The sequence below is a fragment of the Equus przewalskii genome, chromosome 18, assembly GCF_037783145.1.
Source record: "Equus przewalskii isolate Varuska chromosome 18, EquPr2, whole genome shotgun sequence".
NCBI classification, from domain to species: Eukaryota; Metazoa; Chordata; class Mammalia; order Perissodactyla; family Equidae; genus Equus; species Equus przewalskii.
The window spans coordinates 9968642-10073473 of record NC_091848.1 but is presented as its reverse complement, the minus strand read 5'-3'; the positions used below and the strand labels follow the sequence as shown (position 1 = coordinate 10073473).

Sequence of the window (104832 nt, the reverse complement as noted above, 5' to 3'; positions counted from 1 at the left end):
TATCACCATGTGCCTTGTGAACACCAGCTCACAGAATGATAGAGCTGGAGGAGACTTTGGAGAATATCTAGTGACAACTTTTCAGTTTTACAGAGATGAAAATAAGGTGCAGAGAAGGCACGCATCTCTGGTGCAGGCTCCAACACTCAGGAGCCACTCTGCCATATTCCACACCTTACTGACTGTGTGACCTGTGGCATTTACTTTGTCTCTTCATCTGGAAAGTGGGGGTAGTGATCTTGTCTGCCTTACGGGGCTCTTGTGAAGGTTAAACAAGATAAGGAATGCAAAATGCTTAGTGTGCCTGGCACACGGTAAATACTAAAAAGAAATGTTAATTCTTTTCCTTGTTCCTTCCTGTTCATTAATATTAGTTCAACCAGTGGTGGTACTGTATATAGTTTTATCATAAGGTTTATCGTATTATGTTATGCTGTGTTTTTCCCCATAAATCATCCTTTTTTTTATTATCCCCATTTTATATCCATGGAAACTAAGAGGAAGAAAATATAAGGAATGGATTCTTATTAAATAAGAATAAAACATTTCCTATGTGGAAAACATAAAATTCCTACATGCCATGCTCTTTTCTTTGGCTAATCATCGTTTCATAATACACAACATGCTTCATAGAAAATATATTTATAAAAGTTGTCTTTAAATAACATAGCGATGAAGTTTAATAAAAAAAGAGTGGGCTGAATTGTCCTTTGAAAAAAACCTCAACGTTTACATTATATATTCAAACCTTCAGGTCAGTCATTAGCTGCGGGGTGGAGGGAGGAGGAAAAGGAAAAGTTTTCCTTGGCTTTTTGTTGGTTGCCAGGAAACATCAAAGGCAGCAGGAACAGATGAAAAAAACAAACAGTTCCACATTGCTGGGCTGGTGGCCTTCCGAGGCAATCACTTCCTTGGGACGGAAACCTATAGGTGTGCCATCTAACGCCTCCAGACAAGAAAATGGGGTTTAAAACCACATCTTACCAGAAGGAAGGTTAGCCAAAGAGATTTCGAGAAGTTGCATTTCTAGTGCATTTAAAATGGGGATTAGAAGCTGCATTCTGTGTCAGTTGCTATAAACATGGGGGAAACTTCATACATTTATAATCAAGCCAGGTTAAACAGACTATAAGAAGGGGGTGTTTTAAAATGATTTGACTGTGAATTTTGAAAATAAACTGTGGAATTAAGGATGTGTGGTGGTTGAGAGCCTTCGGTCCCTACCTCTCGGCCTCAACATTTTGCCTCCCAACTGTGTGCCTTGAAATGCACTTTCACTTTGGAATTCTATTGCTAAGATGGGTTTCTTCTCAAAGGTACCTGTTGAAGGAAAAAAGAAAAAAAAAAAACCATATAGAAATAGTTGAAGGCTGCTGAAAAGAGATGAAGCCATGATGAGTTACCAGAACGCTGCGCTTGAGTTGAACAAGGGGTCTCAGCCTGGGCCAAAGGGCCTTGAGAGGACAGAAGGAGTTACTGAAGGTGAAGATCACGGCCCAGCTCTGCTCGAAAACCAGCTCGGGGTGGATGACTTTGTCAAGATACAGAGGGCCTTTGAGGTAAGCGCTCATCATATTTACAGGAGAGTTGGAGCTGTTCATGAAGGAGACTAGGATGAAACAGAGAGGGCTTTTCCTCTTAAAATTGTTTCTGTGTTTAATGGTTAAAACAGGGCCTTGAAAAGAATTAGGCTCGGATTTAACAACAGAGTCATTTTAGCCCTCAGTTCTTTGGGCCAAATAATATTTACTTTGAAATTGCTGCCATTGAATAATCATTACTATCAAGGAAGGGAAATTCTGGGACAAAACTTTCCTTAGAGATCAATATATTTTTGGAAACCCAAAAGTTATGGCTGTGGATCGGGACAGCCAGATCTCTAAGATGACTCCCAGTAACAACATGGAAGTAGAATTCTGGAAAGGCAGATGCGCACCTCCAGTTTGCAAAACTTCTCACTGCCTCACCCCAAGTGACACAGCTCCATCTCAAAGCTGATTTTGGCCCTTCATTGTCCCAAGATCCCATGCGAGGGACCAGTCTCCCTCTCTTTTTATAAATATTGGAGCGATGCCAATCAAAACAAAACCTAGTTTTCACTTTAATTTTACATATAAAATAAACCTTAGGAATTTTAACTATAAATGAATAATTTCCTTATCTCTATCTTCATTAATTAATTTGAAATTCTGTAGCTATGCATGATGAACAGCATACATCAAAATGATTTTTAGTTTCTCGTGAGACTAGGAGGAAGTGCTCTTCCGTGCTGTGGAATCTGGGTAGGCGTGAGCCTTCATCCTTTCTACTTCATTATGTTTGCTAAAAGATGATCTCGGGGCTTCAGAAGGTCCTCTGGGGGTGCTTGGGAGTATCTGTATTAATTTGAAACAGACGTACAATATTTTAGAATAACACCTTGAAATTAATAAAGGCTGATGAAATCTAATTGGCACAAATTTTAATCTTTAGTGATCCAAAAAAAAGAGTCAGTAACCACTGAAAAACTCTGCTATGCCTTGTTTTATATAACAAGTTAGTAGTATAACAAGCGTACGTTAGTTATATAACAAGCTAGTTGTATAATAAGTTATGAACAAGTTAGATTCTACCAGTATTCTTAAGTTAATGTCTCAATAGTATCAATTATTTCTTTATAATAGAATCTATCATATTTAGTAACAAAGATACGCTCTGCCCTGCACTTTTCTCATTTTAATCTTCATATATTTGCTATTCATCCAACGCCATTTGTCTGAAAGATTTCATTGCTCTCATGTCCAATGCCCCAAATGAATTTGGCATATTTTGATAGACATAGCAAACATTTTGACAGCTTGAGGACGTTCAAAAAAACATAACAGCAGATTATGACAGCTTTGACTCTGGAATGAAATGAACAGGAACGTGGCAGTTTTGTTCTGGTGCTCAGAACTCAAAGAATTTGAATGGTAGGGTCTATTAGGAGAGTCAACATTATAGAGTTGATGTGATGGAGAGTGAAACTGCTGCAGAAGTTTGGGGGTGGATATTCTTTTCAAACTACTGATTAGTCTGCAGTGAACCCAAGTGAAACGGGACAATTCAACCTCAGGATTTTTGTTTTTTGACTTTAAACATTTCAAAGGCTGGATCACTTATTTTGAAATTACCGGTTGGAAAAGCAGGGACTACTGATGGACAAAGGGAAGAAGAGATTGTAATTCAGAGCTTATATGAACATAGAGAATCTAACGACAATTTTTTTTTAAAAAAATTCAGCTTTGACATATGTTTTCAAGAAAAAATGAAGTCCATCCATTTTTAACAGACACAAAATGGAACAGTCCAATGGCAAATGTGCAAGCAGGACTAAAAGTGAGGCCCTTGAGAAAACATGATTTCCAAACACAGTCTGGACACCTAGAGAAGAATGACACTAGACAATTTCGATGGAGTCCAACCCATCTGTTATGAGCATTAGGCTCGCAGGCCACAGGCCGAGATTGCTGTAAAAGGAAACATTGCATGCAGAGGCTGTCCTGCAACACAGAACTCCAATGGCAGTGATTTGTGGTCCGATCACTAAAGGCATGCTCTTGGAAATGCCAAGATTCTGGCACTAGATCCCTTTCTCCCTTATTTGTTTTTTGTACACAGATTGCTTATTTGGGGCTGAAGAGTTGTCAGATATTAGGGAAAGTCCATCTCCTTAAATAGCAATTGCAATGCTTAACTGGAAGATGAGAAGTTGGATCTTTGAATTGTGTAGCAAGTGTTTCACATATATTTCCAAATGAAGTATTCCATACCATATAAATCTTAGTAGTAACACTTAGGAATAAAGCAAGTAATACTTACATTTATTGTACGATGGCATAAATGGGTCAGAATCATTAGGGTTTAAGAACTAGGAGTTGGACTTCCTGGATTTGAATCCCAGTTTTGCCACTTACAATGTGACTTTGTGCAAATCTCTTAATCTCTCTGGGCCTCAGTTTCTTTTATTTCTCACATGAGGATAATAGGGGTGTAGTGAAGATTAAATGAGATATTATCCGGAAAGCACTTGAAAGAGTGCTTGACACAGAGTAAGTACTCAGTTAACATTGGTGTTAAATATTTAGTGAGTAGAGATTGACCCACATGGCCTCCAACGTTCTCTTGATTCTAACTCAGTCATTTCCTGAAGAAAATTAAATTTTGAATAACACTCACAACTATGATTCTACATTCCTTTTGGTTGTGGTATGAAGTAGAAACAATAAGAATTTATGTAAAGACATAAATTCACAAAGAAGAGTACAAAAGCGTCATCTTTCCATTTCTTATTTTGTATTTTATTAGCATGCGAAAAAGATTCTAATTGATGTCTTAATCCTCTTCTTTAGAACAAAGAAATTACCTGGATAGAAGTACTAGAAAAGTAACTTGCAGATTTCATTTTCTTTCAAGTGATGGTGTCCAAAAAGCCATATATCAGCCTGAAGGGGCTGAAACTTGTATTATTCATAGAATTGTAACATGGTGTTACTCACACTTTCCTGTAGTACTTGCAATGCTTAGAGAAATGACACGGGCTCTGGATATTCATATTATTTTGATGTCAACCATATTTTACATTTTCTTAGATACTTCAAAAGCCAGCTATTGTGTGAGGAAGGATGGCTGTGGTTTGCTGATTTTACAGGAATGCTGAGGAGGAGAGATTAAGGTCCAATGGAAACAGAATTTTAGAAAAACTCCCTTGAGACCTGATGTATATTGACTTTCTTTGGAGAATCTGGCTATGTAGGTGTCTGAGTATTTCTTTCCTTGAATTCTCTATTGCTGACCTCTGTATGCCAGGACATTCTGCTCCTTGATCCTGGATGCCTTGTGGCCTCTTTTGACCTGAGACTATAGTTTGCCTACACTGCTGGACTCACTGGGTTGTGTTTCGACCTGCCTCTGTCATCAACTGTGTCTGTATCACCTCCTGGCACATCTGTTCCGGCCCAGGGTGTGAGCCCAGAGCCAGGGGCAGACCCTACCCTGTCTACTCCATGCTGCCATTTGCCCAAGCCCTGCTAAACCTTTAGCTTAAATAGCTAGAAAGGAAACCTCCTAAACCACGTGTAAAAGGTAAGCTGTTTATGCTCAGAGTAGGAAGGGACAAAACAGTTCAGTGTGAGAAAGGCACAGTAAAAATCCCAGCAGGAAGTCCCCGAGACGTTCAGGGGATTCCCAGAACAGACTTGTTTTGAACAGTACCTAAATGCAATGTGCTTGTGCTAACCTGTTCCCAGGAGATCAGAGAAGTTCAGGAGGCAATTCTGCAGGACCAAAAATTGTGCTTGAGGTGCAATAAAATGATTACATCCTCAGAATTTATGATATACTCATACTTGATTGTTTTATAAAATTCCCAAGATACATGTAGACAGATTCTCCAGCAGGGCCTGTGAACAATGCTTCTTTGCTCCAACAGGAGAATCAGGAGTATTCTGATATGCTACCAGGCAGGCTAGGCTCTGAGGGGAGCACACAAAGTCTCATTTAGTCTTTTCCTACCATTAGCTTTTGCTCATCTCTGACAAAATGTGAGATAGTCTATGAAGATCATTAAAATTTTTTTTTAGTCAAAACTGATAAAACTGTTAAAAACTCTGTATATCATGTTACCCATTGAAGTTTTAAGCTAGAAAATCTTTATTGTTTTAGGGTATACAATCTGTATAAAATATATACAGTAGCTTATACATGATAGAGGTTTATTTCTTGCTCATATGAGGTAGAAAGCAGATATTTCTCATGATCGGGAAGCTCCAGGTAGGAATTCAGGTACCCAGGCCCCTTCCCTCCATCTTCCACCTTCCATGCTTGCCAAGCATCAAGCTAGTTAGCAGGGGGAAGAGATGAAGGAGCACGTGGGAAAGGTCTGTGTAGACGAGGCTCACATCCCTACTGCAAGGGCAGCTGGAAAGTGTAGACAGTGTGTGCCCAGAAAACAAGTGTGTGCAGACAGGTGTGTGCCCGGAAAATAGTCTCACCTACGATCCTTAGAGTTTAATGGTAGGAAAATTTCTGTCTCCCCTAACAAACCAACCTGCTTTATGTCATAGATTAAGGAGAGTCATGTGCCTGATGGTGTTTGGTATTTTGCTTTCGCTGCCAGGAAGTTCAAAGCTAAATTTAGTGTTCAATGGACACAACTATTTTAACACAGATTTTTCTGGAACAATTATCTGCTATTTTGATTATGTGACTCTTGTTCTTTTATCTTTGCTTTAATGGTCCAACCGCCTATGTACCATGTGTTGTAACTGCACTACAACTCTTTCTGGAAATCAGTGGAGGTAAAAATGATGAATAAAAAATTAATATCTGTCAAGTATGGCAAGATTTTATAAAGCCCTTCTGTAGGTGTTATGTTATTTGATCCTCTCACCAACCTGGAATATAGTCGGGGCAGACACTTTTATTTCCCATTTACACATAAGGAGAATGAAGCTGAAAAATATTTAATTGAATTACCCCATGGGACAGAATCAAGGCTCAGGGATAGATTGTCGACTTTCCTGCCCATTGTCTGGCATGGGCGCCACTTGCCACAAGGCAACCCCCATTTGTGCTGTTGCTCGAAGGAACAGGAATCGAATGGGGTAAAGACTTCATTGACAGAATGAACATGTTAAGTCAATAGCACACAGGTGCTGTGCCCTGTAATTTGGGATGAATGCATAAGCAGCAAATAATCAACAACTCCTACAATAAAATCAATGCAGGGAAAGAGGGAAGAAAAAAGGGAAAAGATAAGAATAAACTATTGCTTTTTTATTATTTTTTCCTTTCTAAAGGCATCTCAGTAGAGGTTTGTAAGAAGGTAAACAGGTAAAGCTTAATCTCAGACTCTATTGTATAGTGCAGATTGCAGTCAATTCATCACCTGCTGAACAAAGGCAGCAGGTCAGAGCATTTCTCACCCCACCTCTCTTAGTAGAGTCAGAAAACCTATTTTTGATGGCAGCAGCAAACCAGTGCAGCTCTGCAGGGCCCCCTCCTCAGCGTGAAGGTAATAGCATGGAGACAAACCCAATCCCACTGCAGCTGGCAAGATTGGAAGTGACAGAGGAATGCTCTGGTGGTTTTGTCGGACTTGCTAGAATTCATGGGTGAGGTTAGCAAACGATGTCATCGCCAAAGCACAAGCAAGGAAGTTGTGTGTCAACACAAGTGAAAAATTGGTCTTCCTGAACACTTCTGCCTTTGTGTTGAATTTTGTGACAAATTCTAACAGCTTCATACCTTTTCCAATTTCTCTGTGTCGTTTGTGACAAGTGCTTATAAAAATTGATCTGGATCAGAGGGGTGATGAAGAGTGCTTTTGGTGAACAAATGCTTCAACCTTGAGCTAGGGCCAGGACTGGGGCAGAGAGGGCAAACCAAAGGCTTGTTATACAGGAGGGAGAAAGAAGCAAAGACGCATGCCTATTGCTATTCATTTGTAGTGCATCAACTTAGCCACACCTGTGGACCAAAGCATAGCCTACTTTTTCAAATTTTCTGAGAATTAAAAGGAAAAATGAAAAAAACAGACAATGAAAGAACTGTAACTTGTGCCATTTTGACATCATGTTTGTCACGTTTTACCAAGTATGTAGCATACCCAATGATGACACAAGACCCACCAACTCAGTTGCTAAAAATAGGAAGCTTCTGAATTTAAAATAAAATAAAGATAAGAATTTAATAAAATAAAAAATTCAGTTCCTCACAAGCACCAACCACATTTCAAGTCCTCAGTAGCTCCATGTGGCTAGTAGCTGCCATACTGGACTGCACAGATTACAGAACATTTTCATCATCGCCGAAAGTTCTATTGGACAATGCTGTTTGGGATCCTTCTCATGGCATCCTGCTAACTTGTTCCATTTCCTCTCTCTGGCCGCATTTATACGGCCAAGGGGCTATTCTCAGTGGCTTAATCCCCCTAGAAGCATATCAGACCGCTCGTCATACCTCATGGCCTGGAGGCCGAACTGATTCTTGGCCTCAGAGATACTAGAAAATATTGGAAAATTATTCCCTAGAAAATTTTCTCTCTAGTCTATGACCTCATTCCTTCCCTAGGACTGTAAAGAATGGGAACAGCCATTCCTTTCAGGGGAATCTTTCCCTTCCCCTCCAAGCCGCTTTCCCCTCCTCACAGTTATTTCGTCTGGATTTACGGTTCCAACAAGTCAGTCACAAAATTATCTAACACTGGAACATGACCCAAATTGTTTCAGTCATGCTGGTGGTGTTTTAGTTACTTGAATGCTTTAATGGTATTCTTGTTTCAGGGCCTATCGAATGCTCTGTCTCCTGGCACTCCTCACACCCCAATTTCCCAGCTAACTCCTACTCATACTTCATGTTTAAATATCACTCTCTTGGGAAAGTCTTCACTCACCACCCAGACTGGATTAGCACCTTACCGGGACCCTGTTTTCTCTTTTCATTGCTTCTTGTATGTTCTTTTTGTTGCTCTAATGATGGTGCTCTGATTAATACAAAGCCAGTATTTATTTAAAGCCAAGTAGAAGGGTGAGGCAGGCAGAGAGGTCAGTGTGAGATCCATAGATCCTGGAGGGCAGAGACCACGGCACAAATGAGGGATCTGGTGGGGAGAGAGAGTGTCTAAGATGAGATCTTAGGGGAAACCTCCAGGAGATAGAGAAACAGCTGGAGCGGATACAATAAATAAAGAAGCAGGTTTATTTCCTGGAATTAGACGTAGGAGAAGCAAACACAGAACAGGAGGATATAGCCAGTCAGATACAATTTTGTTCATTTTTATGATTCCTGTTTACTTAACAGTCCCTTTATGATTAAAAAAAAGAAAGAATACATTTTCTCATTGTAAAAAATCAAAATTACACATGAAATTCCCCTCTTTCTACGGCCCATTCTCAGCCACTGCACCGCCCTGGGTAACTGCTCGTCATGTTGCATCTTTCCAGTGTATTTTTAATACATTTCTATCCATATATGTTCATATACATATTACATATAGTTTTATTTTACATATAATATATTTATATATATTATTGTATTTTATGCATTCAGGGAAGAATGCCACATAAATCGATGCTAATCACATGAAAAGATACTCATCTCATTAGGAATTTGATTTGAAACTCTAACTGAAAAGAAGACATTCTTTTTCATTCATCAGTTTGCCAAATATTAAAAAGATCAATAACATTTATTGTTGGCAAAGAATCAGGGAAATGGACACACTTACTAAGATTGTAAATTGTCAAAGCTTTTTTGGTAGGCAATTTTCCAGAATATATCAAATGTAAAAATGTATCAAATGTATGCTTTTTGAACCAGAAAGTCCAGTTCTACAAGCTACTCTAAATGAATTATAACATGTGCAGAAAAAATATATGTGCAAGGACATTCATTGTAATGTTGTCTATAAAATGGAATATTTAAGAAACCCAAATATTCATCAATAAATGAATGGATAAATAAATTATGGTATACTCTTACTACTCAGCTATTAAAAGAATAAGAAAGGTGTATAAAATTGCCAAGACTTACTGTTCAGTGACAATAATAAAATTGCAGAAAAATGCATAATCATATTCTAAATGAAAAATGTGTGTGCATTTGTGTGTATGTAGAGGTATCGACTAGGGAAAAATAGAACTTGTTTGTAACTGGATAAGCTATAGCAAATGGTTTTGTGGGCACCTCATCTATACATAATTCAATATTAACTGTTATTAAAATGTCAGCATTTCTTAATAACCTAAAGAATCTGTGGTACTATTCTAAATGTCTGTCTAATGATGCTGAATTTAAAAGCAGTACCTTTTATAGACACTTGGTCCTCCTAGTAAGTAGTGCTTCTCCATCAGCTTCCTTTCACTGAATTTTAGCACTGAGAGGGGATGGAGAAGTGCGTCATTGCCCTCATTTTACAGGCGAGGAAACAAAACTCTAAACAAAGGGATTTGTCCAAGTCCCTTCGAGTTGTTGGCAGAGCCAGAACATCGCCCCAAGTGGGCTCATATCCATTTTTGTGTCCCTTAACAAACAACCCTAAACTTAACTCTACTCAAACTTATTTCTAATTTTCCAATGTTATTTTACACAGTGTTACTCTATAACCTGGCCATTGTTCACTCCTCTGACCCCCTCCCCAAACTAGCTATATTATTGGTAGAACGGATGAGCAGCTCTTCTACAATATGGAAGAGCATGTTAACAATATATTCGTTCATTTACTCATTCTTCCAACAGATATTTATTAAATGTCTGCCCTCTGGAATTTGGAAACCACTTAGAGCCAGACCTTCCCTCACCAAGGGGTATACCAACAAGCAAACCCACAGTAACTCGGTAATCGCTCAGTGCCCTGAGGAGAGAACAGTGTCGGGGAGCACATGGCTCACACTGGGGAGGGGACTCCAGGAAGGCTTCCTGGAGGAAGTAATATCCCAGCTGCCATCTGCTGCAAGGGCATCACACGGGCAGGTGAATGGGGGTTGGGGAAGTCGTTTTCTGGAAAAAAGGATACCAAGGGCAGAGTTCTCTTGGGCAGAGCAGCGTGGTGCTTTCAGGGATCCATTTGCAGGAGTCAGATAACTCATCCATAAAGGGGAAAAGAACAGAAGATGAGGCTGGACCACCAAGCTGGAACCATCAGCAGGCCCTTAGGGAGCTGTGTTAGAAACTGACATTTATTTTAGGGGCTGTAGAGAGACACTGTTTTAATCATGGAAGTGACATGATGGGATTGGTATTTTGGAAATGATAACTAAGGCCGTGTTTTTTTGAGAATGGTTTGGAGTGGGAACAGGACAGAGAGGAGGCAGAAAGGGCACTTAGAAGGCTGGGACAGGGGCCTGCAGGGGCAGAAGAGATGAGTGGAGAGATTCAAGTGATATTCAGGAGCTACAGTGCACAGGACTTGTTGACCAATTGAGTGTGCTGAGTAAGGTAGTAACATGTATTGAGTTAGGGAACATAGGCGGAGAAGCGAGTACTTTTTCCCCTTGAACTTTTTATTTTGAAAAATGTCAAACCTACAGAAGTGTTGAAAGTGGAAAGATGAGTACAGTGAATACTCATATACCCTCCATCAGGATTCAACACTTGTTAACATTTTTCTGTATTTGTTTTATCTTTCTCTCTCTCTGTGTATATACATACATGGTATCTTACTTCATTCAGGTTTCTGTAACAAAATACCACAGACTGGGTAGCTTATGAACAATGGAAATGTATTTCTCACAGTTCTGGAAGCTTGAAGTCAGAGATGAGGGTGCCAGCACGGTAGGGTGAGAGCCCTCTTCCAGGTTGCAGACTTCTCATTGTGTTCTCACATGGTGGAAAGGGCTAGAGAGCTCAGTGGGGTCTCTTACAAGAGCACTAATCCCGTTCATGAGGGCTCCACAACCCAATCACTTCCCAAAGGCCCCACCTCCTAAGGCCATGGCGTTGAATGTTAGGATTCCAACCCGTGGATTTGGGGGAACATAAACATACAAACATAGCACATGGCTTTACCTCAATCATTTAAAAGTAAGTTCAGATATCATGAAAGTTTACTACTAATTAGTTCAAAATCTATCTCCTAGGAACAAGGGCATTCTTCCAAATAACCATAAGAAAATTATCATACCAAGGAAATGTAACTTCATACATTACCTAATAAAAATGTCTATGTTAAAATATTCTCATCTCTCCTAGTAATGTCTGTTATAGTTTTTTTCTTTTTAATTACAGATTTAATCCAGGATCACACATTTACTTTCATTGACGTGTCTCTTTGGTTTCCTTCTAGAAGAGTTCCTCTACATTTTCTCATCTATCATGACATGGACATTTTTGAAGAGTCGTTTCAGATGTCTAAAGCATCTCACAATCTGGATTCTTTAATTTATTATTTGCTATTAGATGCAAGTTTAACATATTTGGCAAGGATATTGTATAAGAGATGTTATGTCCACCTCTTACACAACAATCGGGGACACATCATGTCAATTTGTCCCTTTATTGGTGATGCTATAAGTTGGATCCCTTGACTGAAGTGGTTCTGCTAGAGTTCTGCTTTGTAAAGGTACCTGTGGGGTGATACTTTGATACTGTGTTGTAGGATTTTTCAACAAGTTTCCATTGGTTTGAGCATTGCTTGATGGTTTTTGCTTGAAACTATGACTACATTGGTGGTTGGGAAATGGTGACAAATTCTATTGATTGTTATTTATTTTCAATACAGTGTTTCTGTGTAAGAGAGAGCCTTCTTCTTTTTCACTCCCTTCTCTTTCTCCTTCTCCTTCTCTTTCTCTGTATATCTTGAGTGTTACTACAGACTCTGGATTCATTTATTCTATTCAATGCACTATCATCTATTACCATCATTATTATTTCTGATACTAAATTTGCTCCAAAGTTGGCCTTGTGAGCCCCTTCAGGTCAGCTCCTCTGTCCTTTTTAACATGTTTCCATCCATCTTTTATCACCTCCTTGCTTTCTAGCACAAGATTATGTTTCTGCCCTAGACCTGGAGTCAGCTCTTTTTCCAGGAATCCTCAGCACCTTTAATTGGAGAATGGTATTTAAAAAAGCAAGATCTGGGTAGTTCTGTGCTGATTGCTATTGGGGTGTCATTGCTTTGAGCCCTTTCCAATTGCAGAGCTAGAATATATACCTATCTGCACATATATATATATATATTTTTAAATAATGAATTAATACTGATATCTCCAACTCAATTCCACCATCATAGAGTTCTTTCCCATCCTCTGCCATTCCATATTTGTATCATTTGTATTCTGTTCTCTCACATTTTGAACCTTTGTTCCAGCAGCTTCAATATATTTACTCATATGATCTACTCCATTATACATACAAGATAGTTTCAGAATTACTACATCATGTGTGATATTGAGTATCCACTGAAATTGGTTTGTTCACCATTTACATTAACGAGCATTTAAATGCAAAAGATATCATTTCAAGTGACTTAATGTGAATGAATAAAAGTCAACCGTATTGGATTAAAAAAATTTGGAGGAAGAGGAAGTCAGAGAGATTTGAAACAGAGAATTCGATGCGTGGTTGCTGGCTTGAAGATGCAGGGGTCATGTGGGAAGCATGAGAAGGAAATTTATTCTACCAACACTCTGAATGAGCTGAGAAGCAGATTCTTCAGTAAGGAAAGCCACTCTGCCAACACCTTCACTTTTGCCTTGTGAGACCCACAGCAGAGAACCCAATTGACTCTGCTTAGGCTTCTGACCCAGGAAAACTGTGTGGTAATAAAAATGGGCATTTTAACCATGGCTCCTTCCTGCAGAAAGTCAATTCTCTAAAGAAAAAAATAGTCAAATTCAGGATTTTTTGCAGTTTATTTTTTTCCTTACATTATATTTCACTATGGGTACATGGTCAGAGAACTGGGCTTAAGGGTTACTAAAATTAATTTCTCTTATCATTTGGTTATGTTATTGGTTTGTTGCACAGTTAGGTCAGTAGGTATGAAATTTCAGGTTTTAAGAAAATTCTTGTTTTAATTTCATTTTGTTGATTATGTAAAACATTTTATTAGCATAAATTTCGTCCTGCTCAAAATGTCCAAAGGACATTTGATCCACACCACAAGGTCCTTAATATCTGGTCCTGTCAAAAGCCATTTGGTGTGGACCAAAGGATCCACTTTGCCAAATATCAGCCACATTACTTTGGGAAAGTTGGTATGAGGCATTACCACTTAAAGAGGAACCAGAGCTGCTGCGAAACACAAGACTGGAGCTGCTCCCATCATTGATGTTGTGCAATCAGACTACTATAAGCTACCTGGGAAGGGAAGCCTCCCAAAGCAACCTGTCAAGGTGAAGGCCAAATTCATCAGCGGAATACCTGAGGAGGACATTAAGGGTGTGTGTGTATGTGGGGGACTGTGTCCTGGTGGCTTGAAGCCACATGGTGGGAAGTTCATCAAATGCTAACAAGTGTTTAAAATATACATAATTTTAGCTATATTGTTTGTGGAATTTTCTCAATGGCCCCTTATTGCCATGCCACCCTCTGCCATCTTGCTGTCTCCCATTCTATCCGCCTCCTCTTTGTGCCATTATTCTCTTCTCTCCCCATCAGTCTAATCAAACAACACAACCAAATCAATAAAAATGAATATCAAATTCTTCTCCTTTCCTTTAGAGCAGCTTGAACCTTTTTCTTTCTTGATTGATGTCTTACACATATCTCAGGTTTTGCTCTCCAACTAAACGGGAATCTCAAGAAATTTTCTTAAGCAAAGATATTTTGGCACCAAATATTAACTTGGTAGATTTTTTGCCTTATAAGAACTGGAACGAATCCACTGAAACATTTAGCTCTAGCTTTTTAGTCTTCTTGGTAAGAGCAGCTTCAGTGGAGGAGAAAGGAAAGAAGCTGGATTGCAATAGGTTGAGAAAGTTGGAGGAGAGGAAATTGAGAAAATGTGTGAACGTGATTCCTTCAAGATGGCTGTTTGAAAAGAGAAGGATAGGGTAGTAGCTAAAGGCAGATGGTAAGATATTTAACGATTTAAGTGACTTGATTACTTTTAAACGCTGATGCCACGCTCCAGAGTGCTAGTGTCTCCTGGAGGGGAGCTTTACACATGTCTAGTGCCCGGTTTTTGTGGCTGATGCCCAGGGGATGCCCCTTGATTGCCTCACTCTGATGGCTGGTGGGACTTATGTTCCTGGTCCCACAGGACTGCAGCAACTGGAGCGACAGTTCTTGGCAGGCCACCACCCCCATGGCACTGCACAGACTGCAGACTGAGGCCCACCCCCTAGTCTTTCTGTGAAGGAGGATACTTTCCTTGTCTTGGAGCTTCAGACTGAGGGGCGTGCTTCAGGTTTGGCATATATTTAGTGGCCTACAGAGCTATTTTTGAGGAACGTAGGCTGTGGACACCATCTCGGCACTCTCCTTCTGCTTTATTCTGGCTTGTTGATATCTCTCAGAAAGAAGCTTATGCACTCATCTAGAGCCTTGATTTTTACAGTTGCCGCCAAGGGGACACCTCTAGATTTCTTGGCTCTGGTGGCCAGGGGGGCTTATGCTTACAGCCCCTCAAGACTGCATATATTTGCATATTTTTATAAGGTGCTGCCTGAGGGTCTGGCTTCCAGTCAGCTTGAATCTAGGTGCTGAGATCCTCCTCCTCGGGGCCTTGATAGGTCTTAGCACATCCTCAGCTACTGGTCACTATTAAAAATTTAATAGGCTGCTTGGACAGGAACAGAGGCTTGAGAGATGACCAAGAGCTGGGAAAGGGTTGAACAACAAGTTTCAACTCCTACATGAGGCCACTCCTTCAAGACTGAGAGAGGTGGTTGTTTCATTTACTGTATAGAAATCAACACAGAGAGCCAAGGAAAATGAAAAAAAGGACATGTTCCAAATGAAACAACAAGATAAAACCTCAGAAGAAAACTTAATAAAATGAAGATAAGTAATTTATCTGATAAAAAGTTCAAAGTAATGGTCATAAAGATTCTCACCAAACTGGGCGAAATAATGGGTGAACATAGTGAGAACTTCAACAAAGAAATGGAAAATATAATAAAGTACCAAATAGACGTCACAGAGCTGAAGAATACAATAACTGAACTGAAAAACACATTAGAGAGGTTCAACAGCAGATTATATGATGAAGAAGAAATAATCAGTCAACTCAGTGACAAGGCAGTGGAACTTACTCAATCAGAGCACCAAAAAGAGAAAAGAATGAAAAAATGGGAAGATAGCTTAAGGGACTTGTGAGACAACGTCAAATGGACTAACATTCACATTATAAGGCACCTGGAAGGAGAAGAGAGAAAGAAAGGGGCAGAAATCTTACTTGAGGAAATAACGGCTGAAAAATTCCCTACCTTGGGGAAGGAAACAGACATCCAGATCCAGGAAGTCCAGAGTGTTCCAAAGCAAATGAACCCAAAGAGACCCACACCAAGATACATTATAATTAAAATGTCAAAAGTTAAAGACAAGGAGAGAATATTAAAAGCATCAAGAATAAAACAACTTGTTACATACAAGGGAACCCCCATAAGACTTCCAGTAGATTTTTCAGCACAAACTTTGCAGGCTGGAAGGGAGTGCCATAATATATTCAGTGCTGAAAGAAAAAAACTACCAACCAAGAATTACTCTGCCCAGCAAAGTTATCATTCAGAATTGAAAAAGAGATATAAGTTTTCCAGACAAGCAAAAGCTCAAGGAGTACATCACCACTAAACCAGCCTTATAAAAAATGTTAAACAGACTTCTTTAAGCTGAAAAGAAAAGGGTGTTAATTAGTAAGAAGAACACATATGAAAGAATAAATCTCACTGGAGAAGTAAATATATAGTAAAGGTAGTGGATTAATTACTTATTAAGCTAGTATGAAGAATAAAAGACAAAGTATTAAAAATAACTATGATTACATTAATTACTTAAGGGATACACAAGATAAAAAATGTAAAATGCGACATCTAAAACATAAAATGTTGGGGGAGGATAGTAAAAATATTGAGCTTTACACTGGGGTCAAACTTAAATTGTTATCAACTTAAAATAGACTGTTATAGATAAAGTTGTTATATGTAAACTTCATGGTAACCACAAAGCAAAAACATATAGTAAATACACAAAAGATAAAGAGAAAGAAATATAAGCATACCACTAACAGAAGTCAAACCACAAAGGAAGAGAGCAAGAGAAGAAGAAAGGAACAGAGAGGAACTATAAAAAGAGCTAGAAAACAATTAACAAAATGGCAAGAAGTACATACCTATCAATAATTACTTTCTATGTAAATGGACTAAATACTCCACTGAAAAGACATAGAGTGACTGAATGGATAAGAAAGCAAGACCTAAGTCTATGTGCTGCCTACAAGAAAAACACCTTAGATGTAAGGACACACACAGACTAAAAGTGAAGGCATGGAAAAAGGTATTCTATGAAAACCAAAAGAAAGCTGGAGTAGCTATCCTTATATCTGACAAAATAGACTTTAAAACAAAGACTTTAATAAGACACAAAGAAGGACATTAAATAACAATAAAGGGGTTAATCCAACAAGAGGATATAACATTTGTAAATATTTATGCACCCAACATAGGAGCACCTAAATATATAAAGCAAATATTAACAGACATAAAGGGAGAAATAGACAGCAATACAATAATATTAGGGGACTTTAATACCCCACTGACATCAATTGATAGATTATCCATACAGAAAATCAATCAGGAAACATCAGCCTTAAATGACATGTTAGACGAGATGGACTTAACAATTATTTACAGAATATTCCATCCAAAAGTAACAGAATACACATTCTTCTCAAGTGCAGTGGAACATTTTCCAAGGTAGATCATATGTTAGGCTATAAAACAAATCTTCATAAAATTAAGAGGATTGGAATCATCTCAAGTGTCTTTTTACAATCACAACAGTAAAAAACTAGAAATTAATTACATGAAGAAAACTGGAAAATTTAAAAATATGTGGAGATTAAACAACATACTGCTGAATAACCAATGAGTCACAGAAGAAATCAAAAGAGAAATAAAAAATACCTTGAGACAAATAAAAATAGAAGTGTAACATACACCTAAATTTATGGAATGCAGCAAAAGCAGTTTTAAGAGGGAAGTTCATAACAATAAATGCCTACCTCAAGAAACATGAAAAGTCTCAAGTAAACAACCTAACTTTACACTTCAAGGAGCTATAAAAAGAACAAATGAAGCCCAACATTAGTAGAAGAAAGGAAATAGCAAAGATTAGAGCAAACTTAAATGAAATAGAGACTAAAAAGACAATAAACAAGATCAATGAAACTAAGAGCTGGTTCTTTGAAAAGACAAACAAAATTGACAAAACTTCAGCTAGACTCACCAAGAAAAAAGAGAGAGGACTCAAATAAATAAAGTCAGAAATGAAAGAGGAGATGTTACAACTGATACAACAGAAATACAAAAGGATCATAAGAGACTACTATGAACAATTATATGCCAACATATTGGAAAACGTACAAGAAATGCATAAATTCCTAGGATTCAGCCTATTCAGACTGAATCATGACGAAATATAAATTATGAACAGACCAATTACTAACGAGGAGATTGAATCAGTAATCAAAACCTCCCAAAAAACCAAAGCCCAGGACCAGATGTCTTCACTGGTGAATTCTACCAAACATTCAAAGAAAAAGCAATACCAATCCTTCTCAAACTCTTTAAAAAATAAAAGAGAGGGAAACTCTTGCAAACACGTTTTACAAGGCCAACATTATCCCGATACCAAAACCAGACAAGCCAGACAAGGATACCACAACAAAATAAAATTACAGGCTAATATCCCCGATGAACGTAGATGCAAAAATCCTCAACAAAATGCTAGTAAAGTGAATTCAACAATACATTGAGAAGATCATACACCATGATCAAGTGAGATTTATTCCAGGGATGCAAGACTGGTTCAGCATCTGCAAATCAATCAATGTGATGCACCACATTAACAAAATGAAGGATAAAAATCATATAGTCATTTCAATAGATGCAGGAAAAGCATTTAACAAAATTCACCATCTATCTGCGATAAAAAACTTCAACAAAGTGGGTATAGAGGGAACATACTTCAACATAATAAAGGCCATATATGGCAAGTCCACAGTTAACATCATACTCACAGGTGAAAAACTGAAAGCTTTACCTCTAAGATCAGGGACAAGAAAAGGATAACCACTCTCACCACTTTTATTCAACACAGTATTGGAAGTCCTAGCCAGAGCAATTAAGCAAGAAAAAAGAAAAGCCATCCAAATTGGAAAGGAAGAAGTAAAACTGTCACTATTTGCAAATGACATGATATTATATGGAGAAAACCCTAGAGACTCCATCAAAAAACTGTTAGAACTAATAAAAAAATTCAGTAAAGATGCAGAATACAAAATCAATACACAAAAATCTGTGGTGTTCCTTTACGCTAATAATGAACTATCAGAAAGAGAAATTAAGAAAACAATTCCATTTACAATTCCATCAAAAAAGAATAAAATACCTAGCAATAAATTTAACCATGGAGGTAAAAGACCTGAATATTGAAAACTACAAGACATTAATGAAAGAAATTAAGGACGAAACAAATAAATGGAAAGAGATTCTGTGCTCACGGATCAGAAGAATTAATATTATTAAAATGTCCATGGTACCAAGGCAATATATAGATTCAATGCAATCCCTATCAAAATTCCAATTATATTTTTCACAGAAATAGAACAAACGATCCTAAAATTTGTATGGAACCACAAAAATCCCTAATAGACAAACCAATCTTGAGACAGAAGAACAAAGCTGGAGGCATCATACTCCCTGATTTGAAACTATGTTACAAAACTGGGGTAATTAAAATAGTATGATATTGGCATAAAAACAGACACATAGATCAATGAAACAGAGAGCCCAGAAATAAACCCATGCATATATGCAATCTACCTAAACCACACAATTAATTTATGACAAAGAAGCCAAGAATATACATTGGGGAAAGGACAGTCTCTTCAATAAATGGTTTTGGGAAAACTGGACAGCCATATGCAAAAGAATAAAACTGGACCATTATCTTATACTATACAAAAAACTTAACTCAAAACGGATTAAAGACTTGAATGCAAGACCTGAAGCCATTAAACTCTTAGAAGAAAACATAGGCAGTAAGCTCCTTGACATAGGTCTTGGTGATCTTTTGAATCTGACACTAAAAACAAAAGCAACAGAAGCAAAAATAAACAAGTGGGACTACATCAAACTAAAAAGTTTCTCCTTAGCAAAGAAAACCACCAACAAAATGAAAAGATAGCTTACTATATGGGAGAAAATAATTGCAAATTATATATCTGGTAAGTGGCTAATATCCAAAATATACAAAGAACTCATACAACTCAAAAACAAAACAAAAAAACCCAAACAATGTGATTAAAAATGAGAAGATCTGAACATACATTTTTTCTAAAGAAGACATACACATGGCCAACAGGGACATGAAAAGATGCTCAACATCATTAATCATCAGGGAAATTAAAATCAAAACCAAATTAAAAACAAAGGAATATCACCTCACAACTATTAGAATAGTTATTATCAAAAAGACAAGAAATAACAAGTGTTGACAAGGATGTGGAGATAAGGGGACTCTCGTGCACTGTTGATGGGAATGTAAATTGGTGCAGCCATTATGGAAAACAGTGTGGAGTTTCCTCAAAAAATTAAAAATAGAACTACCATACAATCAAGCAATTCTGCTTCTGGATATTTATCCAAAGAAAATGAAAACACTAATTCAAAAAGATATATGCACTCCCATGTTTATTGCAGCATTATTTGCAATAGCCAAGATATGGAAACAATCTACATGACCGTGAATGGGTGAATGGGTAAGGAAATTGTGGTATACCATCGGAGAATATTCAGCCATAAAAAAGACTGAAAACTTACCATTTGCCACAACATAAATGGACCTCAAGGGTGTTGTGCTAAATGAAGTAAGTCAGACAAACAAGGACAAATACCATTTGCTCTCTCTTATATGAGGAAAAAATAAAAACAAAACACCAAGCTTATAAATACGGAAAATGGATTGGCGGTTGCAAGAGATGGGGGGTGAGGGGTAGGAAAAATGGGTGAACTGTTTTCTTTTCTTTTTTTTAAGTTTAAATAAGTTGAAGAAAAATAAATGCTGATGAAAAGGAGTCAGAGAGCAAGAGGACGATGAAAGATTCTCTGAGGTAGTGGGAGAAGGACATATCCATGAGACAGGAGAATTTCTGTTGTCACAGGAAGGAAGGCAATGACTACAGATGCAATTCAATCTCTACAGGTGTGCAGAAAATTGAGGAAGTTCCTGTATGATTAATGTTTGCTCTCCTCTTCTTCATTCTTCTCCTTCATTTCTGTGAATTAGGAGTCAAACTTCTCCATTAGCAATGGACAGGGAGATGATGAAGCCGGAGTTTGAAGAAAGTGGAGAATAAGAGAGACCTGTTGAGGCTGGAGATCATGTATTTTATTATAGCAGCACCATTCTGCCCACTTGTGTCATCTTTGTCCATCAGCGTTCAGTAGCCTGGGTGTAGGCATGGAGGAGATGCTTTCCAGGGCTAGTGTTTTGCTATGTTCTGGGATGAAAGAATGAGAGATTAAAGCAATGAAAATAATGGCCAGAGACTGGTTGGGTTGTTAGATCTTTGGTTTGAGAAGGATGTAAGAGCAGGAAGGAACTGATAATTTATTTGAAAGGATTTCCCCCTAGAACCTGGATTGAAATCTTTCTGACATTTTAGTCATTTCATGTTTACTTTATTGATTCAGAGTTCATACGTAAACGTTAAGTATATCACCATAAAGCTTTAAAGGTTCTAAATAAATCAAAACTGCATGAATTCATTGGGGTACACACATTTCATTTGTTGACGAACGTGTTATCCTAGAGAGAATCCGCTTTTGCTGAAGTCAACATGTTTGTAGTGTGGTGGAAGTGGTTAGGAATTGGAAATCCTCGGTTCCAGGCCTATTTCTGCCAACAGTGAGCTATGTGACTTCAAAGAAGCCCTTCCAATTCTCTGGGCCTCAATTTCTTCCTAAAATGAAGGTGTAGATTTTCTAAACTTCCTTCCATCTTTAATATGCATGAAATTCATGGATGCATGAAATTCTATGACTCAATCTTTGTTTCTAATGAGGAATAACAATTGGTTTTAAAAATGTCTTAAAAAATTAAAATTGTCTTTAAAAACAGTATATGTTTATCCCACTGTAGTCATATTTCCAGATAAAGATCAACAAAGCTCAATTGTCTCTTGGCTCATGCCCCCAAGTTTCTAGCTTAAACAAAACAGATGGTAGGGATAAACATGATTTAGGTCTAAGGCAGAGAATTGAAAACTTCTGTAGACTTTAGAGAAAAATCACATGGACAGCTAAATTTCTCAGGGATTTTGATCATCTTTATTTAAAAGGAAAAGATAGATTTATTGGGTTTTTTAAATTCACAGCTGCAATTCACTTTGAATTCAACAGTTGCTTAGGAAATCTAACTTGAATTTTTGGGTCAGGAGAGTTTAGTTCCAAACCTTAAATTCAGTACAGGGATTTCAAGGCCTGTGTCTTTGATAGTCACAAAATTTTAACTCCGTTCAGATTGATGAGCTCTTGAATTATTGATATCATAGTGTAAATGAAAATCAAAACCAACTAAAATCCATTGAAGCAAGAAAAAAAAAACTATGTGAACCTTGGCTGGTAGGCTAGTCTCTCCTGTTCTGTTGTTTAATTTCTCATGAACGTTCATTGGTAGGTGAAAATTTCAGGGCATGACATACACTGATGCGTCTGTTTTGAAATAACCTATCTAATCTTCTGCTCCAGAGGATGTGTGCAGAGTTTGACAGCAACCCCTAATACATATGTATAACCAATATGCTTTGTAATCAAGGGACATTGAGGCAAGCGCAACAGAATGGAGCATGAGAAAGCAGCATGTTAATTTTAAATTTAATTATAGAGATAGGGGGAAAGGATGCATTTTGATAGTGTATACTCATTCAACTGTCACAGAACATTACCCAAAAATCATGCTCAATATTTGACAGAAGAAATATTATTTTTAGTGAAGTGCTTGATAAAACTAGCAGGTTCTGTGGAAAACAAGATTCTGAGATCCTATTAGAAACTATTTTTCATGTAGAGGAAAAGCAGCCTTGCAGAATTCTAATGACTGAAGTGAAAACAAAGATAAAAAGCTGTCAAACTCAAGAAGATTTCTGGTTCGTACGAGATTTTTGTTTACGGAATGTTTTTGACGTGCTTAAATGCTAACTTCAGTTTAAAATTAGGTAAAAAATGATTAGTATGATTCTTGTGATTTTGTTACTTTTGGTAACCTAAAACCCTGTGTCATTCATTGTGACCAGCACACCAAGGCTCCCCAAAGAAGTGTAAGTATTTGAAGAGCATAGACCTTGTCTCTCTGGCTCAAAGCTGGTGCTGAGTGCTTAGAATAGTGTTTAGCATGGAGCAGACACTTAGTAAATGTTTGTTGAATATTTGTTGAATAGATAAACCTACCCCATGCTACCTTGTGTGGTGTACATGCTCAATATACATTTATTAATGAATAGACCAATGGAAGGATGAATGGATGGGAGTATTTATCTGAGTGACTTGCAACTCACCATTTGACATTAATTTTCAGGATCTGGAGGTAAATACTCACCAGAAGATGAGGGCGTTGAACCTTGGGTCAATACATGTGAACCCACTGCCAGCTTTGACAGGGGAGAAAATATCCAGATTTCTGACCAAATTGGGTTGTCCTCTCTCCATAGTTTCTAAGTGAGATTTGTATTCTTCTCTTGGGCAAGTCCTTTTTTAGAGAGTAGGAGAAAAGTTCTCTTTTCTCGTTTCGTTATAAACTATTGCTTTAGGAAAAAGTCAAGAAAAAACAAACGTAACGTTTCTAAGAGCTGGCAGATTTTGAAAGAATTGTGTCTGCTTTGGGAATGTATTACTCTGTTTTGCCAGAAAGTATGTAAGTGTTTAGGCTTGCTAGAGCTATTTTTTAGCAACCAGTTGGTGAGTTTTATGAAGCGTGAGAATACTCCAGCTTGGTGAGGGTCTTGAGTATAGGCAATCTCTTACTTTGTGGATGGAAATGTAAATTTGTTTAACCTTTTGGAGGAGGATTTGGCAAGATAACCAAAAACTTTAAGAACGTGCAAATTCCTTGACTCAGCGATTCCCTTTCTAGGGAATTTACTTCAGGAAATAATTGGACAACTAAGCAAAGATGTATGTGCAGGGATGTTTGTTGCCAGGTTGTTTATGTAAAACAGCAAAGCATTGGGAACAATTGAAATTTTATTAGTAGGGGGCTGTAAATTGTATGTCTTCTCCGTAGAATATTGTGCAGCCATTAAAATGATGATAAAGACCAACATATATTGTACAAGGCATAGCTTGATGGCATGATGTAAAGTGGAAAAAGCGCCATAAAAGATGTATATCGTAACACCTTTTGGTAAATGATGCACAGGTATTTCTATTTCTGCCTAGAAAAAAAATCTGAAAGGCTGATGATATTATGGAGGAATTTAATTTTTGGCTTATCTATGCTTTGTATTTTCTACAGTAAAAACATGGATTATTTTGTGCAAAAAATAAATGATTTTTAAAATGTGTTTGCATACTCATACATTGCTAATTGAAAACACATGATCTTTTCTTAATGCATAAAAGGCTGTCAAGTTTCTTACAAAGGGTACATTTTTAAAGGTTTTCGCTTAGGTTTAGTGTTCAGTTTTCATATAGGTTACAGTGAAATCTGAATCTTACAACATTCAGAGGTTGAAGGGAATTTTACAGAATTCGTGTTTTTTTTAAAGGACAACCAGCTCACCAGAACTGACTGGAGCTGCAGAAAATGCTTTCTAGGCAAAAGGAAGTGATTCAGAACATTCTTTGAAAGGGATTCCAGAAGACAGGAAGATTTTCTAAAGGTCTAAACCTGTACCTGGGACAATCAACCAGACTTTCTGAGAATATTAGCTTTCTTGCAAAAACAATTGGAGGCAATAACTACTTATTTTCTTCCTCAGTAGTTAAATAGACATAGCAAAATAAGTTCACAAACGTTACCTTAAGAAGGGCTGAATGAGGCTATATTTTCTACTGGATCATACAATTTTCACTTTTATAAGGAGTTCTAAGAGCGGCGAGGGTACTAACTTTTCCTTTGAAATGGCCAGACAGAGAATCTTGACTAATAGGAATAAAAGGGCGTACCTTAAAACACCGTTAAGTAGTTTTTATTTGGAAGGTCTACATTTAAATTGCAAGAAATTGTCTATGGGAAAAAGGTTTTATGAAAGCCATACTAATTAAATTTTCAATCCAAGGGACTGACAATTAATTATTTTATCCTCTATGTTTTATAATGAAATCAATTTCCCTAGCTGTATTAAATAGATGCTTGTGAATTTAGCTCAATATGGATGTGTCTTCAACAATAATAACTACTGTCTGAATAGAATTGTTTAATGTAAGATGGCCTTATATACATCTGGACTGTCATATACATCCTGAGAGAGGTTATGACTAGCCTATGGTCACACAAATATTATGCAGCAAATTCAGGCATAAAACCCAGATGTGAATTGTTACTAACTAACTAAATTAGTACTTTCGTACTAAAACTACTAACTAAATCTAAACTTAGTAACTAAATTTAGTTAGTACTAGTTTAAACTTATTGGGGCCAGCCGGGTGACACAGCAGTTAAGTGTGCACTTTCTGCTTCGGCGGCCCAGGGTTCGCTGGCTGGGATGCCAGATGCAGACATGGCACCGCTTGGCAAGCCATGCTGTGGTAGGCGTCCCACATATAAAGTAGAGGAAGATGGCCACAGATGTTAGCTCAGGGCCAGTCTTCCTCAGCAAAAAGAGGAGGATTGGCAGATGTCAGCTCAGGGCTAATCTTCCTCGGGAAAAAAAATTATATAAAAAATTTAAATTTATATATGCATACGTATATATTTAAATATATATATACCTCCAAAGATGGCTCAAAGATAAATTATTTTGCTGCTCAGCACTGAATCTAATACAAATTGAAAGTTTGTAATACTGAAATTATAGTATATACAAGCTCATTTTTAGTTTAAGGATTGTTTTATCTTCCTTTCTGTGGAGTTACCTTCGGCCAAGTAGTCTAGGATACAGATCCCCGGCCTCCCTGAAATTCATAGAGTAGCAGTACAAGCGGCCCAAGACGAGATGGAGGCCACAGTGACTCCCAATGACACAACGTCTGTCTTGTATGTATGAAATAATCTTGGTTTCTGGGAATAGGTAAACTTTACTTTCGTAGGCTCACTTAGGACAGTATCATATTGTGCCTCTGAGGAAGAGCAGCCGAAACAGTGTGTACAGTTGCTGTTTCATATTAAACCAAAAGCTAGCATCTGCTACCGTGATGGTAATGAAACTGAGGGCTTCAGATAATCCCGTTAGTGGAGTCTCCTACGCATATTCTTGACCCGCTGAGAAGTCTCTTAGAACCATCGACTTAGCAACTATCCAGCCCGGATAGATAGGATTAATTTACTAAAATTGCTAATTACGTACATCTCGAAAGCCTTACATACACTTGTATACACATACACACACATATCAACAAATGAATTTAGCTAAATCCTCAGAGAAGAGTCATTGCTGGTATGATAATACATTAAACTATCTACTAAGCCTGACAACAGCCCTAAGAGTTATCATTTTTATCCCTAGTTAGAGGTGCCATGTCCGAGGCTGAGGCTTAGAGCTCCTAATATATAACCACACAATCTCCCTGCCACAGCGTGCGGTGTGTATAATACAGTGCAATGAATGAATGAATTCTAGTCCCAGAACGTAAGTAGGAGCCACTGATAAAATGAGAATTAATTGCGTGGGACAAGTTAATGCATTTGTTCTTTTAAGCTTGTATTAAAAGATCACATACTTTAATTGCACATTCAACTAATTTATTAAAGCTGGCATATAATAGAATTAATAACATAAACCACATACTGATCGAGGCATAAGGTTTCTTGAATAATTTAGGATTTTTTCCAAAAGGCAGATTCCTAAATTTTAACCAAAGCTATAGCAAAAACATAATTTTATTTTCAAACTTAGAAAAAGCTAACACGTGAAGAATCAGTAACAGAACTGTCAGGTACATCATACAATTGCACTTTTCTGTCAAATTTCATAAATTGAGAATATTCCTCTAGTCTTCCCCCAGTGCGTATTGGCATTATCAATGTGCAGAAAATTATCAGATTGATTGTTTGTCACTTTTGGGAAGAAAATTTGTTTTCTACTTGCAATTCCATATTCCAGAATATGGAAAAGAAATTTTTCTGGTATCTGTCAAAGGGAACGGTTTCTTGTTCTTAGAAATAAAAATAAATTACTAGCTCATAGGAAGAAAATACTCTGAGATTCTGCTTTAAAATGTTTTTTATTAATGGGATAACATAGATATAAGAGGTTGGTTGATGTCATTATGTAATGGTAAAATGAAAGATCAACATTGACTTAGCTTTCAGAAACAGTTTGCAGTTTTGGCTCAGATGGAGTGTTTTTAGGATCAGATTTCTTTCTGTACACTTAAAATCTGGGTCACTGAAAAATTTCCATCTATCGAAACTTTTTAGACTAAAAATAATTTAACCAAGATACTAATGATGGACTTCTGAGTAGTTCAAAGGGCTAGATACCAATTATTTCTCAGAAATTTAATTTAGTTAATTAAAAGCCTACACTAACTTCTATTAAACCCTTCATTACTTAGTTCTTGCACACATGATATCTCAGTTAATTTTTATTTATTAAGAGTTTACAATTTTTGAGTAGTTTTAGGTTCACCACAAAATTAAAGGGAAGGTATGGTGATTACCCATGTTTCCTACCCTGAAACATGCATAGCCTCCATTACCAGCATCCTCCACCAGAGTGGTGCATTTGTTACAACTGATGAATCTACATCATAATCACCCAAAGTCCACGGTTTACCTTAGGGTTCACTTTTGGTTTTGTACTTTCTGTGGGTTTGGACAAATGTATAATGACATGCACCCATTACAATGGTATACAGAGTAATTTCACCACCCTGAAAATCCTCCATGCTCTGCCTGTTCATCCCTCCCTCTCCTCTAACCCCTGGCAACCACTGATCTTTTTACTGTCTCCATAGTTTCACCTTTTCCAGAATGTCATGTAGTTGGAATCATACAGTACGTAACCCTTTCAGATTGGCTTCTTTTACTTAGTAATATGCATTAAGATTCCTCCACGTCTTTTCATGGCTTGATAGCTCATTTCTTTTTAGCAATGAATAATATTTTATTCTCTGGATGCACCACAGTTTATCCATTCACCTACTGAAGGACATCTTGGTTGCTTCCAAGTATTGGCAATTATGAATATGAATTATGAATAAAGCTGCTATAAACATATGTGTGGGACATAAGTTTTCAGCTCCTTTGTGTAAATACCAAAGAGTGTGATTGCTGGATCTACATATGGTAAGAGTATGTTTAGTTTTGTAAGAAACTGCCAAACTATCTTCCAAAGTGGCTATATGATTTTACATTCCTATCAGCGATGTATGAGAGTTTCTGTTGCTCTACATCCTTGCCAGCATTTGCTGTTGTCAGTGTTCCAAATTTTGGCCATTCTAATAGGTGCGTAGGGATATCTCATTGTTGTTTTAATTTGTGTTCCCCCGATGACATATGATGTGGAGCATCTTTGCATATGCTTATTTGCCATATCTTCTTTGGTGAGGTATCTATTAAGATCTTTGGCCCATTTTTCCATTGGATTGTTTGTTTACTTATTGTTGAATTTTAAGAATTCTTTGTAAATTTTGAATTTTTTTATCAGATGTATCTTTTGAAAATATTTTCTCCCAGTCTATGACTTATCTTCTCATTCTCTTGGTGTTGTATTTCACAGAACAGAAGTTTTTGAATCTATAAATTATCTTGGGAAGAACTGAGGTCTTGGCAATATTGACTCTTCCTATCCATGAACATGGAATATCTCTCTATTTATTCAGTTATTCTTCATTTCGTTGATTGAAGTTTTGTAGTTTTCCTCATACAGATCTTATACATATTTTGTTAGATTTATCTGTTTTTCATTTTTGTGGATGCCAATGTAAATGATATTGTAGTTTTAATTTCAAATTCCACATGTTCCTCTCTGGTGTATAGGAAAATGATTGACCTTTGTATATTAACCTTATATCATGCAATCTTGCTGTAAACACTAGGTTCCAGGAATTTTTTTGATGATTATTTCGGATTTTCTATGTAGAGGATCATCATCTGCTAACAAAGACAGTTTTATTTCTTTCTTCTCAATCTGTATGCCTTCTGTTTTCTTTACTTGTCTTATTGCATTGGGTAGATCTTCCAAAATGCTGTTGAAAAGCAATGGTGAGAGGGACATCCTTGCCTTGTACCTGATCTTAGTAGGAAAGCTTCAAGTTTCTCACTATTAAATACGATGTTAGCTATATGGTTTTTTGTACATATTCTTTATTAAGTTGAAGAAGTTCCCTCCTATTCTTAGCTTACTGAGAGTCTTTATCAGGAATGGGTGTTGAATTTGGTCAAATTCTTTTTCTGCATCTCTTGATATGTCAGCTAATCTTTGTAACATTTCTTGAGACTGATATTGCTATATCCACTTTACAGGTGGAGAAATTAAGGATCAGCAGTGGAGTAACTTGCCAGTAGTTCCCACAATTACTGGTGGAACCAGGATTAAACCTACAATAGTTTGACTTCTTCTACAGTATGTTGCCTCCCAATGCTTGCTGTCAATCCCAGCTCTTTGGCTCTGAGACAGTAGGAAATGTAGATTCTCTAATTTTAATCTCACCAAACTAAACAGCCTATCAATGTCATACTTATTTGAAATACAGATGATTCTCATTTTCGTGGATTCTTTATTTGTGAATTTGCTTACTTGCTAAAATTTATTTGTAGCCCCAAAATCAACATTCAAGGCACTTTCTTGGTCTTTTACGGCCATGTATAGAGTGGCCAAGAATTTCAGTCTTCAGATGTATGTATTCCAGGCTGAGGTCAAACAAGGTGACACTCTGCCTTATTCCAGCTCTCACACTGTAAAAAAGTGTCCTTTTTGTGGTCTACTTAATGCCAAGTTTTTTATGCTTTGTGGTTTTTGTTGGTGATTTCACTGTTTGAAATGGTCCCAAGTATAGTGATCAAGTTCTGTCTAGTGTCCTAAGTGCAAGAGACTGTGATGTGCCTTATGGAGAAAATATATGTGTTGGATAAGCTTTGTTCAGGCATGAATTATAGGGCTGTTGGCCATGTACTTAATGTTAATGAATTAACAATATATATATTCAATAAAGTGTCTTTCAACAGAAACATACATGAAACAAAATTATGAATTCATCAGTTGATGAAAACACTGTGACCGCAGGTTCACCATAACCTAACCCTGTATTTCCTCTGGGAGCAATGGTTCAGCATCTGCTAATTTAGGATTTGCAGAGGCTTTAAAGAACATAACTACTGTGAATAACTAAATAAAGTGTATATGGTTTCACTATTTTTTATAATGATGTATTTACAGAAGTGGACTTCTTGCCCTTGGATTAAAGTTTCGCTGTGGTATGATAGAATTACTGGCTGTGCTAAACTGTCTTCGAGGATTCATTTACTTTTTGTAAACCACTGTATCACTGTATTTGTGCTATAACTAATTGCCACAAACTTAGTAGCTTAAAATACACTAGCTAATTATCTTGCAGCTCTAGAGGTTAGAAGTCTAAAATGGGTTTTACAGGGCTAACAAGATATTGTTAGGATTACCCTCTTTCTGCAGGCTCCAGCGGAGAATCTGTTTCCTTGCCTTTTTTAGTTTCTAGAAGCCACCTGCCGCTCCTTTGCTAATAGCCCTGCATCATTCCAACCTCTGCTTCCATCATCATATCAAATCTCTGACTCTCCTGCCCCCCTCTTCCAGATATAGGGACATTGGTGGTTGAGGATGTTGGCTTGGAGTCCTGACCATTATTTGTTCCCTAGCCTAAATTCACTTAAGTATAATACTATTATAAAGTAAAAGACATTTTCTTTTCATCTTGGAATAATTGCTGATTAGATCAACCTTTTGAGGGTAGCACAATGTTCTGGTGTTTATGATGCTGTCACTGTTGTCTTGTTTTTTATTCCTGTTTCCAGCCCTCAGAGTCAAGGCAAACCACTTGTATGTCCAGAGAAGAGTTTGTGCAGAAGATGACAGAGATTGTTGGTTGGGGCACAAAGGAAGAATATGGGGCCCTCTTTGACAAAGTGGATGTGGCCCAAGATGGCTTCATTAATTGGGACAAGCTGACTTCATTTATGCTGTTAGGACTTTACGAGAAAGATGAATGAGCAAAGGCAACTGTGGTTCCCCAGTGGAAAGACCTTGAATTCCTCCCAGTGAAACACAAGGACACCATTCAAAAAGCAATTTTCTTAAAAACCTCAAGTCGTTATCTGACCATCAGTAAGGAATGTTTATTAGGAATCTGGGGAGAGAATTTAAAGCTGCAAGAAACGCTTCCCATCACTTCAGATGCCTTCAAGCTTAAACATCTGTGGGTGACTAGTCTGGTTTCTCTGGAAAATGTAAACAAGGTACAAAGTCTTTATAAATAAGTTCAATGCTTGTAAAGGGGAAAACATGGCGGGTGAGGGCTCCTGATCAATGTCAAGTATAACGCCATCAGCAACAGAGAGCTGCATCACTCTTCTGTGCCTCTCATCTGACCTGGAGGGAATGCCAGTAGAGCCAAGTGAGCTACTCGATTTCCCAAGCTGTTCCCTTGAATGCCTTTAAATGACACTGCTGATAATGACTCAGATTCTCGGCCCAGTCCCAAATGTGGTCTTTTTGCATTACTAGCTGATAAGACCTTTATGACTCTATAATTTACAGCAGGATAGTGGATCTCTATGCAGAGCTGAAAGGCTATAAGACTGCATGGCACAGCTCAGTGTGATTACAGGGGATTGCTTATCTGATTTTCACCACTGTACTAGTCAGTTTCTTAATTCTAATAGGTAGCGCCAACTCAGTCCAAATATTTTCATCTAACTATAGATATCATATAACTATATAACTATAACTCATACTTATATGAGCAAGATAATATATTGAAAGAAAAATAAGTTTGTGAGGGAAGGATGCAGCTTAAAGAATCCATGTTCTTAGTATTTCATGTTAAGCAGATAGTAAATTTTACTATGAAAAATTTTAAGCACAGAGATAATCGCATTAAGAACCAATATCCACCCTTAACTATCTCCAGTACACAGCCAATCTTGTTTTTTCTATACCTCTCCTCTATTGAAATCCAAAACATCCAATTTAGTCTGTAAATACTTCAGTATTTCTAAAAAATGTCTTTTTTAGCACAATCATGATACCACTATCACATTTAATATCAATAGCAATAATCCTTAATATCATCAAATATCCAATCATGTACATATTTCCTTGTCTTATAATTTTTTAATAGTCTGTTAATTGATTGTTTGATAGTTTGTTTGAATCAAGATGTGAATAAGGTCCAAACGTTGTGATGTGTCTCTTTTGATCCATCAGTTTTCCTCCATGTCTTCTTTATTCTTGCATTTTGTTGTTGTTGTTGCTGTTGATGTCTTTGTTAAAGAGGTTAGGTGCTTTTTCTTTAGAGCTTGCCACAGTCTGGATTTTGCAGCTTGTGTTTACATTGGGTTGCTTAACATGTCCACTTGTTCCCTGTATTTCCAGTAAATCAGTAATCAAGTCTAAAGCCTTGATCAGTTTCAGGATGGTTTGTTTTGGAATAGGTGTTACTCAATCAGGAGGCACCAAATGCCTGGATCTCTGTTTTTTGGGGATGTTAACCATTATAGCTGATTATTCCGAGATCCATCAATTTATTAGAGGTGGCAAGATGGTGACATCCTAATTTCATCATTTCCTCTTCCTTTATAAGCTGGAATATTTCTATAAAAAGGAATGTCTCTTGTCAATTATTTAGCTATCATGTAGTAAAAACTGTATAACAAAGGCAGGATAAATGCCCAATTCTTTACTTTTATTTCCCAGTATTCAAAATAATGAGCTGGTTTTCTAATATCCTCTAAGAATGAAAAATGAGTACTACTATCTTTATTCTTACCAATATCATTACAAACTCATGAATTTAAAAAATTTGCTTTGTTTCAATCCACTGACTTATTATCCCATCCCAAAAGTTATACCATTTTTGGAGAGTAGAACCAATACAAGTCAGCTTCTGAGTCTTTTTTGATATAATCCTAACAGTCTTTGAGAGCTTCTTTGCTTTCTGGTATAACAAGACGTTCCAGGATCACTTCGTATATTTATTATGCCAGACCCAGAATCAACCATTTCTCCAAAGATCCAGGTTCTTTTTAGTGCAAAATAGTATGCTGTACCGCCTGGAACCATAAAGAATTATCATCATCATCACTAGCTTCCTATGTGACACTCTCTATTAATCCTCTCTAGATCACCATGAAGTGGATATCACTCCCACTTTAAGAATGAGAGACTGGTCAATGAGAGGTTGTGAAATTTGCCCCAGGTCACACAGGATGTAATCAGTGTTGCAAGAATTGTAAACCCAGGCAGCCCTGACATCAGAACCTGTGTTTCAGAGTCTTTGTTTCTTGTAGAGTGGCAGCTGACATCATATATCCAGTCTCTTCTTGCTGAGGATCTGATGTTAATGCTTAACTGGTATGGATTAAAAGGTAGTGCTAGTCCAGATTTTTTTGGTATCTGTGTGCAGCATTCCGTCATTATCGTGTAACGTTTGTGTTGCTGTATTATGTAATGATTATTTTGCCCTGCTTCTTCCTTCCAGGACTGATAACTAAATCTTAGCTTTTCTTTTGTATTTACTCAACATAGAAGCTTAAAATGTCTTTCATTTTTCTTCTGTTTTAAAAAACAGCTTTATTGAGGTATAATTACAAAAATACACTGCACTTATTAAAAGTATCCAAGTTCATAGATTTCAATACATTTATATAGCTGTGAAAAATCAACAGTAGAAGATAATGAACATATTTACCACTCTCAAGAATTTCCTTGGACCCTTTTGGAATCGTCCCTCAACTCCTCCCACCTCTCCTTGTCAAATAACCACGCATGTGCTTTCTTCACTGTAGATTAGTCTGCATCTTCTAGACTTTTATATAATTGGCATCATACAGTGTGTACTCACTCCTTTTTTGTCTGACTTCTTTAACTTGGCATAATTATTTTGAGATTCATCCACGTTGTTGGATATATCAGTAGTTTGTAATTTTAGCCATTTTAATAGGTTTGTATTTTCTCTTGTAGTTTCAATTCACATTTCCCTAATGACTAATAATGTTGAGTACATTTTCATGTCCTAATTTGCTTCCAGTATATCCTCTTTGTTAAAATGTCCTAATATTGTGCATATTTTTTATTGGTTTTATTTTGTTATCATTAGGGTTTTCTTTGCTTGTTTGTTTTGTTTTTTTGAGGAAGATTAGCCCTGAGCTAACATCTGCCACGAATCTTCTTTTTTTTTTTTCGCTGAGGATGATGGGCCCTGAGCTAACATCCATGCCCATCTTCCTCTATATGTGGGACGTCTGCCACAGCGTGGCTTGATAAGTGGTGTGTAGGTCCACACCCGGGATCAGAACTGGCAAACGCTGGGCCACCAAAGCAGAGCATATGAACTTAACTGCTGCACCACTGGGCTGGCCCTCCTTGTTATTATTGAGTTTTGAAAGTTTTTTGTATATTCTGGGTACATACATTTCTCAGATGGATACTTTACAAATATTGTATCCCAGTCTGTGTTTTGCCTTGTCATTCTTCTAACACTGCCTTTGGTAATTTCACTTTCAGAATTTTAATTGCTAGTGCATAAAAATACAATAGATTTTAAAACAACAATTTTATATCCTGAAACTTTGTTGAACTTGTTTGTTAGTTTTAATCGCTTTTTTGTTGTTGATTTTTTCCCCCCAAAGATTGGCACCTGAGCTAACAACTGTTGCCAATCTTTTTTTTCTTTTCTGCTTTATCTCCCCAAACCCCCCAGCACATTGTTGTGTATCTTAGTTGCAGGTCCTTCTAGTTGTGGGATGTGGGACACCGCCTCAACGTGACCTGATGAGCGGTGCCATGTCCGCTCCCAGGATCCGACCCCTGGGCCACCGCAGTGGAGCAGGGGAACTTAACCACTCGGCCATGGAGCCGGCCCCGTTGCTGTTGATTTTTTAGCATTTCCTATGTATAAGATCATGTCATCTACTAAAAGAGATAGTTTACATTCTTCCTCTCCAATCCGAATGCTTTTATTTCTTTTTCTTGACTAATTTATCTGGCTGGAAACTTTAGTATGGTTTTGAGTAGAAGTCATGAGAGTGAACATCCTCATCTTGCTCTTGATCTTGGGGAGAATACATTCAGTTTTTCACTATTAAATATGGCATAAGCTGTGGGTTTTTTTGTACATGCTCTATATCAGTTTGAAGAAGTTCCCTTCTATTCCTGGTTTGTTGAGTATTTTTATCATGAAAATGTGTTGGATTTTCTTAAATGCCTTTTTCATATCTATTGAAATGATCATATAGTTTTTGTCCTTTATGGTAGTAATATAGTGTATTACACTGATTGATATTTGTATGTTAAACTAACCTTGCCTTCTTGGTATAGATATTACTTGGTCATAGTGTGTAATCATTTTTATATATTGCTGAATTCTCTTGGCTAGCATTTAGCTGAAGATTTTTACGTCTATATTCACTAGGAATATTGATCTGCAGTTTTCTTTTCTTGTGATGTCTTTGTGTGATTTTGATATTAGGATAGTATTGGCTTCATAAAATATTTGAGAAATGTTCCCTGTACTTATATTCTTTAGAAGAGTTTGAGAAAGATTGGTGTTAATTCTTTGAATCTTTGGTCAAATTTATTAGTGAAGTTATCAGGGCCTGGGATTTTCTTTGTGGGAAATATTTTTGATTACTAATTCAATCTTTTTACTTGTTATATGTCTGCTGATATTTGCTATTTGTTCTTCAGTTAGTTTAGGTAATTTTTGTGTTTATAGGAATTTGTTCATTTCATCTAGGTTATCTAATTTGTTGGCATACAACTCTTCATGGTATTCTCCTGTAATCCTTTCTTATTTCTATAATGTTGACTGTAATGTCTACTCTTTTGTTTGTGATTTTAGTAATGTGTATCTTCTCTGTTTTTTCTTGGGTTAGTCTAGCTAAAGTTTTGTCAATTTTATTGACAAATTTATTTACCCTGTTTAAAATAGCTTTTGGGATTTTATCTGATTTAGCAAGGCTACTTACAGAGTTTTTATCAATTGATTTCTGTGAACGCTTAACCTTACTTCATAAAGCATGGTGTATAAAGTTTCTGCTATGACTATGATGCTGTAGCTCTCTGTGTCTTTGTTTTTCCTATGAGATTAGCCATCTAGTCTGGAAGAAATTGGTGAGTGTGTGACGTGGGGATAAGGAAGAAAGTATGTTCAGATACCTCAATGGGAAGTATTTTTTCTCTGCTAGAGTCCAAAGCTGGAATAAAGCACATTTGTGCCACCATACTATATTTCTGTAATACTATTAAGGACCCTCAGGAAATGATGTCTCATTTGGTACTAAGATTTGCATGTCTGCCTTACATATTGGTTTCATTAAATTCATCAGAAATGTTTTCTGATTTTCTACTTTGCTACTTTAGATAGTAGTGGCTTTTACAACTAAAGAGATTTGTTTCTATGATCTACTGTCCAAAGACGAGTTTTCTTGTGAATACAAACTCCAAGGCCTGAAAGGAGCACCAGTTTGCATGGATTATTGGTATGACCCTCTTGATGCCAATGAATCCATTCTTTCTTTTGGGGACGTAACTGGAAAGGTAAGTGAAGAAATGAAAGCTTGAACACTATGGATTTAATCATCAATCTGTAGCTCAATATAGAAATAGAACGCAATGAGTGTGATGCGGCCACGCATGTTGGACATACAAAAGATGGATTAGGTCACAATTCCTCTTCTTGTTTATGGAAACCAATGTTCACTGTGATTTTCTTACCTATGTATAGTCTTGTTTTCCTTATTTGGAAAAAAAATTGCTAACTAACCTTTTTTGCCATAGGATGCTTAATCTATTAGATCCCAATATTAATAAACGTTAAATATTAAATGTCAAAAGTTATCTCTCATAACAATTTCAAATTAATTATTCTGCTTTTCCTTGGTAAGGTTTTGGGCTTCTCTGTACCAGCCTCTTGGAAAGTGCTTATTTCCTATATCGTGTAACAAATGGACAGATGAATTAGAGAGGGCAGTACTGACACCTAGACATTGGATACAATGATTTCTGTCTTCCCATCAAGTTCCACCCGACCTCTGAAAAATTGTTACTTACTGCATGACCCTAGAATATGCCTGTGAACTCTGAAGTTGCCTAATTTGAACAATTTCCTTTCATAGTATGAAAGCTTTTCTTTCTCACTGCTTTTAATGACAAGTGGATCTTAAAAGCAAATAATGAACTGCCCTTGGTAATTGCTTTACTAACTTGTAGTTGTTTTGTCTTTAATATAACTGTCCATCTTTTAAATAATATTGAAGGTATTTCTGGTAATTCATTACCCATTCTTTATTAATCTTAAATAACACAGAATCTTTTGAAACAATTACGCTGCCTATGTTTGTTCTCTTTTCAATGTCTCTCTCAAGGTTCAAGCAATTGCTTTCACAACGGCCTGGATTTCCCTGTTCGAGCGTCCTGCTAGTGCTTGTGAAGATGAAGAAGCCATGGTGACCATTCAATGGGCAGAGCTGCTCTCTGGGTATCACAAATGTTGCTATACATTACAGCACAAACTTCATCATGGAGATTGGGTCAGGCAAGGTACTGAATTTGAACAGTAATGAAAGAAACTGTCACCTTCGACTTTTACATTTATATTCTTTGATGAAAATGTTTCACAAAATGTTCAAGTCTAGAAACCAATAATTGGTTCTCTGGAGGTTTTGGCCTGGTCAGTTTGCTATCCCCTGCACACCAGCAGGAATTATTCTTCCTTTTCTTTCCATCTAAAATTTATGCCTCTTACTATTAATTCAGGTGAACTGTGCACTCAAGAAATCTCAAGAGAAGGGAGAAAATTGTCACAGAATCCATTTAACTTCAACCCAACTCTGATTTTAACTAATCTCATCTAGTCACATTCAGCGCTACTTAATAAAAGAATTTAACAATTTCCCTCAAAACCACTCCTTTGTTTCCTTTATGTTCTCATGGGAAGTACATTAGTTTGACGGCTTTTGAATGGAAACTTCTTGGTTTTCTTTTCTTGTGTTTTCTCTTTTTTGGTGTACTGACTGAGTTCCTCTGATCTGGAGTACATGAGCGGCAGTTCTCTGTGTGATATGATTATGTTATAAAATTGCATAAAGCCAGAACTTTCTTAAAACCTAGTCACCAATGAGTTTATTAGTTTCACAATAGGCCTAATTTTTGCAAAATTTGCATCTGAAGGTTCAAGATCCAAAAGTGAAAAATCTGCTCTGATATCTACTTTGGTCCAGACGCTAAGAACTATGCTAATTTTCGCAGTTTAAATTAATACATTAAATAATGCCTACTGAAAGGAATGGAAACTCCCCATCTCATTGACTGTTATAGTGTAGATCTGCTCCTAATATACTTGTAAAGAAGAGACAGTCAGAGTGGTTCCAACCATTGGCTTTTATGGTAGTTTTACCCTCTTTGGGTTTTAGGAGGTTGAAATTAATTCTTTAATGCATGACCCACAATAATATCAGACATAATGAACTACAGGGTCTGCATTTTTTTTTTCTTCAATATAAATTATACTATGCCTTTGGTACCTTCTAACCATCCTTTAGTTCTGGCATGATATTAATTGTGGGAGAAACAAAAGAAGATATCTTTTGGTCATCCACTAGATGTGACAGGTGCAAAATTATGTTATGTTTTTATAACATGGAAACAAGAATCACAGTCCTAGAAACTGAAGGGAGCTATTGCAACTGCTTCCAAGGAAGCATGATATTTTAATACATAATCCAAACTCTATATAGATTATAGTAATAAAGTAATAGTTTTTGAAATCTACTTCTTGTAGGTTCCGTGAAGTTTAGTGTATTATTTGAGTTCTATGACCTTAAATTAATATGGATAAATACAGAGAAGTATCTAATAGAATGTTGTTTTTGAAAAGGCTAGGGATATAACAAGTAAGGTTTTAAAATTGAGATTGATTTTCCAAATATGAGTAATGTCTGAATACTCTCTTCACTACTCAGGGAGAGAATGAAATCTTCTGACTCCAGGTCCTGTCACAATTTCATTTAAATCTTTCAAAAACCAACCCTACTCGTGAAGTAACCTGCTGATGAGCACTTGCCTTAAGTTGCAGGATAAGGATTTTTCTCTAGGCCATTGTGAATTCATTGCTCATCATATTTCCAACATACGTGTTCCCTCATCTACTGACAAAAGAGCATGGGAGCTTAGTATCTTAGTTTAATGTTAGCAGCAGAGATTCGTGTTTGTGACCTAAGGAATCCAACTTTGGAGTCTGGCCTCTAATTCACTGCAATTAGGAATTGGTCACCGAAAGGTTTTATGTATAAAAAAATGTTAAGTATTTTTGCTATCTAACATGGATTATATATTGCTTAGCTCTTTGAATCAAAACTCGTTGTAATCAAGTGGATAATCTTTGGAATAATAGTTAAAAAATATATTTACTTTAGCCAGTTTGTTTAAATTGTGGACTTAATAAGTCAATCAATCAACAATTATTTATTTATCTTTTATGTTTTAAAACTGTCTTAAGCATTGGAGACTATAGAAGAAAGACTAATTATAGGCTTAACCCTCAAGAAACAATATATGAGCAAGAATTAAAGATTAATATAAAAAAATTTATTAGAACATTGTACAGTGGTACTGAAAATTAACTACTAGACTATACAAACAAGATTTTGACTCCTATATTAATTCTTAAGCGGGAGAAGCCGTGAGAAGCTTCAAGGGTGGGTTGTCATACTTGAAGGATGGCTAGGTGGTGGGAAAAAGAGAGAGCATGGTAAACATGAGTAAAGGCAGACAAGCAGGCATAATAATGATGGAGAAAGAGATGGACATGAATAGATCAGAGACTGAGTATTGAGGAAATAAAAGTGAATAGGTCTAATAGAGACATATGTTGGAAGATCTCAGCAACGAGGCCAAGTTCACATGTGATGGGAAATGAAACAGTGAAGCATTGAAGGTTTTTGAGGACACTTGGACAGACCTGATGTAGACAGCATTTAGAAAACGTTTATTGGTAGTTCTGTCTAGCATAGGTTGGAAGACAAAAAAAGAAACTGAAACCAGACTGGCCAATTAGAAGACTTTTGGTCATGAGAAAATGGAGATGATAAAGCAAGGAGAGAAACAAGCAACCTTCTGAGACAAGGAATCTTCAGGACTTGAGGTCTGAAATGCGGAAGGATGCGCCGTTTTAGAACGTCCTACAAAGACTTCAGTTTCCAAGTAGAGAATGTTCTATTTGCAGCTCACAGCTGCCCTCCTGGGCCCAGTGCTGAAACTCTTCCCAGCTTCTCTTTTCAATACTGACTACCTCTGAAGGATTCTTTATTCTGAGACACTCCAGATCTGCCACCAAAGGAGAGTCTTCCTTGCCAGTATTGTTCTTGAAATTTCCCTTAACTTTCCCATCCATCTAGTTCAGATGGATCTTCTTTGCATGATTTGTAAGATTCTCAATTTTGGCTTTGCTCCTGGGTTCCTCTTTAAAACCTTGATTTCAGATGCTGTTCAATCTGTGAACCAATCCTACAGATTTCTGAACCCACTTCAGAGTTTTGGTCCAGTCTGTCAGAAACCTCCCAATCTCAGAAGGAAATTTGGATGCCTCATATGCAAATCGCATTTATATATAAATTGAAAATTGAAACAATCTTCTCAGGGCAGCAATATGTCCTTTAATCTCCCTAGTGTCCTCTATAATATACAGTACAATGTTTTATACAATTTTTCCTTTCTTACTGATTTTAAGCAACTTGATTGTGATGTGTCTTAGTTTTCTTGGTGTGTGTGTGAGCGTGAATTTATGCTGTTTGGAATTCATTGAGATTCGTGGATATGTGAGCTACAGTTTTCATTAAATTTGAAAATCTTTCTAATGCTATTTTTTTCCGAAGTTTTCTGTTCCCCTCTTTTTCCTTTTTTTCTGGGATTCTCATTATGTGTATGTTAGATGCTTGATATTGTCCTACAAGTTTTTCATTTTTATTCAGCTTTTTTTTTTTTTTTTAAAGATTGGCACCTAAGCTAACAACTGTCGCCAATCTATTTTTTTTTCTTTCTGCTTTTTCTCCCCAAAGCCCCCCAGTACCTAGTTGTATATTTTAGTTGTGGGTCCTTCTAGTTGTGGCATGTGGGACACCGTCTCAACGTGGCCTGATGAGCAGTGCCATGTCCACACCCAGGATCTGAACCAGTGAAACCCTGGGCCGCCGAAGCCGAGCACGCAAAATTAACCACTCAGCCACGGGGCCTGCCCCTGGCCTTTTTCCTTTCAAATTACTATGTTTTAGTTTAGTTAGATTCTATTTTTATCTTCAAGTTCATAGATCTTCTGAGATATTGCAGAGGGGTTTCAAAGGGTGGGGTTGTCTCTTGTTCAGGTGGGCCAGGATGCTCTGACCTAGTGCCTTAGTGCGGGGGCCTGCAGAGACCTGTGGTGTGGGCTGCACCCAGTGGAGCCATGACATGAGCGGGGCCACTTCAGAGAGCTACAGCGTGGATGGGGCCATTGCCACAGCCTGGACAGCCCAGGGTGGTAACATTGCTATCCCAGTGGGTCTGGAAGGCAGAGCATCAAGCCAGAGAGGATTTATTCTTGAGCCTTAATGTTTAATGGAGTGTTCCTTGTTAGGTTTTACTTGGGATCTATTACCCATTTCTTCTTTCCTGTTTCTCCCTTTTGGAATGGGAATGCCTATCAAATGCCTGTTCTGCCATTGAATTTTGGAAGCACATAACTTGTTTGGATTTATAAATTCACAGCTTGGAGAGGAATTTGCCTCAGGCTGAATTGTTTCCTGAGTCTTACCCATATCTGATTTAGACGATATTTTAACTTAGACTTTAAAGTTGATGCTGGAATGAGTTAAGACTTTTGGGACTGTATTTTGCATGCAAGAGGACATAATTTGTGGGGGCAGTGGCAGAATGCTATGGACTGAATTTTTCTGTCCCCCTCTAAATTTGTATGTTGAAATCCTAACCCCCCAATATGATGGTATTAGGAGGCAGTGCCTTTGGGACGTAGTAAGGTCATGAGGATGTAGCTCTCATTAATAGGATTAGTGCTCCTATATAAGATACCCCAGAGAGAGCTCTCTCACTTCTTCAGTGTGTAAGGACACAGTGATAAGCAGGCCATCCATAAACCATGAAGTGGGCCCTGACCAGACACCGAATCTGTCATCTTGTTTATCTCATACTTCCTAGTTTCTAGACCTGTGAGAAATGAGTGTTTGTTGTTTAAGCCACTTATTCTGTGTATTTTGTTATAGTAACCCAAAAGGACTAAGACATTGGGTAAATGTTATTGAAAAATATTTCAAAAGAAAAGAGAGAAACCAAAACAAATCTTGCTAAATATTTGCGGAATTCTTTTCTTTTTTTTAACTTTTTTTTCTTTTTTGAGGAAGATTAGTCCTGAGCTAACATCTGCTGCCAATCCTCCTCTTTTTGCTGAGGAAGTCTGGCCCTAAGCTAACATCCATGCCCGTCTTCCTCTACTTTATATATGGGACGCCTACCACAGCGTGGCATGCTAAGTGGCGCCATGTCTGCACACGGGATCTGAAGGCCACTGAAGCGGAATGTGTGAACTTAACTGCTGTGCCACTGGGCTGGCCCCCTTTTCTTTTTTTTAAATAGGGAGTTATTTATGGTTGAAAGAAAGTGGTTGGGGTGAGAAAAATTTCTTTGTAAATAATATGCAGTTTAATACTGTATGAACGGATGTTGAGGAAAAGGCAGTAGAAGAGAAGATAACTCAAAAAAGAGAAAGTAAAGAGTATAGAAAGCTGAAGGAGCTATGTCAGATTTTCTCTTCTTTCAAGTTTTAGATTTGAAGCTCAAGTACCTCTGAAAAGGGGACCTACTTCAGTCCTAACCAATGAATGAATGTCTTTTCCCAGATTTAGCAACAGAGATTACAAGCTTAAACACAATGTTTTCTTTCTTTGCTTGAAGCTCAGTTATTTCCATATGAGGAGAAGGAAGGCAGGCTGAAATGAGGAGGCAAGAGGAGGAAGGTAGCCTGGAGTCAAGGATAGGACAGTTGGCTTAGCAGCCATTATGCTCCTTGGTCTGCAAGAGGTACTCTATGGGGGGTGAGCAACCAATGGCTACTTTCATTTGATACTCTTTTTACCCCAGCAACATGAATTGATATTCTTAGAACTCCTCAAGAAATATTTTTACTGATTTTCTTCTCAGTGTGAGGAAGGAATATACAATTGTGGAAAGGGAGAAATACATGAGCAAGTATGGTAATAATGTTTCATTGAAGACAAGGATAAAATATCTATAAAACTGAAATGTCAAAGGAAAAGCTCCATTTTAGACATAAGAATATTCGCTCATTGCTGTAAGATAAGGTTCAGACTTCTTATATAAAACTTTGAAGGAGAATATGTTTTCATCTTGTCTGAGTGGTTCTGAGCCATGTTTTAATGGAAATTACCTTCTGAAATGCTTGTAAAGTAAGTACAGAAATTTTGGGCAATAGTGGCAAGACATAAATGTCTTGAAGCTCAGTGTATTTTCCCCTTTTTTGTACCAAATAATTGCCTTTTTCATATAGATCATATCACTGGAAACCTTGGAAACTATAGGCTGGAAGTGCAGCTCATTGAAAGAATGAGCACTAAATTGCCAATAACAGAAACCATTGATTTTTTATTCCATCGAAAGGCGTTTTTCCTCCTCTTTGACAATGGCTAGCAGAAGGTACAAAACAGTTTGAACTGATAACAGAATCACTAATTGCTACGCTAATTAATAGAGCTGTGCCAGAGAATTCAGAATACAGACACCAGGCTGTTTCCTTAGGGGGCCTTCATAATTGATAGGGACTAAGTTAGGAAGAGAAGCCAGATCTAGGGTCTTGCTTCTGTCTGGTTCCACTTCCCTGCATCTAAATCCTCCAGACGGTGCACCACTGAGTTAGCTAAAAGGCGTTGCTTTCCTGCTACTTCCCTTGCTGTGTTTAAAGCAGCTGAAATCAGCTGGGAGCTAGTGGCCTGGGTTTGAAGTCAGAGATCTCTTCCTGCAGATTGTTCCATAGTATGGTGGGAGGGTGAGATCCGTTTGTGCTATGAACATAAGTGTAATCAGTATTTTGAAAAGTCATTAAATTAATTACATTATTATTTTTTAAAGCACCTAGCAGTACTGAATTCTATGTATTATGATGTTAAAAAGTGGAATAGATATAGTTAGTCTTTCTTATCTTTCCTTCTTGAAACAGTAGTTGCTCAGAATATAGGAAGCCCTGTGGTACCCTCAGAGAATGGGACTCCAACTTTGAAATAAGAAATGCAACTGAAAATAAACTCCCTCAAACAAGAGAACATCAAAGAAAGTTCGAGGTAGGGTGTTTTCCTAAGTCAGATGACTCAAAGTAAAAGCTTGAAAAATGATAATAAGAATTCCTAGTTGGAAATGGCCCAATTTTCTACCCTGCTATAGCTTCTACTGTTGGCAAATGATATAGTGTGGCCTTGTTCTGGCTTCCTCTAAGTGCACTTAATAGCATTACTTACTTAGTTTTTAGGTATCTCTTTTCATTTTCAAATCACTTTTCCATATTAACTAGTTGCTATTACACAGGGTCATTTTGACAGCACACTCGAGGACAAGAATCGATGGCAGTTTCCCTTAATGCCTTTTTTTATGACTAAAGTGGCAAGACAGCTGAAGAGCTGAAAATTAGTATATTAATAGACAGACATGATCAAATTGTTTTTTTCCCCCTCAAAATGTTATCTAAAAGTAATTTTTAAAATAATTTCCTCTGCCAAGCCCTAGACTCACTGAGAATATTAAGAACAAATTATTTATTTCATCAGCTCTTCCCATTTCCTAGCTGGATATTTTAAAAACTTATTCACCATAACCTATCATTTCTTTTCCTCTGTTCAAGAAATGAGGAAAACATTTTTATTTACCGGTTAATTTGGTTTTAAGGAAATGGCTTTACTCTCACCTTTTCCTCAGGCATTCCCAAGAGCTCTGGCATTCTACAATCTAATCAGAAACAAGTTATATCTCAGTTTAGAAATAAAGTGTGAATTGTTGAGCCTCCAAACTGCAACACTACAGGCCCATAATTGTCACTTGGTAACCTGCAGACTCAAATCTTAGAGCAGTACTTTGAATACCAGGGCAGAATGTACTTCTTTAGGTGTCTGTCTTTATATCCTCAAAACTAAAGATGATACTAGGATAGAATACGGAAACACATGACAAAGCAATTTTCTGGGTAGAAATACTTTACTTTGATTGTTCTATAATGATATTATAGAATTTCCATGGATTTGAACATATAATTATAGTGTTATGTTGTATACTTTAGATCTTATATCACTTCATTGAGTCAAGTGATAATAATCCTTAGCATTTTCTGTAAACAAAGGGAATGTTTTCAATGAGGTTACTTCCTGAATGAGAACATTTGCCATCAGCTTTTATACTGTTGATACTTCTAGTGAAGTCGCAGTAGTGGTGTGGCGAGTGATCAGGGACTTTTATGCCCCTGAAATTAATTGCTCCCCAGAGACTGAAAGGACTTACGTTTGTAGGAGCTGATTACCTCTTGGGTCCTTCCTTCCTTTCTTTCTTCCTCTCTCTTTTTTTTTTTTAGAAGGAAAGGGAGTAGTTGAGAGAAAAGGATGGAGAGAGAGCAAGGGGGTCACAGCTGTACTGTTCCTAGGGGGATAAATGGCAATAAAAGAGTGAAATGATCAGGAAAAGGAAGACTCAAGATGAAGTGGGGGTTTTATCTGGGATTGAGAGTATGGGGGACAGAAATGTAGTTGGTAATAGAAAGAACCTCAGATCTGGACCTGGCATACATGTGGCAGTGTGGGATAGTGGAAAAGAAGGATGCAGGAGTATAAAAAAGAGAGCTCATAGCCAATCAAGACTGGGCTCAATTTCATCTCCATCTCCAGTTAGCCACATGCTCTTGGGCAAGTCAGCTTTTGGAGCACCTGTTTTTTTCATCAGCAAATTTGGGATAACCTACCTACCGAAGATGATTATAGAGTGAGAGCACTGGTCACTGTGCCTGGTACATGGTAGGGATTCAACAAATTATTCTAATAGTTATTACAAGTAACCCATAGGTTGAGGAAGGTTTATGTAATGGAGGACGAGCAAGAAACATACCATCCAGGCAAACTCTAGGCAGAGTGGAGAAATAGACCATTTTGGCCTTTAGCGGTACTTCTGTATTTCACAATGAACTTCACAGAGAATTGTTCCATATCCCTGGTGCTCTGTGATGCAGTTTGGCTTTGGTCTCCTTTTTGAAACTCTCCTGTGCGTCCCAGACCCCCCTTTTCCCTTAGACATTGTGTTCTGGCATTGATCAGGAGAACTCCTGCAACAAAGGCCTGTCAAACTCATTTACGTTAAAGAAGTAGAAACTAAAAAGAGGAGCCAAAGCGGGCATTGATGAGCACAAAGGCTGACATCATTGGTAATAGAAATTTTAAGAATCCCTTGAGAAAGCAGGTGAAGGGTTTCACAACCTAAAATTACCTGTAACGGGAGGTTCATCACCTGAGTTCGTAGATCTATCATGGTTGGGCTTCATGAGTGGAGTTGGGGAGGATCCTATAATCCTGATACTTTATACAAACTTTTGTGTGCATATACATCTTTCTGGTGGGGAAGCTCTATAGCTTTTATCAGATTCCCAAAGCAGGACTTAGTCTTCCTAATTTTAAGAACTATGGATTAATTCTCTAGAGTCTAAAATCATGGCAATACTCTGTAGAATGTGTTCTAGCACCTTGCTACCTAAAGTGTGGTGCTAAGCGAGTGTCAGCAGCAATAACTTGGGGATTGTTAGAAATGCAAAATGCTAGGTTTACTGAATGAGAAACTCCATTTTAACACTGATATCCAGATGACTCATGTGCATATTAAAATTTGAGAAGCCCTGTTCCAGTGGTCAAGGGATCGGGCCCTACATTCCAAATTTGTACTCTGGCTCTGTCTAATGCTAGTGTCCTGAGCTTGGACTTTTAATATTGCACGTTATGTAACGTTAAACTATACTAAACTCAGAGTCAGAATGCCTTGACCCCAGTCCTGAGTTTGACGACAATTAGTTGCTGGCTTTGGTGAAATCATTAAACCTGCATGGGTCTCTATTTCTTCACCTGTAAGGTAAAGGAGTAGATTAGTCTTCTTACAGCTCTGAATTCTGGAGTTTACCTTTTACTTTCCACACATGAGTTTTGTCACTTCTCATCTATTGAAATGCTCTGTTTTTGTCAAAGCTTACCAAATGTCTTCTAACCCACAAAGCTCACACCAGTTTCTTTCTTATTTGAAATTCTATTTTACTTTCTGTACTTTTTATCACTTTATTGTGTGCTAAATTTTCTCTAATTGTTTGATTTACTTATCTTTGCTTCCAAGCTTGGGACCATCCAGGATTCTCTATTTCTTATCTTTATTACATTATCATAGCACAAGGCACAGAGTAAATGCCCAATAGATCTTTGAAGAACGGGTGCCATGTTTTGAATGTTTTGAGAGAGGATATCTATAGATGCCACACTAGATAGTTTCAAACTCATTAATTTAGTTTTAAATTGGTCATGTTAAGCCATATATTTCATAGTGAGATAGATATGAAATATGTTAAATTAAGGTAGTCACATAATATCAATATCAGCTATCAAGTTAATAAATCCTAGTTGCTTTTAGAAGCAATTAACCCAATAGAATAATCAACTCAATAGAATAGGTCAGAGGAAAAGGAATGTATTGAGCTATCCTTCTGCTTCTGAGAATTTCCTTGCCTTAAAAAATTATTTGGAAACTTATGTATTCATATATATGTATACACACACATATATATGCATGTATACATATACAGGTATACATATATACACACACATATATATAAAGCCAATTAAGTTCTTTCACCCAAACTGTAAAACTCGATGCTGTATTTAATCTTTTACTAAGGGATGTTTTTTTAAAAAGAAGTTAAAAGTACTTTTGCACAAAGGTACCTGTTAAGATCTGTGAAGAGTCTGAGATTTTATGCTATCGGCAAGTTATCTACTAATAAATTAGCTTGCCATTTCCACTGCTGACAACCAACAATAAAAATATTGTGGTACTCACTTGGAAAAAGAAATTTTTTAAAAATCTTAAAATGACAGAGGACATAAGACCTCTGTGTCAGAGAAAAAGGCCTGTATTACTCACAGCACAGCAAGCAGCATGAGTATCAGCATATTTGTGTCAGTTCTCCTTGCCTCCAAGTCCCACGGTGGCAACGCAGATGGTCCCAGATGAATGCCTGTACGTGCAGTGGGTTGCATTAGAGAAGAGGAACCCCAAGCTTAGAGAATCTGAATCTCTTACAGTAGCCAGGATGCATGCTTGCCTTTTGCTCCAGAGGAAGACATTATCTTTTTATTCTGGGTATAAATAAAGTATGTCTGCCATTTACTCCAAAGGGAGACACTATCTCTACATTCCAAGATAGTTGGGAACACAAGGCAGTCAGTGATTAGTTTCATAAGAAGTGCAGGAGTGCTGGGAACAAGTTCAGAATCATCTTCCAAGTGTATCATTCTTGATTCTATATAATAAGCAGATCAGAAATATTTCCAAGACCCTTGCTGTTACAGCAACTTCCCTTAATCTTTATAAAGTTACAACATCCCTCTTTGTCTGAGGCAGAAATTTGATCTTGAGGTCAAACCAGAAATCATCCAACTTTGGGGCACAAATTATTTATTTATTTATTTTTCTTCTTCTCCCCAAAGCCCCCCAGTACATATTTGTATACTCTACTAGCAGCCCTTCCGGTTGTGCTATGCAGGATGCCGCCTCAGCATGGCTTGATGAGCAGTACTAGGTCCACACCCAGGATCCGAACCAGCAAAACACTGGGATCCTGAAGGGGAGTGTGTGAACTTTACCACTCGGCCAAGGGGCAGGCCCCTGGGGCACAAATTATTGTCTGAGCAAAATGCAGAAGGGAATTTCCACTTAACCATGGAGGGCATGGTGGTTTGAAATTGGTGAAAGAGCAGCCATGGCTATTTGCCTTTTGGAGCATGTCAGTCTGACAGGAATGAAAGATCTTCCTGACAAAGGCAACAGGGTCATTTTCCTTGCTTGGGGAGTGGGATTTTGCTCCACGACATCTGGTCATCGGGAATGCAGGGACAGCCAATTGTCCTGAGCCTCTAGCTGTGTTTGTGAATCTTGGCACGGCACTGAGTTCTGACCATTCCACTCTCAAACACTCTAGACCAGTCAACACCTAAACAAACCATGTTTCAGACAGGAGCTGGTTCTGGGACAGCAGCAGATGGCTGCTAAGCTCCTGTGTGCCTGCTTCAGGCCCAGGAGGAAAAACCGAGCAATTTGGCCAATTATTCATTTTACTTCTCTGGAATCCCATATGATTATTATGATTAATATTGTTTCCTGCCATCTAATTAAAACAAATTTCAGGGTATCCTTAGAGTGGAAGAAAAGTCCAAATGCAGACTTTGCTGTAACTTCTCGCTGTAAGTTCTTTGGTGGCAGAAGGGGTTAGTGGGGTGTTTTCTAGGTATCAACTTGTGTCATCATAATCTAAGTTTAATTTTTAACTTTACATATTAAAACAGTTCTATTTTGCTAATTTCTTGTGAGAAATCAACTGATAATTTTCTTTTTTTTAATCATTTACTTACAATGCATCTTTAGACGCCTTCATTTCCAGTACAACCAGCAAGACAAACACTGTGGTGCTGGCTTGGAGAGAGAAATCAAAAAAGCAACTTAAAATGACATCCTTCAACATTGCCCAGGGCATTCACGCTTTTGATTACCACTATCGGCTCAATTTAATTGGTATGTAAAATAAATCATGGTAACTATGAGGGCCTCAGAAATAGTCTGGGCTGCATATCTGTATGCACGGAGCCTCTCCACCTTGTTGCTTTACTGCCAGAGAGACCAACTTGAGCAGCTCATGTTTTATTGCCTGAGAAAGTCTGATAATGATGCATTATGATGTGCAGTGTATATGAACTACGTTGGGGTGAAAAATGAGAAAGTGCCCCAATGCTTTAATTAGTGTTTTTATTAGAGTTGGTAGGAATGTAAAATGATATAGAGAAAGAAGACAGTTTGCAAAGCGGCTGCCATTCGGCCATCCCTCTAGCCACCAAGTGTTCAACCCAAACAAATACATCATTTTCCTTGCTACTACACACACATACACACACACACTCACACACGCAGAATAGTGAACTGTGAAATGCAGGACATTTTTCAAGCACTTTTCAGAATACAAACTCTAATGCTTTTTGAAAATTTTCAGATTCTCCTAGCTTTAGTTTACTAAAGGACAGTTCTTATTTTTATGTAAAAGAGTATATTTTAGCTGAGGAAATAAGCTATAAATGTTTTCAGGTATTAACTATTTAAATAAAATATTTGAACATTTTAAAAGCTGATAATTTGACATATATTAGTTCAAAATTGTAAAAAAGTGAAGTAGTATTGACAAATTAACAGGGTAGTTACAGAGACCCTACAGAGGCCCATCTGTAGGGCCTACAAAATGGGTCATATTAATCCTCATTCAATAATTATCATTGACATAAAGAGTATGATATCAGCCAGGGGGCTGAGTCTCTAAAATCCCTAACAATAATAGCTGACTGTCATGGTAAAAGATACCTTGAATATGAACTTGGGAATATGCCAACAGCAACTTTTCAAAGACTATTGTAGATTTGCCAGGGAAGACTGGTGGGGTTGGTGAATTGAGTTTGGAAGGACTCAAATATCAACCATTTCATAGATTCATAGATTCATCATTTCAGCCCCCTTGTACTAATCTCTACTTTGTACCTGGAATAATGCTGTAAAAATAAGCTCCACAGTCAGCCCTAAACCAGGGAACAAGAAAGAGTGCTTTACTGGGTCTTCACAGGCCTGAGGAAGCTCTGTGCTCCTGCTCTGGACAGGCTCCCTGAATGTAGCCAATTCGTGTTCCATTCTCTCAATAAAGCAGGTCGAAAGCACATGGATGCTGCTTCGTTGCTTGTAAATACTTGATTATTTACATGACAGTGAACATAATTTGTTTCCTTATACTTTTTCATCAATTTGGAAACCTTAAATATTATTTTAGTTCTTTCTTACTTACATTCCCAGACTGAGCTGACTGGGGAGGAGAAACATTGGGACAAGGAAGCAGAATTTTGTCCCCTCCTGGTTGGCCTGCTGGTTGCCTCCTAAATAGGACTGTCGTGTCCTTTCACCTCATGCGTACCCCTTCCTCCTACTCCCTCCTTTTCAATTATTTTGAATGATAGAACTCATGCCCTGTTAGCCTGGGCCGTTGGGCAATGACAAGATTTTCCTTCCTTCGAGATAGGGTACCTTAGCGCCCAGAAGGCATTTATCAACCTACGGATATGTGATAAACTCATTTCTACAAGAAGATGCCATGTTATTAAAAAGATCTTTTTCTTTTGAATTCTGATTAGCAACTGCTGGCACTAACAATAAAGTTGGCCTTTGGAACCCCTACGTTGTCTCTAAGCCAGTCGGTGTTCTCTGGGGCCACTCAGCCAGTGTAATAGCTGTCCAATTCTTTGCTGCAAGAAAACAACTTTTCAGCTTCTCCAAAGATAAAGTAAGTAACATTGTGCATTTAATTTATTTAGTTCTGCCTCCTCAGTTCCTACCCAAATCTATCCTGGGTTCTGAATTCCTCTGAGAGATGGTGTAGATTTTTAAAGTATGCTGGCTAGCTACTATGTCTTTGAAAGTCTCTATTTGGAAAAGATATTGATGGTCACCTAACAATATCTCTGGGCACCTAGACAAAGGATTTCATTAAAAAATTTTTTTGAGCCATGGATTCATGAATTTAATCCATGAAGAGAAGGGTGAATAATAGACATTGGTGACAGCTTCTGAGACTCTTCAGGTGAACCTGACTTTTTATTTTATTCTAAAGTGGTACATGGATATGTAAAACTTATATAGAAATTCATTTTCAACTCCTTAGCCTCACCCCACCCGTAAGTCCTGCCAAACTTGCATATTTTACTGTAGACTTATCACAAAAATCTCCCTTTCTCTTAAACTTCATCAATCAACTGCCACTTCCCCTTGATTCTACCATCAAAATATGTTCATCAGCCTCACCTCTCCCTCTCAGCTGCCACTGCTCTAATTCAAAATCTCATTTTCCTTTCCCCAAAACACTACAAATGTTTCCTAGCTTGTCTCCCTTCTCTCAGATTGGTCTGACTTCAATCTGCCCTCTATTCTGCTAATTAAGTCGTTTGTAAGACAAGTTCTTCAATCTCCCATCCTTGCTCTCCATCTCCATATCAACTCTAAAATTCTTAACCTCTGATACAGAGGCTCCCCTGGTCTCCCAGTCCCCTTCACTTCCTGGTTTTCTCTTCCACCCGTTTAAGGCTCCAGCCATATCAAACCATTGACTGTGTTCACCACGTGATCTCATGACTTTGCAACACGCTCTTCCTTTTGCCTTCAGTTCTCTCTCTGCCATGATCAATTGACAAATGCCTATTTTTCCTGGTAGTTTCAGACATTCTGGAGTCTTTCTTGCAGACTTAGGTGTTTCTTTCTCTGTACTCTATTGTACTCCCCCTCATTAGAGCATGTGTCATCTTGTACTGAAATGATTAGTTTGCTTTTTTAAGCAGCAGGGTCAGTGTCTTTTCAGCTTGTATGCTTGGTATCTATCACAATGCTTAGTACCTTGTAGTGTTTATTGAGTGATTATTTGTTGACCGCTTGAAGTGAAGACACCTTACTGAGAATCTAAGGTTCCAATGAAACTTAGAGAAGACTTTTTTTGATGCCCTGGTCAGATTTAGTTGTTTCAATTTTCGAGACATTTAGCACTTTGTCTTAACCTCCATTATGGAATTTAACACAATGTGACTTGCATACTGGAGGGTTGTATATGCACATTGTATCTTTCACTAGACTTTGAATGCTTAAAGGCAAAAATTATTTGTTAAATTCATTTCTCTGTTTCCCAGGACCTATCACATATTAATGTACATTGAACACATGTTGAATATGATATGTAAAATAGTCTAACTATCAACTAACTGACAGAATTTGTGAAGTTAGCGACTATGTCTTTTTTGGATTGTGCCATACACGTAGTAGGTCCTCAACAAATCTTAAATGAATGAATCTCTGTTAAACATAAATTGAAAGAAATACCAGGTATTTATCATTACAGAATTCTCTGAAAGGCTTTATTTAAAAGCAAGTGAAAAAACATCCTTAGAGTCAGAATTGATTGTGTACAACTACCAGCAGTGTTATGACTCCCTGACTTCCTCCCCAGCAGTTTTATCATTCTATTTTTGCTTTGACTTCTAAACCATTACATTATAATAAAGCTTGTCATGCTGTCTTTCACATTAGTCTAAATCCACTCACTTTGATAAACGCATGATAATCTGGGCCTTTGTGTCTTCACAACACACAACAGGGCTTTCTGCTACCAGGTTAAGCCTTGGCTTTATTGTCATAAAGTTATTTTGGGTATTTTATGCGACTAGAGTTAAGTCAGGGAACAGGGAAAATGAAAGAAAGCATCCTTTTTTCAAAGAGCCTTTGATTGAGCCATGTTTTGGTCAATGAGTTGCTAAATCAGAGGATTTTCAGACCAAAGCAATTTAGATCTAAATAATTTGCTCTGAAAATTATCTGAGATTCCAGTTCTTTTTTGGAAGACTGCTCAGTTGCCAATTTCTAGCGGTGATTAAACAATAAGTTTATCCCTATAGAATTTGATGTCATGCTAAATAATTGCCCAACTGCAGTTTGCTTTGGACTCCAAAACTGCCTCAGAAGATGGCAGTCACGGATGGCAAGGCCCTGCTGGAAGCCAGCAATTTGGTCATTTGGAGGACAAATCACCACGGGGACTAAAAGGACTGTCAAAGCCTAGGGGAAGTCTCTCTGTTGGGGGTTGACATTCCCACCAGTGAGCCTGATTAGGCTTTTCTATTGCTTCTAACTCTTCTCTCCTGGGCTGCTAATCCTGATTTGGCCACCAGAATCAGGTCAGCTTGTAACTTAATCCTTTGTTTGAGCTTCTGATTTTTTACTAGAGCCTGGTTTTCGTATTGTAGACCCAAGGGTGAGAAGAAAAATGCCAAGTCAGACTTTTGTGCTGGTGACTGCATCTTATCTGGTTGTCTTGCTTTCCCTTCTGCCTCCCCTTCCCCCTCAACTTCCCTCTATCCATCCACAAACAAAGGCATTTTTATTTTGTTTAAATTACACAAATGGGTTTATACCCTCCTATAAAAATTACAAATAAGGAAGCAAAAAGTGAATAGTCCTTTTGCTTACTTCCTCTTCAAATCAATTCCTCTCCCAAGAAATAGCTATTTTTAACACTTGGTGTTTATCTTTTCATATTGTTTTACTATATACCTAATGTGTTACATATTATAATATTGTGTTGCAACAATATATGGTATTTTTATACTATATTATTATATATAACATCCTATGTGTGTGTACAAATACAAGGTAGAATTTAATATTACTTTTCATGTAAATGATATCACAGGAGTCATATTTTTCTGCAACTTGCTTTTCCCTAAACAATCTCTCCTGGAGGTTTCTCTGTGTGAGTATACATAGATCTGACTTTTTACCTGCTACATAGTAACTTATAGCATGGATGGCCACAACTTAATTATTCAATCACCTGTTGATTAAAAGAGATATTGATTGTAACTTTTTATCTTTATAAACCAATGATCTCACACACACACACACACACACACACATACACATTATTAAGACTCGTAAGTAAATTTCTTTGTGATAAGTTCCTAGAGGTGATGCTGTTGGGTCAACAGGGATGTACTTCTCAGGGGATTTTCATAAATATTGCTGATTTCAATTCAGAAATGTGGTACTAATTGCAATACTCATCAGAGATGTGTGTGGCTATTTCCCCACTCTCTTGTCGAGAAGTGGATACCATTCATTTGTCCACTTTTTTGTGAATCTAATGGACAAAACATTAGGATGAATTTCTATTTCAAATGTTTATTGACCATTTATATTTCTTGCTTTTTGTGCATTATCTGATCATGCCCTTTATCTTATTAACTAGACTCTGTCTTTTTCTTATTGATTTGTAGTTTGAAAAATATTTTGATTATCCTTTGGTTATTACATGTGATGTAAATATCGTACCTCTTTCAAGCATGTATCTTTTAACTTAGGTTGTTTTTTTGGTCCAAAAGTTTTCTGTTTTTATAAAATTGAAATTTTATAAATAAAATAAAATAAGGGGATCTCGTCAAGATGGTGGCCTGAGTAGACGTTGAACTCATCTCCTCCCATGAACACAACCAGGTTATAACTATTTTTGGAAAAATTGCCCCGGATTGAAAACTGAAAACTGGATGAAAAGAACTCCCACAAGGGACAGTTCTGACTAAGGCGGAAGGGGCAGAAATTCCTGCTGGAGAGGAAAAAATCCACCTTTGGGAGCAGCAGAGCTTCTCAGCTGGCCAGGCAGGAGCCACCCTAAGGTACGCAGCCCTCCCTGGATGAGTGAGGTCTGGAGCAAGGGCTGATACTGCTACAAGCATCCTTCAGACTCAGCCCAAATGAGACGGGGGTCTTACTGTCTGGCTTTGCTGGCTATTAACTGCAGTGAGGATACCCCCAGAAAACCTATCGGTCAAAAGCTGAAAAGACCCAGGTCTTAAAGGGCCCACACACAAACTGTCTCATTGCAGCAACCTAAAATCACCAGAGAGAAGGCTGACAGTCCTTTGGTGAAATGAGACTCACCTTGTGGGCTCTGGGGGCATCTTGGTGAGAGGAGGGACCTCTCTGGAGACTGAGACATTGGTGGGAGCCATTGTTCTGAGCTGGTCCAGGTGTGCTGACACTGACCCTGGTGGGTGCCATTGAGGTTCATCCTTTGGCCTGTTAGCCCAGGGATCTGCCGTGCCCACTAGAGCACAGATTTAATCCAGTTCAGCCAGGGCAGGCAACCCACCCTAGAGATCGACCCCACCTAACAGCAAGCCCTCAGGCTACTTTTCAGCCTGCATTGACTGGGTACCTTGATCCTCTACAGGCAAGCGAGTGTGTCTGCCTCTGTGGGGCAGGGCCTGTGTGAGGACCAGGTGAACTGTGGGGGGCACTGGTGGAGAGGTGGGGGCCTCTGCAGTGTGGTGTCAGAGTATGCTTCGGGGGGTTAAGTGTGCATGGACCAGGACTGTGTTGATGTGTCCGTCGTCCTGTGGGGGTTGAGGCTTATCAGTGGCAGAAGACCTGTGCTTCACAAATAGCCATAAAAAGGATCAGCTCCACCTTCCAAAGCCTGAAACAATTGAGTGCCACCTGCCAAGGGCCAGCCCCACTCAGCTGCACTCCTAAGAGAACTGACAACAGCCTTGCCTACCTCAACTGTAAGCCCCTGAGCCCAGGAACCAGCTACACTGGGTAACAACCCAGTTAAGAGGAAAACTGCAACAGAGGTAGGCTGATGGACTTTGTAGCCAACAGTGCTGAGGCTCCCCAAGCCAGATTTACAAACAGCTGGCCAGGGAAGGAAAGACTAGACTCCTTGGGTACCTGCAGTGGGAGCAACCCTGCCACAGCAGAAGGACACAAGTAGCCCACAAAGGGGTCACTCCTGGATCATTTGGACTGGTGATGAGAGGGAAGCACACTGCTGGGCCTCATAAGGCATCTGATACATAAGGCCGCTTCTCCAAGATCAGGAGACATAGCTGACTCACCTAATACATAGACACAAGCACAGAGAAAGAGGCATAATGAGGAGACAAAGGAATACTTTCCAAGCAAGGGAAGAGTACAAAATCCCAGAAAAAGGACTAAATGAAATAGAAACAAGTGACCTACTTGACAAAGAGTTCAAAAAAAATATCATGAGGATGCTCACAGAAATGGGGAGAAGATTGAATGAACACAGTGAGCACATTAGCAAAGAACTGGAAGATATAAAAAACAAACCAATCAGAAATGAAGAACACAATACTGGAAATGAGAAATTCACTAGAGGGACTCAAGAGCAGAGTAGAGGAGGCAGAAGAATGGATCAGCAAGCTAGCGGAAAGAATAGGGGAAATCACCCAAGCAGAACAGAAAAGAGGAAACAGAATTAGACAGAATGAAAACAGTTTGAGGGAACTCTGGGACAATATCAAGTGTGCTAACATTAAGATTATAGGTGTCCCAGAAGGAGAAGAGAGAGACAAAGGGGCAGAAAATTTTTTTGTAGAAATAATGGAGGAAAATTTTCCTAACCTGAGGAATGAAACAGACATCCAAGTTCAGGAAGCACAGAGAGCTCCAAACAAGATAAGCCCAAAGAGGCCCACACCAAGACATATTCTAATTAAAATGTCCAAAATTAAAGACAAACAGAGAATCCTAAAAGCAGCAAGAGAAAGGCCACAAGTGACATATAAAGGGAAGCCCATCAGGCTATGAGCGGACTTCTCAGCCGAGACCCTACAGGTGAGAAGAGAATGGCACGACATATTTAAAGTACTAAAAGGAGAAAACCTACAACCAAGAATACTCTATCCATGAAGGTTGTCATTCAGAATGGAAAGAGAGATAAAGAGCTTCCCAGACAAGCAGAAATTAAAGGAGTTTATCACCAAGAAACAAGTTCTGCGAGAAATGTTGACGGGACTTATTTAAGTGGGAAAGTGATGGCCACAAATAGAGATTAAAAAAAAATTGTCAAAAAAACAAAACGAGAACAACAAAAAACCAGGCAATAAAATCACTTGTAAGGTAAAAATATAGTAAAGGTAGCAGATCGACTACCTGTAAAGATAATATGAAGGTTAAAAGACAAATGTACTAAAATCACCTATTTCAATGATAAGAGGGTAATGGATAGACACGCACTAAAGACGAGACAATATATGATTTGAAAAACACATAATGTGGGAAGAGGGGAGTGAAAAAGTAGAGCTTTTAGAAAGAGGTCGAGCTAAAGAGTCTATCAACTCAATATAGACTTTTATATGCATAGAATATTAAACAGGATCCTCATGGTAAGCACAAATCAGAAACCTATAACAAGCAAGAAAAAAGTAATACAAAAAAAAATCAAACATATTACTAAAGACAGCCACCAAACCACAAGGGAAGAGAGCAAGAGAAAAAGAAAGGAACAGAGAAGAACTACTAAAACACCCAGAAAAAACAAAAAGGGACAAAATGGCAATAAATGCATATTTATCAATAGCTACTTTAAATGTCAATGGACTAAATGGTCCAATCAAATGCCATAGGGTGGCCAATTGGATAAAAAAACAAGACCCATGTATATGCTGCATACAAGAGACACACTTCAGTCCTAAAGACACTCACAAACTGAAAGTGAAAGGATGGAAAAAGATTTTCCAAGCAAATGGCAAAGAAAAGAAAGTGGGGGTAGCAATACTTAGACAAAATGGACTTTAAAACAAAAACTGTAACAAGAGACAAAGATGGGCACTACATAATGATAAAGGGAACAATCCAACAAGAAAATATAACACTTGTAAATATCTATGCACCCAACATAGGAGCACCTAAATATATAAAGCAATTATTGACAGACATGAAAGAAGAAATGAAAAGTAACACAATAATAGCAGGGGACTTTAACTCTCTACTTACTTCAATGGATAGATCATCCAAACAGAAGATCAGTAAGGAAACACTGACTTTAAAGGACACATTAGACCAGATGGACTTAGTAGATATATACAGAACATTCCATCCAAAAACCACACAGAATACACATGCTTTTCAAATGCACTTGGAACATTCTACAGGATTGATCACATATTAGGCCACAAAACAAGTCTCAATAAATTTAAGAAGATTGAAATAATACCATGCATCTTTTCTGACCACAAAGGTATGAAACTAGAAATCAATTACAGGAAGAAAACCAGAAAAGCCACAAAAATGTGGAGATTAAACAAAATGCTACTGAACAACGATTGGGTCAATGAAGAAATCAAAGAAGAAATCAAAAAATTCCTAGAGACAAATGAAAATGAAAACACGGCATGACAAAATCTGTGGGATACAGCAAAAGCGGTTCTAAGAGGGAAGTTTATAGTAATTCAGGCCTACCTCAACAAAGAAGAAAAATCCCAAATAGACAATCTAAAAGCACATCTAAAGGTGCTGGTAAAAGAACAACAAAGCCCAAAATCAGCAGAAGGAAGGAAATAATAAAAATCACAGCAGAAATAAATGAAATAGAGACTAAGAAAACAATACAAAAAATTAAGGAAACCAAGAGCTGATTCTTCGAAAAGATAAACAAAATTGAGAAACCCTTAGCTAGACTCACCAAGAAAAAGAGAGAGAAGCCTCAAATAAATAAAATCGGAAAGGAAAGAGGAGAGATTATAACGGACACCTCAGAATACAAAAGATAATAAGAGAATACTATGAAAAGCTACATGCCAACAAATTGGATAATCTGGAAGAAATGGATAAATTCTTAGAGACATGCAACCTTCCAAAACTGGACCAAGAAGAAGTAGAAAATTTGAATAGACTGATCACCAGTAAGGAGATCGAAACAGCAATCAAAAACCTCCCCCAAAATAAAAGCCCAGGACCAGATGGCTTCCCTGGTCAATTCTACCAAAAGTTCAGAGAAGACTTAATACCTATCCTTCTCAAACTCTTCCACAAAATTGAAGAGGAGGGGAAGCTTCCTAGCTCATTCTACGAAGCCAACATTATCCTGATACCGAAACCAGACAAGGACAACACAAAAAAAGAAAATTACAGGCCAATATCACTGATGAACATTGATGCAAAAATCCTCATCAAAATACTAGCAAATTGAATGCAACAATACATTAAAAAGATCATACATCATGATCAAGTGGGTTTCATTCCAAGCATGCAGGGATGGTTCAACATCTGCAAATCTATCAACATGATACACCACGTTAACAAAATGAACAATAAAAATCACATGATCATCTCAATAGATGCAGAGAAAGCATTTGACAAGATACAGCATCCATTTATGAGAAAAACTCTAAATAAATTGGGTATAGAAGGAAAATACCTTAACATAATAAAGGCCATATATGACAAACTCACAGCAAATATCATTCTCAATGGAGAAAAACTGAAAGCTATCCATTTAAGAACAGGAACCAGACAAGGATGCCCACTGTCACCACTCTTATTTAACATAGTGTTGGAAGTCCTAGCCAGAACAATCAGGCAAGAAAAAGAAATAAAAGGGATCCACATTGGAAAAGAAGAAGTGAAACTGTCACTCTTTGCAGACGACATGATTTTATATCTAGAAAACCCTAAAGAGTCCACTAAAAAACTTTTAGAAACAATAAAGGAATACAGTCAAGTTGCGGGATACAAAATCAACATACAAAAATTGATTGTGTTTCTATACACTAACATCGAAGTAGCAGAAAGAGAAATTAAGAATACAATCCCAATTACAATTATGACAAATTCCTAGGAATAAACTTAACCAAAGAGGTGAAAGATCTGTACACCGAAAACTATAAAACATTGCTGAAAGAAATTGAAGAAGACACAAATAAATGGAAAGATATTCTGTGCTCTTGGACTGGAAGAATTAACATTGTTAAAATGTCCATATTTCCTAAAGCAATCTATAGATTCAACTCAATCCCTATCAAAGTTCCAACAACATTTTTTTACAGAAGTAGAACAAAGAATCCTAAAATTTATACGGAACAACTAAAGACGTTGGATAGCCAAAGGATTCCTCAGAAAAAAGAACAAAGCTGGAAGCATCACACTCCCTGATTTCAAAATATACTACAAAGCCATAGGAACCAAAACAGCATGGTACTGGCACAAAAACAGACACACAGATCAATGGAACAGAAGTAAGAGCCCAGAAGTAAACCCACACATTTATGGGCAGCTAATATTCGACAAGGGAGCCAAGAGCATATGATGGAGAAAGGAGAGTCTCTTCAATAAATGGTGTTGGGAAAACTGGACAGCCACATGCAAAAGAATGAAAGTAGACCATTCCCTTACACCATGCACAAAAATCAACTCAAAATGGATTAAAGACTTGAAGATAAGACCCGAACCATGAAGCTTCTGGAAGAAAACATAGGCAATACGCTCTTTGACATCGGTCTGAGCAGCATATTTTCACGTCCCATGTCTGAGCGGGCAAGGGAAACAAAAGAAAAAATGCACAAATGGGACTACATCAAACTAAAAAGCTTCTGCACAGCAAAGGAAACCATCAACAAAATGAAAAGACAACCTAACAATTGGGAGAAGATATTTGCAAACCATATATTAGATAAGGGGTTAATATCCAAAATATACAAAGAACTCATACAGCTCAACAACAAAAAACCCAAGAATCCAACTGAAAAATGGGCAAAAGATCTGAACAGAGATTTCTCCGAAGAAGATATACAGATGGCCAACAGGCATATGAAAAGATGCTCAAAATCATTAGCTATCAGGGAAATGCAAATCAAAACTACAATGAGGTATCACCTCACTCTGGTCAGAATGGCTGTAATTAACAAGACAGGAAACAGCAAATGTTGGAGAGGGTTTGGAGAGAAGGGAGCCCTTGTTCACTGCTGGTGGGAATGCAAACTGGTGCAGCCACTATGGAAAGCAGTATGGAGTATCCTCAGAAAATTAAGGATAGATCTACCATATGATCCAGCTATCCCACTGCTGGGTATTTATCCAAAGAACTTGAAAACACAAAGGCATAAAGATACTTGCACCTCTATGTGTTCATTGCAGCATTATACACAATAGCCAAGACTTGGAAGCAACCTAGGTGCCCATCAAGGGAGAAATAGATACAGAAGATGTGGTATTTATGCACGATGGACTACTACTCAGCCATAAGAAATGATGAAATCTGGCCATTTTGTGACAACATGGATGGACCTTGAGGGTGTTTTGCTGAGTGAAATAAGTCAGAAGGAGAAAGTGAAATACCATATGATCTCACTCATAACTAGAAGATGAAAACAACAACAAACACATAGTATTGGAGATTGGATTGGTGGTTACTGTAGGAGAAGGGGGGAGAGGGGAGGGCAAAAGGGGTGATTAGGCTCACATGGGAGGGGATGGACTATAATTAGCTTTTGGGTGGTGAACATGATGTAATCTACACAGAATTCGAAATATATTATGATGTACATCCAAAAATAAATAAATTAATTAATTACAAAAAAGAAACAAAAAAACTAAAAAAATAAAATTTTTATAAAATTTTATAAAATATTCTTTATTTTCTGCTAATGCTTTTTCTCTTGTTGAATTATTTTTGCTTTTAATTTTTGCATAAAGTTTTTATTTTCTACAAATGGATAGCCAAGATTATTTTTCAAACAATTTGTCTCTCTCACTGGTTTGAAATGCCATTATTTTCATCATTTGCATGACTGTCTATACTGTGTTTAGACAAATGACTTTGTTTCTGCATGCTTCATTCTTGCCATTAGTCTACTTGCCTTCTCCTAGATTAATACACCACTACTTACCCACCATGGTTTTATTGTATATTTTGATACTTATTATGGCAATTCTTGCTTGTTTTTCTTTTTCAGTTTTAACTATCCTTTGCCATTTTATCCTTCCAAGTAAATTTTAGGATCACTATTCATGTTTCATGAAAACTATATTAGTGTTTAGATTGGAGTCTAACTAAATATGATGGTATTTGACATCTTTAAAATATTGAAAAAGCGCTCCCTGTATCTCCCCATTTACCCATTCTTTTAACTGTCTTTCCAGAAAAATTTTACACACAAATTTCTTTCCCATTCCTTGTTCAGGTTTTTCCTCCATGTTTCAGGAGGCACGCTTATCATATTCTTGACTTTAAAAGACGTATTTCTAATGGGGGTGTTTCCACTCTCTTTATAACCCATATGTTGAGTTTTTAATTTTAACGTAGTTTTTTTTTTTTTCCCAAAACATTTTTTTAACTGCCTGGTAATTTTGGATAGTCTTTTGTTGCTTGCTTATCTTGGGAACTTTGACTTTTAGCTCTTTAATTTCACATTAATCATTTTATATTCTTATCTAATAATTCCAATATATGGAGTCGTTGGTGGCCCAAAGCTGATATTTGTTATTTTGGTGATTCTCTCTCATGGTGACTTGTTTCTTGTTATGTTTGGTTATCTGTTATGGTTACTTCATTTCTTGCTGTTGCTAAACTGTAGGCATTTTGAGGAACTCAGTTGAAGGTGCTTTCCTCCAGAGAAGATTTGTATTTGTTTCTGCGAGGTGGAGATGAGGAAAACTACTGTCTGGAGTCTACTGCAGTCTCCTTTTCTGTCGTTGAGTTTGATTGAACAGCCTCCGGCCAGGGCCGCCACCTTGCTGCTGGTGCAAGGTTAGGCTCCTGGCTGTAGTCTCTGCATTTATGCCTACTCTTCACTGTCTCCACCTTAAATCTGTTTCGTTTTTCCTCTTTCTTCTTTCAGACCAGTGGAGATTGTCCCCATTCTCTGAAAGCCCAGCAAGGCAACAGAAATTATGCTTTCTTCAGAGTTGTGTTTCTGTGAAGCAGGAGAACCCCCTATGCAAACCTAGTCTGCGATGATTCCCCTGGTCTAGCTGCTTTACACCTATTTCCTTCAAAGCTGTTGTTAGTTTAAATATTAAGTGAGTAAAAAAAGAAAAGAAATTTAAAGTGTTTAAGTTTACTTTAAAGTAAAAGAGGAAGAGTGATCTTTGAAAGGCAAATTTAGAAAACATTTTTTTAAAGACTGGGAAAAATTCTATTATGTTTTTCAGTGTTATGTGAGTAATGATAATGGCAAAAATCAATTTAATTGAAATGTAAAAATTCCCCAAATGAGCTTTTGCTCTGGAAAAAGAAAATACCTGAAATAAAATGTTGGTATTAGTTAACTTGAACTGGGAAATCAATGAGATTTTTGCAGAAAAATTCATAGTGTTAGAAAATGTGTTGACTTTTTCAAGGTCAATGATAGAATGCACAGAGGCACATAATAGAAATCTCTGTGTTAGAGTTGCATGTGTTCTCTCATTGTTGTTGAAAAGAATTTAAAAAGGGGCTGGCCCCATGGCCAAGTGGTGCAAGTTCCACATGCTCTGTTTCAGTGGCCTAGGTTCGCGGGTTTGGATCCCGGACGTGGACCTACTCCACTCATCAGCCATGCTGTGGAGGCATCCCACATACAAAATAGAGGAAGATTGGCAGAGATGTTAGCTCAGGGCTAATGTTCCTCAAGCAAAAAAAAAAAAAAAAAAAAAAAGGGAAAGAATGAAAAAAGAGAAGATAATGGTTATGGTAACAATTCAAAGATGAATAGCACAAGAGAAGACTTCAATTTCTGACTAATATTTTAAGTTGACTTCAGTCCTGGGAAAAAAATGGTAAAATATTCTTAAAAGAAGATCTGTTATATGACCTTAAGATAAAAACATCAGGTATTCAGTAAAATACATTTGTTAGCATATATCATGTCAAACAAAATTGCTTTCAAGCAATCACTGACAATGTTTTTGTGGATTATCCAAAGGCTTAAATTCTAAATAAATAGACTTGTTAATACATAAAGGTGTATTCAGGAGGACCAATGCCCTCAGTTCCTGTTATCCTCTTATCTGCAAATAGGCTATCCATTTTTGTGGATTACCCCTGGAGAGCGGAGATGCTGCACCGCTATCCTCAGAATCCCCTAGCAGTATGTTCTCTCTCTCTCTTTTTTCTTATTCTCCTTTTATATCTATCCCCTACAGAATGGCAGGAGTTAGTAGTAAATGTTTGATGAAACCAAACAAGTCTCATTTTGATAGAGTCATTTGAGTCTATTTTCTACTTTTCCCTCACTTTTGTATCATCATTAGGAAATTAAGAATCTTTTTGTTTTCTTCTAACTACTTTGAATTAAATTTGGACATGTTACCAATATGTAAATAGTGCTGTTTTGGTTTTAAAAAGGACACTGAAAACAGATCCTCTGCCCAGCCATACATCTATTCATGCACCTGCTTATCCACGAGGTTACCCATTTATAAATGTAATATTTATAGGACAAAAGAAAAGTTTTATTTGTTTATTTACTAATTAATTAACTATTAGAGTTTTATTATGCCTGTGTGAAATGATTCTGTCCATTGCTGGGAAGGAGCAGGGAGAAAGTCTTCAGTAAAATTAAACTGAAATCATAGTGATGTCCTGTATTTCTTTAGTTCAATCTTCACAATACAGCTCTTAAATTTGTTTGAATTGCTGTTATTTTGAAATCTACAGATAATAGATTGAGCCATTTCGCTATATTCTAGGCAGAATTGGCAGAATTTCAGAGCTGGCAGGGGCCTCTTTGTAGGAAGGTGAAGAAATAGAGAGGTAAAACCACACACCTAAGCTACAAACTCGAGTGGTCTTAAAACCCGGATCCTGGTGTCTGGAGTCTTTAATCCACTGGTTTCCAGTTCTAGTGTATATGAGTAATACAGTATTTGCTTTTGTAATCCTGCATTACTAAACAGTGAACAATGGAAACAAGATAAAGATTAAGCAGAATATTATGTCATCTTCATAATTTGAAAAGCTAAATTTTGCCTTGAGAGAAAATCAATAGCTTAGAAACTTTTTCCTCCTGATATAAAAATGAAGATGAAATAGGAAGCCCCCATATATGCCATTTCAAGAACTTGACTCAGTAAGTGTGTTTGGACAGACACCATGAGTTCTGGTACATCATCATGTAAATAGAAAGTACAGTTTAGATGAAAATTTGTGGAAAACATAAATTAACAAGCGTTAATTATTCAATTGCAATTTTTAACCTTAGGTGTTTGTCAATTATTTATTTTTCCTACTAAGAATAAGCAAAACTCCTCTAAGATATCTGGAATGAAAATAGATATTAAATATATTCCTTTTCAGCTGTGGCCTAATTCTATTCCAAAAGCCAGCTTCAACGTAAAAGAAGAGGAGAATCCAGGATTCTCAAATAAGAACTAGGTATTTAAGTAACATTTTTCGGAGGACTTAATTAATAAAACTGAAATAATGTGGGGTATTTTCCATGACTAAAAGGATATAGACTGATTAAGAGAGAAGGGGAGCACAGTTATCTGGTTTAAGGCCAAGCCACGTGAAATTACTGAGTGAAATTACTGATTAAGCTGAGAGAAGATTTTTTTTTTTCAGAAGATTTTCTTTTTTTTTAAGATTGGCATCTGAGCTAACAACTTTTGCCAATCTTTTTTGTTTCTTTTTATTACTTTTTCTCCCCAAATCCCCCCAGTACATAGTTGTATATTTTAGTTATGGGTCCTTCTAGTTGTGGCATGTGGAACGTCGCCTCAGCATGGCCTGAATGAGCAGTGCCATGTCCACGCCCAGTATTCGAACCGGTGAGAAACCCTGGGCCAGAGAAGCAGAGCATGCCAACGCAACCACTCGGCCACAGGCCAGCCCCGAGAGAAGATTTCTTGTTCAAGGAGATCAGCGTTGACCTTAAAACCAAGTAGAGACATTCAGGTACAGTACAAAGGAAATACTTGGTGAATTAAAAAACAATACTGTTGCCTGAGTCCCATCCTCAGAGATTCTGATTTAATTGGCCTGGGGAAAGAGCCCAAGCATAGGTGATTTCTAAAGCACCATGGATGTTTCTAATGTCAAGGTTAAGAACCACTGGTATAGAATGTGGTGGTGCAGGGAAAACTGAAAATCTTATGGAGGTCACATACTGTGACATGATTTCTAGGGGAAGGGTGGAACACCGTTGTATGCATTGATGGCTGTGTATCAATGTTGTATCAATGTGTATCTGGTTGTCGTGTATCAATGTTGTCGCTTTGATTCTCAGCAGACAGAAAAATCAGAGAATTAAAGAGGGAAGGTGGACTTAATGGGATCATTAATTGAGAGTGTTAAGAGTTCTCCATAGGAAGAAAAGAACAATAAAAATTAATTTTAAGAAAAATTAATGAATAGCCACATTCTGATAGAATATTTCCAGTTTTAACTGCTGATAGCAAGAAGTAACCTGTCATAAACTAGAAAGGTTATCACTCATCTATTTTCAATTTTTCATTTAATTTGTGTGACTAAATGTCAATGAAATATTAAAGCCAATATAAATTACTTGAACAACACAGTAGAAAATGATTCCAGGGAAATTATGGTCCATTAATACTGTTGAGTTCTTGTTAATCTGTGCTCAACTATGCCCCAGATTATTATTCTGACATGCAGTTTCTATTTTTTAGAAGGAGGTCCATACTGAACAAGACAGGATTTTGAATAATGAGGGTATGACTATCATTATTAATATGAGTGTGTGAGAATGATCTGGATGTCTCTAATCTTACGGCTTTAACATATAAAATAACAGTTTATCAATTCTATTTTTATTTAAAACTCATTGAAATACATCTGAAAGTCTTACTTCTTGTAGAATTTGTATTTTTGAGGATAAGCATTTTCTGGAAAGTTTCCAGAATGCTTTAAAGAAAAATAAGTTAGTAATGATTAAGAACCAGAATGAGTTACTTAGTAAGATAATCTTGCCAAGACAACACAATTTATTTTATAAATATATATTCTTGGTGTTAGAAGGATTGGTAATGCTGTTTATCTGGTAAGGATTGATTAGGTTATTTTAAATTTGTCGTAAGTGTTGGTAGATGGAGAGGTTACCCTATACTGTGCATGAAGCATAATTATTTAAGCCATGCCAAGGGGGAGTATTCGGTAGCATAGACTGGCAATTGGTCAGTTCTTGTTTGAGGAGGAGCAAAGATCAGAGGCACCCTTGATTGTAGCTCTGACCACATCACACCCACGGTGGAGGCAGTGGCGGCCACTTTTCTGCTGAGCTCAGGCCTATGCAGTCCTGAATTGAATCTCTCACTGGAACATTGGGAAACTGAGGCCCCTAGAGGGGTAGGGAATGGCCCTCGACAGGGTGAGTCCAATGGGTAAGTGTGTGTTCTGACCTTCTAGGGCAAGACTGGGACCCCACGCGGAGGCTTGGCTTCTGAAATTAGGAACCATGAGACCTTGAGAAGCTCTTGCCAATCCCTCCCTTTTGTGGGAGCTGTTTTCTTCTTGGCCTCCACAACCTGAGCACACAACACGCGGACGCACACAAACACACACACACACGCGCATGCACACACACACAAACACACACACACACACACACACACATTGACCTTGGATGCAAGGATGGACTCTAGGGTGGGATCCGAAGAGAAGCAGACACAGGGCAAGCGGCAAGAGGAAGAAACACGAGGTGGGAGGCATTGCCTGCAAGTGACACCCGCCTGCAGTTTGAGAGGTATCGTCCTCTAAGGTAGGACACACGCCAGAGGACATGTCTAGCAAGTCCGCGCTCCGGTCCTCCCCAGTGTGCAGACAGGAGGCCGACAGGCCCTGAGAGACACAACGGCTTATGCAGGATCCAGAAGAGGTAAGGAAGAGGACTTGTTTCTGCGTCAGTCTCAAAGCTGGGACCTCGGCCGCACCCAGACCCTCTAGGGAGCCTGTGAGACGGGTGTGTTGGTGTTCCTGGGTACGCCTACGACGTCGCATGGAGAAGGGGGGTGAGCAAGGCCATGGCCAGAGGACTGTTTGCATGGGTGGTATCTGAGGGGGGCACTCAGGTAAGGGCACTGCAGGAAATGAGGTCACTTCCTTGACAACAGACCCCAACAGACTTGGAACCCCCGCAACTAGGCAGCCACGTGCGCAAAGCCAGCTCACTTGGCTGGAGACTCTTGATAGAGAAACATGTTCTCCTGCTTTCTCCCGCCTGACCAGGGCTCTGGTTCCCAGAAAGCCCGCAGGGAGAACCTTTGGAGACGTTGTGGACGCTGGCTCAGCTCCCACGCCCCCCACCGCTGGACCTTTGGCAGGAGGTCCTCTCAGGTAACATGAGGAAGCCTAGAGCAGCCCAATCGAGGCCAGACCAGCTCCCCGAGCCCTCCCAGGGCAGCCCTCATCCCGTCCTCGTGAGTGTGGGGGCCAGAGGGACGTGTGGGCAGGATCTGCCCTTGGCCGCAGAAGGTTGGTGGGCTGGCAATAACCTGCTTTTCCCGTCACGTTCCCAAGCCAGGACAGGGCTGGCAGGACTGAAAGGGGACCCCTAAGCTGCCTCCTCATTCCAGGCCCTCAGGCTGCCGTGTGTTTCCCTCCTCGGTGGAGGTCTGTGTGGACCGTGGGGCGGGGTATGTGTGTCCAGAGTGGAGAGAGTCACAGAGGTGTGAGAGCCAGCAAAGACAGCCAGTCGGGTCTCTGAGGCTTGCCGCCTGGCTGCCGGGCACTGTCTTTCCAGAGCGTCACTCAGGAGATGGGCCAGCAGCTGAGCCACGACGCCCTCGACTCCACCACCCTGCAGGAAGGGAAGGTGCCCCACGCTGCCAAGCGAGGCCAGGGCCGGCTCAGGGTGAGTGCAGGTGCTGGGGAGACCCAAGCCCCAGGGCCCCAAGACAGCACTGAGGACCCCAGGTCTTCGAAGGCCCTGAGACAGCCCCGGGGCTCCTGCCTGGAGCCCTGCTCCCAAAGGAATCTGAATCCCCATCTCTTCCCCCGACCTTGCCCTGCGGGCCCAGCCCCCGTCTTGGCCAGAGGAGACGGCCCTGTCCACAGAGGTGTAGCAGAGCAGAGACATTTCTAGCCCATCAGCTCACGGGCGTTCAAGAGTCCTTTTGCGTTCTGTAGAGATTTTCCTGTTTGAACTCCCATCCTCACGTGTCCATGTGGCCTGGCAATCCTTCCCCACCTTCTCCCAGTCGGACGCAGCATCCTGATGGATAGGCATGCTTTTTGCCCAACAGGACATGGGGCTCACACGGTTCTTTCTGGTCCTCTGCCTTTGCTGTCCAGAGGAACACGTCCACGTGGCCTCTCGAGGTCAGGGCGTCGGGCCTCAGCAGGCTGCCCAACTTTCCAGAAGGGAGACCCATTAGCCCAGTGACTCAGCCCTTCACTGAACCCGCACCTTCTGTTGCCATTTCCACAGCACCGCCCTGATCACCCTGCCTGTCCTCCCGTCCTCATCCCTCCCAGCCCACGAAAAGCCTCTGTGTTCTCCTGTCTCGAATGGGCAGTTGGTCAGCCACCCCAGGGTTGATGCTCTTCATCCAGGGAGGGGCTGTCACTCCTCTGCCAGCACAAAGACCTAGGAGACCAAGAGGTTTAATCCTTCTCCACCTCACATCCTACTTGGAATCCCGAGAATTCTTCCCTGCCCTGGGCAATGATGCCCACTTGGGGCCACAAGTCACCGCGGGCTTGGGCATTCGGTGCGACCTCCAGTCCCCGGCACTCCTGGGGCCCGCGGTGCGGCCTCTGATGGCAAGCGGCCCCTCTGTCTGACCCCAGGCTGAAAATCCATCCCCAGCGAAGAGCAAAGCGTCCCGCCTGGTGTGGACCGTCCAGGCTGGAAGGCGGCAGAAGCGAGTGGAGCACCTGGTGCCCGCCTTCCTGGAGGGCGACACCGCCTACGTCCACAGCTTCCTGTGCACGTATAGAGGTTTTGCCACCACACGACAGGTGCTGGAGCTTCTGTTTCAAAGGTGCGTGCCGTGCCCCTCCGCAGCACTGTGGGCATTCAGCCACCTACTAGCTGTGAGGCTGGGGATGTCACGGCACCTCCCCGAGCCTCGGTTTGCTCCTTGCAAGGCGGGCTGAAGAGAGGATCAGCCTCCAGGGGAGATTGTAGGGACTCAGGCAGGTGCTGCCTGCAAAGGCTTCTCGAGAAGCCTAACCCTCTGGGAGGGTCGACTGGAGCGGAGGGGCTGTGGTTGTGCTCATTGAGGATATTCCTCTTGCCTAAGGCGAAGCCTCCGCCTCGTCCCTCAGCGTGCCCGTGGCCTTCACTGAGTTGTTGTCTTCCCTTTGGAAAAGGAGATGGCAGAGCTCTTCTAGGTCTCTGACCTGGGTGAAGCCAGAGCAGCGATCCCTGGGCTGAGCCGAGGCCCCCGACCCACTCAAGCAGGAGTGAGGGGCCGGTTGGAGCTCCTTCCTTCATCACGCACACACAGAGGTCCCCACTAGGTGCAGAAAGTTTTCTAGGCACTGACCAGAATCCCGTGCGCAGAGCAGGCGACAGCCATGCCCTCCAGGGCTCCATTCTCCTTGGGAGTGAGACAGCGCCGCTAGGCTTCTCACGCAGGCCTGATCCACAGTCCAGTCCATGCGACGTCCTCCTGTGTCTTCTAGATACGGTTGTGTCCTTGCCTATGGCGATGAGGACGGCGGACCCCTAGACCAACTCAAAAAGTGAGTGGGCTTTGGAATCCCTAGGAGGGCGCCCAGCGTCCACACTTGGAGGGCAGTTGCCTGCAGCGTCCCGCTCACTCATCTGCTAGAAGCTGCCCAGCGGGTGCTCAGCTCCTGCTCAGGGGGCTCAGGGAGTGCTCCGGGGCCACATAAGCCCCTCCCTGGTCGAGATACGGGGCAGGGGAGCATGACCCTCATGGGACACCTGGTGAATCAGGCAGCACGTAGGCCCAGGAGGGAAAGTTGGAGGCAAGAGGAGGGCCCTGGGAAGCATGGGCGGGAGACAATGTCCGTTGTTCCCTCACTGGTCAGATGTTCTGGGAGCACCTCCTGTGTGCCAGGGAGGGCAATGAAAAGAGGAGACTGCACCGCTCGCTGCCCTCACGCAGCTGACGTTCCAGTGGGCAGTGGGCGGAGAGATGCTCCAAGCAGTGTGTCAGGCTTCCCTGAGGCCTAGGAGAGGTGACGCCACCACGGCACAGGGCTCCCCCTTCCAAAGGCGTTTTCCTAGCCCCTCCTTGGTGCCCTGGCCTAGCTCTGCCCAGACTGCCAGATTGGAGGTGGCCGCCAAGTAGGACTGGCCCCTGGACAGCCAGGAGCGGGAGGCCCAGGAGCCCAGGCCCGCACAGGGATGCCCGGGAGGCCAGCGTGCAAGGAAAGGACCCTTCTCTGACTCTGCTGCCCACCTGTCCGTCCTCAGGGCCATCTCCTTCATTCTGGGCGCCTGGCTCCGATGGTACCCTGAGGATTTTATCCAGCCCCCAGATGTTCCCAGCCTGGAACTGCTCTTGGCCTACATTGGTCTCAATATGCCCGGCTCGGAGCTGGAGCACCGCGCCCGCGTTCTTCTTTCCCGGCTGGAGCAGCCTGAGCACACTGATGCCAAGACTGAGGGTGAGGAGGACTCGGGTGTGTGACGTGGGCGTGTGCAGAGGGGATGGCGCTGCGCCCCCCGGAGCAGAGTGTCCAGAGGCTGGGGTTCGGCTGGGAGCAAGGGGCGGGCTCAGATCACTCTTGCCAGGGACTGGAGTCTGGGAAGACTTTCGGGGGCGTGGTGCTTGGACTGAGACTGCTGGATTGGCGGCAGAGGGTCCCTTTCTTTGGAATGACTTGGGCGGGCAGTCATGTTGGTGGCGTTTTCTCTTCTTCCATCTCCAGCTGCAGCTCCACCGAAAGACGCGGAAGACCCTGAAGATCCGGCACCGTCTCTCCCTCTCGGGCCCAGCCCAGCTCAGAGCCGCACAGGCATCTTGCGAGCCACAGCCGGCTCAAGACCTTCAGCAAGCACTGGCAGCATCCCAGCCACTACCCTCAGCTCCTGAGCTGCAGCCCCAGAGAATCCTCGCCTTCCCCTAGCCATGGCGTGGGTTTTAAAGTTTTGTTTTTGGTTTTTCTTTACTTAACCTTTCCCTGTATTTTATCTCGTCAGTTCAATAAAGTTTAGTTCTTGGGTTCTTTTCAATTGTTCGCTGAAGTGGCGTGAAGCAGACTCACAACGTCACACCAACGTCATCCGCATCTAGTACCCGCCCATTTTTGTCCAAGAGAAACCCTGTCCCTGGGAAGCAGTCAGTCTCCCTTCCTCCCACCGCAAGTCCCTGGTAGCCACTGAGTTTCCTTCTGTCGGACTCCGTGCGTTTCCCTCCTCCGGAGTTTGCATGGAAGTGCCAGCCTTCCAGAGGTGGCCTCCTGTGCCTGGCTGGGTCTGGTCTGAGGTGAGTGACTCCGGATGTTTGAAATTGAGATAGCGGTTTTCATTAAGAAGAAAAATCCCCCGGAGATCAAAGATTCTGTCTCAAAGAGGATGCCCCGCTATTCCCTCTTTTCACTTCCTGGGGATGGGGACCCCTTGGAGGTGTGACACCAGAGCTGGAAACAGCGAGGGAAATGTCGGGGCCAGGGAGACCCCTTTCAAATCTTTCGCTTTCCTGGATGGGCCATGGTAACGTTTTCAAAATGTGCAAATTTCAAAAATATTCTCATCGCATATGAAACACTGGCGTTTATAAGAAGCGTATCGTGGAGTAAAATATATTCCCCAAAGTTTTAACGTTTGAGATAGATAATTAATGTTAATTTGGTAAAAGAATGACTTAAAGATGAGTCATAAGAAACGATGCCCTCGTTCTACCAAGAAACAACTGCCCAGAACAAGGGGTGGCCAGCTTTTCAGAGCTCTTCATTGAGCTCTGGTGCGGGGGCGTGTGTGTGTGTGTGTGAGTGTGTGTGTGTTTGTGTGTGAGGGCGGTGTGGGTGTGTGGGTGTGTGAGGGTGTGGTGCGGGAAGGAGCCTGGGGCTGTTCCTTCCTGGTACCTGATGCCCCACAGTGGGCTGTGAGTAGTCACACCTATCCCCTTGCGCGTTCTCAGGGACCACTGACCACATCCAAATCTCAGTAGTGACACGGCATCGCTTTGCCGTCCTCTGTGGAATCGCTCCAGTCAGTCCACACTCAAGAGGAGGGGATTACAGCAGGAGGTCTAGACCAGGAAGTCCTGATCCCAGGTGGCCAGTGACGGGAGAAGGAGAAGACCCCAGAACTTCAATGCCTTGCCCAGAATCCCAGATGAGGAAGAAGGCGGAGCCAGGGAGGAAGCCAGCTCTGCGTCCTCAAGGCTGGGGCTCTGGCTGCACACAGGCATTCCCAGGGGCCTCTGGAGAAGGCTGTGTTGGTGGAAGTGCATACAGATCTGGAGATGGCATGGGGGTGAGGGGGAGTATTCGGCAGTGTACACGGGCATTTGGTCAGTTCTTGTTTGAGGAGGAGCCCAGGTCCGGGGCACCCTGGATTGTAGCCCTGCCCACATCACACCCACGGTGGAGGCAGTGGCGGCCACTTTTCTGCTGAGCTCAGGCCTATGCAGTCCTGAATTGAATCTCTCACTGGAACATTGGGAAACTGAGGCCCCTAGAGGGGTAGGGAATGGCCCTCGACAGGGTGAGTCCAATGGGTAAGTGTGTGTTCTGACCTTCTAGGGCAAGACTGGGACCCCACGCGGAGGCTTGGCTTCTGAAATTAGGAACCATGAGACCTTGAGAAGCTCTTGCCAATCCCTCCCTTTTGTGGGAGCTGTTTTCTTCTTGGCCTCCACAACCTGAGCACACAACACGCGGACGCACACAAACACACACACACACGCGCATGCACACACACACAAACACACACACACACACACACACACATTGACCTTGGATGCAAGGATGGACTCTAGGGTGGGATCCGAAGAGAAGCAGACACAGGGCAAGTGGCAAGAGGAAGAAACACGAGGTGGGAGGCATTGCCTGCAAGTGACACCCGCCTGCAGTTTGAGAGGTATCGTCCTCTAAGGTAGGACACACGCCAGAGGACATGTCTAGCAAGTCCACGCTCCGGTCCTCCCCAGTGTGCAGACAGGAGGCCGACAGGCCCTGAGAGACACAACGGCTTATGCAGGATCCAGAAGAGGTAAGGAAGAGGACTTGTTTCTGCGTCAGTCTCAAAGCTGGGACCTCGGCCGCACCCAGACCCTCTAGGGAGCCTGTGAGACGGGTGTGTTGGTGTTCCTGGGTACGCCTACGACGTCGCATGGAGAAGGGGGGTGAGCAAGGCCATGGCCAGAGGACTGTTTGCATGGGTGGTATCTGAGGGGGGCACTCAGGTAAGGGCACTGCAGGAAATGAGGTCACTTCCTTGACAACAGACCCCAACAGACTTGGAACCCCCGCAACTAGGCAGCCACGTGCGCAAAGCCAGCTCACTTGGCTGGAGACTCTTGATAGAGAAACATGTTCTCCTGCTTTCTCCCGCCTGACCAGGGCTCTGGTTCCCAGAAAGCCCGCAGGGAGAACCTTTGGAGACGTTGTGGACGCTGGCTCAGCTCCCACGCCCCCCACCGCTGGACCTTTGGCAGGAGGTCCTCTCAGGTAACATGAGGAAGCCTAGAGCAGCCCAATCGAGGCCAGACCAGCTCCCCGAGCCCTCCCAGGGCAGCCCTCATCCCGTCCTCGTGAGTGTGGGGGCCAGAGGGACGTGTGGGCAGGATCTGCCCTTGGCCGCAGAAGGTTGGTGGGCTGGCAATAACCTGCTTTTCCCGTCACGTTCCCAAGCCAGGACAGGGCTGGCAGGACTGAAAGGGGACCCCTAAGCTGCCTCCTCATTCCAGGCCCTCAGGCTGCCGTGTGTTTCCCTCCTCGGTGGAGGTCTGTGTGGACCGTGGGGCGGGGTATGTGTGTCCAGAGTGGAGAGAGTCACAGAGGTGTGAGAGCCAGCAAAGACAGCCAGTCGGGTCTCTGAGGCTTGCCGCCTGGCTGCCGGGCACTGTCTTTCCAGAGCGTCACTCAGGAGATGGGCCAGCAGCTGAGCCACGACGCCCTCGACTCCACCACCCTGCAGGAAGGGAAGGTGCCCCACGCTGCCAAGCGAGGCCAGGGCCGGCTCAGGGTGAGTGCAGGTGCTGGGGAGACCCAAGCCCCAGGGCCCCAAGACAGCACTGAGGACCCCAGGTCTTCGAAGGCCCTGAGACAGCCCCGGGGCTCCTGCCTGGAGCCCTGCTCCCAAAGGAATCTGAATCCCCATCTCTTCCCCCGACCTTGCCCTGCGGGCCCAGCCCCCGTCTTGGCCAGAGGAGACGGCCCTGTCCACAGAGGTGTAGCAGAGCAGAGACATTTCTAGCCCATCAGCTCACGGGCGTTCAAGAGTCCTTTTGCGTTCTGTAGAGATTTTCCTGTTTGAACTCCCATCCTCACGTGTCCATGTGGCCTGGCAATCCTTCCCCACCTTCTCCCAGTCGGACGCAGCATCCTGATGGATAGGCATGCTTTTTGCCCAACAGGACATGGGGCTCACAGGGTTCTTTCTGGTCCTCTGCCTTTGCTGTCCAGAGGAACACGTCCACGTGGCCTCTCGAGGTCAGGGCGTCGGGCCTCAGCAGGCTGCCCAACTTTCCAGAAGGGAGACCCATTAGCCCAGTGACTCAGCCCTTCACTGAACCCGCACCTTCTGTTGCCATTTCCACAGCACCGCCCTGATCACCCTGCCTGTCCTCCCGTCCTCATCCCTCCCAGCCCACGAAAAGCCTCTGTGTTCTCCTGTCTCGAATGGGCAGTTGGTCAGCCACCCCAGGGTTGATGCTCTTCATCCAGGGAGGGGCTGTCACTCCTCTGCCAGCACAAAGACCTAGGAGACCAAGAGGTTTAATCCTTCTCCACCTCACATCCTACTTGGAATCCCGAGAATTCTTCCCTGCCCTGGGCAATGATGCCCACTTGCGGCCACAAGTCACCGCGGGCTTGGGCATTCGGTGCGACCTCCAGTCCCCGGCACTCCTGGGGCCCGCGGTGCGGCCTCTGATGGCAAGCGGCCCCTCTGTCTGACCCCAGGCTGAAAATCCATCCCCAGCGAAGAGCAAAGCGTCCCGCCTGGTGTGGACCGTCCAGGCTGGAAGGCGGCAGAAGCGAGTGGAGCACCTGGTGCCCGCCTTCCTGGAGGGCGACACCGCCTACGTCCACAGCTTCCTGTGCACGTATAGAGGTTTTGCCACCACACGACAGGTGCTGGAGCTTCTGTTTCAAAGGTGCGTGCCGTGCCCCTCCGCAGCACTGTGGGCATTCAGCCACCTACTAGCTGTGAGGCTGGGGATGTCACGGCACCTCCCCGAGCCTCGGTTTGCTCCTTGCAAGGCGGGCTGAAGAGAGGATCAGCCTCCAGGGGAGATTGTAGGGACTCAGGCAGGTGCTGCCTGCAAAGGCTTCTCGAGAAGCCTAACCCTCTGGGAGGGTCGACTGGAGCGGAGGGGCTGTGGTTGTGCTCATTGAGGATATTCCTCTTGCCTAAGGCGAAGCCTCCGCCTCGTCCCTCAGCGTGCCCGTGGCCTTCACTGAGTTGTTGTCTTCCCTTTGGAAAAGGAGATGGCAGAGCTCTTCTAGGTCTCTGACCTGGGTGAAGCCAGAGCAGCGATCCCTGGGCTGAGCCGAGGCCCCCGACCCACTCAAGCAGGAGTGAGGGGCCGGTTGGAGCTCCTTCCTTCATCACGCACACACAGAGGTCCCCACTAGGTGCAGAAAGTTTTCTAGGCACTGACCAGAATCCCGTGCGCAGAGCAGGCGACAGCCATGCCCTCCAGGGCTCCATTCTCCTTGGGAGTGAGACAGCGCCGCTAGGCTTCTCACGCAGGCCTGATCCACAGTCCAGTCCATGCGACGTCCTCCTGTGTCTTCTAGATACGGTTGTGTCCTTGCCTATGGCGATGAGGACGGCGGACCCCTAGACCAACTCAAAAAGTGAGTGGGCTTTGGAATCCCTAGGAGGGCGCCCAGCGTCCACACTTGGAGGGCAGTTGCCTGCAGCGTCCCGCTCACTCATCTGCTAGAAGCTCCCCAGCGGGTGCTCAGCTCCTGCTCAGGGGGCTCAGGGAGTGCTCCGGGGCCACATAAGCCCCTCCCTGGTCGAGATACGGGGCAGGGGAGCATGACCCTCATGGGACACCTGGTGAATCAGGCAGCACGTAGGCCCAGGAGGGAAAGTTGGAGGCAAGAGGAGGGCCCTGGGAAGCATGGGCGGGAGACAATGTCCGTTGTTCCCTCACTGGTCAGATGTTCTGGGAGCACCTCCTGTGTGCCAGGGAGGGCAATGAAAAGAGGAGACTGCACCGCTCGCTGCCCTCACGCAGCTGACGTTCCAGTGGGCAGTGGGCGGAGAGATGCTCCAAGCAGTGTGTCAGGCTTCCCTGAGGCCTAGGAGAGGTGACGCCACCACGGCACAGGGCTCCCCCTTCCAAAGGCGTTTTCCTAGCCCCTCCTTGGTGCCCTGGCCTAGCTCTGCCAAGACTGCCAGATTGGAGGTGGCCGCCAAGTAGGACTGGCCCCTGGACAGCCAGGAGCGGGAGGCCCAGGAGCCCAGGCCCGCACAGGGATGCCCGGGAGGCCAGCGTGCAAGGAAAGGACCCTTCTCTGACTCTGCTGCCCACCTGTCCGTCCTCAGGGCCATCTCCTTCATTCTGGGCGCCTGGCTCCGATGGTACCCTGAGGATTTTATCCAGCCCCCAGATGTTCCCAGCCTGGAACTGCTCTTGGCCTACATCGGTCTCAATATGCCCGGCTCGGAGCTGGAGCACCGCGCCCGCGTTCTTCTTTCCCGGCTGGAGCAGCCTGAGCACACTGATGCCAAGACTGAGGGTGAGGAGGACTCGGGTGTGTGACGTGGGCGTGTGCAGAGGGGATGGCGCTGCGCCCCCCGGAGCAGAGTGTCCAGAGGCTGGGGTTCGGCTGGGAGCAAGGGGCGGGCTCAGATCACTCTTGCCAGGGACTGGAGTCTGGGAAGACTTTCGGGGGCGTGGTGCTTGGACTGAGACTGCTGGATTGGCGGCAGAGGGTCCCTTTCTTTGGAATGACTTGGGCGGGCAGTCATGTTGGTGGCGTTTTCTCTTCTTCCATCTCCAGCTGCAGCTCCACCGAAAGACGCGGAAGACCCTGAAGATCCGGCACCGTCTCTCCCTCTCGGGCCCAGCCCAGCTCAGAGCCGCACAGGCATCTTGCGAGCCACAGCCGGCTCAAGACCTTCAGCAAGCACTGGCAGCATCCCAGCCACTACCCTCAGCTCCTGAGCTGCAGCCCCAGAGAATCCTCGCCTTCCCCTAGCCATGGCGTGGGTTTTAAAGTTTTGTTTTTGGTTTTTCTTTACTTAACCTTTCCCTGTATTTTATCTCGTCAGTTCAATAAAGTTTAGTTCTTGGGTTCTTTTCAATTGTTCGCTGAAGTGGCGTGAAGCAGACTCACAACGTCACACCAACGTCATCCGCATCTAGTACCCGCCCATTTTTGTCCAAGAGAAACCCTGTCCCTGGGAAGCAGTCAGTCTCCCTTCCTCCCACCGCAAGTCCCTGGTAGCCACTGAGTTTCCTTCTGTCGGACTCCGTGCGTTTCCCTCCTCCGGAGTTTGCATGGAAGTGCCAGCCTTCCAGAGGTGGCCTCCTGTGCCTGGCTGGGTCTGGTCTGAGGTGAGTGACTCCGGATGTTTGAAATTGAGATAGCGGTTTTCATTAAGAAGAAAAATCCCCCGGAGATCAAAGATTCTGTCTCAAAGAGGATGCCCCGCTATTCCCTCTTTTCACTTCCTGGGGATGGGGACCCATTGGAGGTGTGACACCAGAGCTGGAAACAGCGAGGGAAATGTCGGGGCCAGGGAGACCCCTTTCAAATCTTTCGCTTTCCTGGATGGGCCCTGGTAACGTTTTCAAAATGTGCAAATTTCAAAAATATTCTCATCGCATATGAAACACTGGCGTTTATAAGAAGCGTATCGTGGAGTAAAATATATTCCCCAAAGTTTTAACGTTTGAGATAGATAATTAATGTTAATTTGGTAAAAGAATGACTTAAAGATGAGTCATAAGAAACGATGCCCTCGTTCTACCAAGAAACAACTGCCCAGAACAAGGGGTGGCCAGCTTTTCAGAGCTCTTCATTGAGCTCTGGTGCGGGGGCGTGTGTGTGTGTGTGTGAGTGTGTGTGTGTTTGTGTGTGAGGGCGGTGTGGGTGTGTGGGTGTGTGAGGGTGTGGTGCGGGAAGGAGCCTGGGGCTGTTCCTTCCTGGTACCTGATGCCCCACAGTGGGCTGTGAGTAGTCACACCTATCCCCTTGCGCGTTCTCAGGGACCACTGACCACATCCAAATCTCAGTAGTGACACGGCATCGCTTTGCCGTCCTCTGTGGAATCGCTCCAGTCAGTCCACACTCAAGAGGAGGGGATTACAGCAGGAGGTCTAGACCAGGAAGTCCTGATCCCAGGTGGCCAGTGACGGGAGAAGGAGAAGACCCCAGAACTTCAATGCCTTGCCCAGAATCCCAGATGAGGAAGAAGGCGGAGCCAGGGAGGAAGCCAGCTCTGCGTCCTCAAGGCTGGGGCTCTGGCTGCACACAGGCATTCCCAGGGGCCTCTGGAGAAGGCTGTGTTGGTGGAAGTGCATACAGATCTGGAGATGGCATGGGGGTGAGGGGGAGTATTCGGCAGTGTACACGGGCATTTGGTCAGTTCTTGTTTGAGGAGGAGCCCAGGTCCGGGGCACCCTGGATTGTAGCCCTGCCCACATCACACCCACGGTGGAGGCAGTGGCGGCCACTTTTCTGCTGAGCTCAGGCCTATGCAGTCCTGAATTGAATCTCTCACTGGAACATTGGGAAACTGAGGCCCCTAGAGGGGTAGGGAATGGCCCTCGACAGGGTGAGTCCAATGGGTAAGTGTGTGTTCTGACCTTCTAGGGCAAGACTGGGACCCCACGCGGAGGCTTGGCTTCTGAAATTAGGAACCATGAGACCTTGAGAAGCTCTTGCCAATCCCTCCCTTTTGTGGGAGCTGTTTTCTTCTTGGCCTCCACAACCTGAGCACACAACACGCGGACGCACACAAACACACACACACACGCGCATGCACACACACACAAACACACACACACACACACACACACATTGACCTTGGATGCAAGGATGGACTCTAGGGTGGGATCCGAAGAGAAGCAGACACAGGGCAAGTGGCAAGAGGAAGAAACACGAGGTGGGAGGCATTGCCTGCAAGTGACACCCGCCTGCAGTTTGAGAGGTATCGTCCTCTAAGGTAGGACACACGCCAGAGGACATGTCTAGCAAGTCCACGCTCCGGTCCTCCCCAGTGTGCAGACAGGAGGCCGACAGGCCCTGAGAGACACAACGGCTTATGCAGGATCCAGAAGAGGTAAGGAAGAGGACTTGTTTCTGCGTCAGTCTCAAAGCTGGGACCTCGGCCGCACCCAGACCCTCTAGGGAGCCTGTGAGACGGGTGTGTTGGTGTTCCTGGGTACGCCTACGACGTCGCATGGAGAAGGGGGGTGAGCAAGGCCATGGCCAGAGGACTGTTTGCATGGGTGGTATCTGAGGGGGGCACTCAGGTAAGGGCACTGCAGGAAATGAGGTCACTTCCTTGACAACAGACCCCAACAGACTTGGAACCCCCGCAACTAGGCAGCCACGTGCGCAAAGCCAGCTCACTTGGCTGGAGACTCTTGATAGAGAAACATGTTCTCCTGCTTTCTCCCGCCTGACCAGGGCTCTGGTTCCCAGAAAGCCCGCAGGGAGAACCTTTGGAGACGTTGTGGACGCTGGCTCAGCTCCCACGCCCCCCACCGCTGGACCTTTGGCAGGAGGTCCTCTCAGGTAACATGAGGAAGCCTAGAGCAGCCCAATCGAGGCCAGACCAGCTCCCCGAGCCCTCCCAGGGCAGCCCTCATCCCGTCCTCGTGAGTGTGGGGGCCAGAGGGACGTGTGGGCAGGATCTGCCCTTGGCCGCAGAAGGTTGGTGGGCTGGCAATAACCTGCTTTTCCCGTCACGTTCCCAAGCCAGGACAGGGCTGGCAGGACTGAAAGGGGACCCCTAAGCTGCCTCCTCATTCCAGGCCCTCAGGCTGCCGTGTGTTTCCCTCCTCGGTGGAGGTCTGTGTGGACCGTGGGGCGGGGTATGTGTGTCCAGAGTGGAGAGAGTCACAGAGGTGTGAGAGCCAGCAAAGACAGCCAGTCGGGTCTCTGAGGCTTGCCGCCTGGCTGCCGGGCACTGTCTTTCCAGAGCGTCACTCAGGAGATGGGCCAGCAGCTGAGCCACGACGCCCTCGACTCCACCACCCTGCAGGAAGGGAAGGTGCCCCACGCTGCCAAGCGAGGCCAGGGCCGGCTCAGGGTGAGTGCAGGTGCTGGGGAGACCCAAGCCCCAGGGCCCCAAGACAGCACTGAGGACCCCAGGTCTTCGAAGGCCCTGAGACAGCCCCGGGGCTCCTGCCTGGAGCCCTGCTCCCAAAGGAATCTGAATCCCCATCTCTTCCCCCGACCTTGCCCTGCGGGCCCAGCCCCCGTCTTGGCCAGAGGAGACGGCCCTGTCCACAGAGGTGTAGCAGAGCAGAGACATTTCTAGCCCATCAGCTCACGGGCGTTCAAGAGTCCTTTTGCGTTCTGTAGAGATTTTCCTGTTTGAACTCCCATCCTCACGTGTCCATGTGGCCTGGCAATCCTTCCCCACCTTCTCCCAGTCGGACGCAGCATCCTGATGGATAGGCATGCTTTTTGCCCAACAGGACATGGGGCTCACAGGGTTCTTTCTGGTCCTCTGCCTTTGCTGTCCAGAGGAACACGTCCACGTGGCCTCTCGAGGTCAGGGCGTCGGGCCTCAGCAGGCTGCCCAACTTTCCAGAAGGGAGACCCATTAGCCCAGTGACTCAGCCCTTCACTGAACCCGCACCTTCTGTTGCCATTTCCACAGCACCGCCCTGATCACCCTGCCTGTCCTCCCGTCCTCATCCCTCCCAGCCCACGAAAAGCCTCTGTGTTCTCCTGTCTCGAATGGGCAGTTGGTCAGCCACCCCAGGGTTGATGCTCTTCATCCAGGGAGGGGCTGTCACTCCTCTGCCAGCACAAAGACCTAGGAGACCAAGAGGTTTAATCCTTCTCCACCTCACATCCTACTTGGAATCCCGAGAATTCTTCCCTGCCCTGGGCAATGATGCCCACTTCCGGCCACAAGTCACCGCGGGCTTGGGCATTCGGTGCGACCTCCAGTCCCCGGCACTCCTGGGGCCCGCGGTGCGGCCTCTGATGGCAAGCGGCCCCTCTGTCTGACCCCAGGCTGAAAATCCATCCCCAGCGAAGAGCAAAGCGTCCCGCCTGGTGTGGACCGTCCAGGCTGGAAGGCGGCAGAAGCGAGTGGAGCACCTGGTGCCCGCCTTCCTGGAGGGCGACACCGCCTACGTCCACAGCTTCCTGTGCACGTATAGAGGTTTTGCCACCACACGACAGGTGCTGGAGCTTCTGTTTCAAAGGTGCGTGCCGTGCCCCTCCGCAGCACTGTGGGCATTCAGCCACCTACTAGCTGTGAGGCTGGGGATGTCACGGCACCTCCCCGAGCCTCGGTTTGCTCCTTGCAAGGCGGGCTGAAGAGAGGATCAGCCTCCAGGGGAGATTGTAGGGACTCAGGCAGGTGCTGCCTGCAAAGGCTTCTCGAGAAGCCTAACCCTCTGGGAGGGTCGACTGGAGCGGAGGGGCTGTGGTTGTGCTCATTGAGGATATTCCTCTTGCCTAAGGCGAAGCCTCCGCCTCGTCCCTCAGCGTGCCCGTGGCCTTCACTGAGTTGTTGTCTTCCCTTTGGAAAAGGAGATGGCAGAGCTCTTCTAGGTCTCTGACCTGGGTGAAGCCAGAGCAGCGATCCCTGGGCTGAGCCGAGGCCCCCGACCCACTCAAGCAGGAGTGAGGGGCCGGTTGGAGCTCCTTCCTTCATCACGCACACACAGAGGTCCCCACTAGGTGCAGAAAGTTTTCTAGGCACTGACCAGAATCCCGTGCGCAGAGCAGGCGACAGCCATGCCCTCCAGGGCTCCATTCTCCTTGGGAGTGAGACAGCGCCGCTAGGCTTCTCACGCAGGCCTGATCCACAGTCCAGTCCATGCGACGTCCTCCTGTGTCTTCTAGATACGGTTGTGTCCTTGCCTATGGCGATGAGGACGGCGGACCCCTAGACCAACTCAAAAAGTGAGTGGGCTTTGGAATCCCTAGGAGGGCGCCCAGCGTCCACACTTGGAGGGCAGTTGCCTGCAGCGTCCCGCTCACTCATCTGCTAGAAGCTCCCCAGCGGGTGCTCAGCTCCTGCTCAGGGGGCTCAGGGAGTGCTCCGGGGCCACATAAGCCCCTCCCTGGTCGAGATACGGGGCAGGGGAGCATGACCCTCATGGGACACCTGGTGAATCAGGCAGCACGTAGGCCCAGGAGGGAAAGTTGGAGGCAAGAGGAGGGCCCTGGGAAGCATGGGCGGGAGACAATGTCCGTTGTTCCCTCACTGGTCAGATGTTCTGGGAGCACCTCCTGTGTGCCAGGGAGGGCAATGAAAAGAGGAGACTGCACCGCTCGCTGCCCTCACGCAGCTGACGTTCCAGTGGGCAGTGGGCGGAGAGATGCTCCAAGCAGTGTGTCAGGCTTCCCTGAGGCCTAGGAGAGGTGACGCCACCACGGCACAGGGCTCCCCCTTCCAAAGGCGTTTTCCTAGCCCCTCCTTGGTGCCCTGGCCTAGCTCTGCCAAGACTGCCAGATTGGAGGTGGCCGCCAAGTAGGACTGGCCCCTGGACAGCCAGGAGCGGGAGGCCCAGGAGCCCAGGCCCGCACAGGGATGCCCGGGAGGCCAGCGTGCAAGGAAAGGACCCTTCTCTGACTCTGCTGCCCACCTGTCCGTCCTCAGGGCCATCTCCTTCATTCTGGGCGCCTGGCTCCGATGGTACCCTGAGGATTTTATCCAGCCCCCAGATGTTCCCAGCCTGGAACTGCTCTTGGCCTACATCGGTCTCAATATGCCCGGCTCGGAGCTGGAGCACCGCGCCCGCGTTCTTCTTTCCCGGCTGGAGCAGCCTGAGCACACTGATGCCAAGACTGAGGGTGAGGAGGACTCGGGTGTGTGACGTGGGCGTGTGCAGAGGGGATGGCGCTGCGCCCCCCGGAGCAGAGTGTCCAGAGGCTGGGGTTCGGCTGGGAGCAAGGGGCGGGCTCAGATCACTCTTGCCAGGGACTGGAGTCTGGGAAGACTTTCGGGGGCGTGGTGCTTGGACTGAGACTGCTGGATTGGCGGCAGAGGGTCCCTTTCTTTGGAATGACTTGGGCGGGCAGTCATGTTGGTGGCGTTTTCTCTTCTTCCATCTCCAGCTGCAGCTCCACCGAAAGACGCGGAAGACCCTGAAGATCCGGCACCGTCTCTCCCTCTCGGGCCCAGCCCAGCTCAGAGCCGCACAGGCATCTTGCGAGCCACAGCCGGCTCAAGACCTTCAGCAAGCACTGGCAGCATCCCAGCCACTACCCTCAGCTCCTGAGCTGCAGCCCCAGAGAATCCTCGCCTTCCCCTAGCCATGGCGTGGGTTTTAAAGTTTTGTTTTTGGTTTTTCTTTACTTAACCTTTCCCTGTATTTTATCTCGTCAGTTCAATAAAGTTTAGTTCTTGGGTTCTTTTCAATTGTTCGCTGAAGTGGCGTGAAGCAGACTCACAACGTCACACCAACGTCATCCGCATCTAGTACCCGCCCATTTTTGTCCAAGAGAAACCCTGTCCCTGGGAAGCAGTCAGTCTCCCTTCCTCCCACCGCAAGTCCCTGGTAGCCACTGAGTTTCCTTCTGTCGGACTCCGTGCGTTTCCCTCCTCCGGAGTTTGCATGGAAGTGCCAGCCTTCCAGAGGTGGCCTCCTGTGCCTGGCTGGGTCTGGTCTGAGGTGAGTGACTCCGGATGTTTGAAATTGAGATAGCGGTTTTCATTAAGAAGAAAAATCCCCCGGAGATCAAAGATTCTGTCTCAAAGAGGATGCCCCGCTATTCCCTCTTTTCACTTCCTGGGGATGGGGACCCATTGGAGGTGTGACACCAGAGCTGGAAACAGCGAGGGAAATGTCGGGGCCAGGGAGACCCCTTTCAAATCTTTCGCTTTCCTGGATGGGCCATGGTAACGTTTTCAAAATGTGCAAATTTCAAAAATATTCTCATCGCATATGAAACACTGGCGTTTATAAGAAGCGTATCGTGGAGTAAAATATATTCCCCAAAGTTTTAACGTTTGAGATAGATAATTAATGTTAATTTGGTAAAAGAATGACTTAAAGATGAGTCATAAGAAACGATGCCCTCGTTCTACCAAGAAACAACTGCCCAGAACAAGGGGTGGCCAGCTTTTCAGAGCTCTTCATTGAGCTCTGGTGCGGGGGCGTGTGTGTGTGTGTGTGAGTGTGTGTGTGTTTGTGTGTGAGGGCGGTGTGGGTGTGTGGGTGTGTGAGGGTGTGGTGCGGGAAGGAGCCTGGGGCTGTTCCTTCCTGGTACCTGATGCCCCACAGTGGGCTGTGAGTAGTCACACCTATCCCCTTGCGCGTTCTCAGGGACCACTGACCACATCCAAATCTCAGTAGTGACACGGCATCGCTTTGCCGTCCTCTGTGGAATCGCTCCAGTCAGTCCACACTCAAGAGGAGGGGATTACAGCAGGAGGTCTAGACCAGGAAGTCCTGATCCCAGGTGGCCAGTGACGGGAGAAGGAGAAGACCCCAGAACTTCAATGCCTTGCCCAGAATCCCAGATGAGGAAGAAGGCGGAGCCAGGGAGGAAGCCAGCTCTGCGTCCTCAAGGCTGGGGCTCTGGCTGCACACAGGCATTCCCAGGGGCCTCTGGAGAAGGCTGTGTTGGTGGAAGTGCATACAGATCTGGAGATGGCATGGGGGTGAGGGGGAGTATTCGGCAGTGTACACGGGCATTTGGTCAGTTCTTGTTTGAGGAGGAGCCCAGGTCCGGGGCACCCTGGATTGTAGCCCTGCCCACATCACACCCACGGTGGAGGCAGTGGCGGCCACTTTTCTGCTGAGCTCAGGCCTATGCAGTCCTGAATTGAATCTCTCACTGGAACATTGGGAAACTGAGGCCCCTAGAGGGGTAGGGAATGGCCCTCGACAGGGTGAGTCCAATGGGTAAGTGTGTGTTCTGACCTTCTAGGGCAAGACTGGGACCCCACGCGGAGGCTTGGCTTCTGAAATTAGGAACCATGAGACCTTGAGAAGCTCTTGCCAATCCCTCCCTTTTGTGGGAGCTGTTTTCTTCTTGGCCTCCACAACCTGAGCACACAACACGCGGACGCACACAAACACACACACACACGCGCATGCACACACACACAAACACACACACACACACACACACACATTGACCTTGGATGCAAGGATGGACTCTAGGGTGGGATCCGAAGAGAAGCAGACACAGGGCAAGTGGCAAGAGGAAGAAACACGAGGTGGGAGGCATTGCCTGCAAGTGACACCCGCCTGCAGTTTGAGAGGTATCGTCCTCTAAGGTAGGACACACGCCAGAGGACATGTCTAGCAAGTCCACGCTCCGGTCCTCCCCAGTGTGCAGACAGGAGGCCGACAGGCCCTGAGAGACACAACGGCTTATGCAGGATCCAGAAGAGGTAAGGAAGAGGACTTGTTTCTGCGTCAGTCTCAAAGCTGGGACCTCGGCCGCACCCAGACCCTCTAGGGAGCCTGTGAGACGGGTGTGTTGGTGTTCCTGGGTACGCCTACGACGTCGCATGGAGAAGGGGGGTGAGCAAGGCCATGGCCAGAGGACTGTTTGCATGGGTGGTATCTGAGGGGGGCACTCAGGTAAGGGCACTGCAGGAAATGAGGTCACTTCCTTGACAACAGACCCCAACAGACTTGGAACCCCCGCAACTAGGCAGCCACGTGCGCAAAGCCAGCTCACTTGGCTGGAGACTCTTGATAGAGAAACATGTTCTCCTGCTTTCTCCCGCCTGACCAGGGCTCTGGTTCCCAGAAAGCCCGCAGGGAGAACCTTTGGAGACGTTGTGGACGCTGGCTCAGCTCCCACGCCCCCCACCGCTGGACCTTTGGCAGGAGGTCCTCTCAGGTAACATGAGGAAGCCTAGAGCAGCCCAATCGAGGCCAGACCAGCTCCCCGAGCCCTCCCAGGGCAGCCCTCATCCCGTCCTCGTGAGTGTGGGGGCCAGAGGGACGTGTGGGCAGGATCTGCCCTTGGCCGCAGAAGGTTGGTGGGCTGGCAATAACCTGCTTTTCCCGTCACGTTCCCAAGCCAGGACAGGGCTGGCAGGACTGAAAGGGGACCCCTAAGCTGCCTCCTCATTCCAGGCCCTCAGGCTGCCGTGTGTTTCCCTCCTCGGTGGAGGTCTGTGTGGACCGTGGGGCGGGGTATGTGTGTCCAGAGTGGAGAGAGTCACAGAGGTGTGAGAGCCAGCAAAGACAGCCAGTCGGGTCTCTGAGGCTTGCCGCCTGGCTGCCGGGCACTGTCTTTCCAGAGCGTCACTCAGGAGATGGGCCAGCAGCTGAGCCACGACGCCCTCGACTCCACCACCCTGCAGGAAGGGAAGGTGCCCCACGCTGCCAAGCGAGGCCAGGGCCGGCTCAGGGTGAGTGCAGGTGCTGGGGAGACCCAAGCCCCAGGGCCCCAAGACAGCACTGAGGACCCCAGGTCTTCGAAGGCCCTGAGACAGCCCCGGGGCTCCTGCCTGGAGCCCTGCTCCCAAAGGAATCTGAATCCCCATCTCTTCCCCCGACCTTGCCCTGCGGGCCCAGCCCCCGTCTTGGCCAGAGGAGACGGCCCTGTCCACAGAGGTGTAGCAGAGCAGAGACATTTCTAGCCCATCAGCTCACGGGCGTTCAAGAGTCCTTTTGCGTTCTGTAGAGATTTTCCTGTTTGAACTCCCATCCTCACGTGTCCATGTGGCCTGGCAATCCTTCCCCACCTTCTCCCAGTCGGACGCAGCATCCTGATGGATAGGCATGCTTTTTGCCCAACAGGACATGGGGCTCACAGGGTTCTTTCTGGTCCTCTGCCTTTGCTGTCCAGAGGAACACGTCCACGTGGCCTCTCGAGGTCAGGGCGTCGGGCCTCAGCAGGCTGCCCAACTTTCCAGAAGGGAGACCCATTAGCCCAGTGACTCAGCCCTTCACTGAACCCGCACCTTCTGTTGCCATTTCCACAGCACCGCCCTGATCACCCTGCCTGTCCTCCCGTCCTCATCCCTCCCAGCCCACGAAAAGCCTCTGTGTTCTCCTGTCTCGAATGGGCAGTTGGTCAGCCACCCCAGGGTTGATGCTCTTCATCCAGGGAGGGGCTGTCACTCCTCTGCCAGCACAAAGACCTAGGAGACCAAGAGGTTTAATCCTTCTCCACCTCACATCCTACTTGGAATCCCGAGAATTCTTCCCTGCCCTGGGCAATGATGCCCACTTCCGGCCACAAGTCACCGCGGGCTTGGGCATTCGGTGCGACCTCCAGTCCCCGGCACTCCTGGGGCCCGCGGTGCGGCCTCTGATGGCAAGCGGCCCCTCTGTCTGACCCCAGGCTGAAAATCCATCCCCAGCGAAGAGCAAAGCGTCCCGCCTGGTGTGGACCGTCCAGGCTGGAACGCGGCAGAAGCGAGTGGAGCACCTGGTGCCCGCCTTCCTGGAGGGCGACACCGCCTACGTCCACAGCTTCCTGTGCACGTATAGAGGTTTTGCCACCACACGACAGGTGCTGGAGCTTCTGTTTCAAAGGTGCGTGCCGTGCCCCTCCGCAGCACTGTGGGCATTCAGCCACCTACTAGCTGTGAGGCTGGGGATGTCACGGCACCTCCCCGAGCCTCGGTTTGCTCCTTGCAAGGCGGGCTGAAGAGAGGATCAGCCTCCAGGGGAGATTGTAGGGACTCAGGCAGGTGCTGCCTGCAAAGGCTTCTCGAGAAGCCTAACCCTCTGGGAGGGTCGACTGGAGCGGAGGGGCTGTGGTTGTGCTCATTGAGGATATTCCTCTTGCCTAAGGCGAAGCCTCCGCCTCGTCCCTCAGCGTGCCCGTGGCCTTCACTGAGTTGTTGTCTTCCCTTTGGAAAAGGAGATGGCAGAGCTCTTCTAGGTCTCTGACCTGGGTGAAGCCAGAGCAGCGATCCCTGGGCTGAGCCGAGGCCCCCGACCCACTCAAGCAGGAGTGAGGGGCCGGTTGGAGCTCCTTCCTTCATCACGCACACACAGAGGTCCCCACTAGGTGCAGAAAGTTTTCTAGGCACTGACCAGAATCCCGTGCGCAGAGCAGGCGACAGCCATGCCCTCCAGGGCTCCATTCTCCTTGGGAGTGAGACAGCGCCGCTAGGCTTCTCACGCAGGCCTGATCCCCAGTCCAGTCCATGCGACGTCCTCCTGTGTCTTCTAGATACGGTTGTGTCCTTGCCTATGGCGATGAGGACGGCGGACCCCTAGACCAACTCAAAAAGTGAGTGGGCTTTGGAATCCCTAGGAGGGCGCCCAGCGTCCACACTTGGAGGGCAGTTGCCTGCAGCGTCCCGCTCACTCATCTGCTAGAAGCTCCCCAGCGGGTGCTCAGCTCCTGCTCAGGGGGCTCAGGGAGTGCTCCGGGGCCACATAAGCCCCTCCCTGGTCGAGATACGGGGCAGGGGAGCATGACCCTCATGGGACACCTGGTGAATCAGGCAGCACGTAGGCCCAGGAGGGAAAGTTGGAGGCAAGAGGAGGGCCCTGGGAAGCATGGGCGGGAGACAATGTCCGTTGTTCCCTCACTGGTCAGATGTTCTGGGAGCACCTCCTGTGTGCCAGGGAGGGCAATGAAAAGAGGAGACTGCACCGCTCGCTGCCCTCACGCAGCTGACGTTCCAGTGGGCAGTGGGCGGAGAGATGCTCCAAGCAGTGTGTCAGGCTTCCCTGAGGCCTAGGAGAGGTGACGCCACCACGGCACAGGGCTCCCCCTTCCAAAGGCGTTTTCCTAGCCCCTCCTTGGTGCCCTGGCCTAGCTCTGCCAAGACTGCCAGATTGGAGGTGGCCGCCAAGTAGGACTGGCCCCTGGACAGCCAGGAGCGGGAGGCCCAGGAGCCCAGGCCCGCACAGGGATGCCCGGGAGGCCAGCGTGCAAGGAAAGGACCCTTCTCTGACTCTGCTGCCCACCTGTCCGTCCTCAGGGCCATCTCCTTCATTCTGGGCGCCTGGCTCCGATGGTACCCTGAGGATTTTATCCAGCCCCCAGATGTTCCCAGCCTGGAACTGCTCTTGGCCTACATCGGTCTCAATATGCCCGGCTCGGAGCTGGAGCACCGCGCCCGCGTTCTTCTTTCCCGGCTGGAGCAGCCTGAGCACACTGATGCCAAGACTGAGGGTGAGGAGGACTCGGGTGTGTGACGTGGGCGTGTGCAGAGGGGATGGCGCTGCGCCCCCCGGAGCAGAGTGTCCAGAGGCTGGGGTTCGGCTGGGAGCAAGGGGCGGGCTCAGATCACTCTTGCCAGGGACTGGAGTCTGGGAAGACTTTCGGGGGCGTGGTGCTTGGACTGAGACTGCTGGATTGGCGGCAGAGGGTCCCTTTCTTTGGAATGACTTGGGCGGGCAGTCATGTTGGTGGCGTTTTCTCTTCTTCCATCTCCAGCTGCAGCTCCACCGAAAGACGCGGAAGACCCTGAAGATCCGGCACCGTCTCTCCCTCTCGGGCCCAGCCCAGCTCAGAGCCGCACAGGCATCTTGCGAGCCACAGCCGGCTCAAGACCTTCAGCAAGCACTGGCAGCATCCCAGCCACTACCCTCAGCTCCTGAGCTGCAGCCCCAGAGAATCCTCGCCTTCCCCTAGCCATGGCGTGGGTTTTAAAGTTTTGTTTTTGGTTTTTCTTTACTTAACCTTTCCCTGTATTTTATCTCGTCAGTTCAATAAAGTTTAGTTCTTGGGTTCTTTTCAATTGTTCGCTGAAGTGGCGTGAAGCAGACTCACAACGTCACACCAACGTCATCCGCATCTAGTACCCGCCCATTTTTGTCCAAGAGAAACCCTGTCCCTGGGAAGCAGTCAGTCTCCCTTCCTCCCACCGCAAGTCCCTGGTAGCCACTGAGTTTCCTTCTGTCGGACTCCGTGCGTTTCCCTCCTCCGGAGTTTGCATGGAAGTGCCAGCCTTCCAGAGGTGGCCTCCTGTGCCTGGCTGGGTCTGGTCTGAGGTGAGTGACTCCGGATGTTTGAAATTGAGATAGCGGTTTTCATTAAGAAGAAAAATCCCCCGGAGATCAAAGATTCTGTCTCAAAGAGGATGCCCCGCTATTCCCTCTTTTCACTTCCTGGGGATGGGGACCCATTGGAGGTGTGACACCAGAGCTGGAAACAGCGAGGGAAATGTCGGGGCCAGGGAGACCCCTTTCAAATCTTTCGCTTTCCTGGATGGGCCCTGGTAACGTTTTCAAAATGTGCAAATTTCAAAAATATTCTCATCGCATATGAAACACTGGCGTTTATAAGAAGCGTATCGTGGAGTAAAATATATTCCCCAAAGTTTTAACGTTTGAGATAGATAATTAATGTTAATTTGGTAAAAGAATGACTTAAAGATGAGTCATAAGAAACGATGCCCTCGTTCTACCAAGAAACAACTGCCCAGAACAAGGGGTGGCCAGCTTTTCAGAGCTCTTCATTGAGCTCTGGTGCGGGGGCGTGTGTGTGTGTGTGTGAGTGTGTGTGTGTTTGTGTGTGAGGGCGGTGTGGGTGTGTGGGTGTGTGAGGGTGTGGTGCGGGAAGGAGCCTGGGGCTGTTCCTTCCTGGTACCTGATGCCCCACAGTGGGCTGTGAGTAGTCACACCTATCCCCTTGCGCGTTCTCAGGGACCACTGACCACATCCAAATCTCAGTAGTGACACGGCATCGCTTTGCCGTCCTCTGTGGAATCGCTCCAGTCAGTCCACACTCAAGAGGAGGGGATTACAGCAGGAGGTCTAGACCAGGAAGTCCTGATCCCAGGTGGCCAGTGACGGGAGAAGGAGAAGACCCCAGAACTTCAATGCCTTGCCCAGAATCCCAGATGAGGAAGAAGGCGGAGCCAGGGAGGAAGCCAGCTCTGCGTCCTCAAGGCTGGGGCTCTGGCTGCACACAGGCATTCCCAGGGGCCTCTGGAGAAGGCTGTGTTGGTGGAAGTGCATACAGATCTGGAGATGGCATGGGGGTGAGGGGGAGTATTCGGCAGTGTACACGGGCATTTGGTCAGTTCTTGTTTGAGGAGGAGCCCAGGTCCGGGGCACCCTGGATTGTAGCCCTGCCCACATCACACCCACGGTGGAGGCAGTGGCGGCCACTTTTCTGCTGAGCTCAGGCCTATGCAGTCCTGAATTGAATCTCTCACTGGAACATTGGGAAACTGAGGCCCCTAGAGGGGTAGGGAATGGCCCTCGACAGGGTGAGTCCAATGGGTAAGTGTGTGTTCTGACCTTCTAGGGCAAGACTGGGACCCCACGCGGAGGCTTGGCTTCTGAAATTAGGAACCATGAGACCTTGAGAAGCTCTTGCCAATCCCTCCCTTTTGTGGGAGCTGTTTTCTTCTTGGCCTCCACAACCTGAGCACACAACACGCGGACGCACACAAACACACACACACACGCGCATGCACACACACACAAACACACACACACACACACACACACATTGACCTTGGATGCAAGGATGGACTCTAGGGTGGGATCCGAAGAGAAGCAGACACAGGGCAAGTGGCAAGAGGAAGAAACACGAGGTGGGAGGCATTGCCTGCAAGTGACACCCGCCTGCAGTTTGAGAGGTATCGTCCTCTAAGGTAGGACACACGCCAGAGGACATGTCTAGCAAGTCCACGCTCCGGTCCTCCCCAGTGTGCAGACAGGAGGCCGACAGGCCCTGAGAGACACAACGGCTTATGCAGGATCCAGAAGAGGTAAGGAAGAGGACTTGTTTCTGCGTCAGTCTCAAAGCTGGGACCTCGGCCGCACCCAGACCCTCTAGGGAGCCTGTGAGACGGGTGTGTTGGTGTTCCTGGGTACGCCTACGACGTCGCATGGAGAAGGGGGGTGAGCAAGGCCATGGCCAGAGGACTGTTTGCATGGGTGGTATCTGAGGGGGGCACTCAGGTAAGGGCACTGCAGGAAATGAGGTCACTTCCTTGACAACAGACCCCAACAGACTTGGAACCCCCGCAACTAGGCAGCCACGTGCGCAAAGCCAGCTCACTTGGCTGGAGACTCTTGATAGAGAAACATGTTCTCCTGCTTTCTCCCGCCTGACCAGGGCTCTGGTTCCCAGAAAGCCCGCAGGGAGAACCTTTGGAGACGTTGTGGACGCTGGCTCAGCTCCCACGCCCCCCACCGCTGGACCTTTGGCAGGAGGTCCTCTCAGGTAACATGAGGAAGCCTAGAGCAGCCCAATCGAGGCCAGACCAGCTCCCCGAGCCCTCCCAGGGCAGCCCTCATCCCGTCCTCGTGAGTGTGGGGGCCAGAGGGACGTGTGGGCAGGATCTGCCCTTGGCCGCAGAAGGTTGGTGGGCTGGCAATAACCTGCTTTTCCCGTCACGTTCCCAAGCCAGGACAGGGCTGGCAGGACTGAAAGGGGACCCCTAAGCTGCCTCCTCATTCCAGGCCCTCAGGCTGCCGTGTGTTTCCCTCCTCGGTGGAGGTCTGTGTGGACCGTGGGGCGGGGTATGTGTGTCCAGAGTGGAGAGAGTCACAGAGGTGTGAGAGCCAGCAAAGACAGCCAGTCGGGTCTCTGAGGCTTGCCGCCTGGCTGCCGGGCACTGTCTTTCCAGAGCGTCACTCAGGAGACGGGCCAGCAGCTGAGCCACGACGCCCTCGACTCCACCACCCTGCAGGAAGGGAAGGTGCCCCACGCTGCCAAGCGAGGCCAGGGCCGGCTCAGGGTGAGTGCAGGTGCTGGGGAGACCCAAGCCCCAGGGCCCCAAGACAGCACTGAGGACCCCAGGTCTTCGAAGGCCCTGAGACAGCCCCGGGGCTCCTGCCTGGAGCCCTGCTCCCAAAGGAATCTGAATCCCCATCTCTTCCCCCGACCTTGCCCTGCGGGCCCAGCCCCCGTCTTGGCCAGAGGAGACGGCCCTGTCCACAGAGGTGTAGCAGAGCAGAGACATTTCTAGCCCATCAGCTCACGGGCGTTCAAGAGTCCTTTTGCGTTCTGTAGAGATTTTCCTGTTTGAACTCCCATCCTCACGTGTCCATGTGGCCTGGCAATCCTTCCCCACCTTCTCCCAGTCGGACGCAGCATCCTGATGGATAGGCATGCTTTTTGCCCAACAGGACATGGGGCTCACAGGGTTCTTTCTGGTCCTCTGCCTTTGCTGTCCAGAGGAACACGTCCACGTGGCCTCTCGAGGTCAGGGCGTCGGGCCTCAGCAGGCTGCCCAACTTTCCAGAAGGGAGACCCATTAGCCCAGTGACTCAGCCCTTCACTGAACCCGCACCTTCTGTTGCCATTTCCACAGCACCGCCCTGATCACCCTGCCTGTCCTCCCGTCCTCATCCCTCCCAGCCCACGAAAAGCCTCTGTGTTCTCCTGTCTCGAATGGGCAGTTGGTCAGCCACCCCAGGGTTGATGCTCTTCATCCAGGGAGGGGCTGTCACTCCTCTGCCAGCACAAAGACCTAGGAGACCAAGAGGTTTAATCCTTCTCCACCTCACATCCTACTTGGAATCCCGAGAATTCTTCCCTGCCCTGGGCAATGATGCCCACTTCCGGCCACAAGTCACCGCGGGCTTGGGCATTCGGTGCGACCTCCAGTCCCCGGCACTCCTGGGGCCCGCGGTGCGGCCTCTGATGGCAAGCGGCCCCTCTGTCTGACCCCAGGCTGAAAATCCATCCCCAGCGAAGAGCAAAGCGTCCCGCCTGGGGTGGACCGTCCAGGCTGGAACGCGGCAGAAGCGAGTGGAGCACCTGGTGCCCGCCTTCCTGGAGGGCGACACCGCCTACGTCCACAGCTTCCTGTGCACGTATAGAGGTTTTGCCACCACACGACAGGTGCTGGAGCTTCTGTTTCAAAGGTGCGTGCCGTGCCCCTCCGCAGCACTGTGGGCATTCAGCCACCTACTAGCTGTGAGGCTGGGGATGTCACGGCACCTCCCCGAGCCTCGGTTTGCTCCTTGCAAGGCGGGCTGAAGAGAGGATCAGCCTCCAGGGGAGATTGTAGGGACTCAGGCAGGTGCTGCCTGCAAAGGCTTCTCGAGAAGCCTAACCCTCTGGGAGGGTCGACTGGAGCGGAGGGGCTGTGGTTGTGCTCATTGAGGATATTCCTCTTGCCTAAGGCGAAGCCTCCGCCTCGTCCCTCAGCGTGCCCGTGGCCTTCACTGAGTTGTTGTCTTCCCTTTGGAAAAGGAGATGGCAGAGCTCTTCTAGGTCTCTGACCTGGGTGAAGCCAGAGCAGCGATCCCTGGGCTGAGCCGAGGCCCCCGACCCACTCAAGCAGGAGTGAGGGGCCGGTTGGAGCTCCTTCCTTCATCACGCACACACAGAGGTCCCCACTAGGTGCAGAAAGTTTTCTAGGCACTGACCAGAATCCCGTGCGCAGAGCAGGCGACAGCCATGCCCTCCAGGGCTCCATTCTCCTTGGGAGTGAGACAGCGCCGCTAGGCTTCTCACGCAGGCCTGATCCCCAGTCCAGTCCATGCGACGTCCTCCTGTGTCTTCTAGATACGGTTGTGTCCTTGCCTATGGCGATGAGGACGGCGGACCCCTAGACCAACTCAAAAAGTGAGTGGGCTTTGGAATCCCTAGGAGGGCGCCCAGCGTCCACACTTGGAGGGCAGTTGCCTGCAGCGTCCCGCTCACTCATCTGCTAGAAGCTCCCCAGCGGGTGCTCAGCTCCTGCTCAGGGGGCTCAGGGAGTGCTCCGGGGCCACATAAGCCCCTCCCTGGTCGAGATACGGGGCAGGGGAGCATGACCCTCATGGGACACCTGGTGAATCAGGCAGCACGTAGGCCCAGGAGGGAAAGTTGGAGGCAAGAGGAGGGCCCTGGGAAGCATGGGCGGGAGACAATGTCCGTTGTTCCCTCACTGGTCAGATGTTCTGGGAGCACCTCCTGTGTGCCAGGGAGGGCAATGAAAAGAGGAGACTGCACCGCTCGCTGCCCTCACGCAGCTGACGTTCCAGTGGGCAGTGGGCGGAGAGATGCTCCAAGCAGTGTGTCAGGCTTCCCTGAGGCCTAGGAGAGGTGACGCCACCACGGCACAGGGCTCCCCCTTCCAAAGGCGTTTTCCTAGCCCCTCCTTGGTGCCCTGGCCTAGCTCTGCCAAGACTGCCAGATTGGAGGTGGCCGCCAAGTAGGACTGGCCCCTGGACAGCCAGGAGCGGGAGGCCCAGGAGCCCAGGCCCGCACAGGGATGCCCGGGAGGCCAGCGTGCAAGGAAAGGACCCTTCTCTGACTCTGCTGCCCACCTGTCCGTCCTCAGGGCCATCTCCTTCATTCTGGGCGCCTGGCTCCGATGGTACCCTGAGGATTTTATCCAGCCCCCAGATGTTCCCAGCCTGGAACTGCTCTTGGCCTACATCGGTCTCAATATGCCCGGCTCGGAGCTGGAGCACCGCGCCCGCGTTCTTCTTTCCCGGCTGGAGCAGCCTGAGCACACTGATGCCAAGACTGAGGGTGAGGAGGACTCGGGTGTGTGACGTGGGCGTGTGCAGAGGGGATGGCGCTGCGCCCCCCGGAGCAGAGTGTCCAGAGGCTGGGGTTCGGCTGGGAGCAAGGGGCGGGCTCAGATCACTCTTGCCAGGGACTCGAGTCTGGGAAGACTTTCGGGGGCGTGGTGCTTGGACTGAGACTGCTGGATTGGCGGCAGAGGGTCCCTTTCTTTGGAATGACTTGGGCGGGCGGTCATGTTGGTGGCGTTTTCTCTTCTTCCATCTCCAGCTGCAGCTCCACCGAAAGACGCGGAAGACCCTGAAGATCCGGCACCGTCTCTCCCTCTCGGGCCCAGCCCAGCTCAGAGCCGCACAGGCATCTTGCGAGCCACAGCCGGCTCAAGACCTTCAGCAAGCACTGGCAGCATCCCAGCCACTACCCTCAGCTCCTGAGCTGCAGCCCCAGAGAATCCTCGCCTTCCCCTAGCCATGGCGTGGGTTTTAAAGTTTTGTTTTTGGTTTTTCTTTACTTAACCTTTCCCTGTATTTTATCTCGTCAGTTCAATAAAGTTTAGTTCTTGGGTTCTTTTCAATTGTTCGCTGAAGTGGCGTGAAGCAGACTCACAACGTCACACCAACGTCATCCGCATCTAGTGCCCGCCCATTTTTGTCCAAGAGAAACCCTGTCCCTGGGAAGCAGTCAGTCTCCCTTCCTCCCACCGCAAGTCCCTGGTAGCCACTGAGTTTCCTTCTGTCGGACTCCGTGCGTTTCCCTCCTCCGGAGTTTGCATGGAAGTGCCAGCCTTCCAGAGGTGGCCTCCTGTGCCTGGCTGGGTCTGGTCTGAGGTGAGTGACTCCGGATGTTTGAAATTGAGATAGCGGTTTTCATTAAGAAGAAAAATCCCCCGGAGATCAAAGATTCTGTCTCAAAGAGGATGCCCCGCTATTCCCTCTTTTCACTTCCTGGGGATGGGGACCCATTGGAGGTGTGACACCAGAGCTGGAAACAGCGAGGGAAATGTCGGGGCCAGGGAGACCCCTTTCAAATCTTTCGCTTTCCTGGATGGGCCCTGGTAACGTTTTCAAAATGTGCAAATTTCAAAAATATTCTCATCGCATATGAAACACTGGCGTTTATAAGAAGCGTATCGTGGAGTAAAATATATTCCCCAAAGTTTTAACGTTTGAGATAGATAATTAATGTTAATTTGGTAAAAGAATGACTTAAAGATGAGTCATAAGAAACGATGCCCTCGTTCTACCAAGAAACAACTGCCCAGAACAAGGGGTGGCCAGCTTTTCAGAGCTCTTCATTGAGCTCTGGTGCGGGGGCGTGTGTGTGTGTGTGTGAGTGTGTGTGTGTTTGTGTGTGAGGGCGGTGTGGGTGTGTGGGTGTGTGAGGGTGTGGTGCGGGAAGGAGCCTGGGGCTGTTCCTTCCTGGTACCTGATGCCCCACAGTGGGCTGTGAGTAGTCACACCTATCCCCTTGCGCGTTCTCAGGGACCACTGACCACATCCAAATCTCAGTAGTGACACGGCATCGCTTTGCCGTCCTCTGTGGAATCGCTCCAGTCAGTCCACACTCAAGAGGAGGGGATTACAGCAGGAGGTCTAGACCAGGAAGTCCTGATCCCAGGTGGCCAGTGACGGGAGAAGGAGAAGACCCCAGAACTTCAATGCCTTGCCCAGAATCCCAGATGAGGAAGAAGGCGGAGCCAGGGAGGAAGCCAGCTCTGCGTCCTCAAGGCTGGGGCTCTGGCTGCACACAGGCATTCCCAGGGGCCTCTGGAGAAGGCTGTGTTGGTGGAAGTGCATACAGATCTGGAGATGGCATGGGGGTGAGGGGGAGTATTCGGCAGTGTACACGGGCATTTGGTCAGTTCTTGTTTGAGGAGGAGCCCAGGTCCGGGGCACCCTGGATTGTAGCCCTGCCCACATCACACCCACGGTGGAGGCAGTGGCGGCCACTTTTCTGCTGAGCTCAGGCCTATGCAGTCCTGAATTGAATCTCTCACTGGAACATTGGGAAACTGAGGCCCCTAGAGGGGTAGGGAATGGCCCTCGACAGGGTGAGTCCAATGGGTAAGTGTGTGTTCTGACCTTCTAGGGCAAGACTGGGACCCCACGCGGAGGCTTGGCTTCTGAAATTAGGAACCATGAGACCTTGAGAAGCTCTTGCCAATCCCTCCCTTTTGTGGGAGCTGTTTTCTTCTTGGCCTCCACAACCTGAGCACACAACACGCGGACGCACACAAACACACACACACACGCGCATGCACACACACACAAACACACACACACACACACACACACGACATTGACCTTGGATGCAAGGATGGACTCTAGGGTGGGATCCGAAGAGAAGCAGACACAGGGCAAGTGGCAAGAGGAAGAAACACGAGGTGGGAGGCATTGCCTGCAAGTGACACCCGCCTGCAGTTTGAGAGGTATCGTCCTCTAAGGTAGGACACACGCCAGAGGACATGTCTAGCAAGTCCACGCTCCGGTCCTCCCCAGTGTGCAGACAGGAGGCCGACAGGCCCTGAGAGACACAACGGCTTATGCAGGATCCAGAAGAGGTAAGGAAGAGGACTTGTTTCTGCGTCAGTCTCAAAGCTGGGACCTCGGCCGCACCCAGACCCTCTAGGGAGCCTGTGAGACGGGTGTGTTGGTGTTCCTGGGTACGCCTACGACGTCGCATGGAGAAGGGGGGTGAGCAAGGCCATGGCCAGAGGACTGTTTGCATGGGTGGTATCTGAGGGGGGCACTCAGGTAAGGGCACTGCAGGAAATGAGGTCACTTCCTTGACAACAGACCCCAACAGACTTGGAACCCCCGCAACTAGGCAGCCACGTGCGCAAAGCCAGCTCACTTGGCTGGAGACTCTTGATAGAGAAACATGTTCTCCTGCTTTCTCCCGCCTGACCAGGGCTCTGGTTCCCAGAAAGCCCGCAGGGAGAACCTTTGGAGACGTTGTGGACGCTGGCTCAGCTCCCACGCCCCCCACCGCTGGACCTTTGGCAGGAGGTCCTCTCAGGTAACATGAGGAAGCCTAGAGCAGCCCAATCGAGGCCAGACCAGCTCCCCGAGCCCTCCCAGGGCAGCCCTCATCCCGTCCTCGTGAGTGTGGGGGCCAGAGGGACGTGTGGGCAGGATCTGCCCTTGGCCGCAGAAGGTTGGTGGGCTGGCAATAACCTGCTTTTCCCGTCACGTTCCCAAGCCAGGACAGGGCTGGCAGGACTGAAAGGGGACCCCTAAGCTGCCTCCTCATTCCAGGCCCTCAGGCTGCCGTGTGTTTCCCTCCTCGGTGGAGGTCTGTGTGGACCGTGGGGCGGGGTATGTGTGTCCAGAGTGGAGAGAGTCACAGAGGTGTGAGAGCCAGCAAAGACAGCCAGTCGGGTCTCTGAGGCTTGCCGCCTGGCTGCCGGGCACTGTCTTTCCAGAGCGTCACTCAGGAGACGGGCCAGCAGCTGAGCCACGACGCCCTCGACTCCACCACCCTGCAGGAAGGGAAGGTGCCCCACGCTGCCAAGCGAGGCCAGGGCCGGCTCAGGGTGAGTGCAGGTGCTGGGGAGACCCAAGCCCCAGGGCCCCAAGACAGCACTGAGGACCCCAGGTCTTCGAAGGCCCTGAGACAGCCCCGGGGCTCCTGCCTGGAGCCCTGCTCCCAAAGGAATCTGAATCCCCATCTCTTCCCCCGACCTTGCCCTGCGGGCCCAGCCCCCGTCTTGGCCAGAGGAGACGGCCCTGTCCACAGAGGTGTAGCAGAGCAGAGACATTTCTAGCCCATCAGCTCACGGGCGTTCAAGAGTCCTTTTGCGTTCTGTAGAGATTTTCCTGTTTGAACTCCCATCCTCACGTGTCCATGTGGCCTGGCAATCCTTCCCCACCTTCTCCCAGTCGGACGCAGCATCCTGATGGATAGGCATGCTTTTTGCCCAACAGGACATGGGGCTCACAGGGTTCTTTCTGGTCCTCTGCCTTTGCTGTCCAGAGGAACACGTCCACGTGGCCTCTCGAGGTCAGGGCGTCGGGCCTCAGCAGGCTGCCCAACTTTCCAGAAGGGAGACCCATTAGCCCAGTGACTCAGCCCTTCACTGAACCCGCACCTTCTGTTGCCATTTCCACAGCACCGCCCTGATCACCCTGCCTGTCCTCCCGTCCTCATCCCTCCCAGCCCACGAAAAGCCTCTGTGTTCTCCTGTCTCGAATGGGCAGTTGGTCAGCCACCCCAGGGTTGATGCTCTTCATCCAGGGAGGGGCTGTCACTCCTCTGCCAGCACAAAGACCTAGGAGACCAAGAGGTTTAATCCTTCTCCACCTCACATCCTACTTGGAATCCCGAGAATTCTTCCCTGCCCTGGGCAATGATGCCCACTTCCGGCCACAAGTCACCGCGGGCTTGGGCATTCGGTGCGACCTCCAGTCCCCGGCACTCCTGGGGCCCGCGGTGCGGCCTCTGATGGCAAGCGGCCCCTCTGTCTGACCCCAGGCTGAAAATCCATCCCCAGCGAAGAGCAAAGCGTCCCGCCTGGGGTGGACCGTCCAGGCTGGAACGCGGCAGAAGCGAGTGGAGCACCTGGTGCCCGCCTTCCTGGAGGGCGACACCGCCTACGTCCACAGCTTCCTGTGCACGTATAGAGGTTTTGCCACCACACGACAGGTGCTGGAGCTTCTGTTTCAAAGGTGCGTGCCGTGCCCCTCCGCAGCACTGTGGGCATTCAGCCACCTACTAGCTGTGAGGCTGGGGATGTCACGGCACCTCCCCGAGCCTCGGTTTGCTCCTTGCAAGGCGGGCTGAAGAGAGGATCAGCCTCCAGGGGAGATTGTAGGGACTCAGGCAGGTGCTGCCTGCAAAGGCTTCTCGAGAAGCCTAACCCTCTGGGAGGGTCGACTGGAGCGGAGGGGCTGTGGTTGTGCTCATTGAGGATATTCCTCTTGCCTAAGGCGAAGCCTCCGCCTCGTCCCTCAGCGTGCCCGTGGCCTTCACTGAGTTGTTGTCTTCCCTTTGGAAAAGGAGATGGCAGAGCTCTTCTAGGTCTCTGACCTGGGTGAAGCCAGAGCAGCGATCCCTGGGCTGAGCCGAGGCCCCCGACCCACTCAAGCAGGAGTGAGGGGCCGGTTGGAGCTCCTTCCTTCATCACGCACACACAGAGGTCCCCACTAGGTGCAGAAAGTTTTCTAGGCACTGACCAGAATCCCGTGCGCAGAGCAGGCGACAGCCATGCCCTCCAGGGCTCCATTCTCCTTGGGAGTGAGACAGCGCCGCTAGGCTTCTCACGCAGGCCTGATCCCCAGTCCAGTCCATGCGACGTCCTCCTGTGTCTTCTAGATACGGTTGTGTCCTTGCCTATGGCGATGAGGACGGCGGACCCCTAGACCAACTCAAAAAGTGAGTGGGCTTTGGAATCCCTAGGAGGGCGCCCAGCGTCCACACTTGGAGGGCAGTTGCCTGCAGCGTCCCGCTCACTCATCTGCTAGAAGCTCCCCAGCGGGTGCTCAGCTCCTGCTCAGGGGGCTCAGGGAGTGCTCCGGGGCCACATAAGCCCCTCCCTGGTCGAGATACGGGGCAGGGGAGCATGACCCTCATGGGACACCTGGTGAATCAGGCAGCACGTAGGCCCAGGAGGGAAAGTTGGAGGCAAGAGGAGGGCCCTGGGAAGCATGGGCGGGAGACAATGTCCGTTGTTCCCTCACTGGTCAGATGTTCTGGGAGCACCTCCTGTGTGCCAGGGAGGGCAATGAAAAGAGGAGACTGCACCGCTCGCTGCCCTCACGCAGCTGACGTTCCAGTGGGCAGTGGGCGGAGAGATGCTCCAAGCAGTGTGTCAGGCTTCCCTGAGGCCTAGGAGAGGTGACGCCACCACGGCACAGGGCTCCCCCTTCCAAAGGCGTTTTCCTAGCCCCTCCTTGGTGCCCTGGCCTAGCTCTGCCAAGACTGCCAGATTGGAGGTGGCCGCCAAGTAGGACTGGCCCCTGGACAGCCAGGAGCGGGAGGCCCAGGAGCCCAGGCCCGCACAGGGATGCCCGGGAGGCCAGCGTGCAAGGAAAGGACCCTTCTCTGACTCTGCTGCCCACCTGTCCGTCCTCAGGGCCATCTCCTTCATTCTGGGCGCCTGGCTCCGATGGTACCCTGAGGATTTTATCCAGCCCCCAGATGTTCCCAGCCTGGAACTGCTCTTGGCCTACATCGGTCTCAATATGCCCGGCTCGGAGCTGGAGCACCGCGCCCGCGTTCTTCTTTCCCGGCTGGAGCAGCCTGAGCACACTGATGCCAAGACTGAGGGTGAGGAGGACTCGGGTGTGTGACGTGGGCGTGTGCAGAGGGGATGGCGCTGCGCCCCCCGGAGCAGAGTGTCCAGAGGCTGGGGTTCGGCTGGGAGCAAGGGGCGGGCTCAGATCACTCTTGCCAGGGACTCGAGTCTGGGAAGACTTTCGGGGGCGTGGTGCTTGGACTGAGACTGCTGGATTGGCGGCAGAGGGTCCCTTTCTTTGGAATGACTTGGGCGGGCAGTCATGTTGGTGGCGTTTTCTCTTCTTCCATCTCCAGCTGCAGCTCCACCGAAAGACGCGGAAGACCCTGAAGATCCGGCACCGTCTCTCCCTCTCGGGCCCAGCCCAGCTCAGAGCCGCACAGGCATCTTGCGAGCCACAGCCGGCTCAAGACCTTCAGCAAGCACTGGCAGCATCCCAGCCACTACCCTCAGCTCCTGAGCTGCAGCCCCAGAGAATCCTCGCCTTCCCCTAGCCATGGCGTGGGTTTTAAAGTTTTGTTTTTGGTTTTTCTTTACTTAACCTTTCCCTGTATTTTATCTCGTCAGTTCAATAAAGTTTAGTTCTTGGGTTCTTTTCAATTGTTCGCTGAAGTGGCGTGAAGCAGACTCACAACGTCACACCAACGTCATCCGCATCTAGTACCCGCCCATTTTTGTCCAAGAGAAACCCTGTCCCTGGGAAGCAGTCAGTCTCCCTTCCTCCCACCGCAAGTCCCTGGTAGCCACTGAGTTTCCTTCTGTCGGACTCCGTGCGTTTCCCTCCTCCGGAGTTTGCATGGAAGTGCCAGCCTTCCAGAGGTGGCCTCCTGTGCCTGGCTGGGTCTGGTCTGAGGTGAGTGACTCCGGATGTTTGAAATTGAGATAGCGGTTTTCATTAAGAAGAAAAATCCCCCGGAGATCAAAGATTCTGTCTCAAAGAGGATGCCCCGCTATTCCCTCTTTTCACTTCCTGGGGATGGGGACCCATTGGAGGTGTGACACCAGAGCTGGAAACAGCGAGGGAAATGTCGGGGCCAGGGAGACCCCTTTCAAATCTTTCGCTTTCCTGGATGGGCCCTGGTAACGTTTTCAAAATGTGCAAATTTCAAAAATATTCTCATCGCATATGAAACACTGGCGTTTATAAGAAGCGTATCGTGGAGTAAAATATATTCCCCAAAGTTTTAACGTTTGAGATAGATAATTAATGTTAATTTGGTAAAAGAATGACTTAAAGATGAGTCATAAGAAACGATGCCCTCGTTCTACCAAGAAACAACTGCCCAGAACAAGGGGTGGCCAGCT

The 104832-nt window shown here is 45.0% G+C and overlaps 7 protein-coding genes across 80 annotated transcripts; all 7 read left to right on the top strand.

Annotated features, from left to right (window-relative positions):
* Positions 1-859: 859 nt before the first annotated feature.
* LOC103558415 (cilia- and flagella-associated protein 337-like) lies at positions 860-64422 on the top strand. Of its 3 annotated transcripts, XR_011529066.1 has the most exons (7): positions 860-994; positions 1317-1559; positions 30835-31275; positions 37405-37579; positions 49745-49891; positions 51541-51689; positions 55436-62881. XR_011529066.1 is itself a non-coding variant. In XM_070582288.1 (5 exons), the coding sequence occupies exons 1-5, from the start codon at positions 36509-36511 to the stop codon at positions 63661-63663; spliced, it is 621 nt and encodes a 206-aa protein (XP_070438389.1). In that variant the 5' UTR covers positions 31285-36508; the 3' UTR covers positions 63664-64422. The 3 variants fall into 3 exon arrangements, 1 of the variants encoding a protein (XP_070438389.1); XR_011529065.1 differs by lacking the exons at positions 860-994; positions 1317-1559; positions 30835-31275 and adding exons at positions 31285-36577; positions 63583-64422 and having other exon boundaries at positions 55436-55614; XM_070582288.1 differs by lacking the exons at positions 860-994; positions 1317-1559; positions 30835-31275; positions 55436-62881 and adding exons at positions 31285-36577; positions 63583-64422.
* Positions 64423-65032: 610 nt separating this feature from the next.
* On the top strand, positions 65033-72834 carry LOC139076982 (ral guanine nucleotide dissociation stimulator-like). Of its 5 annotated transcripts, none has more exons than XM_070582286.1 (8): positions 65033-66620; positions 67355-67397; positions 68091-68692; positions 69424-69534; positions 70473-70666; positions 71313-71372; positions 72073-72266; positions 72531-72834. In XM_070582286.1, exons 4-8 carry the CDS (start codon positions 69439-69441, stop codon positions 72692-72694), a joined length of 708 nt encoding a protein of 235 aa, XP_070438387.1. In that variant the 5' UTR covers positions 65033-66620; positions 67355-67397; positions 68091-68692; positions 69424-69438; the 3' UTR covers positions 72695-72834. The 5 variants fall into 5 exon arrangements, with proteins under 5 accessions (XP_070438387.1, XP_070438384.1, XP_070438383.1 ...); XM_070582282.1 differs by lacking the exons at positions 65033-66620; positions 67355-67397 and adding exons at positions 67463-68052; positions 68910-69017 and having other exon boundaries at positions 68548-68643; XM_070582283.1 differs by lacking the exons at positions 65033-66620; positions 67355-67397; positions 71313-71372 and adding exons at positions 67457-68052; positions 68910-69017 and having other exon boundaries at positions 68548-68643.
* Positions 72835-74166: 1332 nt separating this feature from the next.
* LOC139076979 (ral guanine nucleotide dissociation stimulator-like) lies at positions 74167-79092 on the top strand. 25 transcript variants are annotated; one of them, XM_070582230.1, is made up of 8 exons: positions 74167-74323; positions 74705-74817; positions 75168-75275; positions 75682-75792; positions 76731-76924; positions 77571-77630; positions 78331-78524; positions 78789-79092. In XM_070582230.1, exons 2-8 carry the CDS (start codon positions 74800-74802, stop codon positions 78950-78952), a joined length of 849 nt encoding a protein of 282 aa, XP_070438331.1. In that variant the 5' UTR covers positions 74167-74323; positions 74705-74799; the 3' UTR covers positions 78953-79092. The 25 variants fall into 25 exon arrangements, with proteins under 25 accessions (XP_070438331.1, XP_070438329.1, XP_070438335.1 ...); XM_070582228.1 differs by having other exon boundaries at positions 74167-74327; XM_070582232.1 differs by having other exon boundaries at positions 74172-74310.
* Positions 79093-80424: 1332 nt separating this feature from the next.
* Positions 80425-85350, top strand: LOC139076980 (ral guanine nucleotide dissociation stimulator-like). Of its 25 annotated transcripts, none has more exons than XM_070582258.1 (8): positions 80425-80581; positions 80963-81075; positions 81426-81533; positions 81940-82050; positions 82989-83182; positions 83829-83888; positions 84589-84782; positions 85047-85350. In XM_070582258.1, the coding sequence occupies exons 2-8, from the start codon at positions 81058-81060 to the stop codon at positions 85208-85210; spliced, it is 849 nt and encodes a 282-aa protein (XP_070438359.1). In that variant the 5' UTR covers positions 80425-80581; positions 80963-81057; the 3' UTR covers positions 85211-85350. The 25 variants fall into 25 exon arrangements, with proteins under 25 accessions (XP_070438359.1, XP_070438357.1, XP_070438362.1 ...); XM_070582256.1 differs by having other exon boundaries at positions 80425-80585; XM_070582259.1 differs by having other exon boundaries at positions 80431-80568.
* A 1338-nt stretch (positions 85351-86688) lies between these two features.
* On the top strand, positions 86689-91608 carry LOC139076981 (ral guanine nucleotide dissociation stimulator-like). 8 transcript variants are annotated; one of them, XM_070582278.1, is made up of 8 exons: positions 86689-86826; positions 87221-87417; positions 87684-87791; positions 88198-88308; positions 89247-89440; positions 90087-90146; positions 90847-91040; positions 91305-91608. In XM_070582278.1, exons 2-8 carry the CDS (start codon positions 87316-87318, stop codon positions 91466-91468), a joined length of 933 nt encoding a protein of 310 aa, XP_070438379.1. In that variant the 5' UTR covers positions 86689-86826; positions 87221-87315; the 3' UTR covers positions 91469-91608. The 8 variants fall into 8 exon arrangements, with proteins under 8 accessions (XP_070438379.1, XP_070438378.1, XP_070438377.1 ...); XM_070582277.1 differs by having other exon boundaries at positions 87217-87417; XM_070582276.1 differs by having other exon boundaries at positions 86689-86839.
* Positions 91609-92946: 1338 nt separating this feature from the next.
* Positions 92947-97866, top strand: LOC139076978 (ral guanine nucleotide dissociation stimulator-like). 7 transcript variants are annotated; one of them, XM_070582215.1, is made up of 8 exons: positions 92947-93084; positions 93479-93675; positions 93942-94049; positions 94456-94566; positions 95505-95698; positions 96345-96404; positions 97105-97298; positions 97563-97866. In XM_070582215.1, exons 2-8 carry the CDS (start codon positions 93574-93576, stop codon positions 97724-97726), a joined length of 933 nt encoding a protein of 310 aa, XP_070438316.1. In that variant the 5' UTR covers positions 92947-93084; positions 93479-93573; the 3' UTR covers positions 97727-97866. The 7 variants fall into 7 exon arrangements, with proteins under 7 accessions (XP_070438316.1, XP_070438315.1, XP_070438314.1 ...); XM_070582214.1 differs by having other exon boundaries at positions 93475-93675; XM_070582213.1 differs by having other exon boundaries at positions 92947-93097.
* A 1338-nt stretch (positions 97867-99204) lies between these two features.
* Positions 99205-104127, top strand: LOC139073344 (ral guanine nucleotide dissociation stimulator-like). Of its 7 annotated transcripts, none has more exons than XM_070582207.1 (8): positions 99205-99342; positions 99740-99936; positions 100203-100310; positions 100717-100827; positions 101766-101959; positions 102606-102665; positions 103366-103559; positions 103824-104127. In XM_070582207.1, exons 2-8 carry the CDS (start codon positions 99835-99837, stop codon positions 103985-103987), a joined length of 933 nt encoding a protein of 310 aa, XP_070438308.1. In that variant the 5' UTR covers positions 99205-99342; positions 99740-99834; the 3' UTR covers positions 103988-104127. The 7 variants fall into 7 exon arrangements, with proteins under 7 accessions (XP_070438308.1, XP_070438307.1, XP_070438306.1 ...); XM_070582206.1 differs by having other exon boundaries at positions 99736-99936; XM_070582205.1 differs by having other exon boundaries at positions 99205-99355.
* Positions 104128-104832: the final 705 nt, after the last annotated feature.

Coding starts and splice junctions, on each gene's coding strand:
- LOC103558415 (XM_070582288.1), top strand. CDS start 36,509: ATGGATTATTGGTATGACCCTCTTGATGCCAATGAATCCATTCTTTCT. Junction 36,578..37,404: donor TTGGGGACGTAACTGGAAAG/GTAAGTGAAGAA, acceptor GTCTCTCTCAAG/GTTCAAGCAATTGCTTTCAC. Junction 49,892..51,540: donor CTATCGGCTCAATTTAATTG/GTATGTAAAATA, acceptor AATTCTGATTAG/CAACTGCTGGCACTAACAAT.
- LOC139076982 (XM_070582282.1), top strand. Junction 68,644..68,909: donor CTAGGGAGCCTGTGAGACGG/GTGTGTTGGTGT, acceptor CCGCCTGACCAG/GGCTCTGGTTCCCAGAAAGC. Junction 72,267..72,530: donor CACTGATGCCAAGACTGAGG/GTGAGGAGGACT, acceptor TTCCATCTCCAG/CTGCAGCTCCACCGAAAGAC.
- LOC139076979 (XM_070582218.1), top strand. Junction 74,902..75,167: donor CTAGGGAGCCTGTGAGACGG/GTGTGTTGGTGT, acceptor CCGCCTGACCAG/GGCTCTGGTTCCCAGAAAGC. Junction 78,525..78,788: donor CACTGATGCCAAGACTGAGG/GTGAGGAGGACT, acceptor TTCCATCTCCAG/CTGCAGCTCCACCGAAAGAC.
- LOC139076980 (XM_070582246.1), top strand. Junction 81,160..81,425: donor CTAGGGAGCCTGTGAGACGG/GTGTGTTGGTGT, acceptor CCGCCTGACCAG/GGCTCTGGTTCCCAGAAAGC. Junction 83,183..83,828: donor CTGGAGCTTCTGTTTCAAAG/GTGCGTGCCGTG, acceptor TGTGTCTTCTAG/ATACGGTTGTGTCCTTGCCT.
- LOC139076981 (XM_070582273.1), top strand. Junction 87,792..88,197: donor TTGGCAGGAGGTCCTCTCAG/GTAACATGAGGA, acceptor CTGTCTTTCCAG/AGCGTCACTCAGGAGATGGG. Junction 89,441..90,086: donor CTGGAGCTTCTGTTTCAAAG/GTGCGTGCCGTG, acceptor TGTGTCTTCTAG/ATACGGTTGTGTCCTTGCCT.
- LOC139076978 (XM_070582211.1), top strand. Junction 93,676..93,941: donor CTAGGGAGCCTGTGAGACGG/GTGTGTTGGTGT, acceptor CCGCCTGACCAG/GGCTCTGGTTCCCAGAAAGC. Junction 97,299..97,562: donor CACTGATGCCAAGACTGAGG/GTGAGGAGGACT, acceptor TTCCATCTCCAG/CTGCAGCTCCACCGAAAGAC.
- LOC139073344 (XM_070582203.1), top strand. Junction 100,828..101,765: donor GAGGCCAGGGCCGGCTCAGG/GTGAGTGCAGGT, acceptor GTCTGACCCCAG/GCTGAAAATCCATCCCCAGC. Junction 103,560..103,823: donor CACTGATGCCAAGACTGAGG/GTGAGGAGGACT, acceptor TTCCATCTCCAG/CTGCAGCTCCACCGAAAGAC.